This window comes from Lepidochelys kempii, chromosome 24 (assembly GCF_965140265.1).
Source record: "Lepidochelys kempii isolate rLepKem1 chromosome 24, rLepKem1.hap2, whole genome shotgun sequence".
Taxonomy (NCBI): Eukaryota; Metazoa; Chordata; order Testudines; family Cheloniidae; genus Lepidochelys; species Lepidochelys kempii.
In genome coordinates this window covers 6,576,046-6,715,156 of record NC_133279.1, presented here as the reverse complement: position 1 = coordinate 6,715,156, position 139,111 = coordinate 6,576,046, and the positions used below count along the sequence as shown (strand labels likewise).

The 139,111-nt window shown below is 46.4% G+C and overlaps 10 protein-coding genes and 3 gene segments (V, D, J or C); all 13 read right to left on the bottom strand.

Annotated features, from left to right (window-relative positions):
- Positions 1-9,717: 9,717 nt before the first annotated feature.
- LOC140902744 (immunoglobulin kappa light chain-like) lies at positions 9,718-13,819 on the bottom strand. The gene is made up of 6 exons (XM_073323122.1): positions 13,777-13,819; positions 13,205-13,537; positions 12,156-12,467; positions 11,436-11,546; positions 10,978-11,024; positions 9,718-10,102 (listed from the first exon to the last, which is right to left on the bottom strand). The coding sequence occupies exons 1-6, from the start codon at positions 13,817-13,819 to the stop codon at positions 10,007-10,009; spliced, it is 942 nt and encodes a 313-aa protein (XP_073179223.1). The 3' UTR covers positions 9,718-10,006.
- A 3,061-nt stretch (positions 13,820-16,880) lies between these two features.
- LOC140902745 (uncharacterized) lies at positions 16,881-21,347 on the bottom strand. Its single transcript, XM_073323123.1, has 7 exons — positions 21,287-21,347; positions 20,725-21,054; positions 19,859-20,170; positions 19,102-19,212; positions 18,647-18,693; positions 17,169-17,784; positions 16,881-17,044 (listed from the first exon to the last, which is right to left on the bottom strand). Exons 1-6 carry the CDS (start codon positions 21,321-21,323, stop codon positions 17,689-17,691), a joined length of 933 nt encoding a protein of 310 aa, XP_073179224.1. The 5' UTR covers positions 21,324-21,347; the 3' UTR covers positions 16,881-17,044; positions 17,169-17,688.
- An 11,356-nt stretch (positions 21,348-32,703) lies between these two features.
- On the bottom strand, positions 32,704-36,428 carry LOC140902774 (immunoglobulin kappa light chain-like). 3 transcript variants are annotated; one of them, XM_073323219.1, is made up of 5 exons: positions 35,646-36,428; positions 35,040-35,369; positions 34,156-34,456; positions 33,650-33,772; positions 32,704-32,771 (listed from the first exon to the last, which is right to left on the bottom strand). In XM_073323219.1, the coding sequence occupies exons 1-4, from the start codon at positions 35,686-35,688 to the stop codon at positions 33,655-33,657; spliced, it is 792 nt and encodes a 263-aa protein (XP_073179320.1). In that variant the 5' UTR covers positions 35,689-36,428; the 3' UTR covers positions 32,704-32,771; positions 33,650-33,654. The 3 variants fall into 3 exon arrangements, with proteins under 3 accessions (XP_073179320.1, XP_073179318.1, XP_073179319.1); XM_073323217.1 differs by lacking the exon at positions 32,704-32,771 and adding an exon at positions 32,862-33,374 and having other exon boundaries at positions 34,145-34,456; XM_073323218.1 differs by lacking the exon at positions 32,704-32,771 and adding an exon at positions 32,862-33,374.
- A 1,805-nt stretch (positions 36,429-38,233) lies between these two features.
- LOC140902775 (immunoglobulin kappa light chain-like) lies at positions 38,234-42,815 on the bottom strand. The gene is made up of 6 exons (XM_073323220.1): positions 42,647-42,815; positions 42,041-42,370; positions 41,146-41,457; positions 40,428-40,538; positions 39,984-40,030; positions 38,234-39,271 (listed from the first exon to the last, which is right to left on the bottom strand). The coding sequence occupies exons 1-6, from the start codon at positions 42,687-42,689 to the stop codon at positions 39,176-39,178; spliced, it is 939 nt and encodes a 312-aa protein (XP_073179321.1). The 5' UTR covers positions 42,690-42,815; the 3' UTR covers positions 38,234-39,175.
- A 2,878-nt stretch (positions 42,816-45,693) lies between these two features.
- Positions 45,694-50,372, bottom strand: LOC140902759 (immunoglobulin kappa light chain-like). Its single transcript, XM_073323200.1, has 6 exons — positions 50,307-50,372; positions 49,738-50,067; positions 48,696-49,007; positions 47,894-48,004; positions 47,440-47,486; positions 45,694-46,753 (listed from the first exon to the last, which is right to left on the bottom strand). Exons 1-6 carry the CDS (start codon positions 50,347-50,349, stop codon positions 46,658-46,660), a joined length of 939 nt encoding a protein of 312 aa, XP_073179301.1. The 5' UTR covers positions 50,350-50,372; the 3' UTR covers positions 45,694-46,657.
- Positions 50,373-54,378: 4,006 nt separating this feature from the next.
- Positions 54,379-58,152, bottom strand: LOC140902506 (uncharacterized). Its single transcript, XM_073322653.1, has 6 exons — positions 58,095-58,152; positions 57,476-57,805; positions 56,598-56,909; positions 55,817-55,927; positions 55,342-55,388; positions 54,379-54,474 (listed from the first exon to the last, which is right to left on the bottom strand). The coding sequence occupies exons 1-6, from the start codon at positions 58,150-58,152 to the stop codon at positions 54,379-54,381; spliced, it is 954 nt and encodes a 317-aa protein (XP_073178754.1).
- An 11,121-nt stretch (positions 58,153-69,273) lies between these two features.
- LOC140902906 (Ig mu chain C region-like) lies at positions 69,274-72,152 on the bottom strand. The segment is given in 5 exon segments: positions 69,274-69,369; positions 70,239-70,312; positions 70,664-70,975; positions 71,530-71,859; positions 72,092-72,152. Coding segments are annotated over 5 exon segments (849 nt in total).
- An 11,353-nt stretch (positions 72,153-83,505) lies between these two features.
- On the bottom strand, positions 83,506-86,966 carry LOC140902689 (immunoglobulin kappa light chain-like). 4 transcript variants are annotated; one of them, XM_073323031.1, is made up of 5 exons: positions 86,451-86,966; positions 85,845-86,174; positions 84,950-85,261; positions 84,455-84,577; positions 83,506-83,576 (listed from the first exon to the last, which is right to left on the bottom strand). In XM_073323031.1, exons 1-5 carry the CDS (start codon positions 86,491-86,493, stop codon positions 83,512-83,514), a joined length of 873 nt encoding a protein of 290 aa, XP_073179132.1. In that variant the 5' UTR covers positions 86,494-86,966; the 3' UTR covers positions 83,506-83,511. The 4 variants fall into 4 exon arrangements, with proteins under 4 accessions (XP_073179132.1, XP_073179135.1, XP_073179133.1 ...); XM_073323034.1 differs by having other exon boundaries at positions 84,961-85,261; XM_073323032.1 differs by lacking the exon at positions 83,506-83,576 and adding an exon at positions 83,667-84,179.
- A 2,072-nt stretch (positions 86,967-89,038) lies between these two features.
- LOC140902600 (immunoglobulin kappa light chain-like) lies at positions 89,039-93,609 on the bottom strand. 2 transcript variants are annotated; one of them, XM_073322846.1, is made up of 6 exons: positions 93,452-93,609; positions 92,846-93,175; positions 91,951-92,262; positions 91,233-91,343; positions 90,789-90,835; positions 89,039-90,076 (listed from the first exon to the last, which is right to left on the bottom strand). In XM_073322846.1, the coding sequence occupies exons 1-6, from the start codon at positions 93,492-93,494 to the stop codon at positions 89,981-89,983; spliced, it is 939 nt and encodes a 312-aa protein (XP_073178947.1). In that variant the 5' UTR covers positions 93,495-93,609; the 3' UTR covers positions 89,039-89,980. The 2 variants fall into 2 exon arrangements, with proteins under 2 accessions (XP_073178947.1, XP_073178946.1); XM_073322845.1 differs by having other exon boundaries at positions 89,039-89,621; positions 93,452-93,568.
- A 2,889-nt stretch (positions 93,610-96,498) lies between these two features.
- On the bottom strand, positions 96,499-101,177 carry LOC140902762 (immunoglobulin kappa light chain-like). Its single transcript, XM_073323202.1, has 6 exons — positions 101,112-101,177; positions 100,543-100,872; positions 99,501-99,812; positions 98,699-98,809; positions 98,245-98,291; positions 96,499-97,558 (listed from the first exon to the last, which is right to left on the bottom strand). Exons 1-6 carry the CDS (start codon positions 101,152-101,154, stop codon positions 97,463-97,465), a joined length of 939 nt encoding a protein of 312 aa, XP_073179303.1. The 5' UTR covers positions 101,155-101,177; the 3' UTR covers positions 96,499-97,462.
- A 4,006-nt stretch (positions 101,178-105,183) lies between these two features.
- On the bottom strand, positions 105,184-108,957 carry LOC140902513 (Ig mu chain C region-like). The segment is given in 6 exon segments: positions 105,184-105,279; positions 106,147-106,193; positions 106,622-106,732; positions 107,403-107,714; positions 108,281-108,610; positions 108,900-108,957. Coding segments are annotated over 6 exon segments (954 nt in total).
- Positions 108,958-120,725: 11,768 nt separating this feature from the next.
- On the bottom strand, positions 120,726-123,604 carry LOC140902905 (Ig mu chain C region-like). The segment is given in 5 exon segments: positions 120,726-120,821; positions 121,691-121,764; positions 122,116-122,427; positions 122,982-123,311; positions 123,544-123,604. Coding segments are annotated over 5 exon segments (849 nt in total).
- Positions 123,605-139,060: 15,456 nt separating this feature from the next.
- Positions 139,061-139,111, bottom strand: part of LOC140902903 (immunoglobulin kappa light chain-like) — a 2,265-nt gene continuing 2,214 nt past the window's right edge. The window contains exon 3 of the mRNA XM_073323494.1: positions 139,061-139,111. This exon is cut by the window's right edge and continues 269 nt beyond it. Within this exon, the coding sequence (XP_073179595.1) occupies positions 139,061-139,111 (51 nt within the window).

Here is a 139,111-nt window from a genome sequence, read left to right as displayed (position 1 = left end):
AAGAAGCGATAGAGAAGAAAAGTGCATCTCAGTGTCTCTTCTGAAACAGCTGACAATAGAGGGCAATATGGGTGAGCAAAAAGAGGCATTGATTCAGAAAAGCACAGATTCCCTGGGTGCCTTGGCCACGTCTCCTTAGACTGTACCCCGTTTTCTGAGGCTGCACTGCCTGGCTGCATCTCCCCTGGCAAAATGGGGATTGATCTGTCACAAACGCCTTCCCGGCAGCTCTCTAGTGCTGGGGACCATCTATCTCCTTCCTTCCCCTGCTTCACTCCCACCCTCCCACTGCTGGGGAGCGACCTGGCCAGACTCCTGCAGTCCCTGACTGAGGCAGTGTTACGTGGAAGCAGGAGTTTGGCTGATGGACGACGACTGGACTGGGCAAGATTCTGCCTGATTTCTAGCCCAAGGGCATTACTCACAATTACACAGCTTCCCCTTTGCACCAATGGAACGGGGAGTTTAGAGGAGCAGAAATTACACTGACACCCACTTCCAGGCCCCTGTGTGTTACCATGGTGGAAAGGGGCTTAATCATCAAGAGACCTGATTGTCCTTTGCACTATGTTCTCATGTCCCCAGACTCGCTGTTAAGACACTGAATGTTGTCAGTGGTACCACAGACAAGAATATAGAAATCTTAATGCTAGTCAAGCACAATGTTTCCCCAGCAAAGTCCCTTATAAGAGAAAGTGCCTGTTCTAAACCTCCAAGTAATACCGCTTAACAATGGCACGATGCTTTATTGCTCCCGGGATCCCAGCAGAATACGTGCAGTGCTTTAAGGAACTGAAAGTAGGTTCTGATCCTAAAAGCAGCTGAGCGCCCACCACTCCCCGGGACTTTGCTGAGAGTTGTAGGTGTCTAGCACATCCCAGCAGGTGCCTCAGCACCATGCAGGATTGGGCCCTTATGCTGTGTCTAGACATATCTTCATCCATCCACTGCAGGGGTGGGGTGGGACAGCTGTTTGACAGCCCCACAGCAGCCCTGCACAGTGGCTTAGGGCAGGAGCCATGTAGCTACATTTTACACTCATGTGATTACAGAGGCTGGGCAGAAGATGGTTTTTCCATCCCACAAAAATTGTTAAAAGATCGAAAAATTTTCCTGTCTTGAGCTAGGATGAAAATCAAAATCTCAAACATTTTTCTTGAACCAAAAATCCAAAGATCATTTCTGGTTTGGGGGAAAGGAAGCATTTTGGTTTAACAATTTTGAAATTTTTCCTTTCAATTTTGACCATGTCAAATTTTGACCGTGTTATTTTTTTACAACTATAATTAGTTTAAACTGCTAAGCAAGACGCCATTTTGAACTGGAGAACCGGAATTATTCATTTTTCAGTTATGAAACTTTAAGATAAATTGAGGAAAGCACCCTCAGGGACTGCAAGTTAACATTCATTCAAGACCTCAGTTTGAAGACTCATTGGAAATCTGGACCCTCTTGCAGCCCCATTGGGTTCACTACTCAGGGTAATACAAGATCAGATTCAGGCCCTTCGTCATTCTATGAATGTCCATGAAAAAATGAATCACAGAAATTTCAGGCTTTAAGGGACCTTGAAAAGTCATCAAGGTGCTGCCTTAGCACAGAGGTCTGGATAAGTTAACTTAGACCATCCCTGACAGGTCCAATGTATTCTTTCAACCTCCAATGATGGGGATTCCACAACCTTCCTTGGACGCCTGTTTCAGAGCTGAACTCCCCTTAAAGTTAGAAAGTTTTCCCTAATATCTAACCTAAATCACCTTGATTCAGATTAAGCCCATAACTTCTTGTCCATCTTCCCTTGGGCATGGAGAACAATTGATCACCATCCTCTTCAAAACAGCCCTTACCCTATTCCAAGATGTGTGTGAAACAAGTGGTGTGTAACACATTTGTTGTATCATCCATCAAAAGAAACACAGAGGCTAAGTGGGATTAAAAAGGGCCAGATGCTGCTTCCAGAGACACTGGTGTAAATCCAGAGTAACTCCACTGACTATAACAGAGCTCCTCCAGGTTTACACTGCTGCAAACCAGAGCAGACTCTGGCCCAAGGAATTTAAGAGGTCACCGTTCTTATTACACAATAAGCTGAGCTTGATGCATTGAGCAGGTAAAAAAGGCAACACACACAAATCACTAGTGGGGTTGCCATCCCTTTTTAATGAGAGACAGAATGACAGCTTGAAAAACAACAAGTTGTGATGTAAACAGGCAGAGCGTGCAGGCTCAGGGCCTAGGAGAGCTCCAGTCATCGATAACGTGTTCTTATCGTTAGATGGTGCAGAGGGGCTGGTGCATGGGGGCCTGTGAATCTTGCTCATGATGGGGAAGCAGCAGCCTGCAGAGGCAGCCCTGGAATAGCAGCTCCCGCACTGGCCTGGGGAGAAATTCTCATCCCTCTCAGCTCCTCCCGCATCCATCCTTCCCCTTCACAATCCCATTGCACGCCCATGTAACGTTACTGCAAAGGGACCATGTGCCTGCTAAGGATCAGGGAAGCTGGGAGCTGTGGCGTATACAGGGGCTGCACGTCCCCTCTGCAGGCTCCTGCCATCTGGCCTCACTCTCTGCAGGGAAGCTGCAGCCGTTCAGCTGTGCCTGGGTCCCTCTGCACGTGGGGGATCATGATGATGATGACAATTATTGTGTTACCATAGCATCCAGGAGCCCCAGTTGTGCTAGGCACTGCACAAAACACAGAACAAAGAGACAGTCCCTGCCCCAAAGAGCTTCCAATCTAATACACAAGTGACGTGTAAAATCATCTACACCATGATGCCTTTATATCCGAAAAAGGAGATTTCCCACCTGATGAGGCTGGACTCTGTGGGGGTCTTCTGACCTTTTATTTCGAAACAGAGAAGGGGAGAAAATACAAAAAGAAAGGAGACTGAGACAGACAGAGCCTTCTTCCAGCTGCTACTTCCAATCAGCAGAGAACCAGCCATCAGTTCCCACGTGTGGATTCCCCTGCACCAGAGAGTTCAGGGTTTTACACGTTTCCCTCTGACCGATCGCTGCATTGTGCGCCCGTTGCGATTCCGTGAATCGCAATCCAGATGAGCGTGTAAGATTTCACCCTGTTTGGCGACATTTAGTAAAATTAGCCCCCTTCTTGTAAAATGAAGGGACACAAGCTGAGACAGAACTGAACATCTAAGTGAGTTTAGCCTGATTAAAAATTCCCTCTCATCTCTGATTCTCCTGCTTGTCCTATAAACGGTGCGTGTTCTCAGAATGGAAACCAGCCCTGGATTCTGACTTTAAGAACTCACCTGTTGATACTATTTTGCCAGATCCAAACCCCATGTCTCCTATGAGGTCACTGAGCTTTGAATCAGGCCCACGGCACCTGTCACTGGAAAATCTTCATGTGCCTTACAAATATAATTTGTTATAGCTCTTTATCTTTTAAGTGCCAAAAATGTTCCCAGCCGCACAAAAACCCTGTAAAGGGTACAGTCAGAACCAATAAAACATCCAACTTCCCATCATCCTTGTACAGTAAGTCTAGTTATCCACTTTTTACACATGGGGAAACTGAGTCAGAATAGTAAGTGACTTGCCCATTATCAGTAGCTAGTATTAAAGCTCACAGTAAGACTCGGACCTCCCTTCCTGCTACTCCAACAGCTAGATCTCACTTTCACCTCCTCCTTCCAGATCAATCAGTTTAAGTGCCAAATATATGAAGCTGATGGATTAGAAATGTCTAAGACAGACACATTGATTTAGACACAGATAGTTTGCAAAGAGCCGTACCTGGGGCTCCTCGGAAGCTGGGGGTGCTGAGACCCTGGGCTGGAATCCTGGAACAAACAAAGACAACAGTCAAAGTTCCTCTTCCACGGTCACTCCCCCAGCTGTACTTACTGGCTAATGGTGCGTCCGAGCGGTGGGTGCGCAGTGCACCACCATGCACGGCACAATGAGAGGGGCTCATCGGAAAGGCTAGTGCTCTTTGTGAACTACAGACAAGGCGCCTCGGCCATGGGCAGTAGAAGCTACATTGCTCCCTCGGTCACGGAGAAAAAGCCGTTCTCCTGACACAGGAAATTCAAGTTTCAGAAAACAAACATTCGGAGATCAGTGCTGGCAGTTGTGACATTTGCAGCGTGTTCATGTGTTGGACGGGACAGTTGCAGTCCCCAGTAGCAAGCAGGGGAGCAGGATTTCTCTCAGTGGGGGAGTGTCTGGGCTGGGCTGTGTTTATTACCTAGCGTGGAAGGGCAGAGGGTCCAGACGAGGCTCAGAGACACCACCAGCAGCAGCAGACCAGCTCCAGCCGCAAGGGGCACAATGTAATGTGAGCACTTGCTGGCAGGGGCTGTGGAAAAACCAAATAAACAGACAGTTGACAAGAAGGTGTGAGTAAGAGTAGGGGGAAATTAGTATTGGGGAAATAGTCTGAAATGGGCCACTGTCACTACCGCTTCAAAAGTTATTTTTCCTCCCTTGGTGTCCTGCTGCTAAGTGAATTGTCTCGTTAGACTGACCTCACACTTGGTAAGGCAACTCCCATCTTTTCATGTATTTATACCTGCTCCTGTATTTTCCACTCCATGCATCTGATGAAGTGGGTTCTAGCCCATGAAAGCTTATGCCCAAATACATTTGTTAGTCTCTAAGGTGCCACAAGGACTCCTCGTTGCTTTTGCTGATACAGACTAACTCAGCTTCCACTATGAAATCTGTCTTTGGAAAACATCTCTCTTCTCAAATACCTCTCAATTCCCCTTTACTCCTGGTATTTATTATTATTTAGCTCTCTACAGGGATTCATATGTACAATCTGGGTGAAAGCTGCCCTAGAGATCAGAGCTACTTTGTCTTGTGGTCCCTGTAATGTCTCAATTCACCTTTCTCCAAATTCTCTAGAGAAATTCTAACTAAGACATTAATTCAAAGAAACACATCTATTAAAGAAGGAAATAGTAAATCACCACACTACCGCTAACTAGATTGTAGAGCAATACGTATCTGCACTAGCCAGGAGGAAAATTGTGTGCAAATTTTAAATTTTTTATAAACATTTCATTAACTCAACATATAGTTTCATGTAGTCGAGGCTCTTAGGTTAGAAATATTCCCTACCTGGGTGCCCTGAACAGTCAGAGAAACGTCAATAGTTTATTTTTGGCACTTTCAAGTTTTAACATTTTTACTTATAAAATGTATGTGTATTATATCCCCTCTGTACCCATAGTATTTCATGTTTAGCTGAACTGTTTGCATTAAAGCATGCTTTCCTTTGAACCGTTCATCAATAGCTATGGTATCTTGTTTCATGTTAATAGGAACATGAAATATGGGTTGTTAATCAATTATTAGTCTCCTTAAACAAGTTATGTGGTTCCTTACCTCCAACAATCAGCGAGGATCCATTCCCGAAGATCAGGTAGCTGCTGTATTTATATGCACAGTAGTAAATACCAGACTCCGTCTTTTGGATAGTGCTGATTTCCAGTGTAGAGCTGTGTCTTTCATGTTTGCAAGCAAATTTACTTACATTTTGGTCATCAAAACAGTGCTTAATGCAAGTGGGTTTCTCACCTTCTCTTCTCAAATACCAAAACACCTTCCATCCTCCTCCTTTCAAGTCTTCTGTGGAAGAACAGTGGATCTTGGCGGTGTCATTAACTTCAACAAACTGGATCCGCTGAGTCTGGTGCAGAAATAACTGCACTCCCAGCACTGGAGAAATAAAATATTGTTATAGTCAGTTTCCATCAGGTCTCCAACTGCCACAGATGGAATGGATAGCTCAGCACTAGAATTTATTTAATCTGATAACATCTGTGCTCTGCAGCCTAAATGCTAAAATAACCTGCTATTAAAATGCAGCTAAAGCTTGAAAACATATCATAGTCAACACTGGTGTCCTACTGAAGAGGCTGTTCTCTCAATTCCAAAGCTAAATGCAGAAGTTTTACCTAAGGAAGATAAAACCAGATACTCGGCAAAGATCATTTTCATTAAACAAGTAGAACAAAATCCTGACACACTGGCCCAAAGGCTGATGCCCAGTGCACTGCTGCAGTGACTGGGTACAGTGTCTTGATTATGTCCAGTGAGGAACGCCTCCAAGGAGGGTGTGCTGTGGTGATAGATACTAGAGGGGTGGGTTAAAGAGGCTACAGCATATCTTGTAGAATTTCTCTGCATTGCAGTGGCTCAGGGGTGTACTATGATAATTGAGAATAAATTTAAACATCCAGAATATGGATGATCTATAGAAACAAATCCCCATGACTTCAGAGCACAAGTCCCTTTGACTTTCAAAGGAGAATGCTGCTAAATCAACTAAGGTCTTCTGAGACTCCCAATGTAAGTCTCTGCCCAGTCTTCCATGTTTGGTTTAAGGTATCATCTTTCTGGGTGGTACAACACAGATATGTAATGATTGTTCGGCATCTTGTCTTGGAGGACTTTAATTGTACCTTAAATAATCACACTGAAAGCTCTGACATTTGAGAAAGAAGACAACGTGGAATGCAATTTTCAAGAGTACAAGTCCCATTCTCAACAGTGACTTAGGGCCAGATGGTCAAAAGTATTTCAGTGCCTATAAAGCAGAGAGGTGCCTCGCGGGATTTTCAAACATGGCTAGGTGGGTTAGGAGCCTCACTCCTACTGAAGTCAATGGAAGTTAAGGGCCTCTGCTTGGATCTAGCAATAAACTGGCTAAAACCAAACTGAACGGGGCTGGTTAAAAAGCTGCGTCTGGCTGCACAAAAAGGAAAGTGCATCTATCAGTGACCCTTCTGAAACAGCTGACAATAGAGGGCAACATGGGCTAGCGAACAGAGCCATTGGCTCAGAAAAGACCAGATTCCCTCGGTTACTTGTCCACGTCTCCTTAGACCCTACTCCATGTTCTGAGACTGGACTGACTGGCTGCAGCTCCCCTGGCAAAGTGGGGATCGATCTGTTACAACCTCCTTCCAGGCAACACTCTAATGCTGGGGACCATCTACCTTCTTCCTGCCTTCCCTTTCACTCCCTCCCTCCCATGGTTGGGGCGTGACCTGGGCTAAATCCTGCAGTCCCTGACTGACGCAGTGTTACGTGGAAGCAGGAGTTTGGCCTGACGAAGGACGACTGGACTGGCCAAGATTCTGCCTGATTTCTAGCCCAAGGGCATTACTCACAATTACACAGCTTCTCCTTTGCCCCAATGGAACGAGGAGTTTAGAGGAGCAGAAATTACAATGACACCCACTTCCAAGCTCCTGTACGTTACCATGGTGGAAAAGGGCTTAATGCAGACGAGAATCAGGTCCCCAGGCTCACTGTTAAGGGGCTGAATGTTGTCAGTGGCAGTACAGATGAGACCATAGAAATCATAACGTTATTCAAGCACAGTGGCTGCCCAGCAAAATCCCTTATAAAAGAAAGCGCCTGTTATAAACCTCCCAGGAACACTGATTGACAACAGCACAATGCTTTACTTACTGCTCGAGGGATCCCAACACAATGCTTTACAATGTAAATTGCTTTAAGAAACTGGACTTAGGCACTGAACCTAAAAGCAGCCGAGCACCCACCATTCCCCTTGACTTTGCAGAGTGTTGTGTCTGCCCAGCACATCACAGTCAATGCATCAGCACCTTGCAGGATTGGGCTTTTACACTGTGTATAAAAATCTCTTCATGCACGGTGAGGGTGGAGCGGGGCAGCTGTTTGACAGACCCACAGCAGCCCTGCGCAGTGCCTTAGGGCAGGAAGTGGAAAGGTGCAATGTAGCCAACTGCAGCGACACGAGCAATTTTACATGAATGTAATTACCAGGGCTAGGCAGAAAATGGATTTCCCACCCCACACAAATTTTCAAGATACTGAAAACTTTTCCTCTCACTAACTAGGATAGAATAATCAAAATCTCAAAAATTTTCCTGGAACCAAAAATCATCATCGGTTTGGATGAAAGGAAGCATTTTGTTTTAAGAATTTTGAAATGTTTCCTTTCAATTTTCACCATATGAAATTTTGACCAGGTTACATTTTATTGAATCAATAACTAGCTTAAACTTCTAAGCATGGCGTCATTTTGAACTGGAGAACCAGAATGGTTCATTTTTCAATTCTGAAACTTTTTGTGAAGTCAAAACATTCATCAAAGCTGACCCTTTTCCCATGGGAAAAAAAATCTCCATTTCAACAAATAGGAGTTTTCTGACAAAGAAATGGTCCCTCTAAAGACTTGACCATCTCTCGTAATAACCCAAATGGGAAGTTGGCCAAGGAACCAGAGCCAGCTGCTCTCATCTTGCTGAAAGCATCCTCAGTGACTTCAAGTCACCATTCATTCAAGTCCTCAATATGAAGGCTCATTGGGAATCAGGGCCCTCCTGCAGCCCTGTTAGGTTCAGTCCTCAGAGTAACCGGAAATCAGATTCAGGCCCTTAGCCATTCATTTTTTATCGGCACTCAGAGAATCATAGACATGTCAGGCTGTAGGGGAAGTTGACAAGTCATCAAGGTCCTGCCTCAGCACAGGGGCCTGGACAAGTAAAGCTAGGCCATGCCTGACAGGTGTTTGTTCAACCTGTTCTTTAAAACCGCCAGTGACGGGGATTCCACAACCTCCCTTGGAAGCCAGTTCCAGAGCTGAACTCCCCTGAGAGTTAGAAAGTTTTTCCTACCATTTAACCTAAATCTCCCTTGCGGCAGATTAAGCCCACAACTTGTCCTGCCTTTAGTGGAAATGATCACCATCCACCATATTTTGAAGGTGTGCGTGCAAGACGTTCCGTTTCAGAGGAGCAGCCGTCTTAGTCTGTATTCGCCAAAAGAACAGGAGGACTTGTGTCACATTAGAGACTAACCAGTTTATTTAGGCATAAGCTTTCATGAGCTACAGCTCACTGCATCGGTTCTGTGTAACACATTGGCTGTAGCATCCACCAAAAGAAACGCAGATGCTAAGTTAGATAGAAAGGGCCAGATTCTGCTCTCAGAGACACCGGAATGAATTTGGAGTAACTCCAGTGACTGCAACAGAGCTCCTACAGATTTACACTGCTGTAAACCAGAGCAGAATTGGGCCCAAAGAATTTAAGAGGTCACCATTCTTATTACACAATAAAGTGAGATTGATGCATTGAACAGGTAAAAGAGGCAAAACAAACATCACTAGTGGGGTTGCCGTCTGTTTTTAATGAGTGACAGTTCGAATGACAGCTTGAACAACAAGTTGTGATGTAAACAGGCAGCGCGTGCAGGCTCAGGGCCTAGGAGAGCTCCAGTCACCGATAACGTGTTGTTCTCATTAGATGGCGCAGAGGGGCTGGCCCATGGGGCTCTGTGAATCTCGCCCATGGGGGAAAGCAGCAGCCTGCAGAGGAAGCACTGGAGTAGCAGCTCCCGCAGTGGCCTGGGAAGAGATTCTCATCCCTCCCAGCTGCTCCCGCATCCATCCTTCCCCTTCCCAATCCCATGGCACGTCCATGTAACCTTACTGCAAAGGGAGCATGCGCCTGCTGAGGATCAGGGGAGTTGGGAGCTGTGGCGTAGACAGGGGCTGCACGTCCCCTCTGCCGGCTTCTGCCATCTGGCCTCACTCTTTGTGCAGGGAAGCTGCAGCCGTTCAGCTGTGTCCATGTCCCTCTGCAGAGAGAGGGAGGATGATGATGAGGAGGATGATGATTGTATTACCATAGCACCCAGGAGCCCCAGTTATGGACCAGAGCCTCTCTGTGCTAGACGTTGCACAAAACATAAGACAAAGAGACACTCCCTGCCCCAAAGAGCTTCCAATCTAATACACAAGTGATGTGTAAAGTCATCTACACTATGATGCCTTTATACCGCAAAAGGAGATTTCCCACCTGATGAGGCTGGACCCTGTGGGGATCTTCTGAGCTTTTTATTCTAAACAGAGAAGTAGAAAAAATACAAAAAGAAAGGAGACGGAGACAAACAGAGTCTTCTTCCAGCTGCTATGTCCAATCAGCAGAGAACCAGCCATCGGTTCCCACGTGTGGATTTCCCTGCGCTTGACAGTTCAGGGTTTTACACGTTTCCCTCTGGCCGGTCGCTGCATCGTGCGCCCGTTGTGATTCTGTGAATCAAAATCCAGATGAGCGTATAAGATTCCACCCTGTTTGGCAACAGTTAGAAAAATTAGCCACCGCCTTGCAAAATGAAGGAGGTGATCAGACAGAGCTGAGATCAAGCTTGACATAACTGAACATACAAGCGAGTTTAGCCTTGTGGAAAATTCCCTCTTATCTTGGATTCTCCTGCTTGTCCTCTAAATTGTGTGTGTACAAAACCATCACTGGATTCTGTCTTTAAGAACTCACCTGCTGATCATATTTTGCCAGATCCAAACCCCATATAAATGGACAGTCTCCTATTGAAGTCAGGGAGCTTTGGATCAGGCCCACAGCACCTTGCACTGGAAAATCTTCATGCACCTAACAAATATAATTTCTTATCGCTCTTTATCTTTAAAATGTCAAAAATGTTCCCAGCTGCACACAAAAACCCTGTAAAGAGTATGGTCAGTAACAATAGAACATTAAAGTTCTCATCATTCTTGCGCAGTTAATCTTCTTATCCATTTTTTGCACATGGGGAAACTGAGTCACAGAGCAGTAAGTGACTTGCCCACTATCCCACAGTAAACTGGTACCAGAGGTAGTATTAAAGCTCCTTGCTCCCCTTCTGCTACTCCAACAGCTAGATCTCACATTCACCTTCGCTTCAAGATCAATCTGTTTAAGTATGAAATCTATGAAGTTGGACTGAGGGACTAGAATTGGCTGAGAGAAACTGACACTCTGAGTACATGTTCTTGACCTGAAGAGGGGCTCTGTGTAAGCTCGAAAGCGTGTCTTCCTCACCAAAGAGTAGTTGGTCCAATAAAAGTTATTACTTCACCCACCTTGTCTCTCTAATATGGGACCAACACGGCTACAACAAACACTGCACACGTTGATTTAGATAGAAACAGTCTGTAAAGAGCCGTACCTGGGGCTCCTCGGAAGCTGGGGGTGCTGAGACCCTGGGCTGGAATCCTGGAACAAACAAAGACAACAGTCAAAGTTCCTCTTCCACGGTCACTCCCCAGCTGTAGTTACTGACTAATGGTGCGTCCGAGCTGTGGGTGCGCAGGGCACCTCCATGATGGCAAATGGAGAGGGGCTCGTCAGAAAGGCTAGTGCTCTTTGTGAGCTATAGACAAGGTGCCTGGGCCAGGGGCAGTAGAAGCCTTTCTACATCGCTCCCTTTGTCACGGAGAACAAAGCCGTTCTCCCGACACAGGACATTCAAGTTTCGGAAAACAAACATTCGGAGATCAGTGCCGGCAGTTGTGACATTTGCAGCGTGTTCGTGTGTTGGACGGGAGAGTTGCAGTCCCCAGTAGCAAGCAGGGGAGCAGGATTTCTCTCAGTGGGGGAGTGTCTGGGCTGAGCTGTGTTTATTACCTAGCGTGGAAGGGCAGAGGGTCCAGACGAGGCTCAGAGACACCACCAGCAGCAGCAGACCAGCTCCAGCCGCAAGGGGCACAATGTAAAGTGAGCACTCCCTGGCAGGGGCTGTGGAGGAAGCTAAAAACCAGACACAAGTAAGTGGCTGACTTGAGCCAAGAGGGTCGTGATGCCACCACATCCAGCTCTCCCCTCCTGATCCGCATTTCACCACAGGCCTTAACCCCTAAGGAGAGAGGCGACAGGAGCCTTCAGCACCTTTCACCCTCTGTGTTGCCCCTTTCCCTTAGGCAAATTCTTTCCCCTGTAATCAGAATCTTCTCTGGACCTTTTGCCATCTACAAAATCCTCACTCTAGGTCTCTCCTCACCTCATCGCCTCCCCATCACTTTGCATATCTCACTGGAACACATCTCTCTTCTCAAATGCCTCTGAATTCCCCTTTACTCCTGGTATTTATTATTACTTAACTGTTTACAGTGCTTTATATGGACAGTCTGGGTGAAAGCCCCCTTAGAGATCAGAGCTACATTGTCCTGTGATCCCTGTAATGTCTCACGTGACTTTTCCCCAAATTCTCTAGAGAAATTCTAACTAAGACATAGAATATTCCAGCTTTCTGTGATGGAAAGTTACGTAGAAGGAGCTCTGACTGTGGCCACTTCACCCCTATTTCACATCTGAGTCTCCCTTGGTCTCAAATATAGTATCACTCACCTGCAGAATATCTGGTACTTTTCTTCACACTGTTGCCGGAAGAGTTGAATTTGACTTCACAGGTGAAATTCTTCCCACTGGTCCAGGTGTCCATGGGGACGCTGATGTGATTTATGAGGGTTAAAGATCCATCCTTTGCTTTCAGTGAGCGTGTCAGCCCCTGTTCCTGCAGCTCCCCAGAAACGCTCCAGGAAACATGGACCGGGCTGGACACTCCATGGATCACACAGGCCAGATTCGCTGCCCCAGTGACTTGACTGCCATGTGGAAATGGGACCAGAAGCATCACCCAGCTGTTCTTGGTATAACTGTCTGAGCAGAAGAAGGTGGAGAATTTAGTGAGCTGCAGTCTGATTAAAGATGTTAGTCTTTCACTAGGACTTCTCTCACTTCTTGGTGAGAGAGATAAGCTTTTGAGCTTACACAGAGCTCTTCTTCAGGTCTGGGAATTTACTCAGAGCTCCTTGCCAGCTCGAAAGCTCGTCTCTCTCACCAACAGAAGCTGGTCCCATAAAAGCTATTACCTCACCCACCTTGTGTCTCTAATACCCTGAAACCAACGTAGCTACAACAATCACTGAGACATTAATTCCAAGAAACACATCTATTAAAGAAGGAAATAGTAAATCACCACACTACCTCTAACTAGATTGTAGAGCAATACGTATCTGCACTAGCCAGGAGGAAAATTGTGTGCAAATTTTAAACTTTTTATAAACATTTCATTAACTCAACATATAGTTTCATGTAGTCGAGGCTCTTAGGTTAGAAATATTCCCTACCTGGGTGCCCTGAACAGTCAGAGAAACGTCAATAGTTTATTTTTGGCACTTTCAAGTTTTAACATTTTTACTTATAAAATGTATGTGTATTATATCCCCTCTGTACCCATAGTATTTCATGTTTAGCTGAACTGTTTGCATTAAAGCATGCTTTCCTTTGAACCATTCATCAATAGCTATGGTATCTTGTTTCATGTTAATAGGAACATGAAATATGGGTTGTTAATCAATTATTAGTCTCCTTAAACAAGTTATGTGGTTCCTTACCTCCAACAATCAGCGAGGATCCATTCCCGAAGATCAGGTAGCTGCTGTATTTATATGCACAGTAGTAAATACCAGACTCCGTCTTTTGGATAGTGCTGATTTCCAGTGTAGAGCTGTGTCTTTCATGTTTGCAAGCAAATTTACTTACATTTTGGTCATCAAAACAGTGCTTAATGCAGGTGGGTTTCTCACCTTCTCTTCTCAAATACCAAAACACCTTCCATCCTCCTCCTTTCAAGTCTTCTGTGGAAGAACAGTGGATCTTGGCGGTGTCATTAACTTCAACAAACTGGATCCGCTGAGTCTGGTGCAGAAATAACTGCACTCCCAGCACTGGAGAAATAAAATATTGTTATAGTCAGTTTCCATCAGGTCTCCAACTGCCACAGATGGAATGGATAGCTCAGCACTAGAATTTATTTAATCTGATAACATCTGTGCTCTGCAGCCTAAATGCTAAAATAACCTGCTATTAAAATGCAGCTAAAGCTTGAAAACATATCATAGTCAACACTGGTGTCCTACTGAAGAGGCTGTTCTCTCAATTCCAAAGCTTAATGCAGAAGTTTTACCTAAGGAAGATAAAACCAGATACTCGGCAAAGATCATTTTCATTAAACAAGTAGAACAAAATCCTGACACACTGGCCCAAAGGCTGATGCCCAGTGCACTGCTGCAGTGACTGGGTACAGTGTCTTGATTATGTCCAGTGAGGAACGCCTCCAAGGAGGGTGTGCTGTGGTGATAGATACTAGAGGGGTGGGTTAAAGAGGCTACAGCATATCTTGTAGAATTTCTCTGCATTGCAGTGGCTCAGGGGTGTACTATGATAATTGAGAATAAATTTAAACATCCAGAATATGGATGATCTATAGAAACAAATCCCCATGACTTCAGAGCACAAGTCCCTTTGACTTTCAAAGGAGAATGCTCCTAAATCACTAAGGTCTTCTGAGACTCCCAACGTAAGTCTCTGCCCAGTCTTCCATGTTTGGTTTAAGGTATCATCTTTCTGGGTGGTACAACACAGATATGTAATGATTGTTCGGCATCTTGTCTTGGAGGACTTTAATTGTACCTTAAATAATCACACTGAAAGCTCTGACATTTGAGAAAGAAGTCAACGTGGAATGCAATTTTCAAGAGTACAAGTCCCATTCTCAGCAGTGACTTAGGGCCAGATGGTCAAAAGTATTTTGGTGCCTATAAAGCAGAGAGGTGCCTCGTGGGATTTTCAAACATGGCTAGGTGGGTTAGGAGCCTCACTCCTACTGAAGTCAATGGAAGTTAAGGGCCTCCGCTTGGATCTATCAATAAACTGGCTAAAAACAAACTGAACGGGTCTGGTTAAAAAGCTGCGTCTGGCTGCACAAAAAGGAAAGTGCATCTATCAGTGACCCTTCTGAAACAGCTGACAATAGAGGGCAACATGGGCTAGCGAATAGAGCCATTGGCTCAGAAAAGGCCAGATTCCCTCGGTTACTTGTCCACGTCTCCTTAGACCCTACTCCATTTTCTGAGACTGGACTGACTGGCTGCAGCTCCACTGGCAAAGGGGGGATCGATCGGTTACAACCCCCTTCCCAGCAACGCTCTAATGCTGGGGACCATCTACCTTCTTCCTGCCTTCCCTTTCACTCCCTCCCTCCCATGGTTGGGGCATGACCCGGGCTAAATCCTGCAGTCCCTGACTGACGCAGTGTTACGTGGAAGCAGGAGATTGGCCTGACGAAGGACGACTGGACCGGCCAAGATTCTGCCTGATTTCTAGCCCAAGGGCATTACTCACAATTACACAGCTTTTCCTTTGCCCCAATGGAACGAGAAGTTTAGAGGAGCAGAAATTACACTGACAGCCACTTCCAGGCCCCTGTGCTTTACCATGGTGGAAAAGGGCTTAATGCAGATGAGAATCAGGTCCCCAGGCTCGCTGTTAAGGGGCTGAATGTTGTCAGTGGCAGTACAGATGAGACCATAGAAATCATAACGCTATTCAAGCACAAATTCTGCCCAGCAAAGTCCCATATAAAAGAAAGCGCCTGTTATAAACCTCCAAGGAACACTGACTGACAACAGCACAATGCTTTATTTACTGCTCAAGAGATCCAAACACAATGCTTTACAATGTAAATTGCTTTAAGGAACTGGACTTAGGCGCTGATCCTAAAAGCAGCTGAGCACCCACCATTCCCCTTGACTTTGCAGAGTGTTGTGTCTGCCCAGCACATCACAGGAGGTGCCTCAGCACCATGCAGGATTGGGCCCTTATTCTGTGTATAGAAATATCTTCATGCACTGTGGGGGTGGAGCGGGGCAGCTGTTTGACAGCCCCACAGTAGCCCTGCACAGTGGCTTAGGGTAGGAAGGGAAAAGGAGCAATATAGCCAACTACAGCTACATTTTACACTAATGTAATTACCAGGGCTGGGCAGAAAATGGATTTCCCATCCCACACAAATTTTCAAGATATTGAAAACTTTTCCTGTCATGAACTAGGATGAAATAATCAAAATCTCAAATATTTTCCTGGAAAAAAAATCATTCTGGGTTTGGATGAAAGGAAGCGTTTTGTTTTAATAATTTTGAAATGTTTCCTTTAAATTATGACCATATAAAATTTGGACTATGTTAAATTTTATTTCAGCAATAACTAGCTTAAACTTCTAAGCAAGGCGTCATTTTGAATTGGAGAACTGGAAGGTTTCATTTGTCAATTTTGAAACTTTTTGTAAAGTCAAAAAATTCAAAGCTCACCCTTTTCCTATGGAAAAAAACCCCACTACATTTCAACAAGTGGGCATTTTCTGACAAAGAAATGTTCCTTCTAAAGACCTGACCAGCTCTCATAATTACCCACATGGGAAGTTGGTCAAGGAACCAGAGCCAGCTGCTCTTGTCTTGCTGAAAGCATCCTCAGTGACTTCAAGTCACCATTCATTCAAGACCTCAGTTTGAAGTCATAATAGAAATCTGGGCCCTCCTGCAGCCCAGTTGGGTTCAGTACTCAGGGTAACCTGAGATCAGATTCAGGCCCTTAGTTATTCATTTTTATTGGCATTCAGAGCATCATAGAAATGTCAGGCTGTAGGAGAAGTTGAAAAGTCCTCACGGTCCTGCCTCAGCACGGGGGTCTGGACAAGTAAAGCTAGGCCATCCTCACAGGTGTTTGTTCAACCTGCCAATGACGGGGATTCCACAGCCTCCCTTGGAAGCCAGTTCCAGAGCTGAACTCTCCTGAGAGTTAGAAAGTTTTTCCTACCATTTAACCTAAATCTGCCGTGCTGCAGGTTAAGCCCATAACTTGTCCTGCCTTTAGTGGAAATGAAGAACAATTGATCACCATCTGTCATGTTTGAAGGTGTCTGCGTGCAACAAGTTCTGTGTAACACATTTGTTGTATCATCCATCAAAAGAAACACAGATGCTCAGTGGGATAGAAAGGACCGGATTCTGCTGTCAGAGACACCGGTGTAAATCCGGAGTAACTCCACTGACTGCAACAGAGCTCCTCCAGATTTATACTGCTGCAAACCAGAGCAGAATCTGGCCCAAGGGATTTAAGAGGTCATCTTTCTTATTACACAATAAGCTGAGCTTCATGCATTGAACAGGTAATAAAGACAACACAAACCTCACTAATAGGATTGTCGTCCCTTTTTAATGAGTGACAGTTCGAATGACAGTTTGAACAACAGCAAGTTGTGATGCAAACAGGCAGCGCGAGCAGGCTCAGGCACCAGGAGAGCTCCAGTCATCGGTAACGTGTTGTTCTCGTTAGATGGCGCAGAGGGGCTGGCGCATGGGGATCTGTGAATCTCGCCCATGGGGGAAAGCAGCAGCCTGCAGAAGAAGCACTGGAGTAGCAGCTCCCGCAGTGGCCTGGGAAGAGATTCTCATCCCTCCCAGCTCCTCCTGCATCCATCCTTCCCCTTCCCAATCCCACGGCACGTCCATGTAACCTTACTGCAAAGGGAGCATGCGCCTGCTGATGATCAGGGGAGCTGGGAGCTATGGAGTATACAGGGGCTGCACGTCCCTTCTGCCGGCTCCTGCCATCTGGCCTCACTGTGTGCAGGGGAGCTGCAGCCATTTATCTGTGTCCGGGTCCCTAAACAGATGCAGGGAGGATGATGATTGTATTACCTTTCCTTCCAGGAGCTCCAGATATGGACCAGGGCCCCATGGTGCTAGGCGCAGAACAAACACAGAACAAAGAGACAGTCCCTGCCCCAAAGAGCTTCCAAACTAATATACAAGTGACGTGTAAAGTCATCTACACCATGATGCCTTTATATCCCAAAAGGAGATTTCCCACCTGATGAGGCTGGACCCTGTGGGGATCTTCTGAGTATTTTATTCTAAACAGAGAAGTGGAGAAAATAAGTACAAAAGGCGACAGACAGAGCTTTCTTCCGGCTGCTACGTCCGATCAGCAGAGAACCAGCCATCAGTTCCCACGTGCGGATTCCCCTGCATGAGACAGTTCAGGCTTTTACACGTTTCCCTCTGGCCAATGGCTGCATCGTGCGCCTGTTGCGATTCCGTGAATCAAAATCCAGATGAGAGTATAAGATTCCATCCTGTTTGGCGACAGTTAGTAAAATTAGCCTCCTCCTTGTAAAATGAAGGGATGTAGAGTGAGACAGAACTGAACATCCAAGTGATTTTAGTCTGATGAAATATTCCCTCTCATCTCTGATTCTCCTACTTCTCCTACAAATTGTGCGTGTTATCAGAATTGAAACCAGCGCTGGATTCTGATTTTCAGAACTCAACTACTGACAATAACTTGCCAGATCCAAACCCCATATAAATGGACAGTCTCCTACTGAGGTCAATAAGCTTTGGATCAGGTCCTTAACACCTTTCACTGGAAAATCTTCATGTGCTTTACAAATATAATTTCTTATAGCTCTTTATCTTTTAAATTCCAAAAATGTTCCCAGCTGCACACAAAAACCCCGTAAAGGGTATGGTCAGTAACAATAGAACATTAAAGTTCTCCTCATTCTTGCGCAGTAAGTCTAGTTTTTATATATGGGGAAACTGAGTCACAGAGCAGGAAGTGACTTGCCCACTATCCCACAGTAAATTGGTACCAGAGGTAGCACTAAAGCTCCTTCTTCCCCTTCTGCTACTCCAACAGCTAGACCTGACTTTCACCTTTGCTTCAAGATCAATCAGTTTAAGTGTGAAATCTATGAAGTTGGACTGAGGGACTGGAAATGGCGGAGAGACACATTGACTGACAGTCTGAGTATGTGTTCCAGACCTGAAGAGGAGCTCTGTGTAAACGCTAACATGTGTCTTCCTCCCCAAGAGTAGCTGGTCTAATAAAAGATATTACCTCACCCACCTTGTCTCTCTAATATGGGACCAACACGGCTACAACAAACACCGCACACATTGATATAGACAGAGATCGCTTGTAACTTGAGGTACCTGGTTCTCCTCGGAAGCTGGGGGTGCTGAGACCCTGGGCTGGAATCCTGGAACAAACAAAGACAACAGTCAAAGTTCCTCTTCCACGGTCACTCCCCCAGCTGCAGTTCACTGATGAGTGGTGCATCCGAACTGTGGGTGCTCAGGGCATCTCCATGCATGGCACCATGAGAGGGGCTCGTCAGAAAGGCTAGTGCTCTTTGTGAGCTATACACAACGGGCCATGGGCAGGAGAAGCCTTGCCACATCGCTCCCTTTGTCACGGAGAACAAAGCCGTTTTCCCAACACAGGACATTCAAGTTTCAGAAAACAAACATTCGGAGATCAGTGCTGGCAGTTGTGACATTTGCAGCGTGTTCATATGTTGGACAGGACAGTTGCAGTCCCCAGTAGCAAGCAGGGGAGCAGGATTTCTCTCTGCGGGAGAGTGTCTGGGCTGGGCTGTGTTTATTACCTAGTGCAGAAGGGCAGAGGGTCCAGACGAGGCTCAGAGACACCACCAGCAGCAGCAGACCAGCTCCAGCCGCAAGGGGCACAATGTAATGTGAGCACTCCCTGGCAGGGGCTGTGGAGGAAGCTAAAAACCAGACACAAGTAAGTGGCTGACTCGAGCCAAGAGGATCGTGATGCCACCACATCCATCTCTTCCCTTCTGACCCCATTTCACCATGGGCCTTAACCCCTGAGGAGTGAGACGACAGGAGCCTTCAGCACTTTTCTCCCTCTGTTGTGCCCTTTTCATTAGGCCAATGATTTCCCCTGTAATCAGAATCTTCTCTGCACCTTCTGCCATCTACAAAATCCTCCCTGTAGCTGTCTTCACCCCTCTCCACGAAACAGCTCTCTGCACCTAAGTGCCTCTGTTCCCTTCTCCCTCTGATACTAGTCATTATTTAACTTGGTAGGGTGCTTATAGCTATGGTTGGCGTGACAATTTCTATTGAAAATCACTGTCTGTGAGCACTGCAATTCCCCTTTCCTCCTTTCCCAAAATTCTCTGCAGATCTGCCTGCTCCTACATATTAGCAAACACTTCACAACTTTCTCTAATTGCAAATTACATTAAAGAAGCTCGGACCATAGGTACTTTGAACGTCTAATTACCGTCATAATCATCATAGCGCCTCGGAATCCCAGTCATGGACCAGGACCTCACTGGACTATCTATCTGACTCCCCTCTACTCCCAGAAGCTAATTTAAAATCACTCACCTTCAATATACCGGGCAATTTTCTTAACGCTCTTGCCAGAAGAGTTGAATTTAACATCACAGGTGAAATTCTTCCCACTGGTCCAGGTGTCCATGGGGACGCTGATGTGATTTATGAACACAAAGGAGCCATCCTTTGCTTTCAGCGAATGCATCAGACCCTGTTCCTGCAGATCCCCAGAAAAACTCCAAGAAATTTGGACTGGGTTGGAAACTCCGTGGACCACGCAAGCCAGATCAGCCGTCCCGGGGGAGAGGAGGCCGTAGGGAGATGGAGCCAGAGTCAGCACCCAACTGCTGGTGGTGTAACTGTCTGAGCAGGAGAAAGCACAGAGCTCAGTGTGATGCTCAGCTGAGCAGCAGTTTGATTTAGGGGGTTAATCGTACAAGATGAAAGTAGCTCAAAGGATAAATGTGTTGTACAATAGGAAAATATGAAGAATCTGACAAAACAAATGATATCCAGCCCAAACTAAACACATATTTCCACTTAGCAGAAGGGAAACTCTGTGCTATTTTAGGAACTGATGCAGTCCTAAGAACATTTCCTAATTGCAAAGTATTGTGTCATTTGAACATGGCTCTAAGGTTTAAAATATTCCCAGCTTGTGCCCTGAACAGGAAGAAGACAGAAAATCTTCAAGAGTTCATTTTCACTATTTGCATATTTTATTTGTGCAAAATATATTTTTCTGTTCTTTCAGCAACCAAAGTTTACTCGCTTCTTTTGGATTCAGACAGTCTGTCTTCTAACAATTCAATCTTTGATAAACTATCACACCAGCTTTTAACATTTTAACATGCACATGAACTATGTCTGCATTGTCATTATATTTCATTTCTAACCATTCAGTTCTATTTCCTTACCTCCAACAATCAGGGTGGATCCATAGCCAAAAGTCAAGATGATGTAGGAATTGGTACAGTAATAAACCCCCGAGTCATTCCGTTGGGCATTGTAGATTTCCAGTGTCAAGTTGTGTCCTTCCGATATGCAAGCAACTTTATTTACATTTTGATTATCTGAGCATCTCTTAATTAACATGGGGGCCTCACCTTCCCGTCTCCTGTACCACTGAGCTGTTATACCTCCTGCTAAAAATTGTTCTTTGGAAGAGCACTGGATCTTCGCTGTATCATTAATGTTCACAAACAGGAATGACTCAAGTTGGTGCAAAAATAACTGCACTTCTACCACTGCAGGAATAAAAGAGGGTGTGTTGTTAGAGTCAATTTTCAGCCGGTCACGATCTGCACAAAATAAACTGAATTGTTCAGAATTAAAACAAAAGCACAAATGCAACAAGATTACATTGTGCAAAAGTAAATGGAAGAGCATCCTAAGCTATCAGACATCATGAAAGCCTTATTGAAAAGGTTCCTTTTTCAATTCTAAAGCTTAATGGTATGACTAAAGCAAAAGCTTTACCCAGCAAAGACAAAAGCAGATATTTGGTGAACAGCATGATTGTTACAAACAATATCCTGAATGATGAAATCTAAGAGTTTCTGTCTGGTAAGCTGCTCAAGTGCAAAGGGTCCAACATCCTGGTCGGAACTGCTGAGGGGGTTGTGCTGTGGTGATAGATGCTTTTCACTGAGGCTTCTTAAAGAACCCTTTGGGGACAATCTATTTCTTGTCAGCTGTTGCTGCATTTGATTCAAATATGGTTATATTAGAACAATTCAGAAGAACGAAATAACCATTAGGATGTGGCACAATGTAGAATATGCATGAGATAGTTCAACACAGAACCATGTCTAGTGCGGAGACAGCAGGTACCAGGGCTTTCTGAGGGGTCAGACTGCTGTATATGACACTGGCTAAAGGTGCGATTCTGTAGACCATATTGTACCCTGCTGCCTAGTGCAAATGATTTTCCCAAGGGATCAGCATCCCCCATTGCGGCCAGATTTCTAAAGAGCCCAGCTCCCATATAGACACTTAACAAACGGCACAATTTTCAACTGTGCTCATCCCCCAGCAGCCCCCACTGGCACACTTGTGGCTGGATTCCCAAGAGATGAGCCTCCAATGGGCGTCTAACGAGCCGAGCACTTGTACAAATCTGGTCCTTATTGAGGTACCGAAGGGTGCGTCCGCACTGCAGCTGGCAGGGTAGTTCCCAGCCCGGGTAGACAGACAAGCGCTAGCTCTGGTCTAGCTAGTGTGGTGAAAATAGCAGAGTGGCCACAGCGGCGTGGGCCGTGGCTTGGGCCAACTCTACGAGTTCGTGCCCAGGAGGTCGGGCAGAATTGAACTTGGGACGTCAGCCCGAGCTGCCACCTGGGCCGCCGTGGCCACACCGCTATCTTTCAATGCACTACATTGAGCCGCTACTCCCCCAGCTGCAGTGTAGACGTCCCCTAAATGGGAGCTGGGCTCTTCTGGAAGTGTGGCCCCAGCCGCGGGTGATGAACAGCTGAGAAACGGGCTTCTCCCTGCTGCCTCAGTATTTTACCCCCGCTGAGACCTTATTGCTTGACAACATGATACTGAATGGTAATTTAGGACCAGATTCTCATCTGGTGTAAATCAGCATCGATCCATCGAAGGCAATGAACTGATGCTGATTTACACAAGTTGAGAATCTGGCCCTTGGAGTTCTAAGTGAATCCTGAATGCTCACAGTGGCTTGCTTGAGAAATGAGACCAGGAAATCCTTGTGGCTGGATTTCCAGACTCCACAACAGCTCAAGCTTTCTCACCTGCCTCCGAACTGTGCAATTCCTGCTCCTGCATTTTTGCACACCCCAAACTCTTATTGATTTAAGTGGAATAGTGCTGGATGCACAAGGAACGCAGGGTCTGGCCTTGTCAGCCCAGAGTTTGTGGGGCTGTAAAGTGCATCGTGGGTGTATTGCAAACACTTCATGCAGCACAATACACCATGATTAAACATAGACTTTAAAGTCCGAAGGGACCATTATGATCGTCTAGTCTGACCCCCTGCACATTGCAAGCCACAGAATCTCACCCACCCACTCCTGTAACAAACACCTGACCTATGTCTGAGCTACTGAAGTCCTCAAATCGTGGTTTAAAGACTTCAAGGTGCAGAGAATCCTCCAGCAAGTGACCCCTGCCCCACGCTGCAGAGGAAGGCAAAAAACCCCCAGGGCCTCTGCCAGTCTGCCCTGGAGAAAAATTCCTTCCCGACCCCAAATATGGCAATCAGCTAAACCCTGAGCATGTGCACAAGACTCAATAGTCAGACACCCAGGAAAGAATTCTCTGTAGTAACTCAGATCCCACCCTATCTAACATCCCATCACAAGCCATTGGGCATATTTACCGCTAATAGTCAAAGATCAATTAATTGCCAAAATTAGGCTATCCCATCATACCATCCCCTCCATAAACTTATCAAGCTTAGTCTTGAAGCCAGAATTGGGGTGGCTTTCATACTTGTGCCTATTCTTTGGCTCCTCTTTATGATAATAATTCCAGGCACATCATGAGTAGATCCCAAAGCACTTTACAAAGGAGGTCAGTAACGTTATCCCCATTTTACAGATGGGGAAACTGAGGCACAGAGCGGGGAAGTGACTTACCCAAGATAACCCAGCAGAAGAGCTGGGAATAGAACCCAGTGCTCTATCCACTAGGCAACGCTGCACAGTGGATTATTAGTGACTGGTCTATTTTCTCAATGTCTTTGGTTTGTGCTGTAACATTTACTTTCTTTCACACTGCTGAAAGGTAAATTCCAGTTTTTGCAGTTATTTCATGGACTGTTCTGCTTTAGCTTTGCTCTAACCATCCCCTGGCTGCAGAGGAATTGGGGGGAGCAGTTTACACTTCCTTGGTCACCGAACACAGGGAGTGAGACCTAAAAAAACAAACCGCCCAAGCGCTTTGGTAGCGGAACAAACAAAAGAAAAGTGGCAAAATAAGTGGGCTGAAACTGACCACAGCGGCAAGTGCAGCTTTCCGAGCAGCCAGTTCTGATCTATTTTTAAACGATTGGCCCTTTGTAGCAAACACGGCTCTTTGTCCTGTCGCCTGTGGGTTTCTAAGATCGGTTTCAATTTGTTTTTATAAAACATCATGTAGAAATAAAATCAAAACTATTACAGTCACTTTGTCTTGGCTTTTAATAGACTTGTACAGAAGAAGATCAAGTGTAAAAGGAATTTGTACGAGTTAAGTGTGACTGGGGGCAATAATCTTAGGACGTGTTTGAAAATGTGTCCAATGACTTCGCTGTCTAACTCCCATTGATTTTGCACCTAGGCACCCAGCTACACCTTTAAGCACCTAAATATCTTGAAATCTGGTTCTCGTGAGCTTAGATACCACTGAAAGTCAGCAGGACTTAGATTACCACTTGGAAACCTCGATCACTTTTGAAAATGACACCTGGCTCCTAAATTAATCAGGATTTCTGCTACAGTTAGGCCTACAATTTTATCCTGGCAATTGACAATAAACTTCAGGCAGAGGTACCGGAAAACCACCATAAAAAAAGGAGGGCGCAGGGAGCACGTGGAGGGTTGGACAGCAAGACCACCCTGTACTCACACTGCAGAGGCACTTCCTGCCCCGTGGGGCTGGGTCCAGCTCCCGGCATTGGCATCTAGTCCACGTGACCACAGTGCCGCTCAGGTTTGGCTCCTCTGCTGCTCTATAGATGGAAACGGAGGGACAGATGTGCCAAACCTGAGTAGGGCTCTGATCACATCGGTCAAGTTGCAAGGCCCGTGCCTAGGAGCCAGGCCCAGCCTCACCTGCCAGGAGCAGCCACTGCAGGGGTCATGGACTTTCCTCCGATTCATGGTCACTGTGAACACCACGCCAAAATCATAGCCTGCATTCTAGCTAAGCTGATTTGCCTGGCCCATAGGACCTTTGCATGGGATGATGCCTATACACCTGTACAAAGGATATCTATGGCACTAGGCCCCCCCAGGTCAGCAAACTTCTGTTAATCTAACTGTCTACTTTTTTATCCTCACCACCCTGCTGCAGAGTAGGGAGGAATTATCCCCATTTTACAGCTGGGGAATGGAGGCCCAGAGAGACTTGGGGTAACGTGTTCAGAAGCCCCTAAGTGATTTGGGAAGCAGAGGACCACTTTCAACAGGAACTAAGGCTTGAAAGTCATAGGGATGTAAGTGACCAGCCCTAGGTCACACATGCAGCCTGTGGCAGAGCAGGGATTTGACCCCGAGTGCCTAGCTAGCACCTTGACAGCCGTATGTATGGCCTGAAGATCAGCTTGGGATAACAGGAGAGTGGACTCAGCAGAGGATCTGGCCCTGATTTGCACTAGGATTTTATTGGGGCTGAGGTTTAAAAGGGCAATTTGGATGCTCAATGTACCTGAGGAACCAAATTTCTAGCCCCATCAATTCCTTCGCCAGAGGGTTCCACCCCCAGTCCTTTCCTTAATCTACAGTAATAACTAAACACAAAAGCAAAAGTTTTATGTTTGCTAATTTCCCCACTTCCACGGTGCCCCATGAACCTGTTTGTTGGTTTATGCCATCCTTTGCTTAAATCATGTGATATACCTCTTGGTGACTGTTATGTTCACAGCATACAAATAGAAACACCAAATACTCATGCTGGAAGGTTGCAACCTAACATGACTTTTATTCTTCAAATCCAGAATGATAAGAAAAAGTAACCCAAACCAAAGAGAGATGCACAACTCACCCCACCTTGATCTAGGCTGTCTCTTTCCAGACAGACTGCTGCTAGGCTCAGATTGCACACTTCCGCACAGACAGCAAGCAGGACCAGAAAAGCCCCCTGAAATTTAAAGTTACAAATCACAATTTTAACACAGTTTTCATACACCACAGTGAGAGAGCTTATTACCATTTTATTGATGCTAATACCGTCTGACCTTATAAATCCCTGAAGCACAGAAAATATTCCGCCTGAATTGCAGTCAGAAGAAATAATAGGATGCTCATAACAAGACTCACACAAATATTCCACTTGAGACACACACCATGCTGGTATCCAATCTAAGCTTGAATTTCTTCTCTAAAAGATTTTAGAGGCAAAGGGTTATCCCCCCACCCAACCCCCAACCCTGGTTTGCTCTGCTGGCACTAAGAGTAAGATTTTGAATGGCTCTTGGCTCTCTTGTTTTGTCATGCATGTTGCCCCACAGATCTTTAAGAGGAAAGAGAACATTTTCCTCTCCATGTGACAAAGTCTTTCATCAAGAAATCCATTAGCTAGCAGGTGCTATGAGGCAGACAGACATCACCTATTCTTTACTGAAGAAAGGCTCAAGATGTCTCACCAGATAGTTGAGATGATGCTAGTCTGTCTGAAAAGCACCATGTCAGTGCTAGGTGTTATGATTTCCTTGCTGTCTAGTTGGGATGTTACATTAGGAATGAGATTAGCTAGTCACACTTTCTGATGTTTCCTACTGAAACTGTCTGAGCCTAGGACATGGGGTATGTTTCAGCTGCCCTGCTATCCTATTAAGACTTTAATATTAATCAGGTTCTTTTCCAGGAATTCACCAAGCGGCATGAAATGATTCCACCCACGTGTTCATACAGGGGAATATTCATTGCCTCAAGCAGCACAGTCTGAGTTGCATATAATAATTCAGTGTACGACGAGTGAGATCTAGATCTATTTGAGCCACATTGGTCGCAATTATTCCAGAGTGTGAACATCAAAGGGAAGGCAAGGAATTATTTCAGGCACTATTAGAGGCTGTAACTCGGACTAATGAGATGTATGTAATAGGAAAATTTAGCCTGACTGTTATATCTAAGTAAGAATGGTTCCTCTATCAGGCTTTTTCTAGGTAGATCTCAAAGCGCCTTGCAAAGGGGACTAAATATCATATGGAGGTAAGTATCATTTCCCTAATTTTACAGTTGGAGAAACTGAGGCACAGACAGGGGGAAGTGAACTTGTCTCCAAGGTCATGTAACAAGGCAGAGCTGGGCTGGGCATAGATCTCAGGGCTCCTGACTCCCAGTCTGGTGTCCTCACCACCAGACTGAGCAGTTCTTCCATTGCATTTCGTACTGTACCAAACACGCTGTCGACACTCAGTAAATAATCCACAAAGATCATATCAGGACAAACTTCCGAGCAGCGATGGATCGGGGGAGTCTCTGAAAGTGGATGCGCCAGCGTGTAAGACATAGGCTTTGCCTGTTCCAGCTGTCGTAGACATTTAAAACATGCTGCACTGGCTGGGGTAGAGGTAGGAGCTGGGTATGGACTAGCTCAGCTACCGGTAAACTCTCTTTCCGAACTCTCCTGTGACTCAACTCTCTTTTAGATGCCTTTGAGCCGAGACTTTCCAACCTGGTGCCCTCAGCCCCGGAGGATGCTGAGCTTCCCCCCGTCATTCCTCTGCTCTGCCTGCTCTCTGATTTCACTCCTCCCTGGAGTGCAGTTCTCTGGGACATGGGTGAGGAGGCGTCTGAAGGTCAGATGGGTGCTGGAGCCATAGATGAGAATGGGGTCTTTAGTGTTTGGAGCCTAATGACAATCCCTTCTGAGATGTGGAACCAGAAGATGATCTGCACTTGTAGGGTCAAGGAGAGCAGAACGGGGAGAAACATCAGTGCTACAGTCTCCAGGGAAACAGGTCCATTAACGTATCATCCAATCTAACCTGCCTTCCTGGGTATTTATGCTACATCCCTCACCGTGGGTCAGTGACATCTACTGCAGGCTGGAGGAATAGACAGAATCAGACGGGATGGCTCACATGAATGATAACCAATGGGAGTGAGGAGAGGTTTTGGAAACCATTGAGAGGGTGCTTGAGTTGTGGGGCAGACAAATACAGTCACTCCCCCGTCACCCACCTTTCCCACCCCCAGCCCTCCTGAAAACCTTCATTTTTCAACCCTCCCAGTGGTGAGAAATGGCTTTCTGGTCAAGCAGCCTGAACCTTCCCCTCCATGCGAGCACAGCAAGGATACAAAAGGGTCACTTGGGGTGAGCCAAAGGGGAAGAACTAGGAGCATCGGGAAGGAAATCAACAGAGGGAACAGCAGGATGAATGGCAGGAATAGCTTCCTGACAGCGAGATCTAACAAATAGTGGAAGAGATGCTGAGGGGCAGGGTTAGAAGCCCCTATCAAGGGGTCTGGACAAAGTACTCGTGATTATAACATAGGGAACAATCCTGCAGGGGCCGGGGGGAGCTAGGGGGCACCCAGTGTAACAGGGTCGTCTCCATCTCTGACTTCTAGGATTCTGTGCCACCCCCTTTAAATAACCTGATTCTATTGCAGCCATCACGGGAGCAGGAGGTCTCAGGCTGAAATGGCTCCATGCAACAATGTCCAGTGCAGGCCGGAAGGATTAGGGCTGGTCTACACTCTTATCAGGTAACTCTGTTGAGCCGTGGTGTGAATTGTTGCTAACATGGCTATGCCAGTAAAAGCCTCCGCGTGGATGTAGTTATACTGTGTAAAGGGGCCTTACACCAGCACCGGTTATTTCAGTTCATGAATCAGGAGAAGCTGTGCCGGAAATATTACAGGGCCAAAATTTTGTATAGACAAACCCTTTAAGAACAAAGCGAATTCCAGGTGGCACAGACGGGTGTGTCCAGCCTTCCGAAAGGCCTTTTAATTTCTTAAATTGCCTGGACATTTGCAGCAAACCTGTTCTGGGAAAAAGGGAACCAGCTAGAATCTGACCACGAAACTCAATGATCCACTCATTAGTGGAGTTATTGGGGGGGGGGAGGGAAAGGAGAGAGATAGAATAACAATGAGAGATCATTTTGCAAGGTCATAGAATCATAGAAGATTAGGGTTGGAAGAGACCTCAGGAGGTCATCTAGTCCCCCCCTGCTCAAAGTGGGACCAACCCCAACTAAATCATCCCTCTTCCCTGTCTTCGCACTTCCCTCTCCCTCCATATACAGCAGGGCAGCAGCTCTCAACCTTTCCAGACCACTGTACCCCTCTCAGGAACCTGATTTGTCTCGTGTTCCCCCCAAGTTGCACCTCACTTAAAAGCTACTTGCTTACACAATCAGACAAATATAGAAAAGTGTCACAGCTCACTATTACTGAACAATTGCTGACTTGCTCACTTTTACCATAGAATGATAAATTATAAATATTGTACTTATATTTCAGTGTATTGTATAGAAAGCAGTATGAACAAGTCATGGTCTGTCTGAAATTTTAGTTTGTAGTGCTTGTTAGATTGTTAGACTTCGGTAGTGCTTTTTATGTAGTCTGTTGTAAAACTAGGCAAATATCTAGAGGAGTTGATGTACCCCCGGAAGACCTCTGCGTATCCCCAGAGGTTTGCGTACCCCTGGTTGAGAACCACCTCCACAGAGCATGGAACAACAGGTGCGGAGCGTCGGGGAACATCTCCCTTTGCCAATGCAGTTGCATGGGATGCAGAGATCAGAAGCCCATGTTTTGATAGGTGTTTTCTATACTCAGCATCTCTTCTCTCTGCAGGAGATTGTAGGATTGTGTTCCATGCTGAGCTGCCCTGTATTTTCATCCTTCTCCTCATCCAGCTGTTGATTTTGCTCTGGAGAAAGTGCCCCATCAGACGTAATTCAGTCATAACTCTGACTGCTATGAACACAGCCACTCATCACACAGCCCTATAACTATCCCTTTGTTTCATCCAACAGGGAGAGCTGTGCAAAGAGGGAATCAAATACCTATCAGGCAGATCCCACAGGTAAATTGTATTAACAACAGGGGACTAGAGCCAGTGTCCTGGCCAATGTCCAACCCTACACTTTGCCTCCTGAATTTTCTGAGGTTTCATGTAAATTTATTCTTCTCTGCTCTTCTAGCGGAAGTGTTGCGTAGGGTTGTTGATATAAAAAAGAACTGCTGGGTTCTACACCAGAGGTGGCTGCAGGTTAGGGATGGTGTAATATTGCAATGTATATGTAACCGTGCCTCAATGGGCCACAACTGAGAATACCAAATACAGGACAAACTACTGAGAAATAGGGCAGATACACCCCCCAAAACTGGTGGCTATTCTCCCATAAGATATACCAAACAAGCAACAAAACTTCTGTTTCACCACACTAGCTAACAAGAAGTCAGAAAAGCAGTTTCCTTAGGTATTCCAGGAAGGGCGCCTCCTCCTGGCTGCTCATGGGATTAGCTCCTTCTGGCTCCAATACCTCTTCTGTCATCTCATTCTTGCCGCAGCCCTACTCGCTCTTCTGGACTCTGCACTTTCCTCTTTCTGGCTTGACTGCTCCCTCTTCAGGCCTTGGCCCTCTGGCCAAGTCACTGGGTGTTTCCCCCCTGCCAGGGGATCAAAGGGCCACAGGACAAACTGTCCCAGGGAATCACCAAACCCACTGCCCTGACAGTTCCACTTCCCCAGTGGCTGGGAGGAGAACCTCGGCCTGTCCTCTGCTCCTGGTTCCAGTTCAGGGACTCTTGAGTCAGCAGCTAAGGTCTGCAACGTCCCGCCTTGCTGGGGCTTCCCCGATTCCTTTCCTACTCCGCCTCTCTCAGGCTTTTGCTCCACCACCCTCCGAGGTAAATCCTTCCTTCGGGGCCTGGGTCCCCAGGGTTTCTCCTCTGCCCTGGGCTTCCTCCTTTCCCTCTCTCATGCCCAGAGAATGACTGTAGCCTTCCTCATTGCAGCCCTTCTCTGCTGCCAGATTCCTGGCTTTATACCAGCCCTGCCTGCTCCTGCTCATCATCATTCAGGGCTCATTTAGGCCACCTAGTTCCCCTCAGCTGGAGCCTATCCCTTTAAGTGGCCCCTTCTCAGCCTCATTAACTCCTTCTGGTCTAGTGGGGGTGAACACCCCCTCACGCTCCCTTTCCGCAGGATGGGCATTTGCTGCTGATTGAGGGCGACAGAGTCACCTGCTCAGTTTGTTAAGCCACGTCCTGCACTGGAGGAGGTTTCCCATCCAAGCACTGACCCTCGGCGGCTTTGCTGCGGCTTTGGGGTCAGTACTTAGATCACAATCAGGCCAGTGTTTTCACATTTTTACTGTCCCTCGTGGTGAGCCACAGGGCTGGTTAGACCTCCAATAACAGAATATAGATAGTAAGGGTCAGACTGTAACACCTGTGCCCACACGGGTGAGAAGTTACAGATGTGAGCAGTCCCTGGAACTTCAGTGGGACCCCTGCTGTGAATAACAGCTCCCCAGGGGGAGTGAGAGGTTCATCGCCTGGCCCCAAATGAAATACAAAGGGCCACCTACTACTCTCAGTGACCCCCTGTAAACCCAGAGTAACTCCACTGCCTTCAGCAGAGTTCTCCTGGGTGTACACCAGGGTCAGGGAGAGCAGAATCTGGCCCAAAGACTGTAAGAATGAGTATGGAGTAGAGCAGAGGTTCTCAAACTGTGGTTCGCAGACCATCAGTGGACCGCGAGCTCCATTCAGGTGGTCTGCGGATAGTTCCTTCCAAGGTGCAGGCCTGGGCAGCCGCACACAAAAATGAAGGGCCACCCACCTAATTAGTGCAGCCGCGCAGGCGAGGCTCCACTGATTAGGTGCCTGGACCCTGGAGAAGACGCACATGTAAGGTGAGGTGGTGGCCTTGGGGGGATTAGGGGGTAGATGGGAGGGGGCAGTGGGGTGAGAAGAGGGGGTGGGGGAATTTGGGACGTGCAGGGCTGCAGCGGCCAGAGAAAGAGGTGACTTTCCCCAGCTCCAGGGCTGCGGCTGCCGGGGAGAGACCCCCCTCCTTCCCAGTCCCAGCTCGGGGGCTGGTGGATCGAGGGAGAGAGGGCATATCCGTCACATTAGAAAGGTAAGACTACTGATATTAAAATATGAGTTGTGTGCTTTTATTTGTAGAACAAAAAACGTTAATTATTATTAAGGTTTTTTTTATTTAGCGCTTTTATCCAAAAGCAGCCTCCACCCAGCTGGAAAGTGTCACTTCTGTCTGGTTCTGCCCCTTCCACCTGCTGTGCATGTCAGGGGGCCAAGGCTGGTTCTGCATCTGGGTTTTTCTGGTCCAGCTTTTGTGACCGGTAACACACCTGAGTCCCAAGCCCAGTCGGGGGGAGATTCAATTTCTCGTGGGTATCAACCTCCCACCTCCCCTTTCAAAACCACCAAGGGCTCGGCTTAGACATGAGAGTAGCTGAGTTCACGGCGACTGCCTGTGTGAGTAAGGCAGGCCCTGAGCCCCACCTCCTCTTACCAGTGCCCAGCCTGTGGAACTGAGTTTGGGATCTCTAGGGCGGAAGAGGGGAAGAATCGTCTCCTTCACAGGTCCCAGAACGGTGGTGGAGCCACTCCACGGCTGCTACCCCAACAGCAGGGCTGGAGCAGGGACTCTGTGGCCCTTGTGCCCCAGCTCCACAGGGGCTGTTGTCTAGAGGGTTGGTGTAGTGGTGGATTCACTCCCTGCTAACCCCATCCCTCTCCCGTGGGCCACACTGAGCAGAGAGCCAATCTCTGGGGCGTACAGGGAGCGCGTAAGTTACACGCAGGCTCCTGCAATCCCGCCCCCCTTTATGAAGTGACACCGCACTGCTCCTGCGGTCTGGGACCCTCTGCACCCACAGAGGGGTGGAATTTGTCCAGAAACACACCAAAATGTTGCCATGATATCTGCAGGACAATGTCCTTCATATCACACTAGGAAATCTCCCACCTTCAAGGGTCTAGTTCTTTTTGTGACTTCCTGCTCCGTATAGGCCAGGTGGGCAAGTGAGTTAATCTTCAGATATAGTGTGGAACGGAGCCACATGCAGCAGCAGTGAAGAGCAGTAAGAAGCAGTAAAAACAAACTAACAGCTTTTACAGAAAGTCAACACCTTACAGGACGGTCCTGTCATTGAGATGAGCAGTGAAACAGCTGTGAGTGTCCAGCTTGGATCCCCGTCTGGGCTACGATTTCCCCCTTTTCCCTTTCACTGGTCACTGCTCCGTGCTCTGGTTGTGATTCCTTGAATCAAACTCCAGTTGGGCATAAGCGGTTGACCCTGGTTTGACAACATTTAGCAACATTAGACACCTCCACGCAAGGTTAATTAGCCAAACTTTGATGCAGTTGGACATAACAATCAGTTACATTTAAAAACAGATTGTTAAGCTTTATTTAAAATTCCACTTTTCAAACAGTGCACATCATTAGCACTGAAACGATCGTGGGAATCTTCCTTTAAAAGTCCAGCAGTTGGTTGAAAAAGGAGTTTAGGATTGAGACGGTTTTTCATGTACCCAATTCATCCTCTGAGTCTGTGGCTTTCGTTCTTTTGCTGAATTTCCATATGAGTCAGAAAAGGCCAAATCCAGGTTTAGCAGAATTACTAGGGCATTGGAACCATCTGCATCCTAAATTCATTCGTTTTGAAGACCCAGTCAATGGCTCATTAGAGGAAATTAAAATTTTTCTTCACCCCTTACAGCTGTTTTCTGATCAATTTAAACCCAGGCCCAGATTATCCTGCCACTTCAATGGGAGTTGTCCATTTATAACTGATGGGCTAACCAGGCCTCTGCTGTGTAATTTACGTCACTGGTTCCATCCAAACAGAATTTGCCCAGCCATGGGAGTTAAACCTTATTTCAGGCAGAAGTTTGCCCTGTGTGATAAAGCAAATGATGAGTGATAGAAATAGAATATTCAGGCATCAGATGCACAGGCGGTTCCAAGCACCGCGCCTGGCTGAATACAGCACTCGTCGCTACAGAAGCGTTGCTGCGTTACATTAATGTAGGAAGGAATAAATGCTCAATGGGGACAAACAGAAGGAGCTGAGAGAACTGTTTTCAATTATTTTGTGGGAAATCAGCCCCACTATTAATAGGGCTGCTGCTACGTCTCCACACCTGGGACGGACTGTAGTGTGCTGATTACCTGGATTAGAACAGCAGTGACTCCAGGCCAGGCTCAGGGACACCAGCAACACCCCCAGGAACATGGCCACGGCATAGCGCACCGTCTGTGACGCACACCCGCTGGGATGGGCTGTGGAGGAAGCTGACACCAGTGGACGGTCAGGAGGTGAGAATCTTTTTTGAACTTTTTCATTAAACCCTCTGGTTTTAACTTCCAATCCCGGCTCTGTATTCACCTCTCCCCAATAGTTATTATTTAATTCTTTGCAGTGCTCTACAGGTACAATCTGTGTGAAAGCTGCTCTAGAAATCTGAACTATAATGTCTTGGGGTCCTTTTAATGTCTCAGTTTAGCTTTCCCCAAATAATCTGCACATCTGCTTACTTTTAATTATGACATAAAATGTTCCAGCTTTCTGGGATGGAAAGTTACGTAGAAGCAACTCGGATTGTGCCCACTTGACACCGATTTAACATCAGAGTCTCCATTAGCCTCAAACATCATATCAGTCACCTGCAGGATACCTGGTACTTGTCTTCACACTGTTGCCGGAAGAGTTGAATTTGACTTCACAGGTGAAATTCTTCCCACTGGTCCAGGTGTCCATGGGGACGCTGATGTGATTTATGAGGGTTAAAGATCCATCCTTTGCTTTCAGTGAGTGCGTCAGCCCCTGTTCCTGCAGCTCCCCAGAAACACTCCAGGAAACATGGACCGGGCTGGACACTCCATGGATCACACAAGCCAGATTCGCTGTCCCAGTGACTTGACTGCCATGTGGAAATGGGACCAGAAGCATCACCCAGCTGCTCTTGGTATAACTGTCTGAGCAAACGGAGGTGGTGAATTCAGTGCAATGATCAAATGAGCTGCAGTCTGATTAAAGGTATTAATCTTTCACTCAGAGAGACAAGGTGGGTGAGGTAAAACCATTCATTGGACCAACTTCTGTTGGTGAAAGACACAGACTTTCAAGCTGCTTCAGAGCTCTCCTTCAGGTCTGGGAAACATATTCAGAGTGTCATTTTCCAGATCTGAAGAAGAGCTCTGTGTCAGCAAGGAAGCTCGTCTCTCTCACCAACCAAAGTTGGCCCAATAAAAGATATTATCTCACCCACCTTGTCTGTCTTATGTTCCCTACCTGGGTGCCCTGAACAGTCACAGAGAAACTTCAATAGTTTAGTTTTGGCACTTTCAAGTTTTACACATATATTTTATAACAATAAATGTTGTTATATTCCTTCTATACCCAAAGCATTTAACGTTTAGCTGATCTGCTTGGCTTAAAGCATGCTTTCCTTTGAACCATTCAGCAATAACTATGGTATCTTGTCACATTTTAATGGGAACATGAAATAGGCTTTATCTATCAGTTGTTAGTCTCCTTAAACAAGCTATGGTTCCTTACCTCCAACAATCAGCGTGGATCCATTCCCAAAAATCAGGTAGCTGCTGTATCTATATGCACAGTAGTAAATGCCAGACTCAGTCTTTTGGACGTTGTTGATTTCCAGTGTCGAGCTGTGTGTCTCATGTTTGCAAGCAAATTTACTTACATTTTGATCATCCAAACAGCGCTTAATGAAGGTGGGTTTCTCACCTTCTCTTCTCAAATACCAAAACATGTTACTTCCTCCCTCCAAGTTTTCTGTGGAAGAACACTGGATCTTTGCGGTGTCACTAACTTCAACAAACTGGATCCGCTGAGTCTGGTGCAGAAATAACTGCACTCCTAGCACTGGAGAAATAAAATATCGTTATAGTCAGTGTCCGCCAGGTCTCCAACTGCCACAGATGGAATGGATAGCTCAGCAAAAGAAATTACTTAATCTGATAATATTTATTCTCTGCATCCCAAATGCTTAAAAAGCAGTTGTAACTTTATACAAGTGAATGGAAATGCAATTAATATCCTGCAAAAGTTTCAAAACATATCATAGATAGAGTATTCAATTCTAGTGTCCTACTGTCAAGGCTGTTTACCCAATTCCAGAGCTTAATGCAGAAGTTTTACCTAAAGAAGATAAAAGCAGATACTCGGCAAAGATCATGTTCATAAAAATAGTAGGACAAAATCCTGACACAGTGGCCCAAAGGCTGACGCCGACTGCACTGCTGCAGTGACTGGGTACAGTGTCTTGGTCATTTCCAGTGAGGGACGCCTCCGAGGAGGATGTGCTGTGGTGATGGGTGGGCTAAAGACTCTTCAGAGGCTACAGCATTTCTTGTACATTTTCTCTGCCGTCTAGTGGCACAGGGATGTAAATAATAATACGGAATAATTAAATGTCCAGAATATGGATGATGTAAATAAAGAAACCCACATGAGTTCGGAGCACAAGCCCCATTGACTTTCAAAGGAAAATGCTCCTAAACCACTTAGGGCCTCTGACAATCCCAATGTAAATCCTCCCCAGCCTTCCATGTTTGGTTTATTGTAGCACAGTTCTTGGTGGCACAACGAAGACATGTAACGGTTGTTGTCTTGTCTTGTCTTGGAGGACTGTTAACCGCACTGCAGATCATGAAAGCTCTGGCATGTGTGAGAAAAAAAGACAACATAAGACACGATTTTCAAAATAGTCTAAGTCCCATTTCCCAAAGTTACTTTGGGCCAGATTTTCAAAGGTATGTAGGTGCCTATAAATGCAGACAGGTGCCTAGTGGGATTTTCAAACCTGGCTAAGAGGGTTAGGTGCCTCACTCCTACTGAAATCAATGGCAGTTAAGCGCCACCCCTTGAGTCTAGCAATAAACTGGTTAAAATTAACTGAACAGGGCTGCTTAGAAAGCTGCGTCTGGCTGCACAAAGCAGGGAGAAAGAAGTAAAGTGCATCTGTCAATGTCCCTTCTGAAACATCTGAAAATAGAGGGCAATGTGGGCTAGTGATTAGAGCAATTGGCTCAAAAAAGAATAGAATCCCTGGGTGCCTTGGCCATGTCTCCGTAGCCCACACCCCACTTGTGAGGCTGCTTTGGCTGGCTGCAGCTCCCCTGGATCGATCTGTCACAAACCCCTTCCAGGCAGCTCTCTAATGCTGGGGACCATCTTCCTTCTTCCTTCCATTGCTTTACAATGTACAGTGCTTTAGGGAACGGAAGGTAGGAGCTGATCCTAACAGCAGATGAGCACCCACCACTCCCCTTGACTTTGCTGAATATGGGAGGTGCCCAGCACATCACAGGAAGTGCCTCAGCACCAAGCAGGATTGGGCCCTTAGTTTATATAGAAATCTCTTTACACACTGTGGGGGTGGAGCGGGGCAGCTGTTTGACAGCCCCACAGCAGCACTTTGCAGTGGCTTAGGACAGGAAGTGAAAAGGAGCAATGTAGCCAACTGTAACTACAGGAGCAATTTTACACTCCTGTAGTTACCAGGGCTGGGCAGCAAATGGATTTCCGACCCCACACAAATTTTCAGAAAACACTGAAACATTTTCCTGTGTTGAACTGGGATGAAAAGTCAAAATCTCAAAAATTTTCTACAACCAAAAATCATTTTCGGTTTGGGTGAAAGGAAGTGTTTTGTTTTAAGGATTTTGAAATGTTTCCTTCCAATTTTGAACAAATACATTTTTGACCACAAAATATTTTTTAAAAAAATTCCACTATAATTAGTGTATATTTCTAAGCAAGATGTCTTTTTGAACTGGACAACCAGAATGTTTCATTCTGAAATTCTGAAACCTTTTTATCAAGTAAAAAAATTAATCAAAACAGACGCTTTGCCTATGGAAAACAAATCTTCAGTTCAACAAATGGGCATTTTCTGAGAAAGAAATGTTTCTTCTAAAGACTCCTGACCAGCTCTTGTAATTACCCACAGGGGAAGTTGGCCAAGGAACCAGAGCCAGATACTTTGTCTTGCTGAAAGCATCCTCAGTGACTTCAAGTCACCATTCATTCAAGACCTCAGTTTGAAGTCACAATGGAAATCTGGGCCCTCCTGCAGCCCTGTTAGTCTCAGTACTCAGGGTAACATGAGATCAGATTCAGGCCCTTATTCATTCATTTGTGATTGGCACTCGGAGAATCATAGAAATGTCAGACTGGAAGGAACCTTGAAAAGTCATCCAGGTCCTGCCTCAGCACAGGGGTCAGGACAAGTAAACCTGGACCATCCTGGACATGTTTGTCTAACTTGTTCTTAAAATCCTCCATTGTGACGGGGATTCCACAACCTCCCTTGGACGCCTGTTCCAGAGCCGAACTCTCCTTAGAGTTACAAATCTTTTCCTAACACCTACCCTAAATCTCTCTTGTTGCAGATTAAGCCCATTACTTCTTCTCCAGACTTTAGTGGACAGCCCTTACCATAGTTGAAGATGTGTGTGTAACAAGTTCTGTGTAACGCATTTGTTGTATCATCCACCAAGAGAAACACAGATGCTAAGTGGGATAGACAGGGCCAGCTTCTGCTCTCAGAGACTCCGGAGTAAATCCAGAGTAACTCCACTGACTGCAACAGAGCTCCTCCAAATTTACACTTCTGTAAACCAGAGCAGAATCTGGCCCAAAGAATTTAAGAGATCACCTTATTTATTACACAATAAGCTGAGCTTGATGCATTGAACAGATAAAAAAGGCAAGACACACAAACATCAATTCTGGGTCTTTTAATGAGTGACAGTTTGAACGACAGCTTGACCAACAACAAGTTGTGATGTAAACAGGCAGCGCGTGCAGGCTCAGGGCCTAGGAGAGCTCCAGTCATTGGTAACGTGTTGTTATTAGATGGCGCAGAGGGGCTGGGACATAGGGCTCTGTGGATCTCGCCCTTGGGGAAAATCAGCAGACTCTAGAGCAGCGTTTCTCAGCCTTTTGGGTACCAGGGCCCGCCTGGCTGCCTTCCTAAACTGTGTCAGGGAGATCTCAGGGACCGGCACTGGTCCACAGACGGGTCGTTGAGAAACACTGCTCCAGAGGAAGCACTGGACTAGCAGCTCCAGCCCTGGCCTGGGGAGAGATTCTCACCCCTCCCAGCTCCTGCATCCATCCTTCCCCTTCCCAATCCCATTGCATGTCTATGTTACGTTACTGCAAGGCGAGCATGCGCCTGCTGATGATCAGGGGAGTTGGGAGCTGCGGTGTATACAGAGGCTGCACATCCACTCTGGAGGCTCCTGCCATCTGACCTCACTCTCTGCAGGGAAGCGGCAGCCATTCAGCTGTGTCTGGGTCCCTCTGCAGATGAGAGGATGATGATGACAATTATTGTGTTAGCATAGCACCCATTGTGCTAGGGGCTGCACAAACTCAGAACAAAGAGACACTCCCTGCCCCAAAGAGCTTCCAATCTAATACACAAGTGACATGTAAAATCATCTACACCATGATGCCTTTATACCCCAAAAGGAGATTTCCCACCTTATGAGGCTGGACCCTGTGGGGATCTTCTGACCTTTTTATTCTAAACAGAGAAGTGGAGAAAATACAAAAAGAAAGGAGACGGAGACAGACAGAGCCTTCTTCCAGCGGCTACGTCCGATCAGCAGAGAACCAGCCATCAGTTCCCATTTGTGGATTCCCCTGCACTAGACAGTTCAGGCTTTTACACGTTTCTCTCTGGCTGATCGCTGCATCATGCGCCCCTTGTGATTCCGCAAGTCAAAATCCAGATGAGCGTATAAGATTCCACCCTGTTTGGCGACAATTAGTAACATGAGCCACCCCCTTGCAAAATGAAGGGACACAAGGTGAAACAGATGTGCACATCCAAGTGAGTTTAGTCTGATGAAAAATCCCATCTCATCTCTGATTCTTCTGCTTGTCCTATAAACGGTACGTGTTATCAGAATGGAATCCAGCGCTGGATTCTGGGTTCCTAGACTTTAAGAACTCAGCTACTGACAACATTTGGCCAGATCCAAACTCCATGTCGATGGACAGTTTCCTATTGAGGCCACTGAGCTTTGGATCAGGCCCATAGCACCTGTCACTGGAAAATCTTCATGTGCTTTGCAAATATAATTTCTCAAAGCTCTTTACCTTATAAGTGCCAAAAATGTTCCCAGCTCCACACATAAACCCTGTAAAGGGCACAGTCAGGAACAACAAAATATCAAACTTCCCATCATCCTTGAGCAATAAGTCTAGTTATCCACTTTTTAGACATGGGGAAACTGAGTCACGGAGCAGTAAGTGACTTGCCCACTATCCCACAGTAAATTGATACCAGAGTTAGTATTAAGGCTCTTTGCTCCCTTTCAGCTACTCCAACCACTAGATCTCACTTTCATCTTCTCCTTCCAGAGCAACCAGTTTAATTACTAAACATAAGAAGTTGACGGATTAGAAATTCTTGAGACAGACACATTGATTTAGACAGAGACAGTTTGCAAAGAGGCATACCTGGTGCTCCTCTGAAGCTGGGGGTGCTGAGGTCCTGGGCTTGAGTCCTGGGACAAACAAAGACAACAGTAAAAGTTCCTCTTCCAATGGTCACTCCCCCAACTGGGTGCCCGGTGCACCACGAAGCATGGTAAATAGAGAGAGGCTCATCAGAAAGGCTAGTGCTCTTTGTGAACTATAGACAAGGTGCCAGGGCCAGGGGCAGTAGAAGCCTTTCTACATCGCTCCCTTTGTCACTAAGAACAAAGCCGATCTCCCGACACAGGAAATTCAAGTTTCAGAAAACAAACATTCGGAGATCAGTGCTGGCAGTTGTGACATTTGGAGCATGTTTATGTGTTGGACGGGACAGCTGCAGTCCGCAGTAGCAAGCAGGGGAGTAGGATTTCTCCCTAAGGGAGATGGTCTGAGCTGGGCTGGGCTGGGCTGAGCTGTGTTTATTACCTAGTGTGGAAGGGCAGAGGGTCCAGACGAGGCTCAGAGACACCACCAGCAGCAGCAGACCAGCTCCAGCCGCAAGGGGCACAATGTAATGTGAGCACTTGCTGGCAGGGGCTGTGGAGGAAGATAAAAACCAGACACAAGTAAGTGGCTGACTTGAGCCAAGAGGGTCGTGATGCCACCACATCCAGCTCTTCCCTCCTGATCCCAGTTTCACCATAGGCCTTAACCCCTGAGGAGAGAGGCGACAGGAGCCTTCAGCACCTTTCACCCTCTGTGTTGCCCCCTTTCCCTTAGGCAAATTCTTTCCCCTGTAATCAGAATCTTCTCTGGACCTTCTGCCATCTACAAAATCCTCCCTCTAGGTCTCTCCTCACCTCACTGCCTCTCCATCACTTTGCATATCTCACTGGAAAACATCTCTCTTCTAAAATGCCTCTGAATTCCCCTTTACTCCTGGGATTTATTATTATTTAACTCTTTACAGTGCTTTATATGGACAGTCTGGGAGAAAGCTGTCCTAGAAATCAGAGGTCTGTTGTCTTGTGGTCCCTGTAACACCTCAATTTACTTTTCCCCAAATTCTCTGGAGAAATTCTAATGAAGCCATAGAATATTCCAAATTTCTGTAATGGAAAATCACATAGAAGCAGCTCTCATCTTGGTCACATGCATATTTTGCATCTGAGTTTCCATTATCTTTAAATATCGTATCACTCACCTGCAGGATACCTGGTACTTTTCTTCACACTGTTGCCGGAAGAGTTGAATTTGACTTCACAGGTGAAATTCTTCCCACTGGTCCAGGTGTCCATGGGGACGCTGATGTGATTTATGAGGGTTAAAGATCCATCCTTTGCTTTCAGTGAGCGCGTCAGCCCCTGTTCCTGCAGCTCCCCAGAAACACTCCAGGAAACATGGACCGGGCTGGACACTCCATGGATCACACAAGCCAGATTCGCTGTCCCAGTGACTTGACTGCCATGTGGAAATGGGACCAGAAGCATCACCCAGCTGCTCTTGGTATAACTGTCTGAGCAAACGGAGGTGGTGAATTCAGTGCAATGATCAGATGAGCTGCAGTCTGATTAAAGGTATTAATCTTTCACTCAGAGAGACAAGGTGGGTGAGGTAAAACCATTCATTGGACCAACTTCTGTTGGTGAAAGACACAAACTTTCAAGCTGCTTCAGAGCTCTCCTTCAGGTCTGGGAAACATATTCAGAGTGTCATTTTCCAGATCTGAAGAAGAGCTCTGTGTCAGCAAGGAAGCTCGTCTCTCTCACCAACCAAAGTTGGCCCAATAAAAGATATTATCTCACCCACCTTGTCTGTCTTATGTTCCCTACCTGGGTGCCCTGAACAGTCACAGAGAAACTTCAATAGTTTAGTTTTGGCACTTTCAAGTTTTACACATATATTTTATAACAATAAATGTTGTTATATTCCTTCTATACCCAAAGCATTTAACGTTTAGCTGATCTGCTTGGCTTAAAGCATGCTTTCCTTTGAACCATTCAGCAATAACTATGGTATCTTGTCACATTTTAATGGGAACATGAAATAGGCTTTATCTATCAGTTGTTAGTCTCCTTAAACAAGCTATGGTTCCTTACCTCCAACAATCAGCGTGGATCCATTCCCAAAAATCAGGTAGCTGCTGTATCTATATGCACAGTAGTAAATGCCAGACTCAGTCTTTTGGACGTTGTTGATTTCCAGTGTCGAGCTGTGTGTCTCATGTTTGCAAGCAAATTTACTTACATTTTGATCATCCAAACAGCGCTTAATGCAGGTGGGTTTCTCACCTTCTTTTCTCAAATACCAAAACATTTTACTTCCTCCCTCCAAGTTTTCTGTGGAAGAACACTGGATCTTTGCGGTGTCACTAACTTCAACAAACTGGATCCGCTGAGTCTGGTGCAGAAATAACTGCACTCCCAGCACTGGAGAAATAAAATATTGTTCTAGTCAGTGTCCGCCAGGTCTCCAACTGCCACAGATGGAATGGATAGCTCAGCAAAAGAAATTACTTAATCTGATAATATTTATTCTCTGCATCCCAAATGCTTAAAAAGCAGTTGTAACTTTATACAAGTGAATGGAAATGCAATTAATATCCTGCAAAAGTTTCAAAACATATCATAGATAGAGTATTCAATTCTAGTGTCCTACTGTCAAGGCTGTTTACCCAATTCCAGAGCTTAATGCAGAAGTTTTACCTAAAGAAGATAAAAGCAGATACTCGGCAAAGATCATGTTCATAAAAATAGTAGGACAAAATCCTGACACAGTGGCCCAAAGGCTGACGCCGACTGCAGTGCTGCAGTGACTGGGTACAGTGTCTTGGTCATTTCCAGTGAGGGACGCCTCCGAGGAGGATGTGCTGTGGTGATGGGTGGGCTAAAGACTCTTCAGAGGCTACAGCATTTCTTGTACATTTTCTCTGCCGTCTAGTGGCACAGGGATGTAAATAATAATACGGAATAATTAAATGTCCAGAATATGGATGATGTAAATAAACAAACCCACATGAGTTCGGAGCACAAGCCCCATTGACTTTCAAAGGAAAATGCTCCTAAACCACTTAGGGCCTCTGACAATCCCAATGTAAATCCTCCCCAGCCTTCCATGTTTGGTTTATTGTAGCACAGTTCTTGGTGGCACAACGAAGACATGTAACGGTTGTTGTCTTGTCTTATCTTGGAGGACTGTTAACCACACTGTAGATCATGAAAGCTCTGGCATGTGTGAGAAAAAAAGACAACATAAGACATGATTTTCAAAATAGTCTAAGTCCCATTTCCAAAAGTTACTTTGGGCCAGATTTTCAAAGGTATGTAGGTGCCTATAAATGCAGACAGGAGCCTAGTGGGATTTTCAAACCTGGCTAAGAGGGTTAGGTGCCTCACTCCTACTGAAATCAATGGCAGTTAAGCGCCACCCTTTGAGTCTAGCAATAAACTGGTTAAAATTAACTGAATAGGGCTGCTTAGAAAGCTGCGTCTGGCTGCACAAAGCAGGGAGAAAGAAGTAAAGTGCATCTGTCAATGTCCCTTCTGAAACACCTGACAACAGAGGGCAATGTGGGCTAGTGATTAGAGCAATTGGCTCAAAAAAGAATAGAATCCCTGGGTGCCTTGGCCATGTCTCCGTAGCCCGCACCCCACTTGTGAGGCTGCTCTGGCTGGCTGCAGCTCCCCTGGATCGATCTGTCACAAACCCCTTCCAGGCAGCTCTCTAATGCTGGGGACCATTTTCCTTTTTCCTTCCATTTCCCTCCCCTGCCTTCCTCCCTCCCATGGTTGGGGAGCGACCTGGGCTAAATCCCACAGTCCCTGACTGAGGCAATGTTAAGTGGAAGCAGGTGTTTAAAGGACGACTGGACTGGCCAAGATTCTGCCTGATTTGTAGCAAAGGGCATTATTCACAATTACACAGCTTCCCCTTTGCACCAATGTAAAGAGGAGTTTAGAGGAGCATAAATTACACTCACACCCACTTCCAGGCCCCTGTGCATTACCGTGGTGGAAAGGGGCTTAGTACAAATGAGAATCCGGATCTCAAGGGTCGCTGTTAAGGGGTTGTCAGCGGTGGTACAGATAAGACCATAGAAATCATAACGCTATTCAAGCACAATGTCTCCCCAGCTCAGTTCCTGTAAGGGCCTGTTGTCACCCTCCTAGTAACACGGACTGACAATGGTACAAAGCCCTATTTACTGCTCTAGGGTTCCCAGCGAACATGCTTTACAATGTACAGTGCTTTAGGGAATGGAAGGTAGGAGCTGAGCCTAAGAGCAGCTGAGCACCCACCACTCCCCTTGACTTTACTCAGCGTTGCGGTTGCCCAGCAAGTCACAGGAAGTGCCTCAGCACCATGCAGGATTGGGCCTTTACAGTGTAAATAGAAATCTCTTCATATACGGTGGGGGTGAAGCGGGGCAGCCGTTTGACAGCCCCACAGCAGCCCTGCGCAGTGCCTTAGGGCAGGAAGTGGAAAGGCGCAATGTAGCCAACGGCAGCGACAGGAGCAATTTTACACTCTTGTAATTACCAGGCCTGGGCAGAAAATGGATTTCGTTTCAAGAGACTGAAACATTTTCCTCTGTCGGTACAAAAAGTCAAAATCTCAAATCATTTCTTCAACCAAAAATCATTTTCGGTTTGGGTGAAAGGCAGTGTTTTGTTTTAAGAATTTTGAAATGTTTCCTTCCAATTTTGAACATATACATTTTTGACCAAGAAAAAGTAATTTTTTTCCCACTATAATTAGTGTATATTTCTAAGCAAGATGTCTTTTTGACCTGGACAACCAGAATGTTTCATTCTGAAATTCTGAAACCTTTTTATTAAGTAAAAAAATTAATCAAAACAAACGCCTTGCCTATTGAAAACAAATCTTCAGTTCAACAAATGGGTATTTTTTGATAAAGAAAAGTTTCTTCTAAAGACTCCTGACCAGCTCTTGTAATTACCCACAGGGGAAGTTGGCCAAGGAACCAGAGCCAGATACTTTTGTCTTGCTGAAAGCATCCTCAGTGACTTCAAGTCACCATTCATTCAAGACCTCAGTTTGAAGTCACAATGGAAATCTGGGCCCTCCTGCAACCCTGTTAGTCTCAGTACTCAGGGTAACATGAGATCAGATTCAGGCCTTTATTTATTCATTTTTGATTGGCACTCAGAGAATCATAGAAATGTCAGACTGGAAGGAACCTTGAAAAATCATCCAGGGCCTGCCTCAGCACAGGGGTCTGGACAAGTAAACCTGGACCATCCTGGACATGTTTGTCTAACTTGTTCTTAAAATCCTCCATTGTGACGGGGATTCCACAACCTCCCTTGGACGCCTGTTCCAGAGCCAAACTCTCCTTAGAGTTACCAAGCCTTTCCTAACACCTACCCTAAATTTCCCTACTGCAGATTAATCCCATTACTTCTTCTCCAGACTTTAGTGGACAGCTCTTACCATAGTTGAAGATGTGTGTTAGAAGTTCTGTGTAACGCATTTGTTGTATCATCCACCAAGAGAAACACAGATGCTAAGTGGGATAGACAGGGCCAGCTTCTGCTCTCAGAGACTCCGGAGTAAATCCAGAGTAACTCCACTGACTGCAACAGAGCTCCTCCAGATTTACACTGCTGTAAACCAGAGCAGAATCTGGCCCAAAGAATTTAAGAGATCACCTTATTTATTACACAATAAGCTGAGCTTGATGCATTGAACAGATAAAAAAGGCAAGACACACAAACATCAATTCTGGGTCTTTTTAATGAGTGACAGTTTGAACGACAGTTTGACCAACCACAAGTTGTGATGTAAACAGGCAGCGCGAGCAGGCTCAGGCACCAGGAGAGCTCCAGTCATTGGTAACGTGTTGTTATTAGATGGCGCAGAGGGGCTGGGACATAGGGCTCTGTGGATCTCGCCCTTGGGGGAAACCAGCAGACTCTAGAGCAGCGTTTCTCTGCCTTTTGGGTACCAGGGCCCGCCTGGCTGCCTTCCTAAACTGTGTCAGGGAGATCTCAGGGACTGGCACTGGTCCACAGACGGGTCGTTGAGAAACACTGCTCCAGAGGAAGCACTGGACTAGCAGCTCCAGCCCTGGCCTGGGGAGAGATTCTCACCCCTCCCAGCTCCCGCATCCATCCTTCCCCTTCCCAATCCCATTGCACGTCCATGTGGCGTTTCTGCAAAGGGAGCATGTGCCTGCTGGGGGCCAGGGGAGCCGTGGCATACACTGGGGCAGCACATCCCCTCTTCACGCTCCTGCCACCCGGCCTCACTCTGTGCAGGGCAGCTGAAGCCATTCAGCTGTGTCTGGGTCCCTCTGCAGACGAGAGGAGGAGGAGGGGGAGGAGGATGACGATGATTGTGTTACCATAGCACCCAGGAGTCCCGGTTATGGACCAGGCCCCGTTGTGCTAGGCGCTGCACACAGAACAGAGAGACAGTCCCTGCCCCAAAGAGGTTCCAATCTAATACACACGTGACGTGTAAAGTCATCTACACCCTGATGCCTTTATAATTATATCCTAAAAGGAGATTTCCCATCTGATGAGGCTGGACTCTGTGGGGGTCTTCTGCCCTTTTATTTCTAAACAGAGAAGGGGAGAAAATACAAAAAGAAAGGAGACGGAGACAGACAGAGCCTTCTTCCAGCTGCTACTTCCAATCAGCAGAGAATCAGCCATCAGTTCCCACATGTGGATTCCCCTGCGTCAGAGAGTTCAGGATTTTACACGTTTCCCTCTGGCTGGTCGCTGCATCGTGCGTCCGTTGTGATTCCGCGAATCGAAATCCAGATGAGCGTATAAGATTCCACCCTGTTTGGTGACATTTAGTAAAATTAGCCCCCTTCTTGTAAAATGAAGGGACACAAGCTGAGACAGAACTGAATATCTAAGTGAGTTTAGCCTGATTAAAAATTCCCTCTCATCTCTGATTCTCCTGCTTGTCCTGTAAACGTGCGTGTTATAAACGGTGCGTGGAAACCAGCCCTGGATTCTGACTTTAAAAACTCACCTGTTGATAATATTTTGCCAGATACAAACCCCATGTCTCCTATGAGGTCACTGAGCTTTGAATCAGGCCCACGGCACCTGTCACTGGAAAATCTTCATGTGCCTTACAAATATAATTTGTTATAGCTCTTTATCTTTTAAGTGCCAAAAATGTTCCCAGCTGCACAAAAACCCTGTAAAGGGTACAGTCAGAACCAATAAAACATCAAACTTCCCATCATCCTTGTACAGTAAGTCTAGTTATTCACTTTTTACACATGGGGAAACTGAGTCAGAGTAGTAAGTGACTTGCCCATTATCAGTAGCTAGTATTAAAGCTCACAGTAAGACTCGGACCTCCCTTCCTGCTACTCCAACAGCTAGATCTCACTTTCACCTCCTCCTTCCAGATCAATCAGTTTAAGTGCCAAATATATGAAGCTGATGGATTAGAAATGTCTAAGACAGACACATTGATTTAGACAGAGACAGTTTGCAAAGAGCCGTACCTGGGGCTCCTCGGAAGCTGGGGGTGCTGAGACCCTGGGCTGGAATCCTGGAACAAACAAAGACAACAGTCAAAGTTCCTCTTCCACGGTCACTCCCCCAGCTGTACTTACTGGCTAATGGTGCGTCCGAGCTGTGGGTGCGCAGTGCACCACCATGCACGGCACAATGAGAGGGGCTCATCGGAAAGGCTAGTGCTCTTTGTGAACTACAGACAAGGCGCCTCGGCCATGGGCAGTAGAAGCTACATCGCTCCCTTGGACACGGAGAAAAAGCCGTTCTCCTGACACAGGAAATTCAAGTTTCAGAAAACAAACATTCGGAGATCAGTGCTGGCAGTTGTGACATTTGCAGCGTGTTCGTGTGTTGGACGGGACAGTTGCAGTCCCCAGTAGCAAGCAGGGGAGCAGGATTTCTCTCAGTGGGGGAGTGTCTGGGCTGGGCTGTGTTTATTACCTAGCGTGGAAGGGCAGAGGGTCCAGACGAGGCTCAGAGACACCACCAGCAGCAGCAGACCAGCTCCAGCCGCAAGGGGCACAATGTAATGTGAGCACTCCCTGGCAGGGGCTGTGGAGGAAGCAAATAAACAGACAGTTGACAAGAAGGTGTGAGTAACAGTAGGGGGAAATTACTATTGGGGAAACAGTCTGAAATGGGCCACTGTCCCATTCAAGTACCGCTTCAAAAGTTTTTTTTCCTCCCTTGGTATCCTGCTGTTAAGTGAATTGTCTCGTTAGACTGACCTCACACTTGGTAAGGCAACTCCCATCTTTTCATGTATTTATACCTGCTCCTGTATTTTCCACTCCATGCATCTGATGAAGTGGGTTCTAGCCCACGAAAGCTGATGCCCAAATACATTTGTTAGTCTCTAAGGTGCCACAAAGACTCCACGTTGCTTTTGCTGATACAGACTAACACGGCTTCCACTATGAAACCTGTCGTTGGAAAACATCTTTCTTCTCAAATACCTCTCAATTCCCCTTTACTCCTGTTATTTATTATTATTTAGTACTTTACAGGGATTCATATGTACAATCTGGGTGAAAGCTGCCCTAGAGATCAGAGCTACTTTGTCTTGTGGTCCCTGTAATGTCTCAATTCACATTTCTCCAAATTCTCTAGAGAAATTCTAACTAAGACAGAATAATTCTGCTTTCTGTGATGGAAAGTTACATAGAAGGAGCTCTGACTGTGGCCACTTCACCCCTATTTCATATCTGAGTCTCCCTTAACCCTCAAATATAATATCACTCACCTGCAGGATACCTGGTACTTTTCTTCACACTGCTGCCGGAAGAGTTGAATTTGACTTCACAGGTGAAATTCTTCCCACTGGTCCAGGTGTCCATGGGGACGCTGATGTGATTTATGAGGGTTAAAGATCCATCCTTTGCTTTCAGTGAGCGTGTCAGCCCCTGTTCCTGCAGCTCCCCAGAAACACTCCAGGAAACATGGACCGGGCTGGACACTCCATGGATCACACAAGCCAGATTCGCTGCCCCAGTGACTTGACTGTCACGTGGAAATGGGACCAGAAGCATCACCCAGCTGCTCTTGGTATAACTGTCTGAGCAGAAGAAGGTGGAGAATTTAGTGAGCTGCAGTCTGATTAAAGATGTTAGTCTTTCACTAGGACTTCTGTTGGTGAGAGAGACAAGCTTTTGAGCTTACACAGAGCTCTTCTTCAGGTCTGGGAATTTACTCAAAGCTCCTTGCCAGCTCGAAAGCTCGTCTCTCTCACCAACAGAAGCTGGTCCCATAAAAGCTATTACCTCACCCACCTTGTGTCTCTAATACCCTGAAACCAACGTAGCTACAACAATCACTGAGACATTAATTCCAAGAAACACATCTATTAAAGAAGGAAATAGTAAATCACCACGCTACCGCTAACTAGATTGTAGAGCAATACGTATCTGCACTAGCCAGGAGGAAAATTGTGTGCAAATTTTAAATTTTTTATAAACATTTCATTAACTCAACATATAGTTTCATGTAGTCGAGGCTCTTAGGTTAGAAATATTCCCTACCTGGGTGCCCTGAACAGTCAGAGAAACGTCAATAGTTTATTTTTGGCACTTTCAAGTTTTAACATTTTTACTTATAAAATGTATGTGTATTATATCCCCTCTGTACCCATAGTATTTCATGTTTAGCTGAACTGTTTGCATTAAAGCATGCTTTCCTTTGAACCATTCATCAATAGCTATGGTATCTTGTTTCATTTTAATAGGAACATGAAATATGGGTTGTTAATCAATTATTAGTCTCCTTAAACAAGCTATATGGTTCCTTACCTCCAACAATCAGTGTGGATCCATTCCCAAAGATCAGGTAGCTGCTGTATTTATATGCACAGTAGTAAATGCCAGACTCCGTCTTTTGGATAGTGCTGATTTCCAGTGTCGAGCTGTGTGTCTCGTGTTTGCAAGCAAATTTACTTACATTTTGATCATCCCAACAGCGCTTAATGCATGTTGGTGTCTCACCTTCTCTTCTCAAATACCAAAACATGTTATTTCCTCCCTCCAAGTTTTCTGTGGAAGAACACTGGATCTTGGCGGTGTCATTAACTTCAACAAACTGGATCCGCTGAGTCTGGTGCAGAAATAACTGCACTCCCAGTACTGGAGAAATAAAATATTGTTATAGGCAGTTTCCATCAGGTCTCCAACTGCCACAGATGGAATGGATAGCTCAGTAAAAGAAATTACTTAATCTGATAATATTTATTCTCTGCATCCCAAATGCTAAAATAACCTGCTATTAAAATGCAGCTAAAGCTTGAAAACATATCATAGTCAACACTGGTGTCCTACTGAAGAGGCTGTTCTCTCAATTCCAAAGCTTAATGCAGAAGTTTTACCTAAGGAAGATAAAACCAGATACTCGGCAAAGATCATTTTCATTAAACAAGTAGAACAAAATCCTGACACACTGGCCCAAAGGCTGATGCCCAGTGCACTGCTGCAGTGACTGTGTACAGTGTCTTGGTTATGTCCAGTGAGGAACGCCTCCAAGGAGGATGTGCTGTGGTGATAGATACTAGAGGGATGGGTTAAAGAGGCTATAGCATGTCTTGTAGAATTTCTCTGCATTGCAGTGGCTCAGGGGTGTACTATGATAATTGAGAATAAATTTAAACATCCAGAATATGGATGATCTATAGAAACAAATCCCCATGACTTCAGAGCACAAGTCCCTTTGACTTTCAAAGGAGAATGCTCCTAAATCACTAAGGTCTTCTGAGACTCCCAACGTAAGTCTCTGCCCAGTCTTCCATGTTTGGTTTAAGGTATCATCTTTCTGGGTGGTACAACACAGATATGTAATGATTGTTCGGCATCTTGTCTTGGAGGACTTTAATTGTACCTTAAATAATCACACTGAAAGCTCTGACATTTGAGAAAGAAGACAACGTGGAATGCAATTTTCAAGAGTACAAGTCCCATTCTCAACAGTGACTTAGGGCCAGATGGTCAAAAGTATTTCAGTGCCTATAAAGCAGAGAGGTGCCTCGTGGGATTTTCAAACATGGCTAGGTGGGTTAGGAGCCTCACTCTTACTGAAGTCAATGGAAGTTAAGAGCCTCTGCTTGGATCTAGCAATAAACTGGCTAAAACCAAACTGAACGGGGCTGGTTAAAAAGCTGCGTCTGGCTGCACAAAAAGGAAAGTGCATCTATCAGTGACCCTTCTGAAACAGCTGACAATAGAGGGCAACATGGGCTAGCGAATAGAGCCATTGGCTCAGAAAAGACCAGATTCCCTCGGTTACTTGTCCACGTCTCCTTAGACCCTACTCCATTTTCTGAGACTGGACTGACTGGCTGCAGCTCCCCTGGCAAAGTGGGGATCGATCTGTTACAACCCCCTTCCAGGCAACACTCTAATGCTGGGGACCATCTACCTTCTTCCTGCCTTCCCTTTCACTCCCTCCCTCCCATGGTTGGGGCGTGACCTGGGCTAAATCCTGCAGTCCCTGACTGAGGCAATGTTATGTGGAAGCAGGAGTTTGGCCTGACGAAGGACGACTGGACTGGCCAAGATTCTGCCTGATTTCTAGCCCAAGGGCATTACTCACAATTACACAGCTTCTCCTTTGCCCCAGTGGAACGAGGAGTTTAGAGGAGCAGAAATTACAATGACACCCACTTAAAGGCCCCTGTACGTTACCATGGTGGAAAAGGGCTTAATGCAGATGAGAATCAGGTCCCCAGGCTCGCTGTTAATGGGCTGAATGTTGTCAGCGGCAATACAGATGAGACCATAGAAATCATAACGTTATTCAAGCACAGTGGCTGCCCAGCAAAATCCCTTATAAAAGAAAGCGCCTGTTATAAACCTCCAAGGAACACTGATTGACACCAGCACAATGCTTTACTTACTGCTCGAGGGATCCCAACAAAATGCTTTACAATGTAAATTGCTTTAAGAAACTGGACTTAGGCACTGAACCTAAAAGCAGCCGAGCACCCACCATTCCCCTTGACTTTGCAGAGTGTTGTGTCTGCCCAGCACATCACAGTCAGTGCATCAGCACCTTGCAGGATTGGGCTTTTACACTGTGTATAGAAATCTCTTCATGCATGGTGGGGGTGGAGCGGGGCAGCCGTTTGACAGACCCACAGCAGCCCTGCGCAGTGCCTTAGGGCAGGAAGTGGAAAGGTGCAATGTAGCCAACTGCAGCTACACGAGCAATTTTACATGAATGTAATTACCAGGGCTAGGCAGAAAATGGATTTCCCACCCCACACAAATTTTCAAGATACTGAAAACTTTTCCTCTCACTAACTAGGATAGAATAATCAAAATCTCAAAAATTTTCCTGGAACCAAAAATCATCATCGGTTTGGATGAAAGGAAGCATTTTGTTTTAAGAATTTTGAAATGTTTCCTTTCAATTTTCACCATATGAAATTTTGACCAGGTTACATTTTATTGAATCAATAACTAGCTTAAACTTCTAAGCATGGCGTCATTTTGAACTGAAGAACCAGAATGGTTCATTTTTCAATTCTGAAACTTTTTGTGAAGTCAAAACATTCATCAAAGCTGACCCTTTTCCCATTGAAAAAAAAATCTCCATTTCAACAAATAGGAGTTTTCTGAGAAAGAAATGGTCCCTCTAAAGACCTGACCATCTCTCGTAATAACCTAAATGGGAAGTTGGCCAAGGAACCAGAGCCAGATACTTTTGTCTTGCTGAAAGCATCCTCAGTGACTTCAAGTCACCATTCATTCAAGTCCTCAATATGAAGGCTCATTGGGAATCAGGGCCCTCCTGCAGCCCTGTTAGGTTCAGTCCTCAGAGTAACCGGAAATCAGATTCAGGCCCTTAGCCATTCATTTTTTATCGGCACTCAGAGAATCATAGACATGTCAGGCTGTAGGGGAAGTTGACAAGTCATCAAGGTCCTGCCTCAGTACAGGGGTCTGGACAAGTAAAGCTAGGCCATGCCTGACAGGTGTTTGTTCAACCTGTTCTTTAAAACCGCCAGTGACGGGGATTCCACAACCTCCCTTGGAAGCCAGTTCCAGAGCTGAACTCCCCTGAGAGTTAGAAAGTTTTTCCTACCATTTAACCTAAATCTCCCTTGCGGCAGATTAAGCCCACAACTTGTCCTGCCTTTAGTGGAAATGATCACCATCCACCATATTTTGAAGGTGTGCGTGCAAGACGTTCCGTTTCAGAGGAGCAGCTGTGTTAGTCTGTATTCGCCAAAAGAACAGGAGGACTTGTGTCACATTAGAGACTAACCAGTTTATTTAGGCATAAGCTTTCGTGAGCTACAGCTCACTGCATTGGTTCTCTGTAACACATTGGTTGTAGCATCCACCAAAAGAAACGCAGATGCTAAGTTAGATAGAAAGGGCCAGATTCTGCTCTCAGAGACACCGGAATGAATTTGGAGTAACTCCAGTGACTGCAACAGAGCTCCTACAGATTTACACTGCTGTAAACCAGAGCAGAATTGGGCCCAAAGAATTTAAGAGGTCACCGTTCTTATTACACAATAAAGTGAGATTGATGCATTGAACAGGTAAAAGAGGCAAAACAAACATCACTAGTGGGGTTGCCGTCTGTTTTTAATGAGTGACAGTTCGAATGACAGCTTGAACAACAAGTTGTGATGTAAACAGGCAGCGCGTGCAGGCTCAGGGCCTAGGAGAGCTCCAGTCACCGATAACGTGTTGTTCTCATTAGATGGCGCAGAGGGGCTGGCCCATGGGGCTCTGTGAATCTCGCCCATGGGGGAAAGCAGCAGCCTGCAGAGGAAGCACTGGAGTAGCAGCTCCCGCAGTGGCCTGGGAAGAGATTCTCATCCCTCCCAGCTGCTCCCGCATCCATCCTTCCCCTTCCCAATCCCACAGCACGTCCATGTAACCTTACTGCAAAGGGAGCATGCGCCTGCTGAGGATCAGGGGAGTTGGGAGCTGTGGCGTAGACAGGGGCTGCACGTCCCCTCTGCCGGCTTCTGCCATCTGGCCTCACTCTTTGTGCAGGGAAGCTGCAGCCGTTCAGCTGTGTCCATGTCCCTCTGTAGAGAGAGGGAGGATGATGATGAGGATGATGATGATTGTATTACCATAGCACCCAGGAGCCCCAGTTATGGACCAGAGCCTCTCTGTGCTAGACGTTGCACAAAACATAAGACAAAGAGACACTCCCTGCCCCAAAGAGCTTCCAATCTAATACACAAGTGATGTGTAAGGTCATCTACACCATGATGCCTTTATACCCCAAAAGGAGATTTCCCACCTGATGAGGCTGGACCCTGTGGGGATCTTCTGAGCTTTTTATTCTAAACAGAGAAGTGGAAAAAATACAAAAAGAAAGGAGACGGAGACAAACAGAGTCTTCTTCCAGCTGCTATGTCCAATCAGCAGAGAACCAGCCATCGGTTCCCACGTGTGGATTTCCCTGCACTTGACAGTTCAGGGTTTTACACGTTTCCCTCTGGCCGGTCGCTGCAACGTGCGTCCGTTGCGATTCCGTGAATCAAAATCCAGATGAGCGTATAAGATTCCACCCTGTTTGGCAACAGTTAGAAAAATTAGCCACCACCTTGCAAAATGAAGGAGGTGATCAGACAGAGCTGAGATCAAGCTTGACATAACTGAACATACAAGTGAGTTTAGCCTTGTGGAAAATTCCCACTTATCTTGGATTCTCCTGCTTGTCCTCTAAATTGTGTGTGTTCAAAACCATCACTGGATTCTGTCTTTAAGAACTCACCTGCTGATCATATTTTGCCAGATCCAAACCCCATATAAATGGACAGTCTCCTACTGAAGTCAGGGAGCTTTGGATCAGGCCCACAGCACCTTGCACTGGAAAATCTTCATGCGCCTAACAAATATAATTTCTTATTGCTCTTTATCTTTTAAATTCCAAAAATGTTCCCAGCTGCACACAAAAACCCCGTAAAGGGTATGGTCAGTAACAATAGAACATTAAAGTTCTCCTCATTCTTGCGCAGTAAGTCTAGTTTTTATATATGGGGAAACTGAGTCACAGAGCAGGAAGTGACTTGCCCACTATCCCACAGTAAACTGGTACCAGAGGTAGCATTAAAGCTCCTTGCTCCCCTTCTGCTACTCCAACAGCTAGATCTCACATTCACCTTCGCTTCAAGATCAATCTGTTTAAGTATGAAATCTATGAAGTTGGACTGAGGGACTAGAAATGGCTGAGAGAAACTGACACTCTGAGTACATGTTCTTGACCTGAAGAGGGGCTCTGTGTAAGCTCGAAAGCGTGTCTTCCTCACCAAAGAGTAGTTGGTCCAATAAAAGATATTACTTCACCCACCTTGTCTCTCTAATATGGGACCAACACGGCTACAACAAACACTGCACACGTTGATTTAGATAGAAACAGTCTGTAAAGAGCCGTACCTGGGGCTCCTCGGAAGCTGGGGGTGCTGAGACCCTGGGCTGGAATCCTGGAACAAACAAAGACAACAGTCAAAGTTCCTCTTCCACGGTCACTCCCCCAGCTGCAGTTCACTGACTAATGGTGCATCCGAGCTGTGGGTGCGCAGGGCACCTCCATGATGGCAAATGGAGAGGGGCTCGTCAGACAGGCTAGTGCTCTTTGTGAACTACACACCAGGTGCCTGGGCCAGGGGCAGTAGAAGCCTTTCCACATCGCTCCCTTTGTCACGGAGAACAAAGCCGTTCTCCCGACACAGGACATTCAAGTTTCAGAAAACAAACATTCGGAGATCAGTGCTGGCAGTTGTGACATTTGCAGCGTGTTCGTGTGTTGGACGGGACAGTTGCAGTCCCCAGTAGCAAGCAGGGGAGCAGGATTTCTCCCTAAGGGAGATGGTCTGGTCTGAGCTGGGCTGGGCTGGGCTGTGTTTATTACCTAGTGTGGAAGGGCAGAGGGTCCAGACGAGGCTCAGAGACACCACCAGCAGCAGCAGACCAGCTCCAGCCGCAAGGGGCACAATGTAAAGTGAGCACTCCCTGGCAGGGGCTGTGGAGGAAGCTAAAAACCGGACACAAGTAAGTGGCTGACTTGAGCCAAGAGGGTCGTGATGCCACCACATCCAGCTCTTCCCTCCTGACCCCATTTCACCACGGGCCTTAACCCCCGAGGAGTGAGGATACAGGAGCCTTCAGCATCTTTCAGCCTCTTTCTGTTGTGCCCCTTTCATTAGGCTGATGATTTCTCCTGTAATCAGAATAGTCTCTGCACCTTCTCCCGTCTACAAAATCCTCCCTGTAGGTCTCTCCTCACCTCATCGCCTCTCCACATCTCACCAGGAAACAGCTCTCTGCACCTGCAAGTGCCTCTGTTCCCTTCTCCCTCTGACACTAGTCATCGTTTAACTCTGTAAGGTGCTTTACAGGTACTGTTGGCGTGACATTTTCTATTGAAAATCACTGTCTGTGAGCAGTGCAATTCCCCTTTCCTCCTTTCCCAAAGTTCTCTGCAGATCTGCCTGCTCCTACATATTACCCAATAGGTCACAACTTTCTCTAATTATAAATTACTTTAAGTAGCTCTGACCATGGACACTTTGCATTTCTAATTACCAACATAATCATCATAGCGTCTTGGAGTCCCAGTCATGGACCAGGCCCTCACTGGGCTATTGATCTGACTCCCCTCTACTCCCAGAAGCTAATATAAAATCACTCACCTTGAATATACCTGGCAATTTTCTTAACACTCTTGCCAGAAGAGTTGAATTTAACATCACAGGTGAAAATCTTCCCACTGGTCCAGGTGTCCACCGGGACGCTAATGTGATTTATGAACAGGAAGGATCCATCCTTGGCTTTCAGTGAACGCATCAGACCCTGTTCCTGTAGATCCCCAGAAATACTCCAGGAAATTTGGACTAGGTTGGAAACTCCATGGACTACGCAAGCCAGATCAGCCGTCCCGGGGGAGAGGAGGCCGTGGGGAGATGGAGCCAGAGTCAGCACCCAACTGCTGGTGGTGTAACTGTCTGAGCAGGAGAAAGCACAGAGCTCAGTGTGAGGCTCAGCTGAGCTGCAGTTTGATTCAGGGGGTTAATCGTACAAGATGAAAGTAGCTCAAAGGATAAATGTGTTGTACAATAGGAAAATATGAAGAATCTGACAAATCAAATGATATCCAGCCCAAACTAAACACATATTTGCACTTAAAAGTATGGAAACTCTGTGGTATCTTAGAAACTGATGCAGTCCTAAGAACATTTCCTAATTTCAAAGTATTGTTTCATTCCAATATGGCTCATAGGTTAAAAATATTCCCAGCATGTGCCCTGAAGACAGAAAATCGCAAAGTTTTATTTATCGCGAAGAGTTTATTTTCCACTAATTTCATATTTTTAATTGTGCAAAATACATTTTTTCTGTTCTTTCAGCATCTAATGTTTATTTGCTCCTTTTTGGTTTCACACAGTCTGTCTTCTAACAATTCAATCTTTGATAAACAATCACACCAGCTTTTAACATTTTAACGTGCACATGAACTATGTCAGCATTGTCATTCCATTTCTTTTCTAATCATCCAGTTCTGTTTCCTTACCTCCAACAATCAGGGTGGATCCGTTGTCAAAAGTCAAGGTGATGTATGAATTGGTACAGTAATAAACCCCCGAGTCATTCCGTTGGGCATTGTAGATAGCCAGTGTCAAGTTGTGTCCTTCCAATATGCAAGCAACTTTACTTGCATTTTGATTATCTGAGCATCCCTTAATTAACATGGGGGCCTCACCTTCCCGTCTCCTGTACCACCGAGCTGTTATACCTCCTGCTAAAAATTGTTTTTTGGAAGAGCACTGGATCTTCGCTGTATCATTAATGTTCACAAACAGGAACGACTGAAGTTGGTGCAAAAATAACTGCACTTGTACCACTGTAGGAATAAAAGAGGGTGTGTTATTAGAGTCAATTTTCAGCAGATCATGATCTGCCCTCAATAAACTGGAGAAATCAGAATAAAAACAAATGCAATCGAATGATATCAGTGCTCTGGCTGTAGAGCATTAGAAACTATACTAAAACTGTGCACAAGTGAATGAAGAGCATCTCAACTGCATCAGAACTGTCCGAAGCTACCCGATATCATGAAAGCCAATATCCTATTGAAAAGGCTCCTTTCTCAATTCCAAACTTTAACACAATGACTAATGCAAAAGCTTTACCCATGAAAGACAAAAGCAGATACTTGGCGAATAGCATGATTGTAATAAACAATATCATGAAAGATGAAATCTAAAAGCACCCGTCTGGTACGCTGCTCAAGTGGAAAAGGTCTAACATCCTGGTGACAAATGCATCCTGGGGGGATGTGCTGTGCTGATAGATGCTTTGAACAAGGTTTTGTTGTTGTTGTTGTTGTTTTAAAGAACTCTTTGGGGACAAACTATTTCTTATCTGCATTTGAATCAAACATGGATCTATTGTTATGATTCGGAAAAATAAAATAACCACCAGGATGCGGCACCATGGAGAACATGCAAGAGATTGTATTAGACATGCTTCTGTGTTGAACTGAGACAGCTTGTACCAGGGCTTCCTGACGGGTCAGGCTATTGCATACAATGCTGGGTAAAGGTGTGATTGTGTAGACGGCACAGTACCTGCTGCCTATGGCAAAGGATTTTCCCAAGGGTTCAGCACTCACAACGGGCCAGCTTTTTTTAAGAGCCCAGCTCCCATTAGGCACCTAACTAACATGATTTTCAAGAGGCCTCTGCCACTCCCACTGGAACACGTACAGCTGGATACTCAAGAGATCAGCTGCCCAATAGGCACCCAATACACTGAGCACTTGTGAAAATCTAGCCCTTATGTCAGTTCCTGAGGTTACGTCTACACTTGGGGGAAAAAAACCAAAAAAACCCCAACCCTCACAGCAGTGAGTCTCAGAGCCTGGGTCAAATGACTCAGGCTCAAGGGGCTTGTGCTATGGGGCTAAGAACAGCAGTGTAGACGTTCCCATTCGGGCTGGAGCCCTGGCTCTGAGACCCTCCCCCATCACTGGGTTTCATAGCCTGGGCTCCAGCCCAAGCAGGAATGTCCACACTGCTCCTTTTCGCCCCGGGACCCTGAGTCATTTGACCCGGGCTCTGAGATTCGCTACCGTGGGGTGTTTCTGGCCGTGTGGACGTACCCTGATGGAGCCTCTACACTGCAGCTGGGAGGGAGGGGAGACAGACGCGCGCCAGCTGAACCCAGCCAGAGCTCGAAAAATAGCAGTGTGGCCACGGTGGCCTGGGCGAGCTATGCAAGGTCGGACACCGGCGATCGGGCACAACTATACTCAGGCCGGGAGCAGAGCCGCTGCATGAGCTGCCGCAGCTACACCCCTATTTATTAGTGCACCAGCTTGGGCAGCTCCGCTCCCAGCTGCCGTGTAGACGTGCCCTGAATAGGAGCCGGGTTCTTCTCAAAATGAGGCTCCACACAGGGGTGACAAACTCTTGAGAAACCTGAGTGTGGCTCGCTTCAGAAATGAGACCAGGAAACCCCTGTGAGTGGATTTCCAGACTCCGGAACAGCTCAAGCTTTGTCACCTGCCTCCGAACTCTGCAGTTTCTGACCCCGCATGTTTGCGCACCCCAAATTCCCATTGATTCGAGTGGAATAGTGCTGGGTGCACCAGGAACGCAGGGTTGGGCCTTGTCAGCCCACAGTCTGTGGGGCTGTAAGGGGCATCCTGGATGCACTGCAAACACTTCATGCAGCACAATACATCATGATTAACCCCCTGATTGGATTCAGAGTAGCAGCCGTGTTAGTCTGTATCCGCAAAAAGAACAGGAGTACTTGTGGCACCTTAGAGACTAACCCATTCATTTGAGCATAAGCTTTCGTGAGCTACAGCTCACTTCATCGGATGCATGTGAGCAGTGATGAAGTGAGCTGTAGCTCACGAAAGCTCATGCTCAAATGAATGGGTTAGTCTCTAAGGTGCCACAAGTCCTCCTGTTCTTTTTCCCCTGATTGGAGTGGCTTTGGTACCTGTGCATTTTATTTGGCTCCTCATTTGTAACAACAATTCTGAGTTTATCATCAGCAGATCTCAAAGTGTTTTACAAAGGAGGTCAGTATCATTACCCCCATTTTACAGACGGGGAAACTGAGGCAGGAAGTGACTTACTCAAGATCATGCAGTAGTAAAGCCAGGAATAGAACCCAGGTCTCAGGCCTGTGCGCTGCTATCCATTAGGCCACACTGCCTACTGGAGAATTCCTCACCGATATATTTTCTCGAAGTCTCTGGTTTGTGCCAAGAAATTGCATTTTTTTTTCCACACTACTCAAAGGTAAATTGATTTTTGTGTTTACTTCATGGACTCTTCTGCTTCTCCTTTGCTCCAACCATTTCCTCTACAGATGAGCTGGGGGAGCAATTTCCACATCCTTGGTAACCCAAAGCTGGGAGAGAGAACTGAAAAAGCAAACAGCCCAAGCGCTTTGCTAGTGGAACAAACAGAACAAAGCTGTCAAAATGAATGGCTTGAAACCGACCACAAAAGCAAGTACAACTATCCGAGCAGCCGGTTCTGAACCTTCTTTGAAATATTTGCTCCTGTGCAGCAATTCATGTCATTTCCTTGGTGGCTGTTTGTCTTGCAGCCTGTGGCTTTGTAAGATCGGGTTTAATTTGTTTGTGTAAAACATGCTGTAGAAATGAAACCAATGAAAATAATTACAGCTGCTTTCTCTTGGCTTTTAATAGACTTGTATTGGAGAAGATCCAGTGTAAGGTGAATTTGTACCCATGCAGTGTGACTGGAGGCAATAGTATTTAGGGCATAATTTTCCAATGTGCCTAAGGGTACGTCTGCACTGCGCGATAGACCCGGGTTTGCCTCAATGTGGCTAAATTTCTGTTACAATTATAGCGAGGGCTGCAAGGTTGTCAGGGACAATTGAAATAAATTTCACAGCAGAGGTGCAGGAAAACAATTATCTGTCATGGAAGGTAGGATGGCGGGGATCTGTTGGCGGGTGACAGAAAGTGAGCGCTCCCTGCGCTTATCCTACAGCAGCGGCTCCTGGCTGGGGCGGGGCTGGGCTCAGCTCCCAGTTCCAGGCATTGCAACCTGACCCACGTGCTTGCTGCACCACTCAGATTTGGGGAGGGTCCACCCTTTAGTAGATTAGCATTGCAACTGAACGAAAGAGGTTTCAACTCACTCAGGAGCGGGGCTCAGCCCCACCCGGCCACGAGCCCACAGCTGCAAGGGTCTTGGACTTTACTCACATCCATAAATAGTGTGACCCCCATGAGCCCTCTGCCAAAATTGCAGCAGAATTAGTTATAGCTAAGACGATTGGCCTGGACCATAGGAACTTTGTATGGGATGATGCCAATGATGCTTTGTATGGGATGATGCCAATGATCCCCACATGGCAGATGGTTCCTTGGGAGTTGTGACCTGCTGGTTCAGTTTAGAGCAGCCTCCACGCAGGGCCAGCATGAACATCAACTTGGGATAACAGGAGAGTGGGCTCAGCAGAGGATCTGGCCCTGATTTGCAGTAGGATTTTATTGAGGCTGAGGTTTGAAAGGGCAATTTGGACACCCAGTTAATGTGAGCTTGGCAAAGACGATCTGCAGAGATGGCCATATTCCAGACTACGTGGGTGACAACTGGGTAGAGGAGATGGATTTGGAATCTCTTAGGGGGCATCTCACTTTGTTCTCTCTATAAAGCATTTTGCACATCATGCTAAGGAGCGTGTATTATGCACATATCTGAAAAAAAATTGTCCTAAAAGTACATTTTGACCCAAATTTTCCCAAATGGGGTAACTCCACCACACTTTCATATTCCAGCCCCATCCATTCCTTACCCAATGGGCTCCACTCCCAGCCTTTTCCTTAAATCAGGGGTGGCCAACCTGAGCCTGCGAAGGAGCCCGAATTTACCACAGTATATTGCCAAAGAGCCACAGTCATATGTCAGCAGTTTCCCCATCAGCTCCTGCCCCCCCCCGCCCCCAGTGCCTCCCGCCCACCGGCAGCCCCCCCAAACAGCACCTTCCCCTCCCTCCCCATGCCTCCTGCCAGCTGTTTCATAGTGTGCAGGAGGCTCTTGGGGGATAGGGGGAGGAGCAAGGGCATGGCAGGCTCTGGAGAAGGGGTAGGAGCCTTGGGGAAGGGGTGGACTGGGGTCAGGACCTGGGGCAGAGCCAGGGTTGAGCAGTGAGCACCCCCCCGGCACATTGGAAAATTGGAGCCTGTAGCTCCAGCCCCGGAGTTGGTGCCTAGACAAGGAGCTGCATGTTAACTTCTGAAGAGCCACATGCGGCTCCGGAGCCACAGGTTGGCCACCCCTGCCTTAAATCTACAGTAAAAGCGAAACACACAAGCCAAGTTGTATTTTTTGCTCATTTCCCCACTTCCAGGGTGCCCAGGGAACTTGTTTGTTGGTTTCCTCCATCCTTTGCTAAAATCTTGGGGCAGACCTTGATCTCCATATGATATACCTCTTTGTGATTGTTATGCTTGTGACATAAAAAACATCAAATGCTCATGCTGAAAGTTTCTACACAAGGACCTTCTGCCATTCTAAGAGGTGCTAACATCAACCTGGTCAGAGAGATAGTCACATCTTTTACTTTGTCAACTGAAATCTGGAGAGAGGAGATGAAATATTCAGTTTTTAAAGAAACCTGGATGCCTGATACTAACCTTGAAAATAGTTCCTGGTTCTGGATAATGTCCTAGAATATGGTGCAAAATCTACTTTTTCCCCTGTGCTGCTGTATAACACAGGCTGGCATATTTTTAAGCAGAATGATCAAAAGGAGAATTTGAAACACAAAGGGCGATGTTAACAAATGACTCCCCCATGTACAATTTAATAAAATTCTAGGGTTTTAACCACTGATTTGGGGGAGGGGGAATGTGGGGAATGTGTAGCCCGGTGATTAGGGAAGGGAACTGGAAATCTGTAGCCCTTGGTTCTAAACTCTGATGTTGTTGTTACATTACATTAATTTCCCTACAGGCTACATGAATCCTAAGAAAACAAATGGCTAGAAATAGAGAAAAATTAAAATAAATCTTTAACAAATATGTGCTTTGTGTTATTCTTGGACCTTTTGCTCTATATAGCGTATTGCAAAAGCCCAGGCTTGTCCAGTGCTCACTGTATTAACACACTCCTTTCTTCCTCTGTATAGTGACTGCCTCAGAAGAATGGATACAAATCCAGCAAAGCCCAGCACAGGTGCAGCGGACCCCTGGACAGACTGCACAGCTGGACTGTCACTCTTCTAAAGTAAAAGGAAGGATTATGTGGTACAAGGAACAACAGAGTGGAAGTTTGAAATGGATTTACCAGAGTTTTGAGTCTGCACCTCCCGCTGGAAAATACTCGAGTTATGTGAGCACTGCAGCAAATACGTTTTCTCTGATAATCAATAACCTGCAAAGAGACGACTCAGGGGTTTATTACTGTGGCCTCTTTGCCTTTCTGTATCTACAGCCCAACTTCGGGAATGGGACCAGACTAATTGTCACAGTTGAGTTCTCTCCAGGCTTCGTGATTCTGCCCACGTGTTCAGACAGGGGGCTAGTCATTGTCTCAAGCAGCACCGTATGAATTGAATGTATAAATTCAACGTACGACTCGTGAGATCTACATATTTTTGATCCACATTTTGTGCAAATATTCCAAAGAGTGCACATAAAAAGGAAGGCAATTTAGGAGTCACTTTGGACGCTACTAGACGCTGTAGCTAATGGGATGAATGCAACAATAGGAAAAGTTTGACCGTTACTTGTAAGCAACAATGGCTCCTCTATCAGGCTTTACATCCAGAGATCTCAAAGCACCTTGCAAAGGTGACTAAGTTTCATCTCCCTTACTGTACAGTTGGAGACAAGTTCACATCCCCTCTCCATGCCTCAGTTTCCCCAAGGTCACACAGTAAGTCAGAGACAGAGCTGGGAATGGATCTCAGGCCTCCTGACTCCCAGTCTGGGTTCCTCATCAGCAGCTGACCAGCTCTTCCTCTGCCTTCATACCAAAGCAAACACGCTGTCGGCACTCAGCAAATAATCCATGACAACCATGTCAGGACAAATTTCCGAGCAGCAATGGATCGGGGGAGTCTCCGAAAGAGGATACCCCAGAGTGTAAAACACTGAAAATTGGCACAGACAAAGCATTAGACACTGAAAACACCCTGCACTAGTTGGGGCAGGGGCAGGAGCTCGGTATGGACTAGCGGAGTTACCGGTAACAGATCTTTCCAATCTCTAGTTTCTGTGACTCTCTTTTAGATGCCTCTGAGCCGAGCCTTTCCATCCTGGTTCCCTCTGCCCCAGAGGATGCTGAGCTTCCCACTGTCATTCCTCTGCTCTGCCTGCTCTCTGATTTCACTCCTCCCTGGAGTGCTGTTCTCTGGGGCACTGGGGAGCAGGTGTCTGAGGGTCAGATGGATGCTGGAGCCCTAGACGGGAACGGGGTCTTTAGTGTTTGGAGCCTAACGACAATCCCTTCTGAGACGTGGAACCAGGAGACAATCTGCACTTGTACAGCCAAGGAGAACAGCACAGGGAGAAGCATCAGTGTTACAGTCTCCAGGGAAACAGGTCCAGTATCCTATCATCCAGTCTAACCTGCCTACCTGGGTATTTATGCTACATCCCTCACGGAGGTATCTGGACACGAAGAATCAGTGACATCTACTCCAGGCTAGAGAAAGAGAGAGAATTAGATGAGATGGCTCAGGTGAAGGATAACTAGTGGGAGTGAGGAGAGGTTTAGGAAACCATTGAGAGGTTGCTTGAAGTGTGGGGCAGACAGTTACAGTTGCTTCCCCCATCACCCACCTTTCCCACCCCCAGCCCTTCTGAAAACCTTCATTTTTCAACCCTCCCAGTGGTGAGAAATGGGTTTCTGGTCAAACAGCCTGAGCCTTCCCCTCCACGTGAGCACAGCAAGGATACAGAAGGGTCACTTGGAGTGAGCCAAAGGGGAAGAACTAGGAGCACTGGGAAGGAAATCGACAGAGGGAACAGCAGGATGAATGGCAGGAATGACTTCGTGACAGATGACTTCATTATCAGGTAACTCTGTTGAGCCGTGGTGTGAATTGTTGCTAACATGGCTATGCCAGTAAAAGCCTCCGCGTGGATGTAGTTATACTGTGTAAAGGGGCCTTACACCAGCACCGGTTATTTCAGTTCATGAATCAGGAGAAGCTGTGCTGGAAATATTACAGTGGCAAAGTTTTGTATAGACAAACCCTTAAAGAACAAAGCGAATTCCAGGTGGCACAGACGGGTGTGTCCAGCCTTCCGAAAGGCTTTTTAATTTCCTAATCGCCTTGGCGTTTGCAGCAAACTTGTGCTGGGAAAAAAGAAGCCACCTGGAATCTGACCACAGCACTTCATGATGCACACATTCGAGGAATGATCTGGGGTGGGAGAGAGAGAAGAGAGACACAACAACAATGATAGATCGTTTTGCAATGTCACAGAATCATAGACGATTAGGGTTGGAAGAGACCTCAGGAGGTCATCTAGTCCCACCTCCTGGTCAAAACAAGACCAACCCCAACTAAATCATCCCTCTTCCATGTCTTCCCTCCATATACAGCAGGGCAGTGGCTCTCAACCTTTCCAGACCACTGTACCCCTCCCAGGAGCCTGATTTGTTTTGCGTACCGCCAAGTTACATCTCCCTTAAAAGCTACTTGCTTACACAATCAGAGATAAACATACAAAAGTGTCACAGCTCACGGTTATCGAAAAATTGCGGACTCTCTCAATTTTACCTTATAATGATAAAATAAATCAATTGGAATATAAATATTGTACTTATATTTCAGTGTATAGTATAGAGAGCAGTATAAATAAGTCACTGTCTGTATGACATTTTAGTTTGTACTGACTTCGTCAGTGCTTTTTATGTAGCCTGTTGTAAAAGTAGGCAAATACCTAGATGAGTTGATGGGCCTCCTGGAAGACCTCTGCGTACCCCCAGTCGTAGGGGCACCCCTGGTTGAGGACCACCTCCACAGAGCATAGAACAACGGGTGCGGAGCTTCGGGGAACATCTCCCTTTGCCCATGAAGTTGCATGGGACGCAGAGATCAGAAGCCCATGTTTTGATAGGTGTTTTCTATACTCAACATCTCTTCTCTCTGCAGGAGACTGTAGGATTCTGTTCTATGCTGGGCTGCCCTGTATTTTCATCCTTCTCCTCATCCAGCTGTTGATCTTGCTTTGGAGGAAGTGCCCCATCAGAAGTAACTCATTCATATTTCCGTCAGCTTTAAAGCAGCCACTCATCACACATCCCTATAACTATCCCTTTGTTTCATCCACCAGGGAGAGCTGTGCAAAGAGTGAATCCAATACCTATGAGGCAGATCCCACAGGTAAGCTGTTTTTTTAGCATTTGGCACATCAGTAAGATACAGTGTCTTAACAACAGGGGATTAGAGCCAGTGTTCTGGCCAATGTCCAACCCTAGTGTCTACACTTTGCCTCCTGAATTCACTGAGGTTTCATTTGAATTTATTCTTCTCTGCTTGTCTAGCAGAAGTGTTGTGTAGGGTTGTTGGTACAGAAGAACTGCTGGTTTCCACACCAGAGGTGGCTGCAGGTCAGGCATGGTGAAAGTGTGTGGTATATATTTCTGTAAAGGACCACCAGATCATCTTGTCTGACCTCATGTTTCTCACAAGCCACCAACAGCATCCAGCCATGCTCACACTAAACCCAGCACCCAGGATAAAAGACAACAACTGAGGACAAAAGAGAAATCTGCACCGTTGATATAGTTTTTTCACAGTCTTACAACACAAAAGCTGCTCTAATACAAAGAATTAATCATAATATCGTCTCTTTCCTTTTCCTATTTCAGACTGAATATGCGACTCTGACTTACAACAGAAATGCTTCTCGGTGACTGATGCAGTCTCACAAAAGTGGTTTATATGTTTTAAAACAAGAGATGCAAAAAGCAAGAACGAAAGCGAGAGAAATACAGAAAGTCTCATGTTTGTAATGAGCTGTGATGTGCGTTTGCTTGAAATACAGTCACTTCCTTGGTCACTTTTCTGAACCCATAGTCTGGACCGACACCTCCCTTCTTGCAAAAAGTCATGTGGGGTCATCTGTGACTTGCCTGCAGATTCATGGGGCATTGTATTCACCTCTCATCTCAAACAGGTTTCCCCCCCCCAGTAACACCTTGTCACAGGGTTCACTCACTCCTAGGGCGCCTCCTCCTGGCTGCTCATGGGATTAGCTCCTTCCAGCTCTGACAGCCCCTTCTATCGCCTTGTTCTCGCTGCCGCCCCACTTGCTCTCTGCGACTCTGCACTTCCCTCTTCCTGGCTTGGCTGCTCCCTCTTCAGGCCTTGGCCCTCTGGCCAGGTCACTGGGTGTTTTCCCTGTGCCAGGGTATCAAAGTCCCGCAGGACAAACTGTCCCAGGCAGTCTCCAAACCCACTGCCCAGACTGTGCCACTTCCCCAGTGGCTGGGAGGGGAAACTGGGCCTGTCCTCGACTCCTGGCTCCAGCTCAGGGATCCTTGAGTCAGCGGCTAAGGTCTGCAATGTCCCGCCTTGCTGGGGCTTCCTGAGCCGTTTCCTCCTCTGCCTCTCTCACTGTACCACTACCCTGCTAGATAAAACATTCCTCAGGGCCTGGGTCCCCAGGGTTTCTCCTCTGCCCCCAGGCTTCCTCCTATCCCTCTCTCATACCCAGAGAGTGACTGCAGCCTTCCTCACTGCAGCCCTTCTCTGCTGCTGGGTTCCTGGATTTATACCAACCCCACCTGTTCCTGCTCAGCTGGGCTCCATCATCCTGCAGGGGTTACTTAGGCCACTTAATTCCTCTCAGCTGGGGCCTATCTGCTTAATTGGCCCCTTCTTAGCCTCATTAACCCCTTCCAGGCTAGTGTGGAGTGAACACCTCATCACATCCCCTATCACCAGGATAGGCAATTGGTGCTGATTGAGGGTGCTAAGAGTCACCGGCTCAGTTTGTGAACCTCCCTCCAAGCACTGACCCTCTGCGGAGGGAGCCCAGCCCAAGGCCGGCCGTGCTGGGGCTTTGGGGTCAGTACTTAGATCACAATCAGGCCTGTGTTTTCACATTTTTACTGTCACTTGTGAGGAGCCACAGGGCTGGTTAGACCTCCAATAACAGAATATAGATAGTAAGGGTCAGACTGTAACACCTGTGCCCACACGGGTGAGAAGTTACAGATGTGAGCAGTCCCTGGAACTTCAGTGGGACCCCTGCTGTGAATAACGGCTCCCCAGGGGGAGTGAGAGGTTCATCGCCTGGCCCCAAATGAAATACAAAGGGCCACCTACTACTCAGTGACCCCCTGTAAACCCAGAGTAACTCCACTGCCTTCAGCAGAGTTCTCCTGGGTGTACACCAGGGTCAGGGAGAGCAGAATCTGGCCCAAAGACTGTAAGAAGTCACCTGTCAATCAATACGCTGAGCTTCATGCATCTCAGCTGCTAGAGAAAGGAATGGAAACATGAGGGAGGAGGGGGGTATATGTTTTAATGAGCAACATTTAGAATTACAGCTTCAAAATGAGGAGTTAGGATCCAACCAGGCAGCATGTGCAGGCTCCGTGGCTGGGGGAGCCCCTCCCAATGATAAAGCTGTTACGGATAGAAGATAGATGGGTGTTGGCACGAGGCCCTGTGGATTGAGCCCTACAGGAAAAACAGCAGTTTCCCAAGGAATTTGTTGGAGTAGCAGCTCCAGGACAGGGATGCGGACAGAGCCTGACCTCACACAGCTCCGTTCAGACACAGTTTCCCATTCGTCATCTCCCCTCATGCCATGGAACGATACTGCTGGCCAGGCAGCACGGTCCTGCTGATGGCAGCTCCTAAGAGGCAGCCAAAAGCAACCTCCACCCAGCTGGAAAGTGTCACTTCTGTCTGGTTCTGCCCCTTCCATCTGCTGAGCTCATCAGGGGGCCAAGGCTGGTTCTGCATCTAGGTTTTTCTGGTCCTGCTTGTGCCACCGGTAACACACCTGAGTCTCATGGGGAGGGATTGGCCATAAACGCACCAATATATTGCAAAGATACCTGTAGGACAACGTCTTTCATATCACACTAGGAAATCTCCCACCTTCAAGGGTCTTGGTTCTTTTTGTGACTTCCTGCTCTGCATAGGCCAGATGGACAAGTGGGTTAATTTTCAGTTACATTTTGGAACTGAGCCACATGCAGCAGCAGTGAAGAGCAGTAAGAAGCAGTACAAACAAACCAACAGCTTCTACAGAAAGTCAGCACCTTACACGGTGATCCTGTCATTGAGATGAGCAGTGAAACAGCTGTGAGTGTTCAGCTTGGATCCCCATCCGGGCTACGATTTCCCCCTTTTCCCTTTCACTGGTTGCTGCTCCACGCTCTGGTTGTGATTCTTTGAATCAAACTCCAGTTGGGCATAAATGGTTTGACCCTGTTTGACAACATTTAGAAACATTAGACACCTCTCCGCAAGGTTGATTAGCCAAACTTTGATAGAGTTGGACACAACAATCAGTTACATTTACAAACAGATTGTTACGTTTTATTTAAAATTCCTCTGTCCAAACAGTGCACGTGATTAGCACAGAAACCATCATGGGAATCTTGCCTTAAAAGTCCAGCACTTGACTGAAAAAGAAGTTTAGGATTGAGACAGTTTTTAATGCACCCATTAACTCCTCTGAGTCTGCGGCTTTCGCTCTTTTACTGAATTTCAAAACAGACAGAAAAAGCCAAATCCAGCCTTAGCAGAATTACAGGGGCATTGGAACCATCTGCATTCTAAATTCACTCATTTTGAAGACCCAGTCAATGGCTCATTAGAGGAAATTAAAGTTTTTCGTCACCCCTTACAGCTGTTTTCTGACCAATTTATACCCCAGCCCAGATTATCCTCCCACTTCAATGGAAGTTGTGCATTTATAACTGATGGGCTAACCAGGCCTCTGCTGTGTCATTTACATCACTGGTTACATCCCAACGGAATTTGCCCAGAGATTCCCATGGGAGTTAAACATACTTATTTCTGGCAGAAGTTTGCTTTGTGTGACAAAGTAAATGATGAGTGAATAGCAGTTCCAAGCACCGAGCCTCAACAGAAGATTTGCTGCATTACAGGGGTGTAAGAAGGAATAAATGTTCAGTAGGGACAAACAAAAGGGACTGGTAGAGCTGTTTTCAAATTTTGTGAGAAATCAACCCAGGTATTAATAGGGCAGCTGCTAGGTCTCCACACCCGGGACGGACTGTAGTGTGTTGATTACCTGGATTAGAACCGCAGAGACTCCAGGCCAGGCTCACAGACACCATCAACACCCCCAGGAAAACCACCACTGTATAGCGCACAGTCTGCAGCATACACCCGCTGGGATGGACTGTGGAGGAAGCTGACACCAGTGAAGTTGGGAGAATCATGTTTGCACCTTTTCATTAAACCCTTTGGTTTTAATTCCCCTCTCTCCAATAGTTGTTCTCATTTTATTCTTTACAGTGCTTTATAGGTACAATCTGGGTGAAAGCTGCTCTAGAAATCACTGTCTTGGAATCCCTCTAATGTCTCAGTTTAGATTTCCCCAAATTCTCTGCAAATCTGCCCGCTTTTAATTATGACATAGAATATCCCAGCTTTCTGTAATGGCAAATTACATTCAGGTAGCTCTCATGTGGCCACTTAACATGCATATTATCACTTAATTTCCTTTATTCTCAAGTATAAAATCACTCACCTTCCATATACCTGGCAATTTTCCTAACATGCTTGCCAGAAGAGTTGAATTTGACTTCACAGGTGAAATTCTTCCCACTGGTCCAGGTGTCCATGGGGACGCTGATGTGATTTATGAACACGAAGGAGCCATCCTTTGCTTTCAGCGAATGCATCAGACCCTGTTCCTGCAGATCCCCAGAAAAACTCCAGGAAATTTGGACTGGGTTCGAAACTCCATGGACCACGCAAGCCAGATCAGCCATCCTGGGGGAGAGGAGGCCGTGGGGAGATGGAGCCAGAGTCAGCACCCAACTGCTGGTGATGTAACTGTCTGAGCAGGAGAAAGCACAGAGCTCAGTGTGAGGCTCAGCTGAGCAGCAGTTTGATTCAGGGGGTTAATCGTACAAGATGAAAGTAGCTCAAAGGATAAATGTGTTGTACAATAGGAAAATATGAAGAATCTGACAAATCAAATGATATCCAGCCCAAACTAAACACATATTTCCACTTAGCAGAAGGGAAACTCTGTGCTATTTTAGGAACTGATGCAGTCCTAAGAACATTTCCTAATTGCAAAGTATTGTGTCATTTGAACATGGCTCTAAGGTTTAAAATATTCCCAGCTTGTGCCCTGAACAGGAAGAAGACAGAAAATCTTCATGAGTTCATTTTCACTATTTGCATATTTTATTTGTGCAAAATATATTTTTCTGTTCTTTCAGCAACCAAAGTTTACTCGCTTCTTTTGGATTCAGACAGTCTGTCTTCTAACAATCCAATCTTTGATAAACTATCACACCAGCTTTTAACATTTTAACATGCACATGAACTATGTCTGCATTGTCATTATATTTCATTTCTAACCATTCAGTTCTATTTCCTTACCTCCAACAATCAGGGTGGATCCATAGCCAAAAGTCAAGATGATGTAGGAATTGGTACAGTAATAAACCCCCGAGTCATTCCATTGGGCATTGTAGATTTCCAGTGTCAAGTTGTGTCCTTCTGATATGCAAGCAACTTTATTTACATTTTGATTATCTGAGCATCTCTTAATTAACATGGGGGCCTCACCTTCCCGTCTCCTGTACCACTGAGCTGTTATACCTCCTGCTAAAAATTGTTCTTTGGAAGAGCACTGGATCTTCACTGTATCATTAATGTTCACAAACAGGAATGACTCAAGTTGGTGCAAAAATAACTGCACTTCTACCACTGCAGGAATAAAAGAGGGTGTGTTGTTAGAGTCAATTTTCAGCCGGTCACGATCTGCACAAAATAAACTGAATTGTTCAGAATTAAAACAAAAGCACAAATGCAACAAGATTACATTGTGCAAAAGTAAATGGAAGAGCATCCTAAGCTATCAGACATCATGAAAGCCTTATTGAAAAGGTTCCTTTTTCAATTCTAAAGCTTAATGGTATGACTAAAGCAAAAGCTTTACCCAGCAAAGACAAAAGCAGATATTTGGTGAACAGCATGATTGTTACAAACAATATCCTGAACGATGAAATCTAAGAGTTTCTGTCTGGTAAGCTGCTCAAGTGCAAAGGGTCCAACATCCTGGTCGGAACTGCTGAGGGGGTTGTGCTGTGGTGATAGATGCTTTTCACCGAGGCTTCTTAAAGAACCCTTTGGGGACAATCTATTTCTTGTCAGCTGTTGCTGCATTTGATTCAAATATGGTTATATTAGAACAATTCAGAAGAACGAAATAACCATTAGGATGTGGCACAATGTAGAATATGCATGAGATAGTTCAACACAGAACCATGTCTAGTGCGGAGACAGCAGGTACCAGGGCTTTCTGAGGGGTCAGACTGCTGTATATGACACTGGCTAAAGGTGCGATTCTGTAGACCATATTGTACCCTGCTGCCTAGTGCAAATGATTTTCCCAAGGGATCAGCATCCCCCATTGCGGCCAGATTTCTAAAGAGCCCAGCTCCCATATAGACACTTAACAAACGGCACAATTTTCAACTGTGCTCATCCCCCAGCAGCCCCCACTGGCACACTTGTGGCTGGATTCCCAAGAGATGAGCCTCCAATGGGCGTCTAACGAGCCGAGCACTTGTACAAATCTGGTCCTTATTGAGGTACCGAAGGGTGCGTCCGCACTGCAGCTGGCAGGGTAGTTCCCAGCCCGGGTAGACAGACAAGCGCTAGCTCTGGTCTAGCTAGTGTGGTGAAAATAGCAGAGTGGCCACAGCGGCGTGGGCCGTGGCTTGGGCCAACTCTACGAGTTCGTGCCCAGGAGGTCGGGCAGAATTGAACTTGGGACGTCAGCCCGAGCTGCCACCTGGGCCGCCGTGGCCACACCGCTATCTTTCAATGCACTACATTGAGCCGCTACTCCCCCAGCTGCAGTGTAGACGTCCCCTAAATGGGAGCTGGGCTCTTCTGGAAGTGTGGCCCCAGCCGCGGGTGATGAACAGCTGAGAAACGGGCTTCTCCCTGCTGCCTCAGTATTTTACCCCCGCTGAGACCTTATTGCTTGACAACATGATACTGAATGGTAATTTAGGACCAGATTCTCATCTGGTGTAAATCAGCATCGATCCATCGAAGGCAATGAACTGATGCTGATTTACACAAGTTGAGAATCTGGCCCTTGGAGTTCTAAGTGAATCCTGAATGCTCACAGTGGCTTGCTTGAGAAATGAGACCAGGAAATCCTTGTGGCTGGATTTCCAGACTCCACAACAGCTCAAGCTTTCTCACCTGCCTCCGAACTGTGCAATTCCTGCTCCTGCATTTTTGCACACCCCAAACTCTTATTGATTTAAGTGGAATAGTGCTGGATGCACAAGGAACGCAGGGTCTGGCCTTGTCAGCCCAGAGTTTGTGGGGCTGTAAAGTGCATCGTGGGTGTATTGCAAACACTTCATGCAGCACAATACACCATGATTAAACATAGACTTTAAAGTCCGAAGGGACCATTATGATCGTCTAGTCTGACCCCCTGCACATTGCAAGCCACAGAATCTCACCCACCCACTCCTGTAACAAACACCTGACCTATGTCTGAGCTACTGAAGTCCTCAAATCGTGGTTTAAAGACTTCAAGGTGCAGAGAATCCTCCAGCAAGTGACCCCTGCCCCACGCTGCAGAGGAAGGCAAAAAACCCCCAGGGCCTCTGCCAGTCTGCCCTGGAGAAAAATTCCTTCCCGACCCCAAATATGGCAATCAGCTAAACCCTGAGCATGTGCACAAGACTCAATAGTCAGACACCCAGGAAAGAATTCTCTGTAGTAACTCAGATCCCACCCTATCTAACATCCCATCACAAGCCATTGGGCATATTTACCGCTAATAGTCAAAGATCAATTAATTGCCAAAATTAGGCTATCCCATCATACCATCCCCTCCATAAACTTATCAAGCTTAGTCTTGAAGCCAGAATTGGGGTGGCTTTCATACTTGTGCCTATTCTTTGGCTCCTCTTTATGATAATAATTCCAGGCACATCATGAGTAGATCCCAAAGCACTTTACAAAGGAGGTCAGTAACGTTATCCCCATTTTACAGATGGGGAAACTGAGGCACAGAGCGGGGAAGTGACTTACCCAAGATAACCCAGCAGAAGAGCTGGGAATAGAACCCAGTGCTCTATCCACTAGGCAACGCTGCACAGTGGATTATTAGTGACTGGTCTATTTTCTCAATGTCTTTGGTTTGTGCTGTAACATTTACTTTCTTTCACACTGCTGAAAGGTAAATTCCAGTTTTTGCAGTTATTTCATGGACTGTTCTGCTTTAGCTTTGCTCTAACCATCCCCTGGCTGCAGAGGAATTGGGGGGAGCAGTTTACACTTCCTTGGTCACCGAACACAGGGAGTGAGACCTAAAAAAACAAACCGCCCAAGCGCTTTGGTAGCGGAACAAACAAAAGAAAAGTGGCAAAATAAGTGGGCTGAAACTGACCACAGCGGCAAGTGCAGCTTTCCGAGCAGCCAGTTCTGATCTATTTTTAAACGATTGGCCCTTTGTAGCAAACACGGCTCTTTGTCCTGTCGCCTGTGGGTTTCTAAGATCGGTTTCAATTTGTTTTTATAAAACATCATGTAGAAATAAAATCAAAACTATTACAGTCACTTTGTCTTGGCTTTTAATAGACTTGTACAGAAGAAGATCAAGTGTAAAAGGAATTTGTACGAGTTAAGTGTGACTGGGGGCAATAATCTTAGGACGTGTTTGAAAATGTGTCCAATGACTTCGCTGTCTAACTCCCATTGATTTTGCACCTAGGCACCCAGCTACACCTTTAAGCACCTAAATATCTTGAAATCTGGTTCTCGTGAGCTTAGATACCACTGAAAGTCAGCAGGACTTAGATTACCACTTGGAAACCTCGATCACTTTTGAAAATGACACCTGGCTCCTAAATTAATCAGGATTTCTGCTACAGTTAGGCCTACAATTTTATCCTGGCAATTGACAATAAACTTCAGGCAGAGGTACCGGAAAACCACCATAAAAAAAGGAGGGCGCAGGGAGCACGTGGAGGGTTGGACAGCAAGACCACCCTGTACTCACACTGCAGAGGCACTTCCTGCCCCGTGGGGCTGGGTCCAGCTCCCGGCATTGGCATCTAGTCCACGTGACCACAGTGCCGCTCAGGTTTGGCTCCTCTGCTGCTCTATAGATGGAAACGGAGGGACAGATGTGCCAAACCTGAGTAGGGCTCTGATCACATCGGTCAAGTTGCAAGGCCCGTGCCTAGGAGCCAGGCCCAGCCTCACCTGCCAGGAGCAGCCACTGCAGGGGTCATGGACTTTCCTCCGATTCATGGTCACTGTGAACACCACGCCAAAATCATAGCCTGCATTCTAGCTAAGCTGATTTGCCTGGCCCATAGGACCTTTGCATGGGATGATGCCTATACACCTGTACAAAGGATATCTATGGCACTAGGCCCCCCCAGGTCAGCAAACTTCTGTTAATCTAACTGTCTACTTTTTTATCCTCACCACCCTGCTGCAGAGTAGGGAGGAATTATCCCCATTTTACAGCTGGGGAATGGAGGCCCAGAGAGACTTGGGGTAACGTGTTCAGAAGCCCCTAAGTGATTTGGGAAGCAGAGGACCACTTTCAACAGGAACTAAGGCTTGAAAGTCATAGGGATGTAAGTGACCAGCCCTAGGTCACACATGCAGCCTGTGGCAGAGCAGGGATTTGACCCCGAGTGCCTAGCTAGCACCTTGACAGCCGTATGTATGGCCTGAAGATCAGCTTGGGATAACAGGAGAGTGGACTCAGCAGAGGATCTGGCCCTGATTTGCACTAGGATTTTATTGGGGCTGAGGTTTAAAAGGGCAATTTGGATGCTCAATGTACCTGAGGAACCAAATTTCTAGCCCCATCAATTCCTTCGCCAGAGGGTTCCACCCCCAGTCCTTTCCTTAATCTACAGTAATAACTAAACACAAAAGCAAAAGTTTTATGTTTGCTAATTTCCCCACTTCCACGGTGCCCCATGAACCTGTTTGTTGGTTTATGCCATCCTTTGCTTAAATCATGTGATATACCTCTTGGTGACTGTTATGTTCACAGCATACAAATAGAAACACCAAATACTCATGCTGGAAGGTTGCAACCTAACATGACTTTTATTCTTCAAATCCAGAATGATAAGAAAAAGTAACCCAAACCAAAGAGAGATGCACAACTCACCCCACCTTGATCTAGGCTGTCTCTTTCCAGACAGACTGCTGCTAGGCTCAGATTGCACACTTCCGCACAGACAGCAAGCAGGACCAGAAAAGCCCCCTGAAATTTAAAGTTACAAATCACAATTTTAACACAGTTTTCATACACCACAGTGAGAGAGCTTATTACCATTTTATTGATGCTAATACCGTCTGACCTTATAAATCCCTGAAGCACAGAAAATATTCCGCCTGAATTGCAGTCAGAAGAAATAATAGGATGCTCATAACAAGACTCACACAAATATTCCACTTGAGACACACACCATGCTGGTATCCAATCTAAGCTTGAATTTCTTCTCTAAAAGATTTTAGAGGCAAAGGGTTATCCCCCCACCCAACCCCCAACCCTGGTTTGCTCTGCTGGCACTAAGAGTAAGATTTTGAATGGCTCTTGGCTCTCTTGTTTTGTCATGCATGTTGCCCCACAGATCTTTAAGAGGAAAGAGAACATTTTCCTCTCCATGTGACAAAGTCTTTCATCAAGAAATCCATTAGCTAGCAGGTGCTATGAGGCAGACAGACATCACCTATTCTTTACTGAAGAAAGGCTCAAGATGTCTCACCAGATAGTTGAGATGATGCTAGTCTGTCTGAAAAGCACCATGTCAGTGCTAGGTGTTATGATTTCCTTGCTGTCTAGTTGGGATGTTACATTAGGAATGAGATTAGCTAGTCACACTTTCTGATGTTTCCTACTGAAACTGTCTGAGCCTAGGACATGGGGTATGTTTCAGCTGCCCTGCTATCCTATTAAGACTTTAATATTAATCAGGTTCTTTTCCAGGAATTCACCAAGCGGCATGAAATGATTCCACCCACGTGTTCATACAGGGGAATATTCATTGCCTCAAGCAGCACAGTCTGAGTTGCATATAATAATTCAGTGTACGACGAGTGAGATCTAGATCTATTTGAGCCACATTGGTCGCAATTATTCCAGAGTGTGAACATCAAAGGGAAGGCAAGGAATTATTTCAGGCACTATTAGAGGCTGTAACTCGGACTAATGAGATGTATGTAATAGGAAAATTTAGCCTGACTGTTATATCTAAGTAAGAATGGTTCCTCTATCAGGCTTTTTCTAGGTAGATCTCAAAGCGCCTTGCAAAGGGGACTAAATATCATATGGAGGTAAGTATCATTTCCCTAATTTTACAGTTGGAGAAACTGAGGCACAGACAGGGGGAAGTGAACTTGTCTCCAAGGTCATGTAACAAGGCAGAGCTGGGCTGGGCATAGATCTCAGGGCTCCTGACTCCCAGTCTGGTGTCCTCACCACCAGACTGAGCAGTTCTTCCATTGCATTTCGTACTGTACCAAACACGCTGTCGACACTCAGTAAATAATCCACAAAGATCATATCAGGACAAACTTCCGAGCAGCGATGGATCGGGGGAGTCTCTGAAAGTGGATGCGCCAGCGTGTAAGACATAGGCTTTGCCTGTTCCAGCTGTCGTAGACATTTAAAACATGCTGCACTGGCTGGGGTAGAGGTAGGAGCTGGGTATGGACTAGCTCAGCTACCGGTAAACTCTCTTTCCGAACTCTCCTGTGACTCAACTCTCTTTTAGATGCCTTTGAGCCGAGACTTTCCAACCTGGTGCCCTCAGCCCCGGAGGATGCTGAGCTTCCCCCCGTCATTCCTCTGCTCTGCCTGCTCTCTGATTTCACTCCTCCCTGGAGTGCAGTTCTCTGGGACATGGGTGAGGAGGCGTCTGAAGGTCAGATGGGTGCTGGAGCCATAGATGAGAATGGGGTCTTTAGTGTTTGGAGCCTAATGACAATCCCTTCTGAGATGTGGAACCAGAAGATGATCTGCACTTGTAGGGTCAAGGAGAGCAGAACGGGGAGAAACATCAGTGCTACAGTCTCCAGGGAAACAGGTCCATTAACGTATCATCCAATCTAACCTGCCTTCCTGGGTATTTATGCTACATCCCTCACCGTGGGTCAGTGACATCTACTGCAGGCTGGAGGAATAGACAGAATCAGACGGGATGGCTCACATGAATGATAACCAATGGGAGTGAGGAGAGGTTTTGGAAACCATTGAGAGGGTGCTTGAGTTGTGGGGCAGACAAATACAGTCACTCCCCCGTCACCCACCTTTCCCACCCCCAGCCCTCCTGAAAACCTTCATTTTTCAACCCTCCCAGTGGTGAGAAATGGCTTTCTGGTCAAGCAGCCTGAACCTTCCCCTCCATGCGAGCACAGCAAGGATACAAAAGGGTCACTTGGGGTGAGCCAAAGGGGAAGAACTAGGAGCATCGGGAAGGAAATCAACAGAGGGAACAGCAGGATGAATGGCAGGAATAGCTTCCTGACAGCGAGATCTAACAAATAGTGGAAGAGATGCTGAGGGGCAGGGTTAGAAGCCCCTATCAAGGGGTCTGGACAAAGTACTCGTGATTATAACATAGGGAACAATCCTGCAGGGGCCGGGGGGAGCTAGGGGGCACCCAGTGTAACAGGGTCGTCTCCATCTCTGACTTCTAGGATTCTGTGCCACCCCCTTTAAATAACCTGATTCTATTGCAGCCATCACGGGAGCAGGAGGTCTCAGGCTGAAATGGCTCCATGCAACAATGTCCAGTGCAGGCCGGAAGGATTAGGGCTGGTCTACACTCTTATCAGGTAACTCTGTTGAGCCGTGGTGTGAATTGTTGCTAACATGGCTATGCCAGTAAAAGCCTCCGCGTGGATGTAGTTATACTGTGTAAAGGGGCCTTACACCAGCACCGGTTATTTCAGTTCATGAATCAGGAGAAGCTGTGCCGGAAATATTACAGGGCCAAAATTTTGTATAGACAAACCCTTTAAGAACAAAGCGAATTCCAGGTGGCACAGACGGGTGTGTCCAGCCTTCCGAAAGGCCTTTTAATTTCTTAAATTGCCTGGACATTTGCAGCAAACCTGTTCTGGGAAAAAGGGAACCAGCTAGAATCTGACCACGAAACTCAATGATCCACTCATTAGTGGAGTTATTGGGGGGGGGGAGGGAAAGGAGAGAGATAGAATAACAATGAGAGATCATTTTGCAAGGTCATAGAATCATAGAAGATTAGGGTTGGAAGAGACCTCAGGAGGTCATCTAGTCCCCCCCTGCTCAAAGTGGGACCAACCCCAACTAAATCATCCCTCTTCCCTGTCTTCGCACTTCCCTCTCCCTCCATATACAGCAGGGCAGCAGCTCTCAACCTTTCCAGACCACTGTACCCCTCTCAGGAACCTGATTTGTCTCGTGTTCCCCCCAAGTTGCACCTCACTTAAAAGCTACTTGCTTACACAATCAGACAAATATAGAAAAGTGTCACAGCTCACTATTACTGAACAATTGCTGACTTGCTCACTTTTACCATAGAATGATAAATTATAAATATTGTACTTATATTTCAGTGTATTGTATAGAAAGCAGTATGAACAAGTCATGGTCTGTCTGAAATTTTAGTTTGTAGTGCTTGTTAGATTGTTAGACTTCGGTAGTGCTTTTTATGTAGTCTGTTGTAAAACTAGGCAAATATCTAGAGGAGTTGATGTACCCCCGGAAGACCTCTGCGTACCCCCAGAGGTTTGCGTACCCCTGGTTGAGAACCACCTCCACAGAGCATGGAACAACAGGTGCGGAGCGTCGGGGAACATCTCCCTTTGCCAATGCAGTTGCATGGGATGCAGAGATCAGAAGCCCATGTTTTGATAGGTGTTTTCTATACTCAGCATCTCTTCTCTCTGCAGGAGATTGTAGGATTGTGTTCCATGCTGAGCTGCCCTGTATTTTCATCCTTCTCCTCATCCAGCTGTTGATTTTGCTCTGGAGAAAGTGCCCCATCAGACGTAATTCAGTCATAACTCTGACTGCTATGAACACAGCCACTCATCACACAGCCCTATAACTATCCCTTTGTTTCATCCAACAGGGAGAGCTGTGCAAAGAGGGAATCAAATACCTATCAGGCAGATCCCACAGGTAAATTGTATTAACAACAGGGGACTAGAGCCAGTGTCCTGGCCAATGTCCAACCCTACACTTTGCCTCCTGAATTTTCTGAGGTTTCATGTAAATTTATTCTTCTCTGCTCTTCTAGCGGAAGTGTTGCGTAGGGTTGTTGATATAAAAAAGAACTGCTGGGTTCTACACCAGAGGTGGCTGCAGGTTAGGGATGGTGTAATATTGCAATGTATATGTAACCGTGCCTCAATGGGCCACAACTGAGAATACCAAATACAGGACAAACTACTGAGAAATAGGGCAGATACACCCCCCAAAACTGGTGGCTATTCTCCCATAAGATATACCAAACAAGCAACAAAACTTCTGTTTCACCACACTAGCTAACAAGAAGTCAGAAAAGCAGTTTCCTTAGGTATTCCAGGAAGGGCGCCTCCTCCTGGCTGCTCATGGGATTAGCTCCTTCTGGCTCCAATACCTCTTCTGTCATCTCATTCTTGCCGCAGCCCTACTCGCTCTTCTGGACTCTGCACTTTCCTCTTTCTGGCTTGACTGCTCCCTCTTCAGGCCTTGGCCCTCTGGCCAAGTCACTGGGTGTTTCCCCCCTGCCAGGGGATCAAAGGGCCACAGGACAAACTGTCCCAGGGAATCACCAAACCCACTGCCCTGACAGTTCCACTTCCCCAGTGGCTGGGAGGAGAACCTCGGCCTGTCCTCTGCTCCTGGTTCCAGTTCAGGGACTCTTGAGTCAGCAGCTAAGGTCTGCAACGTCCCGCCTTGCTGGGGCTTCCCCGATTCCTTTCCTACTCCGCCTCTCTCAGGCTTTTGCTCCACCACCCTCCGAGGTAAATCCTTCCTTCGGGGCCTGGGTCCCCAGGGTTTCTCCTCTGCCCTGGGCTTCCTCCTTTCCCTCTCTCATGCCCAGAGAATGACTGTAGCCTTCCTCATTGCAGCCCTTCTCTGCTGCCAGATTCCTGGCTTTATACCAGCCCTGCCTGCTCCTGCTCATCATCATTCAGGGCTCATTTAGGCCACCTAGTTCCCCTCAGCTGGAGCCTATCCCTTTAAGTGGCCCCTTCTCAGCCTCATTAACTCCTTCTGGTCTAGTGGGGGTGAACACCCCCTCACGCTCCCTTTCCGCAGGATGGGCATTTGCTGCTGATTGAGGGCGACAGAGTCACCTGCTCAGTTTGTTAAGCCACGTCCTGCACTGGAGGAGGTTTCCCATCCAAGCACTGACCCTCGGCGGCTTTGCTGCGGCTTTGGGGTCAGTACTTAGATCACAATCAGGCCAGTGTTTTCACATTTTTACTGTCCCTCGTGGTGAGCCACAGGGCTGGTTAGACCTCCAATAACAGAATATAGATAGTAAGGGTCAGACTGTAACACCTGTGCCCACACGGGTGAGAAGTTACAGATGTGAGCAGTCCCTGGAACTTCAGTGGGACCCCTGCTGTGAATAACGGCTCCCCAGGGGGAGTGAGAGGTTCATCGCCTGGCCCCAAATGAAATACAAAGGGCCACCTACTACTCTCAGTGACCCCCTGTAAACCCAGAGTAACTCCACTGCCTTCAGCAGAGTTCTCCTGGGTGTACACCAGGGTCAGGGAGAGCAGAATCTGGCCCAAAGACTGTAAGAATGAGTATGGAGTAGAGCAGAGGTTCTCAAACTGTGGTTCGCAGACCATCAGTGGACCGCGAGCTCCATTCAGGTGGTCTGCGGATAGTTCCTTCCAAGGTGCAGGCCTGGGCAGCCGCACACAAAAATGAAGGGCCACCCACCTAATTAGTGCAGCCGCGCAGGCGAGGCTCCACTGATTAGGTGCCTGGACCCTGGAGAAGACGCACATGTAAGGTGAGGTGGTGGCCTTGGGGGGATTAGGGGGTAGATGGGAGGGGGCAGTGGGGTGAGAAGAGGGGGTGGGGGAATTTGGGACGTGCAGGGCTGCAGCGGCCAGAGAAAGAGGTGACTTTCCCCAGCTCCAGGGCTGCGGCTGCCGGGGAGAGACCCCCCTCCTTCCCAGTCCCAGCTCGGGGGCTGGTGGATCGAGGGAGAGAGGGCATATCCGTCACATTAGAAAGGTAAGACTACTGATATTAAAATATGAGTTGTGTGCTTTTATTTGTAGAACAAAAAACGTTAATTATTATTAAGGTTTTTTTTATTTAGCGCTTTTATCCAAAAGCAGCCTCCACCCAGCTGGAAAGTGTCACTTCTGTCTGGTTCTGCCCCTTCCACCTGCTGTGCATGTCAGGGGGCCAAGGCTGGTTCTGCATCTGGGTTTTTCTGGTCCAGCTTTTGTGACCGGTAACACACCTGAGTCCCAAGCCCAGTCGGGGGGAGATTCAATTTCTCGTGGGTATCAACCTCCCACCTCCCCTTTCAAAACCACCAAGGGCTCGGCTTAGACATGAGAGTAGCTGAGTTCACGGCGACTGCCTGTGTGAGTAAGGCAGGCCCTGAGCCCCACCTCCTCTTACCAGTGCCCAGCCTGTGGAACTGAGTTTGGGATCTCTAGGGCGGAAGAGGGGAAGAATCGTCTCCTTCACAGGTCCCAGAACGGTGGTGGAGCCACTCCACGGCTGCTACCCCAACAGCAGGGCTGGAGCAGGGACTCTGTGGCCCTTGTGCCCCAGCTCCACAGGGGCTGTTGTCTAGAGGGTTGGTGTAGTGGTGGATTCACTCCCTGCTAACCCCATCCCTCTCCCGTGGGCCACACTGAGCAGAGAGCCAATCTCTGGGGCGTACAGGGAGCGCGTAAGTTACACGCAGGCTCCTGCAATCCCGCCCCCCTTTATGAAGTGACACCGCACTGCTCCTGCGGTCTGGGACCCTCTGCACCCACAGAGGGGTGGAATTTGTCCAGAAACACACCAAAATGTTGCCATGATATCTGCAGGACAATGTCCTTCATATCACACTAGGAAATCTCCCACCTTCAAGGGTCTAGTTCTTTTTGTGACTTCCTGCTCCGTATAGGCCAGGTGGGCAAGTGAGTTAATCTTCAGATATAGTGTGGAACGGAGCCACATGCAGCAGCAGTGAAGAGCAGTAAGAAGCAGTAAAAACAAACTAACAGCTTTTACAGAAAGTCAACACCTTACAGGACGGTCCTGTCATTGAGATGAGCAGTGAAACAGCTGTGAGTGTCCAGCTTGGATCCCCGTCTGGGCTACGATTTCCCCCTTTTCCCTTTCACTGGTCACTGCTCCGTGCTCTGGTTGTGATTCCTTGAATCAAACTCCAGTTGGGCATAAGCGGTTGACCCTGGTTTGACAACATTTAGCAACATTAGACACCTCCACGCAAGGTTAATTAGCCAAACTTTGATGCAGTTGGACATAACAATCAGTTACATTTAAAAACAGATTGTTAAGCTTTATTTAAAATTCCACTTTTCAAACAGTGCACATCATTAGCACTGAAACGATCGTGGGAATCTTCCTTTAAAAGTCCAGCAGTTGGTTGAAAAAGGAGTTTAGGATTGAGACGGTTTTTCATGTACCCAATTCATCCTCTGAGTCTGTGGCTTTCGTTCTTTTGCTGAATTTCCATATGAGTCAGAAAAGGCCAAATCCAGGTTTAGCAGAATTACTAGGGCATTGGAACCATCTGCATCCTAAATTCATTCGTTTTGAAGACCCAGTCAATGGCTCATTAGAGGAAATTAAAATTTTTCTTCACCCCTTACAGCTGTTTTCTGATCAATTTAAACCCAGGCCCAGATTATCCTGCCACTTCAATGGGAGTTGTCCATTTATAACTGATGGGCTAACCAGGCCTCTGCTGTGTAATTTACGTCACTGGTTCCATCCAAACAGAATTTGCCCAGCCATGGGAGTTAAACCTTATTTCAGGCAGAAGTTTGCCCTGTGTGATAAAGCAAATGATGAGTGATAGAAATAGAATATTCAGGCATCAGATGCACAGGCGGTTCCAAGCACCGCGCCTGGCTGAATACAGCACTCGTCGCTACAGAAGCGTTGCTGCGTTACATTAATGTAGGAAGGAATAAATGCTCAATGGGGACAAACAGAAGGAGCTGAGAGAACTGTTTTCAATTATTTTGTGGGAAATCAGCCCCACTATTAATAGGGCTGCTGCTACGTCTCCACACCTGGGACGGACTGTAGTGTGCTGATTACCTGGATTAGAACAGCAGTGACTCCAGGCCAGGCTCAGGGACACCAGCAACACCCCCAGGAACATGGCCACGGCATAGCGCACCGTCTGTGACGCACACCCGCTGGGATGGGCTGTGGAGGAAGCTGACACCAGTGGACGGTCAGGAGGTGAGAATCTTTTTTGAACTTTTTCATTAAACCCTCTGGTTTTAACTTCCAATCCCGGCTCTGTATTCACCTCTCCCCAATAGTTATTATTTAATTCTTTGCAGTGCTCTACAGGTACAATCTGTGTGAAAGCTGCTCTAGAAATCTGAACTATAATGTCTTGGGGTCCTTTTAATGTCTCAGTTTAGCTTTCCCCAAATAATCTGCACATCTGCTTACTTTTAATTATGACATAAAATGTTCCAGCTTTCTGGGATGGAAAGTTACGTAGAAGCAACTCGGATTGTGCCCACTTGACACCGATTTAACATCAGAGTCTCCATTAGCCTCAAACATCATATCAGTCACCTGCAGGATACCTGGTACTTGTCTTCACACTGTTGCCGGAAGAGTTGAATTTGACTTCACAGGTGAAATTCTTCCCACTGGTCCAGGTGTCCATGGGGACGCTGATGTGATTTATGAGGGTTAAAGATCCATCCTTTGCTTTCAGTGAGTGCGTCAGCCCCTGTTCCTGCAGCTCCCCAGAAACACTCCAGGAAACATGGACCGGGCTGGACACTCCATGGATCACACAAGCCAGATTCGCTGTCCCAGTGACTTGACTGCCATGTGGAAATGGGACCAGAAGCATCACCCAGCTGCTCTTGGTATAACTGTCTGAGCAAACGGAGGTGGTGAATTCAGTGCAATGATCAAATGAGCTGCAGTCTGATTAAAGGTATTAATCTTTCACTCAGAGAGACAAGGTGGGTGAGGTAAAACCATTCATTGGACCAACTTCTGTTGGTGAAAGACACAGACTTTCAAGCTGCTTCAGAGCTCTCCTTCAGGTCTGGGAAACATATTCAGAGTGTCATTTTCCAGATCTGAAGAAGAGCTCTGTGTCAGCAAGGAAGCTCGTCTCTCTCACCAACCAAAGTTGGCCCAATAAAAGATATTATCTCACCCACCTTGTCTGTCTTATGTTCCCTACCTGGGTGCCCTGAACAGTCACAGAGAAACTTCAATAGTTTAGTTTTGGCACTTTCAAGTTTTACACATATATTTTATAACAATAAATGTTGTTATATTCCTTCTATACCCAAAGCATTTAACGTTTAGCTGATCTGCTTGGCTTAAAGCATGCTTTCCTTTGAACCATTCAGCAATAACTATGGTATCTTGTCACATTTTAATGGGAACATGAAATAGGCTTTATCTATCAGTTGTTAGTCTCCTTAAACAAGCTATGGTTCCTTACCTCCAACAATCAGCGTGGATCCATTCCCAAAAATCAGGTAGCTGCTGTATCTATATGCACAGTAGTAAATGCCAGACTCAGTCTTTTGGACGTTGTTGATTTCCAGTGTCGAGCTGTGTGTCTCATGTTTGCAAGCAAATTTACTTACATTTTGATCATCCAAACAGCGCTTAATGAAGGTGGGTTTCTCACCTTCTCTTCTCAAATACCAAAACATGTTACTTCCTCCCTCCAAGTTTTCTGTGGAAGAACACTGGATCTTTGCGGTGTCACTAACTTCAACAAACTGGATCCGCTGAGTCTGGTGCAGAAATAACTGCACTCCTAGCACTGGAGAAATAAAATATCGTTATAGTCAGTGTCCGCCAGGTCTCCAACTGCCACAGATGGAATGGATAGCTCAGCAAAAGAAATTACTTAATCTGATAATATTTATTCTCTGCATCCCAAATGCTTAAAAAGCAGTTGTAACTTTATACAAGTGAATGGAAATGCAATTAATATCCTGCAAAAGTTTCAAAACATATCATAGATAGAGTATTCAATTCTAGTGTCCTACTGTCAAGGCTGTTTACCCAATTCCAGAGCTTAATGCAGAAGTTTTACCTAAAGAAGATAAAAGCAGATACTCGGCAAAGATCATGTTCATAAAAATAGTAGGACAAAATCCTGACACAGTGGCCCAAAGGCTGACGCTGACTGCACTGCTGCAGTGACTGGGTACAGTGTCTTGGTCATTTCCAGTGAGGGACGCCTCCGAGGAGGATGTGCTGTGGTGATGGGTGGGCTAAAGACTCTTCAGAGGCTACAGCATTTCTTGTAGATTTTCTCTGCGTTCTAGTGGCACAGGGATGTAAATAATAATTCAGAATAATTAAATGTCCAGAATATGGATGATGTAAATAAAGAAACCCACATGAGTTCGGAGCACAAGCCCCATTGACTTTCAAAGGAAAATGCTCCTAAACCACTTAGGGCCTCTGACAATCCCAATGTAAATCCTCCCCAGCCTTCCATGTTTGGTTTATTGTAGCACAGTCCTTGGTGGCACAACGAAGACATGTAACGGTTGTTGTCTTGTCTTGTCTTGGAGGACTGTTAACCGCACTGCAGATCATGAAAGCTCTGGCATGTGTGAGAAAAAAAGACAACATAAGACACGATTTTCAAAATAGTCTAAGTCCCATTTCCCAAAGTTACTTTGGGCCAGATTTTCAAAGGTATGTAGGTGCCTATAAATGCAGACAGGTGCCTAGTGGGATTTTCAAACCTGGCTAAGAGGGTTAGGTGCCTCACTCCTACTGAAATCAATGGCAGTTAAGCGCCACCCCTTGAGTCTAGCAATAAACTGGTTAAAATTAACTGAACAGGGCTGCTTAGAAAGCTGCGTCTGGCTGCACAAAGCAGGGAGAAAGAAGTAAAGTGCATCTGTCAATGTCCCTTCTGAAACATCTGAAAATAGAGGGCAATGTGGGCTAGTGATTAGAGCAATTGGCTCAAAAAAGAATAGAATCCCTGGGTGCCTTGGCCATGTCTCCGTAGCCCACACCCCACTTGTGAGGCTGCTTTGGCTGGCTGCAGCTCCCCTGGATCGATCTGTCACAAACCCCTTCCAGGCAGCTCTCTAATGCTGGGGACCATCTTCCTTCTTCCTTCCATTGCTTTACAATGTACAGTGCTTTAGGGAACGGAAGGTAGGAGCTGATCCTAACAGCAGATGAGCACCCACCACTCCCCTTGACTTTGCTGAATATGGGAGGTGCCCAGCACATCACAGGAAGTGCCTCAGCACCAAGCAGGATTGGGCCCTTAGTTTATATAGAAATCTCTTTACACACTGTGGGGGTGGAGCGGGGCAGCTGTTTGACAGCCCCACAGCAGCACTTTGCAGTGGCTTAGGACAGGAAGTGAAAAGGAGCAATGTAGCCAACTGTAACTACAGGAGCAATTTTACACTCCTGTAGTTACCAGGGCTGGGCAGCAAATGGATTTCCGACCCCACACAAATTTTCAGAAAACACTGAAACATTTTCCTGTGTTGAACTGGGATGAAAAGTCAAAATCTCAAAAATTTTCTACAACCAAAAATCATTTTCGGTTTGGGTGAAAGGAAGTGTTTTGTTTTAAGGATTTTGAAATGTTTCCTTCCAATTTTGAACAAATACATTTTTGACCACAAAATATTTTTTAAAAAAATTCCACTATAATTAGTGTATATTTCTAAGCAAGATGTCTTTTTGAACTGGACAACCAGAATGTTTCATTCTGAAATTCTGAAACCTTTTTATCAAGTAAAAAAATTAATCAAAACAGACGCTTTGCCTATGGAAAACAAATCTTCAGTTCAACAAATGGGCATTTTCTGAGAAAGAAATGTTTCTTCTAAAGACTCCTGACCAGCTCTTGTAATTACCCACAGGGGAAGTTGGCCAAGGAACCAGAGCCAGATACTTTGTCTTGCTGAAAGCATCCTCAGTGACTTCAAGTCACCATTCATTCAAGACCTCAGTTTGAAGTCACAATGGAAATCTGGGCCCTCCTGCAGCCCTGTTAGTCTCAGTACTCAGGGTAACATGAGATCAGATTCAGGCCCTTATTCATTCATTTGTGATTGGCACTCGGAGAATCATAGAAATGTCAGACTGGAAGGAACCTTGAAAAGTCATCCAGGTCCTGCCTCAGCACAGGGGTCAGGACAAGTAAACCTGGACCATCCTGGACATGTTTGTCTAACTTGTTCTTAAAATCCTCCATTGTGACGGGGATTCCACAACCTCCCTTGGACGCCTGTTCCAGAGCCGAACTCTCCTTAGAGTTACAAATCTTTTCCTAACACCTACCCTAAATCTCTCTTGTTGCAGATTAAGCCCATTACTTCTTCTCCAGACTTTAGTGGACAGCCCTTACCATAGTTGAAGATGTGTGTGTAACAAGTTCTGTGTAACGCATTTGTTGTATCATCCACCAAGAGAAACACAGATGCTAAGTGGGATAGACAGGGCCAGCTTCTGCTCTCAGAGACTCCGGAGTAAATCCAGAGTAACTCCACTGACTGCAACAGAGCTCCTCCAAATTTACACTTCTGTAAACCAGAGCAGAATCTGGCCCAAAGAATTTAAGAGATCACCTTATTTATTACACAATAAGCTGAGCTTGATGCATTGAACAGATAAAAAAGGCAAGACACACAAACATCAATTCTGGGTCTTTTAATGAGTGACAGTTTGAACGACAGCTTGACCAACAACAAGTTGTGATGTAAACAGGCAGCGCGTGCAGGCTCAGGGCCTAGGAGAGCTCCAGTCATTGGTAACGTGTTGTTATTAGATGGCGCAGAGGGGCTGGGACATAGGGCTCTGTGGATCTCGCCCTTGGGGAAAATCAGCAGACTCTAGAGCAGCGTTTCTCAGCCTTTTGGGTACCAGGGCCCGCCTGGCTGCCTTCCTAAACTGTGTCAGGGAGATCTCAGGGACCGGCACTGGTCCACAGACGGGTCGTTGAGAAACACTGCTCCAGAGGAAGCACTGGACTAGCAGCTCCAGCCCTGGCCTGGGGAGAGATTCTCACCCCTCCCAGCTCCTGCATCCATCCTTCCCCTTCCCAATCCCATTGCATGTCTATGTTACGTTACTGCAAGGCGAGCATGCGCCTGCTGATGATCAGGGGAGTTGGGAGCTGCGGTGTATACAGAGGCTGCACATCCACTCTGGAGGCTCCTGCCATCTGACCTCACTCTCTGCAGGGAAGCGGCAGCCATTCAGCTGTGTCTGGGTCCCTCTGCAGATGAGAGGATGATGATGACAATTATTGTGTTAGCATAGCACCCATTGTGCTAGGGGCTGCACAAACTCAGAACAAAGAGACACTCCCTGCCCCAAAGAGCTTCCAATCTAATACACAAGTGACATGTAAAATCATCTACACCATGATGCCTTTATACCCCAAAAGGAGATTTCCCACCTTATGAGGCTGGACCCTGTGGGGATCTTCTGACCTTTTTATTCTAAACAGAGAAGTGGAGAAAATACAAAAAGAAAGGAGACGGAGACAGACAGAGCCTTCTTCCAGCGGCTACGTCCGATCAGCAGAGAACCAGCCATCAGTTCCCATTTGTGGATTCCCCTGCACTAGACAGTTCAGGCTTTTACACGTTTCTCTCTGGCTGATCGCTGCATCATGCGCCCCTTGTGATTCCGCAAGTCAAAATCCAGATGAGCGTATAAGATTCCACCCTGTTTGGCGACAATTAGTAACATGAGCCACCCCCTTGCAAAATGAAGGGACACAAGGTGAAACAGATGTGCACATCCAAGTGAGTTTAGTCTGATGAAAAATCCCATCTCATCTCTGATTCTTCTGCTTGTCCTATAAACGGTACGTGTTATCAGAATGGAATCCAGCGCTGGATTCTGGGTTCCTAGACTTTAAGAACTCAGCTACTGACAACATTTGGCCAGATCCAAACTCCATGTCGATGGACAGTTTCCTATTGAGGCCACTGAGCTTTGGATCAGGCCCATAGCACCTGTCACTGGAAAATCTTCATGTGCTTTGCAAATATAATTTCTCAAAGCTCTTTACCTTATAAGTGCCAAAAATGTTCCCAGCTCCACACATAAACCCTGTAAAGGGCACAGTCAGGAACAACAAAATATCAAACTTCCCATCATCCTTGAGCAATAAGTCTAGTTATCCACTTTTTAGACATGGGGAAACTGAGTCACGGAGCAGTAAGTGACTTGCCCACTATCCCACAGTAAATTGATACCAGAGTTAGTATTAAGGCTCTTTGCTCCCTTTCAGCTACTCCAACCACTAGATCTCACTTTCATCTTCTCCTTCCAGAGCAACCAGTTTAATTACTAAACATAAGAAGTTGACGGATTAGAAATTCTTGAGACAGACACATTGATTTAGACAGAGACAGTTTGCAAAGAGGCATACCTGGTGCTCCTCTGAAGCTGGGGGTGCTGAGGTCCTGGGCTTGAGTCCTGGGACAAACAAAGACAACAGTAAAAGTTCCTCTTCCAATGGTCACTCCCCCAACTGGGTGCCCGGTGCACCACGAAGCATGGTAAATAGAGAGAGGCTCATCAGAAAGGCTAGTGCTCTTTGTGAACTATAGACAAGGTGCCAGGGCCAGGGGCAGTAGAAGCCTTTCTACATCGCTCCCTTTGTCACTAAGAACAAAGCCGATCTCCCGACACAGGAAATTCAAGTTTCAGAAAACAAACATTCGGAGATCAGTGCTGGCAGTTGTGACATTTGGAGCATGTTTATGTGTTGGACGGGACAGCTGCAGTCCGCAGTAGCAAGCAGGGGAGTAGGATTTCTCCCTAAGGGAGATGGTCTGAGCTGGGCTGGGCTGGGCTGAGCTGTGTTTATTACCTAGTGTGGAAGGGCAGAGGGTCCAGACGAGGCTCAGAGACACCACCAGCAGCAGCAGACCAGCTCCAGCCGCAAGGGGCACAATGTAATGTGAGCACTTGCTGGCAGGGGCTGTGGAGGAAGATAAAAACCAGACACAAGTAAGTGGCTGACTTGAGCCAAGAGGGTCGTGATGCCACCACATCCAGCTCTTCCCTCCTGATCCCAGTTTCACCATAGGCCTTAACCCCTGAGGAGAGAGGCGACAGGAGCCTTCAGCACCTTTCACCCTCTGTGTTGCCCCCTTTCCCTTAGGCAAATTCTTTCCCCTGTAATCAGAATCTTCTCTGGACCTTCTGCCATCTACAAAATCCTCCCTCTAGGTCTCTCCTCACCTCACTGCCTCTCCATCACTTTGCATATCTCACTGGAAAACATCTCTCTTCTAAAATGCCTCTGAATTCCCCTTTACTCCTGGGATTTATTATTATTTAACTCTTTACAGTGCTTTATATGGACAGTCTGGGAGAAAGCTGTCCTAGAAATCAGAGGTCTGTTGTCTTGTGGTCCCTGTAACACCTCAATTTACTTTTCCCCAAATTCTCTGGAGAAATTCTAATGAAGCCATAGAATATTCCAAATTTCTGTAATGGAAAATCACATAGAAGCAGCTCTCATCTTGGTCACATGCATATTTTGCATCTGAGTTTCCATTATCTTTAAATATCGTATCACTCACCTGCAGGATACCTGGTACTTTTCTTCACACTGTTGCCGGAAGAGTTGAATTTGACTTCACAGGTGAAATTCTTCCCACTGGTCCAGGTGTCCATGGGGACGCTGATGTGATTTATGAGGGTTAAAGATCCATCCTTTGCTTTCAGTGAGCGCGTCAGCCCCTGTTCCTGCAGCTCCCCAGAAACACTCCAGGAAACATGGACCGGGCTGGACACTCCATGGATCACACAAGCCAGATTCGCTGTCCCAGTGACTTGACTGCCATGTGGAAATGGGACCAGAAGCATCACCCAGCTGCTCTTGGTATAACTGTCTGAGCAAACGGAGGTGGTGAATTCAGTGCAATGATCAGATGAGCTGCAGTCTGATTAAAGGTATTAATCTTTCACTCAGAGAGACAAGGTGGGTGAGGTAAAACCATTCATTGGACCAACTTCTGTTGGTGAAAGACACAAACTTTCAAGCTGCTTCAGAGCTCTCCTTCAGGTCTGGGAAACATATTCAGAGTGTCATTTTCCAGATCTGAAGAAGAGCTCTGTGTCAGCAAGGAAGCTCGTCTCTCTCACCAACCAAAGTTGGCCCAATAAAAGATATTATCTCACCCACCTTGTCTGTCTTATGTTCCCTACCTGGGTGCCCTGAACAGTCACAGAGAAACTTCAATAGTTTAGTTTTGGCACTTTCAAGTTTTACACATATATTTTATAACAATAAATGTTGTTATATTCCTTCTATACCCAAAGCATTTAACGTTTAGCTGATCTGCTTGGCTTAAAGCATGCTTTCCTTTGAACCATTCAGCAATAACTATGGTATCTTGTCACATTTTAATGGGAACATGAAATAGGCTTTATCTATCAGTTGTTAGTCTCCTTAAACAAGCTATGGTTCCTTACCTCCAACAATCAGCGTGGATCCATTCCCAAAAATCAGGTAGCTGCTGTATCTATATGCACAGTAGTAAATGCCAGACTCAGTCTTTTGGACGTTGTTGATTTCCAGTGTCGAGCTGTGTGTCTCATGTTTGCAAGCAAATTTACTTACATTTTGATCATCCAAACAGCGCTTAATGCAGGTGGGTTTCTCACCTTCTCTTCTCAAATACCAAAACATTTTACTTCCTCCCTCCAAGTTTTCTGTGGAAGAACACTGGATCTTTGCGGTGTCACTAACTTCAACAAACTGGATCCGCTGAGTCTGGTGCAGAAATAACTGCACTCCCAGCACTGGAGAAATAAAATATTGTTCTAGTCAGTGTCCGCCAGGTCTCCAACTGCCACAGATGGAATGGATAGCTCAGCAAAAGAAATTACTTAATCTGATAATATTTATTCTCTGCATCCCAAATGCTTAAAAAGCAGTTGTAACTTTATACAAGTGAATGGAAATGCAATTAATATCCTGCAAAAGTTTCAAAACATATCATAGATAGAGTATTCAATTCTAGTGTCCTACTGTCAAGGCTGTTTACCCAATTCCAGAGCTTAATGCAGAAGTTTTACCTAAAGAAGATAAAAGCAGATACTCGGCAAAGATCATGTTCATAAAAATAGTAGGACAAAATCCTGACACAGTGGCCCAAAGGCTGACGCCGACTGCAGTGCTGCAGTGACTGGGTACAGTGTCTTGGTCATTTCCAGTGAGGGACGCCTCCGAGGAGGATGTGCTGTGGTGATGGGTGGGCTAAAGACTCTTCAGAGGCTACAGCATTTCTTGTACATTTTCTCTGCCGTCTAGTGGCACAGGGATGTAAATAATAATACGGAATAATTAAATGTCCAGAATATGGATGATGTAAATAAACAAACCCACATGAGTTCGGAGCACAAGCCCCATTGACTTTCAAAGGAAAATGCTCCTAAACCACTTAGGGCCTCTGACAATCCCAATGTAAATCCTCCCCAGCCTTCCATGTTTGGTTTATTGTAGCACAGTTCTTGGTGGCACAACGAAGACATGTAACGGTTGTTGTCTTGTCTTATCTTGGAGGACTGTTAACCACACTGTAGATCATGAAAGCTCTGGCATGTGTGAGAAAAAAAGACAACATAAGACATGATTTTCAAAATAGTCTAAGTCCCATTTCCAAAAGTTACTTTGGGCCAGATTTTCAAAGGTATGTAGGTGCCTATAAATGCAGACAGGAGCCTAGTGGGATTTTCAAACCTGGCTAAGAGGGTTAGGTGCCTCACTCCTACTGAAATCAATGGCAGTTAAGCGCCACCCTTTGAGTCTAGCAATAAACTGGTTAAAATTAACTGAATAGGGCTGCTTAGAAAGCTGCGTCTGGCTGCACAAAGCAGGGAGAAAGAAGTAAAGTGCATCTGTCAATGTCCCTTCTGAAACACCTGACAACAGAGGGCAATGTGGGCTAGTGATTAGAGCAATTGGCTCAAAAAAGAATAGAATCCCTGGGTGCCTTGGCCATGTCTCCGTAGCCCGCACCCCACTTGTGAGGCTGCTCTGGCTGGCTGCAGCTCCCCTGGATCGATCTGTCACAAACCCCTTCCAGGCAGCTCTCTAATGCTGGGGACCATTTTCCTTTTTCCTTCCATTTCCCTCCCCTGCCTTCCTCCCTCCCATGGTTGGGGAGCGACCTGGGCTAAATCCCACAGTCCCTGACTGAGGCAATGTTAAGTGGAAGCAGGTGTTTAAAGGACGACTGGACTGGCCAAGATTCTGCCTGATTTGTAGCAAAGGGCATTATTCACAATTACACAGCTTCCCCTTTGCACCAATGTAAAGAGGAGTTTAGAGGAGCATAAATTACACTCACACCCACTTCCAGGCCCCTGTGCATTACCGTGGTGGAAAGGGGCTTAGTACAAATGAGAATCCGGATCTCCAGGGTCGCTGTTAAGGGGTTGTCAGCGGTGGTACAGATAAGACCATAGAAATCATAACGCTATTCAAGCACAATGTCTCCCCAGCTCAGTTCCTGTAAGGGCCTGTTGTCACCCTCCTAGTAACACGGACTGACAATGGTACAAAGCCCTATTTACTGCTCTAGGGTTCCCAGCGAACATGCTTTACAATGTACAGTGCTTTAGGGAATGGAAGGTAGGAGCTGAGCCTAAGAGCAGCTGAGCACCCACCACTCCCCTTGACTTTACTCAGCGTTGCGGTTGCCCAGCAAGTCACAGGAAGTGCCTCAGCACCATGCAGGATTGGGCCTTTACAGTGTAAATAGAAATCTCTTCATATACGGTGGGGGTGAAGCGGGGCAGCCGTTTGACAGCCCCACAGCAGCCCTGCGCAGTGCCTTAGGGCAGGAAGTGGAAAGGCGCAATGTAGCCAACGGCAGCGACAGGAGCAATTTTACACTCTTGTAATTACCAGGCCTGGGCAGAAAATGGATTTCGTTTCAAGAGACTGAAACATTTTCCTCTGTCGGTACAAAAAGTCAAAATCTCAAATCATTTCTTCAACCAAAAATCATTTTCGGTTTGGGTGAAAGGCAGTGTTTTGTTTTAAGAATTTTGAAATGTTTCCTTCCAATTTTGAACATATACATTTTTGACCAAGAAAAAGTAATTTTTTTCCCACTATAATTAGTGTATATTTCTAAGCAAGATGTCTTTTTGACCTGGACAACCAGAATGTTTCATTCTGAAATTCTGAAACCTTTTTATTAAGTAAAAAAATTAATCAAAACAAACGCCTTGCCTATTGAAAACAAATCTTCAGTTCAACAAATGGGTATTTTTTGATAAAGAAAAGTTTCTTCTAAAGACTCCTGACCAGCTCTTGTAATTACCCACAGGGGAAGTTGGCCAAGGAACCAGAGCCAGATACTTTTGTCTTGCTGAAAGCATCCTCAGTGACTTCAAGTCACCATTCATTCAAGACCTCAGTTTGAAGTCACAATGGAAATCTGGGCCCTCCTGCAACCCTGTTAGTCTCAGTACTCAGGGTAACATGAGATCAGATTCAGGCCTTTATTTATTCATTTTTGATTGGCACTCAGAGAATCATAGAAATGTCAGACTGGAAGGAACCTTGAAAAATCATCCAGGGCCTGCCTCAGCACAGGGGTCTGGACAAGTAAACCTGGACCATCCTGGACATGTTTGTCTAACTTGTTCTTAAAATCCTCCATTGTGACGGGGATTCCACAACCTCCCTTGGACGCCTGTTCCAGAGCCAAACTCTCCTTAGAGTTACCAAGCCTTTCCTAACACCTACCCTAAATTTCCCTACTGCAGATTAATCCCATTACTTCTTCTCCAGACTTTAGTGGACAGCTCTTACCATAGTTGAAGATGTGTGTTAGAAGTTCTGTGTAACGCATTTGTTGTATCATCCACCAAGAGAAACACAGATGCTAAGTGGGATAGACAGGGCCAGCTTCTGCTCTCAGAGACTCCGGAGTAAATCCAGAGTAACTCCACTGACTGCAACAGAGCTCCTCCAGATTTACACTGCTGTAAACCAGAGCAGAATCTGGCCCAAAGAATTTAAGAGATCACCTTATTTATTACACAATAAGCTGAGCTTGATGCATTGAACAGATAAAAAAGGCAAGACACACAAACATCAATTCTGGGTCTTTTTAATGAGTGACAGTTTGAACGACAGTTTGACCAACCACAAGTTGTGATGTAAACAGGCAGCGCGAGCAGGCTCAGGCACCAGGAGAGCTCCAGTCATTGGTAACGTGTTGTTATTAGATGGCGCAGAGGGGCTGGGACATAGGGCTCTGTGGATCTCGCCCTTGGGGGAAACCAGCAGACTCTAGAGCAGCGTTTCTCTGCCTTTTGGGTACCAGGGCCCGCCTGGCTGCCTTCCTAAACTGTGTCAGGGAGATCTCAGGGACTGGCACTGGTCCACAGACGGGTCGTTGAGAAACACTGCTCCAGAGGAAGCACTGGACTAGCAGCTCCAGCCCTGGCCTGGGGAGAGATTCTCACCCCTCCCAGCTCCCGCATCCATCCTTCCCCTTCCCAATCCCATTGCACGTCCATGTGGCGTTTCTGCAAAGGGAGCATGTGCCTGCTGGGGGCCAGGGGAGCCGTGGCATACACTGGGGCAGCACATCCCCTCTTCACGCTCCTGCCACCCGGCCTCACTCTGTGCAGGGCAGCTGAAGCCATTCAGCTGTGTCTGGGTCCCTCTGCAGACGAGAGGAGGAGGAGGGGGAGGAGGATGACGATGATTGTGTTACCATAGCACCCAGGAGTCCCGGTTATGGACCAGGCCCCGTTGTGCTAGGCGCTGCACACAGAACAGAGAGACAGTCCCTGCCCCAAAGAGGTTCCAATCTAATACACACGTGACGTGTAAAGTCATCTACACCCTGATGCCTTTATAATTATATCCTAAAAGGAGATTTCCCATCTGATGAGGCTGGACTCTGTGGGGGTCTTCTGCCCTTTTATTTCTAAACAGAGAAGGGGAGAAAATACAAAAAGAAAGGAGACGGAGACAGACAGAGCCTTCTTCCAGCTGCTACTTCCAATCAGCAGAGAATCAGCCATCAGTTCCCACATGTGGATTCCCCTGCGTCAGAGAGTTCAGGATTTTACACGTTTCCCTCTGGCTGGTCGCTGCATCGTGCGTCCGTTGTGATTCCGCGAATCGAAATCCAGATGAGCGTATAAGATTCCACCCTGTTTGGTGACATTTAGTAAAATTAGCCCCCTTCTTGTAAAATGAAGGGACACAAGCTGAGACAGAACTGAATATCTAAGTGAGTTTAGCCTGATTAAAAATTCCCTCTCATCTCTGATTCTCCTGCTTGTCCTGTAAACGTGCGTGTTATAAACGGTGCGTGGAAACCAGCCCTGGATTCTGACTTTAAAAACTCACCTGTTGATAATATTTTGCCAGATACAAACCCCATGTCTCCTATGAGGTCACTGAGCTTTGAATCAGGCCCACGGCACCTGTCACTGGAAAATCTTCATGTGCCTTACAAATATAATTTGTTATAGCTCTTTATCTTTTAAGTGCCAAAAATGTTCCCAGCTGCACAAAAACCCTGTAAAGGGTACAGTCAGAACCAATAAAACATCAAACTTCCCATCATCCTTGTACAGTAAGTCTAGTTATTCACTTTTTACACATGGGGAAACTGAGTCAGAGTAGTAAGTGACTTGCCCATTATCAGTAGCTAGTATTAAAGCTCACAGTAAGACTCGGACCTCCCTTCCTGCTACTCCAACAGCTAGATCTCACTTTCACCTCCTCCTTCCAGATCAATCAGTTTAAGTGCCAAATATATGAAGCTGATGGATTAGAAATGTCTAAGACAGACACATTGATTTAGACAGAGACAGTTTGCAAAGAGCCGTACCTGGGGCTCCTCGGAAGCTGGGGGTGCTGAGACCCTGGGCTGGAATCCTGGAACAAACAAAGACAACAGTCAAAGTTCCTCTTCCACGGTCACTCCCCCAGCTGTACTTACTGGCTAATGGTGCGTCCGAGCTGTGGGTGCGCAGTGCACCACCATGCACGGCACAATGAGAGGGGCTCATCGGAAAGGCTAGTGCTCTTTGTGAACTACAGACAAGGCGCCTCGGCCATGGGCAGTAGAAGCTACATCGCTCCCTTGGACACGGAGAAAAAGCCGTTCTCCTGACACAGGAAATTCAAGTTTCAGAAAACAAACATTCGGAGATCAGTGCTGGCAGTTGTGACATTTGCAGCGTGTTCGTGTGTTGGACGGGACAGTTGCAGTCCCCAGTAGCAAGCAGGGGAGCAGGATTTCTCTCAGTGGGGGAGTGTCTGGGCTGGGCTGTGTTTATTACCTAGCGTGGAAGGGCAGAGGGTCCAGACGAGGCTCAGAGACACCACCAGCAGCAGCAGACCAGCTCCAGCCGCAAGGGGCACAATGTAATGTGAGCACTCCCTGGCAGGGGCTGTGGAGGAAGCAAATAAACAGACAGTTGACAAGAAGGTGTGAGTAACAGTAGGGGGAAATTACTATTGGGGAAACAGTCTGAAATGGGCCACTGTCCCATTCAAGTACCGCTTCAAAAGTTTTTTTTCCTCCCTTGGTATCCTGCTGTTAAGTGAATTGTCTCGTTAGACTGACCTCACACTTGGTAAGGCAACTCCCATCTTTTCATGTATTTATACCTGCTCCTGTATTTTCCACTCCATGCATCTGATGAAGTGGGTTCTAGCCCACGAAAGCTGATGCCCAAATACATTTGTTAGTCTCTAAGGTGCCACAAAGACTCCACGTTGCTTTTGCTGATACAGACTAACACGGCTTCCACTATGAAACCTGTCGTTGGAAAACATCTTTCTTCTCAAATACCTCTCAATTCCCCTTTACTCCTGTTATTTATTATTATTTAGTACTTTACAGGGATTCATATGTACAATCTGGGTGAAAGCTGCCCTAGAGATCAGAGCTACTTTGTCTTGTGGTCCCTGTAATGTCTCAATTCACATTTCTCCAAATTCTCTAGAGAAATTCTAACTAAGACAGAATAATTCTGCTTTCTGTGATGGAAAGTTACATAGAAGGAGCTCTGACTGTGGCCACTTCACCCCTATTTCATATCTGAGTCTCCCTTAACCCTCAAATATAATATCACTCACCTGCAGGATACCTGGTACTTTTCTTCACACTGCTGCCGGAAGAGTTGAATTTGACTTCACAGGTGAAATTCTTCCCACTGGTCCAGGTGTCCATGGGGACGCTGATGTGATTTATGAGGGTTAAAGATCCATCCTTTGCTTTCAGTGAGCGTGTCAGCCCCTGTTCCTGCAGCTCCCCAGAAACACTCCAGGAAACATGGACCGGGCTGGACACTCCATGGATCACACAAGCCAGATTCGCTGCCCCAGTGACTTGACTGTCACGTGGAAATGGGACCAGAAGCATCACCCAGCTGCTCTTGGTATAACTGTCTGAGCAGAAGAAGGTGGAGAATTTAGTGAGCTGCAGTCTGATTAAAGATGTTAGTCTTTCACTAGGACTTCTGTTGGTGAGAGAGACAAGCTTTTGAGCTTACACAGAGCTCTTCTTCAGGTCTGGGAATTTACTCAAAGCTCCTTGCCAGCTCGAAAGCTCGTCTCTCTCACCAACAGAAGCTGGTCCCATAAAAGCTATTACCTCACCCACCTTGTGTCTCTAATACCCTGAAACCAACGTAGCTACAACAATCACTGAGACATTAATTCCAAGAAACACATCTATTAAAGAAGGAAATAGTAAATCACCACGCTACCGCTAACTAGATTGTAGAGCAATACGTATCTGCACTAGCCAGGAGGAAAATTGTGTGCAAATTTTAAATTTTTTATAAACATTTCATTAACTCAACATATAGTTTCATGTAGTCGAGGCTCTTAGGTTAGAAATATTCCCTACCTGGGTGCCCTGAACAGTCAGAGAAACGTCAATAGTTTATTTTTGGCACTTTCAAGTTTTAACATTTTTACTTATAAAATGTATGTGTATTATATCCCCTCTGTACCCATAGTATTTCATGTTTAGCTGAACTGTTTGCATTAAAGCATGCTTTCCTTTGAACCATTCATCAATAGCTATGGTATCTTGTTTCATTTTAATAGGAACATGAAATATGGGTTGTTAATCAATTATTAGTCTCCTTAAACAAGCTATATGGTTCCTTACCTCCAACAATCAGTGTGGATCCATTCCCAAAGATCAGGTAGCTGCTGTATTTATATGCACAGTAGTAAATGCCAGACTCCGTCTTTTGGATAGTGCTGATTTCCAGTGTCGAGCTGTGTGTCTCGTGTTTGCAAGCAAATTTACTTACATTTTGATCATCCCAACAGCGCTTAATGCATGTTGGTGTCTCACCTTCTCTTCTCAAATACCAAAACATGTTATTTCCTCCCTCCAAGTTTTCTGTGGAAGAACACTGGATCTTGGCGGTGTCATTAACTTCAACAAACTGGATCCGCTGAGTCTGGTGCAGAAATAACTGCACTCCCAGTACTGGAGAAATAAAATATTGTTATAGGCAGTTTCCATCAGGTCTCCAACTGCCACAGATGGAATGGATAGCTCAGTAAAAGAAATTACTTAATCTGATAATATTTATTCTCTGCATCCCAAATGCTAAAATAACCTGCTATTAAAATGCAGCTAAAGCTTGAAAACATATCATAGTCAACACTGGTGTCCTACTGAAGAGGCTGTTCTCTCAATTCCAAAGCTTAATGCAGAAGTTTTACCTAAGGAAGATAAAACCAGATACTCGGCAAAGATCATTTTCATTAAACAAGTAGAACAAAATCCTGACACACTGGCCCAAAGGCTGATGCCCAGTGCACTGCTGCAGTGACTGTGTACAGTGTCTTGGTTATGTCCAGTGAGGAACGCCTCCAAGGAGGATGTGCTGTGGTGATAGATACTAGAGGGATGGGTTAAAGAGGCTATAGCATGTCTTGTAGAATTTCTCTGCATTGCAGTGGCTCAGGGGTGTACTATGATAATTGAGAATAAATTTAAACATCCAGAATATGGATGATCTATAGAAACAAATCCCCATGACTTCAGAGCACAAGTCCCTTTGACTTTCAAAGGAGAATGCTCCTAAATCACTAAGGTCTTCTGAGACTCCCAACGTAAGTCTCTGCCCAGTCTTCCATGTTTGGTTTAAGGTATCATCTTTCTGGGTGGTACAACACAGATATGTAATGATTGTTCGGCATCTTGTCTTGGAGGACTTTAATTGTACCTTAAATAATCACACTGAAAGCTCTGACATTTGAGAAAGAAGACAACGTGGAATGCAATTTTCAAGAGTACAAGTCCCATTCTCAACAGTGACTTAGGGCCAGATGGTCAAAAGTATTTCAGTGCCTATAAAGCAGAGAGGTGCCTCGTGGGATTTTCAAACATGGCTAGGTGGGTTAGGAGCCTCACTCTTACTGAAGTCAATGGAAGTTAAGAGCCTCTGCTTGGATCTAGCAATAAACTGGCTAAAACCAAACTGAACGGGGCTGGTTAAAAAGCTGCGTCTGGCTGCACAAAAAGGAAAGTGCATCTATCAGTGACCCTTCTGAAACAGCTGACAATAGAGGGCAACATGGGCTAGCGAATAGAGCCATTGGCTCAGAAAAGACCAGATTCCCTCGGTTACTTGTCCACGTCTCCTTAGACCCTACTCCATTTTCTGAGACTGGACTGACTGGCTGCAGCTCCCCTGGCAAAGTGGGGATCGATCTGTTACAACCCCCTTCCAGGCAACACTCTAATGCTGGGGACCATCTACCTTCTTCCTGCCTTCCCTTTCACTCCCTCCCTCCCATGGTTGGGGCGTGACCTGGGCTAAATCCTGCAGTCCCTGACTGAGGCAATGTTATGTGGAAGCAGGAGTTTGGCCTGACGAAGGACGACTGGACTGGCCAAGATTCTGCCTGATTTCTAGCCCAAGGGCATTACTCACAATTACACAGCTTCTCCTTTGCCCCAGTGGAACGAGGAGTTTAGAGGAGCAGAAATTACAATGACACCCACTTAAAGGCCCCTGTACGTTACCATGGTGGAAAAGGGCTTAATGCAGATGAGAATCAGGTCCCCAGGCTCGCTGTTAATGGGCTGAATGTTGTCAGCGGCAATACAGATGAGACCATAGAAATCATAACGTTATTCAAGCACAGTGGCTGCCCAGCAAAATCCCTTATAAAAGAAAGCGCCTGTTATAAACCTCCAAGGAACACTGATTGACACCAGCACAATGCTTTACTTACTGCTCGAGGGATCCCAACAAAATGCTTTACAATGTAAATTGCTTTAAGAAACTGGACTTAGGCACTGAACCTAAAAGCAGCCGAGCACCCACCATTCCCCTTGACTTTGCAGAGTGTTGTGTCTGCCCAGCACATCACAGTCAGTGCATCAGCACCTTGCAGGATTGGGCTTTTACACTGTGTATAGAAATCTCTTCATGCATGGTGGGGGTGGAGCGGGGCAGCCGTTTGACAGACCCACAGCAGCCCTGCGCAGTGCCTTAGGGCAGGAAGTGGAAAGGTGCAATGTAGCCAACTGCAGCTACACGAGCAATTTTACATGAATGTAATTACCAGGGCTAGGCAGAAAATGGATTTCCCACCCCACACAAATTTTCAAGATACTGAAAACTTTTCCTCTCACTAACTAGGATAGAATAATCAAAATCTCAAAAATTTTCCTGGAACCAAAAATCATCATCGGTTTGGATGAAAGGAAGCATTTTGTTTTAAGAATTTTGAAATGTTTCCTTTCAATTTTCACCATATGAAATTTTGACCAGGTTACATTTTATTGAATCAATAACTAGCTTAAACTTCTAAGCATGGCGTCATTTTGAACTGAAGAACCAGAATGGTTCATTTTTCAATTCTGAAACTTTTTGTGAAGTCAAAACATTCATCAAAGCTGACCCTTTTCCCATTGAAAAAAAAATCTCCATTTCAACAAATAGGAGTTTTCTGAGAAAGAAATGGTCCCTCTAAAGACCTGACCATCTCTCGTAATAACCTAAATGGGAAGTTGGCCAAGGAACCAGAGCCAGATACTTTTGTCTTGCTGAAAGCATCCTCAGTGACTTCAAGTCACCATTCATTCAAGTCCTCAATATGAAGGCTCATTGGGAATCAGGGCCCTCCTGCAGCCCTGTTAGGTTCAGTCCTCAGAGTAACCGGAAATCAGATTCAGGCCCTTAGCCATTCATTTTTTATCGGCACTCAGAGAATCATAGACATGTCAGGCTGTAGGGGAAGTTGACAAGTCATCAAGGTCCTGCCTCAGTACAGGGGTCTGGACAAGTAAAGCTAGGCCATGCCTGACAGGTGTTTGTTCAACCTGTTCTTTAAAACCGCCAGTGACGGGGATTCCACAACCTCCCTTGGAAGCCAGTTCCAGAGCTGAACTCCCCTGAGAGTTAGAAAGTTTTTCCTACCATTTAACCTAAATCTCCCTTGCGGCAGATTAAGCCCACAACTTGTCCTGCCTTTAGTGGAAATGATCACCATCCACCATATTTTGAAGGTGTGCGTGCAAGACGTTCCGTTTCAGAGGAGCAGCTGTGTTAGTCTGTATTCGCCAAAAGAACAGGAGGACTTGTGTCACATTAGAGACTAACCAGTTTATTTAGGCATAAGCTTTCGTGAGCTACAGCTCACTGCATTGGTTCTCTGTAACACATTGGTTGTAGCATCCACCAAAAGAAACGCAGATGCTAAGTTAGATAGAAAGGGCCAGATTCTGCTCTCAGAGACACCGGAATGAATTTGGAGTAACTCCAGTGACTGCAACAGAGCTCCTACAGATTTACACTGCTGTAAACCAGAGCAGAATTGGGCCCAAAGAATTTAAGAGGTCACCGTTCTTATTACACAATAAAGTGAGATTGATGCATTGAACAGGTAAAAGAGGCAAAACAAACATCACTAGTGGGGTTGCCGTCTGTTTTTAATGAGTGACAGTTCGAATGACAGCTTGAACAACAAGTTGTGATGTAAACAGGCAGCGCGTGCAGGCTCAGGGCCTAGGAGAGCTCCAGTCACCGATAACGTGTTGTTCTCATTAGATGGCGCAGAGGGGCTGGCCCATGGGGCTCTGTGAATCTCGCCCATGGGGGAAAGCAGCAGCCTGCAGAGGAAGCACTGGAGTAGCAGCTCCCGCAGTGGCCTGGGAAGAGATTCTCATCCCTCCCAGCTGCTCCCGCATCCATCCTTCCCCTTCCCAATCCCACAGCACGTCCATGTAACCTTACTGCAAAGGGAGCATGCGCCTGCTGAGGATCAGGGGAGTTGGGAGCTGTGGCGTAGACAGGGGCTGCACGTCCCCTCTGCCGGCTTCTGCCATCTGGCCTCACTCTTTGTGCAGGGAAGCTGCAGCCGTTCAGCTGTGTCCATGTCCCTCTGCAGAGAGAGGGAGGATGATGATGAGGATGATGATGATTGTATTACCATAGCACCCAGGAGCCCCAGTTATGGACCAGAGCCTCTCTGTGCTAGACGTTGCACAAAACATAAGACAAAGAGACACTCCCTGCCCCAAAGAGCTTCCAATCTAATACACAAGTGATGTGTAAGGTCATCTACACCATGATGCCTTTTTACCCCAAAAGGAGATTTCCCACCTGATGAGGCTGGACCCTGTGGGGATCTTCTGAGCTTTTTATTCTAAACAGAGAAGTGGAAAAAATACAAAAAGAAAGGAGACGGAGACAAACAGAGTCTTCTTCCAGCTGCTATGTCCAATCAGCAGAGAACCAGCCATCGGTTCCCACGTGTGGATTTCCCTGCACTTGACAGTTCAGGGTTTTACACGTTTCCCTCTGGCCGGTCGCTGCAACGTGCGTCCGTTGCGATTCCGTGAATCAAAATCCAGATGAGCGTATAAGATTCCACCCTGTTTGGCAACAGTTAGAAAAATTAGCCACCACCTTGCAAAATGAAGGAGGTGATCAGACAGAGCTGAGATCAAGCTTGACATAACTGAACATACAAGTGAGTTTAGCCTTGTGGAAAATTCCCACTTATCTTGGATTCTCCTGCTTGTCCTCTAAATTGTGTGTGTTCAAAACCATCACTGGATTCTGTCTTTAAGAACTCACCTGCTGATCATATTTTGCCAGATCCAAACCCCATATAAATGGACAGTCTCCTACTGAAGTCAGGGAGCTTTGGATCAGGCCCACAGCACCTTGCACTGGAAAATCTTCATGCGCCTAACAAATATAATTTCTTATTGCTCTTTATCTTTTAAATTCCAAAAATGTTCCCAGCTGCACACAAAAACCCCGTAAAGGGTATGGTCAGTAACAATAGAACATTAAAGTTCTCCTCATTCTTGCGCAGTAAGTCTAGTTTTTATATATGGGGAAACTGAGTCACAGAGCAGGAAGTGACTTGCCCACTATCCCACAGTAAACTGGTACCAGAGGTAGCATTAAAGCTCCTTGCTCCCCTTCTGCTACTCCAACAGCTAGATCTCACATTCACCTTCGCTTCAAGATCAATCTGTTTAAGTATGAAATCTATGAAGTTGGACTGAGGGACTAGAAATGGCTGAGAGAAACTGACACTCTGAGTACATGTTCTTGACCTGAAGAGGGGCTCTGTGTAAGCTCGAAAGCGTGTCTTCCTCACCAAAGAGTAGTTGGTCCAATAAAAGATATTACTTCACCCACCTTGTCTCTCTAATATGGGACCAACACGGCTACAACAAACACTGCACACGTTGATTTAGATAGAAACAGTCTGTAAAGAGCCGTACCTGGGGCTCCTCGGAAGCTGGGGGTGCTGAGACCCTGAGCTGGAATCCTGGAACAAACAAAGACAACAGTCAAAGTTCCTCTTCCACGGTCACTCCCCCAGCTGCAGTTCACTGACTAATGGTGCATCCGAGCTGTGGGTGCGCAGGGCACCTCCATGATGGCAAATGGAGAGGGGCTCGTCAGACAGGCTAGTGCTCTTTGTGAACTACACACCAGGTGCCTGGGCCAGGGGCAGTAGAAGCCTTTCCACATCGCTCCCTTTGTCACGGAGAACAAAGCCGTTCTCCCGACACAGGACATTCAAGTTTCAGAAAACAAACATTCGGAGATCAGTGCTGGCAGTTGTGACATTTGCAGCGTGTTCGTGTGTTGGACGGGACAGTTGCAGTCCCCAGTAGCAAGCAGGGGAGCAGGATTTCTCCCTAAGGGAGATGGTCTGGTCTGAGCTGGGCTGGGCTGGGCTGTGTTTATTACCTAGTGTGGAAGGGCAGAGGGTCCAGACGAGGCTCAGAGACACCACCAGCAGCAGCAGACCAGCTCCAGCCGCAAGGGGCACAATGTAAAGTGAGCACTCCCTGGCAGGGGCTGTGGAGGAAGCTAAAAACCGGACACAAGTAAGTGGCTGACTTGAGCCAAGAGGGTCGTGATGCCACCACATCCAGCTCTTCCCTCCTGACCCCATTTCACCACGGGCCTTAACCCCCGAGGAGTGAGGATACAGGAGCCTTCAGCATCTTTCAGCCTCTTTCTGTTGTGCCCCTTTCATTAGGCTGATGATTTCTCCTGTAATCAGAATAGTCTCTGCACCTTCTCCCGTCTACAAAATCCTCCCTGTAGGTCTCTCCTCACCTCATCGCCTCTCCACATCTCACCAGGAAACAGCTCTCTGCACCTGCAAGTGCCTCTGTTCCCTTCTCCCTCTGACACTAGTCATCGTTTAACTCTGTAAGGTGCTTTACAGGTACTGTTGGCGTGACATTTTCTATTGAAAATCACTGTCTGTGAGCAGTGCAATTCCCCTTTCCTCCTTTCCCAAAGTTCTCTGCAGATCTGCCTGCTCCTACATATTACCCAATAGGTCACAACTTTCTCTAATTATAAATTACTTTAAGTAGCTCTGACCATGGACACTTTGCATTTCTAATTACCAACATAATCATCATAGCGTCTTGGAGTCCCAGTCATGGACCAGGCCCTCACTGGGCTATTGATCTGACTCCCCTCTACTCCCAGAAGCTAATATAAAATCACTCACCTTGAATATACCTGGCAATTTTCTTAACACTCTTGCCAGAAGAGTTGAATTTAACATCACAGGTGAAAATCTTCCCACTGGTCCAGGTGTCCACCGGGACGCTAATGTGATTTATGAACAGGAAGGATCCATCCTTGGCTTTCAGTGAACGCATCAGACCCTGTTCCTGTAGATCCCCAGAAATACTCCAGGAAATTTGGACTAGGTTGGAAACTCCATGGACTACGCAAGCCAGATCAGCCGTCCCGGGGGAGAGGAGGCCGTGGGGAGATGGAGCCAGAGTCAGCACCCAACTGCTGGTGGTGTAACTGTCTGAGCAGGAGAAAGCACAGAGCTCAGTGTGAGGCTCAGCTGAGCTGCAGTTTGATTCAGGGGGTTAATCGTACAAGATGAAAGTAGCTCAAAGGATAAATGTGTTGTACAATAGGAAAATATGAAGAATCTGACAAATCAAATGATATCCAGCCCAAACTAAACACATATTTGCACTTAAAAGTATGGAAACTCTGTGGTATCTTAGAAACTGATGCAGTCCTAAGAACATTTCCTAATTTCAAAGTATTGTTTCATTCCAATATGGCTCATAGGTTAAAAATATTCCCAGCATGTGCCCTGAAGACAGAAAATCGCAAAGTTTTATTTATCGCGAAGAGTTTATTTTCCACTAATTTCATATTTTTAATTGTGCAAAATACATTTTTTCTGTTCTTTCAGCATCTAATGTTTATTTGCTCCTTTTTGGTTTCACACAGTCTGTCTTCTAACAATTCAATCTTTGATAAACAATCACACCAGCTTTTAACATTTTAACGTGCACATGAACTATGTCAGCATTGTCATTCCATTTCTTTTCTAATCATCCAGTTCTGTTTCCTTACCTCCAACAATCAGGGTGGATCCGTTGTCAAAAGTCAAGGTGATGTATGAATTGGTACAGTAATAAACCCCCGAGTCATTCCATTGGGCATTGTAGATAGCCAGTGTCAAGTTGTGTCCTTCCAATATGCAAGCAACTTTACTTGCATTTTGATTATCTGAGCATCCCTTAATTAACATGGGGGCCTCACCTTCCCGTCTCCTGTACCACCGAGCTGTTATACCTCCTGCTAAAAATTGTTTTTTGGAAGAGCACTGGATCTTCGCTGTATCATTAATGTTCACAAACAGGAACGACTGAAGTTGGTGCAAAAATAACTGCACTTGTACCACTGTAGGAATAAAAGAGGGTGTGTTATTAGAGTCAATTTTCAGCAGATCATGATCTGCCCTCAATAAACTGGAGAAATCAGAATAAAAACAAATGCAATCGAATGATATCAGTGCTCTGGCTGTAGAGCATTAGAAACTATACTAAAACTGTGCACAAGTGAATGAAGAGCATCTCAACTGCATCAGAACTGTCCGAAGCTACCCGATATCATGAAAGCCAATATCCTATTGAAAAGGCTCCTTTCTCAATTCCAAACTTTAACACAATGACTAATGCAAAAGCTTTACCCATGAAAGACAAAAGCAGATACTTGGCGAATAGCATGATTGTAATAAACAATATCATGAAAGATGAAATCTAAAAGCACCCGTCTGGTACGCTGCTCAAGTGGAAAAGGTCTAACATCCTGGTGACAAATGCATCCTGGGGGGATGTGCTGTGCTGATAGATGCTTTGAACAAGGTTTTGTTGTTGTTGTTGTTGTTTTAAAGAACTCTTTGGGGACAAACTATTTCTTATCTGCATTTGAATCAAACATGGATCTATTGTTATGATTCGGAAAAATAAAATAACCACCAGGATGCGGCACCATGGAGAACATGCAAGAGATTGTATTAGACATGCTTCTGTGTTGAACTGAGACAGCTTGTACCAGGGCTTCCTGACGGGTCAGGCTATTGCATACAATGCTGGGTAAAGGTGTGATTGTGTAGACGGCACAGTACCTGCTGCCTATGGCAAAGGATTTTCCCAAGGGTTCAGCACTCACAACGGGCCAGCTTTTTTTAAGAGCCCAGCTCCCATTAGGCACCTAACTAACATGATTTTCAAGAGGCCTCTGCCACTCCCACTGGAACACGTACAGCTGGATACTCAAGAGATCAGCTGCCCAATAGGCACCCAATACACTGAGCACTTGTGAAAATCTAGCCCTTATGTCAGTTCCTGAGGTTACGTCTACACTTGGGGGAAAAAAACCAAAAAAACCCCAACCCTCACAGCAGTGAGTCTCAGAGCCTGGGTCAAATGACTCAGGCTCAAGGGGCTTGTGCTATGGGGCTAAGAACAGCAGTGTAGACGTTCCCATTCGGGCTGGAGCCCTGGCTCTGAGACCCTCCCCCATCACTGGGTTTCATAGCCTGGGCTCCAGCCCAAGCAGGAATGTCCACACTGCTCCTTTTCGCCCCGGGACCCTGAGTCATTTGACCCGGGCTCTGAGATTCGCTACCGTGGGGTGTTTCTGGCCGTGTGGACGTACCCTGATGGAGCCTCTACACTGCAGCTGGGAGGGAGGGGAGACAGACGCGCGCCAGCTGAACCCAGCCAGAGCTCGAAAAATAGCAGTGTGGCCACGGTGGCCTGGGCGAGCTATGCAAGGTCGGACACCGGCGATCGGGCACAACTATACTCAGGCCGGGAGCAGAGCCGCTGCATGAGCTGCCGCAGCTACACCCCTATTTATTAGTGCACCAGCTTGGGCAGCTCCGCTCCCAGCTGCCGTGTAGACGTGCCCTGAATAGGAGCCGGGTTCTTCTCAAAATGAGGCTCCACACAGGGGTGACAAACTCTTGAGAAACCTGAGTGTGGCTCGCTTCAGAAATGAGACCAGGAAACCCCTGTGAGTGGATTTCCAGACTCCGGAACAGCTCAAGCTTTGTCACCTGCCTCCGAACTCTGCAGTTTCTGACCCCGCATGTTTGCGCACCCCAAATTCCCATTGATTCGAGTGGAATAGTGCTGGGTGCACCAGGAACGCAGGGTTGGGCCTTGTCAGCCCACAGTCTGTGGGGCTGTAAGGGGCATCCTGGATGCACTGCAAACACTTCATGCAGCACAATACATCATGATTAACCCCCTGATTGGATTCAGAGTAGCAGCCGTGTTAGTCTGTATCCGCAAAAAGAACAGGAGTACTTGTGGCACCTTAGAGACTAACCCATTCATTTGAGCATAAGCTTTCGTGAGCTACAGCTCACTTCATCGGATGCATGTGAGCAGTGATGAAGTGAGCTGTAGCTCACGAAAGCTCATGCTCAAATGAATGGGTTAGTCTCTAAGGTGCCACAAGTCCTCCTGTTCTTTTTCCCCTGATTGGAGTGGCTTTGGTACCTGTGCATTTTATTTGGCTCCTCATTTGTAACAACAATTCTGAGTTTATCATCAGCAGATCTCAAAGTGTTTTACAAAGGAGGTCAGTATCATTACCCCCATTTTACAGACGGGGAAACTGAGGCAGGAAGTGACTTACTCAAGATCATGCAGTAGTAAAGCCAGGAATAGAACCCAGGTCTCAGGCCTGTGCGCTGCTATCCATTAGGCCACACTGCCTACTGGAGAATTCCTCACCGATATATTTTCTCGAAGTCTCTGGTTTGTGCCAAGAAATTGCATTTTTTTTTCCACACTACTCAAAGGTAAATTGATTTTTGTGTTTACTTCATGGACTCTTCTGCTTCTCCTTTGCTCCAACCATTTCCTCTACAGATGAGCTGGGGGAGCAATTTCCACATCCTTGGTAACCGAAAGCTGGGAGAGAGAACTGAAAAAGCAAACAGCCCAAGCGCTTTGCTAGTGGAACAAACAGAACAAAGCTGTCAAAATGAATGGCTTGAAACCGACCACAAAAGCAAGTACAACTATCCGAGCAGCCGGTTCTGAACCTTCTTTGAAATATTTGCTCCTGTGCAGCAATTCATGTCATTTCCTTGGTGGCTGTTTGTCTTGCAGCCTGTGGCTTTGTAAGATCGGGTTTAATTTGTTTGTGTAAAACATGCTGTAGAAATGAAACCAATGAAAATAATTACAGCTGCTTTCTCTTGGCTTTTAATAGACTTGTATTGGAGAAGATCCAGTGTAAGGTGAATTTGTACCCATGCAGTGTGACTGGAGGCAATAGTATTTAGGGCATAATTTTCCAATGTGCCTAAGGGTACGTCTGCACTGCGCGATAGACCCGGGTTTGCCTCAATGTGGCTAAATTTCTGTTACAATTATAGCGAGGGCTGCAAGGTTGTCAGGGACAATTGAAATAAATTTCACAGCAGAGGTGCAGGAAAACAATTATCTGTCATGGAAGGTAGGATGGCGGGGATCTGTTGGCGGGTGACAGAAAGTGAGCGCTCCCTGCGCTTATCCTACAGCAGCGGCTCCTGGCTGGGGCGGGGCTGGGCTCAGCTCCCAGTTCCAGGCATTGCAACCTGACCCACGTGCTTGCTGCACCACTCAGATTTGGGGAGGGTCCACCCTTTAGTAGATTAGCATTGCAACTGAACGAAAGAGGTTTCAACTCACTCAGGAGCGGGGCTCAGCCCCACCCGGCCACGAGCCCACAGCTGCAAGGGTCTTGGACTTTACTCACATCCATAAATAGTGTGACCCCCATGAGCCCTCTGCCAAAATTGCAGCAGAATTAGTTATAGCTAAGACGATTGGCCTGGACCATAGGAACTTTGTATGGGATGATGCCAATGATGCTTTGTATGGGATGATGCCAATGATCCCCACATGGCAGATGGTTCCTTGGGAGTTGTGACCTGCTGGTTCAGTTTAGAGCAGCCTCCACGCAGGGCCAGCATGAACATCAACTTGGGATAACAGGAGAGTGGGCTCAGCAGAGGATCTGGCCCTGATTTGCAGTAGGATTTTATTGAGGCTGAGGTTTGAAAGGGCAATTTGGACACCCAGTTAATGTGAGCTTGGCAAAGACGATCTGCAGAGATGGCCATATTCCAGACTACGTGGGTGACAACTGGGTAGAGGAGATGGATTTGGAATCTCTTAGGGGGCATCTCACTTTGTTCTCTCTATAAAGCATTTTGCACATCATGCTAAGGAGCGTGTATTATGCACATATCTGAAAAAAAATTGTCCTAAAAGTACATTTTGACCCAAATTTTCCCAAATGGGGTAACTCCACCACACTTTCATATTCCAGCCCCATCCATTCCTTACCCAATGGGCTCCACTCCCAGCCTTTTCCTTAAATCAGGGGTGGCCAACCTGAGCCTGCGAAGGAGCCCGAATTTACCACAGTATATTGCCAAAGAGCCACAGTCATATGTCAGCAGTTTCCCCATCAGCTCCTGCCCCCCCCCCGCCCCCAGTGCCTCCCGCCCACCGGCAGCCCCCCCAAACAGCACCTTCCCCTCCCTCCCCATGCCTCCTGCCAGCTGTTTCATAGTGTGCAGGAGGCTCTTGGGGGATAGGGGGAGGAGCAAGGGCATGGCAGGCTCTGGAGAAGGGGTAGGAGCCTTGGGGAAGGGGTGGACTGGGGTCAGGACCTGGGGCAGAGCCAGGGTTGAGCAGTGAGCACCCCCCCGGCACATTGGAAAATTGGAGCCTGTAGCTCCAGCCCCGGAGTTGGTGCCTAGACAAGGAGCTGCATGTTAACTTCTGAAGAGCCACATGCGGCTCCGGAGCCACAGGTTGGCCACCCCTGCCTTAAATCTACAGTAAAAGCGAAACACACAAGCCAAGTTGTATTTTTTTGCTCATTTCCCCACTTCCAGGGTGCCCAGGGAACTTGTTTGTTGGTTTCCTCCATCCTTTGCTAAAATCTTGGGGCAGACCTTGATCTCCATATGATATACCTCTTTGTGATTGTTATGCTTGTGACATAAAAAACATCAAATGCTCATGCTGAAAGTTTCTACACAAGGACCTTCTGCCATTCTAAGAGGTGCTAACATCAACCTGGTCAGAGAGATAGTCACATCTTTTACTTTGTCAACTGAAATCTGGAGAGAGGAGATGAAATATTCAGTTTTTAAAGAAACCTGGATGCCTGATACTAACCTTGAAAATAGTTCCTGGTTCTGGATAATGTCCTAGAATATGGTGCAAAATCTACTTTTTCCCCTGTGCTGCTGTATAACACAGGCTGGCATATTTTTAAGCAGAATGATCAAAAGGAGAATTTGAAACACAAAGGGCGATGTTAACAAATGACTCCCCCATGTACAATTTAATAAAATTCTAGGGTTTTAACCACTGATTTGGGGGAGGGGGAATGTGGGGAATGTGTAGCCCGGTGATTAGGGAAGGGAACTGGAAATCTGTAGCCCTTGGTTCTAAACTCTGATGTTGTTGTTACATTACATTAATTTCCCTACAGGCTACATGAATCCTAAGAAAACAAATGGCTAGAAATAGAGAAAAATTAAAATAAATCTTTAACAAATATGTGCTTTGTGTTATTCTTGGACCTTTTGCTCTATATAGTGTATTGCAAAAGCCCAGGCTTGTCCAGTGCTCACTGTATTAACACACTCCTTTCTTCCTCTGTATAGTGACTGCCTCAGAAGAATGGATACAAATCCAGCAAAGCCCAGCACAGGTGCAGCGGACCCCTGGACAGACTGCACAGCTGGACTGTCACTCTTCTAAAGTAAAAGGAAGGATTATGTGGTACAAGGAACAACAGAGTGGAAGTTTGAAATGGATTTACCAGAGTTTTGAGTCTGCACCTCCCGCTGGAAAATACTCGAGTTATGTGAGCACTGCAGCAAATACGTTTTCTCTGATAATCAATAACCTGCAAAGAGACGACTCAGGGGTTTATTACTGTGGCCTCTTTGCCTTTCTGTATCTACAGCCCAACTTTGGGAATGGGACCAGACTAATTGTCACAGTTGAGTTCTCTCCAGGCTTCGTGATTCTGCCCACGTGTTCAGACAGGGGGCTAGTCATTGTCTCAAGCAGCACCGTATGAATTGAATGTATAAATTCAACGTACGACTCGTGAGATCTACATATTTTTGATCCACATTTTGTGCAAATATTCCAAAGAGTGCACATAAAAAGGAAGGCAATTTAGGAGTCACTTTGGACGCTACTAGACGCTGTAGCTAATGGGATGAATGCAACAATAGGAAAAGTTTGACCGTTACTTGTAAGCAACAATGGCTCCTCTATCAGGCTTTACATCCAGAGATCTCAAAGCACCTTGCAAAGGTGACTAAGTTTCATCTCCCTTACTGTACAGTTGGAGACAAGTTCACATCCCCTCTCCATGCCTCAGTTTCCCCAAGGTCACACAGTAAGTCAGAGACAGAGCTGGGAATGGATCTCAGGCCTCCTGACTCCCAGTCTGGGTTCCTCATCAGCAGCTGACCAGCTCTTCCTCTGCCTTCATACCAAAGCAAACACACTGTCGGCACTCAGCAAATAATCCATGACAACCATGTCAGGACAAATTTCCGAGCAGCAATGGATCGGGGGAGTCTCCGAAAGAGGATACCCCAGAGTGTAAAACACTGAAAATTGGCACAGACAAAGCATTAGACACTGAAAACACCCTGCACTAGTTGGGGCAGGGGCAGGAGCTCGGTATGGACTAGCGGAGTTACCGGTAACAGATCTTTCCAATCTCTAGTTTCTGTGACTCTCTTTTAGATGCCTCTGAGCCGAGCCTTTCCATCCTGGTTCCCTCTGCCCCAGAGGATGCTGAGCTTCCCACTGTCATTCCTCTGCTCTGCCTGCTCTCTGATTTCACTCCTCCCTGGAGTGCTGTTCTCTGGGGCACTGGGGAGCAGGTGTCTGAGGGTCAGATGGATGCTGGAGCCCTAGACGGGAACGGGGTCTTTAGTGTTTGGAGCCTAACGACAATCCCTTCTGAGACGTGGAACCAGGAGACAATCTGCACTTGTACAGCCAAGGAGAACAGCACAGGGAGAAGCATCAGTGTTACAGTCTCCAGGGAAACAGGTCCAGTATCCTATCATCCAGTCTAACCTGCCTACCTGGGTATTTATGCTACATCCCTCACGGAGGTATCTGGACACGAAGAATCAGTGACATCTACTCCAGGCTAGAGAAAGAGAGAGAATTAGATGAGATGGCTCAGGTGAAGGATAACTAGTGGGAGTGAGGAGAGGTTTAGGAAACCATTGAGAGGTTGCTTGAAGTGTGGGGCAGACAGTTACAGTTGCTTCCCCCATCACCCACCTTTCCCACCCCCAGCCCTTCTGAAAACCTTCATTTTTCAACCCTCCCAGTGGTGAGAAATGGGTTTCTGGTCAAACAGCCTGAGCCTTCCCCTCCACGTGAGCACAGCAAGGATACAGAAGGGTCACTTGGAGTGAGCCAAAGGGGAAGAACTAGGAGCACTGGGAAGGAAATCGACAGAGGGAACAGCAGGATGAATGGCAGGAATGACTTCGTGACAGATGACTTCATTATCAGGTAACTCTGTTGAGCCGTGGTGTGAATTGTTGCTAACATGGCTATGCCAGTAAAAGCCTCCGCGTGGATGTAGTTATACTGTGTAAAGGGGCCTTACACCAGCACCGGTTATTTCAGTTCATGAATCAGGAGAAGCTGTGCTGGAAATATTACAGTGGCAAAGTTTTGTATAGACAAACCCTTAAAGAACAAAGCGAATTCCAGGTGGCACAGACGGGTGTGTCCAGCCTTCCGAAAGGCTTTTTAATTTCCTAATCGCCTTGGCGTTTGCAGCAAACTTGTGCTGGGAAAAAAGAAGCCACCTGGAATCTGACCACAGCACTTCATGATGCACACATTCGAGGAATGATCTGGGGTGGGAGAGAGAGAAGAGAGACACAACAACAATGATAGATCGTTTTGCAATGTCACAGAATCATAGACGATTAGGGTTGGAAGAGACCTCAGGAGGTCATCTAGTCCCACCTCCTGGTCAAAACAAGACCAACCCCAACTAAATCATCCCTCTTCCATGTCTTCCCTCCATATACAGCAGGGCAGTGGCTCTCAACCTTTCCAGACCACTGTACCCCTCCCAGGAGCCTGATTTGTTTTGCGTACCGCCAAGTTACATCTCCCTTAAAAGCTACTTGCTTACACAATCAGAGATAAACATACAAAAGTGTCACAGCTCACGGTTATCGAAAAATTGCGGACTCTCTCAATTTTACCTTATAATGATAAAATAAATCAATTGGAATATAAATATTGTACTTATATTTCAGTGTATAGTATAGAGAGCAGTATAAATAAGTCACTGTCTGTATGACATTTTAGTTTGTACTGACTTCGTCAGTGCTTTTTATGTAGCCTGTTGTAAAAGTAGGCAAATACCTAGATGAGTTGATGGGCCTCCTGGAAGACCTCTGCGTACCCCCAGTCGTAGGGGCACCCCTGGTTGAGGACCACCTCCACAGAGCATAGAACAACGGGTGCGGAGCTTCGGGGAACATCTCCCTTTGCCCATGAAGTTGCATGGGACGCAGAGATCAGAAGCCCATGTTTTGATAGGTGTTTTCTATACTCAACATCTCTTCTCTCTGCAGGAGACTGTAGGATTCTGTTCTATGCTGGGCTGCCCTGTATTTTCATCCTTCTCCTCATCCAGCTGTTGATCTTGCTTTGGAGGAAGTGCCCCATCAGAAGTAACTCATTCATATTTCCGTCAGCTTTAAAGCAGCCACTCATCACACATCCCTATAACTATCCCTTTGTTTCATCCACCAGGGAGAGCTGTGCAAAGAGTGAATCCAATACCTATGAGGCAGATCCCACAGGTAAGCTGTTTTTTTAGCATTTGGCACATCAGTAAGATACAGTGTCTTAACAACAGGGGATTAGAGCCAGTGTTCTGGCCAATGTCCAACCCTAGTGTCTACACTTTGCCTCCTGAATTCACTGAGGTTTCATTTGAATTTATTCTTCTCTGCTTGTCTAGCAGAAGTGTTGTGTAGGGTTGTTGGTACAGAAGAACTGCTGGTTTCCACACCAGAGGTGGCTGCAGGTCAGGCATGGTGAAAGTGTGTGGTATATATTTCTGTAAAGGACCACCAGATCATCTTGTCTGACCTCATGTTTCTCACAAGCCACCAACAGCATCCAGCCATGCTCACACTAAACCCAGCACCCAGGATAAAAGACAACAACTGAGGACAAAAGAGAAATCTGCACCGTTGATATAGTTTTTTCACAGTCTTACAACACAAAAGCTGCTCTAATACAAAGAATTAATCATAATATCGTCTCTTTCCTTTTCCTATTTCAGACTGAATATGCGACTCTGACTTACAACAGAAATGCTTCTCGGTGACTGATGCAGTCTCACAAAAGTGGTTTATATGTTTTAAAACAAGAGATGCAAAAAGCAAGAACGAAAGCGAGAGAAATACAGAAAGTCTCATGTGCGTTTGCTTGAAATACAGTCACTTCCTTGGTCACTTTTCTGAACCCATAGTCTGGACCGACACCTCCCTTCTTGCAAAAAGTCATGTGGGGTCATCTGTGACTTGCCTGCAGATTCATGGGGCATTGTATTCACCTCTCATCTCAAACAGGTTTCCCCCCCCCAGTAACACCTTGTCACAGGGTTCACTCACTCCTAGGGCGCCTCCTCCTGGCTGCTCATGGGATTAGCTCCTTCCAGCTCTGACAGCCCCTTCTATCGCCTTGTTCTCGCTGCCGCCCCACTTGCTCTCTGCGACTCTGCACTTCCCTCTTCCTGGCTTGGCTGCTCCCTCTTCAGGCCTTGGCCCTCTGGCCAGGTCACTGGGTGTTTTCCCTGTGCCAGGGTATCAAAGTCCCGCAGGACAAACTGTCCCAGGCAGTCTCCAAACCCACTGCCCAGACTGTGCCACTTCCCCAGTGGCTGGGAGGGGAAACTGGGCCTGTCCTCGACTCCTGGCTCCAGCTCAGGGATCCTTGAGTCAGCGGCTAAGGTCTGCAATGTCCCGCCTTGCTGGGGCTTCCTGAGCCGTTTCCTCCTCTGCCTCTCTCACTGTACCACTACCCTGCTAGATAAAACATTCCTCAGGGCCTGGGTCCCCAGGGTTTCTCCTCTGCCCCCAGGCTTCCTCCTATCCCTCTCTCATACCCAGAGAGTGACTGCAGCCTTCCTCACTGCAGCCCTTCTCTGCTGCTGGGTTCCTGGATTTATACCAACCCCACCTGTTCCTGCTCAGCTGGGCTCCATCATCCTGCAGGGGTTACTTAGGCCACTTAATTCCTCTCAGCTGGGGCCTATCTGCTTAATTGGCCCCTTCTTAGCCTCATTAACCCCTTCCAGGCTAGTGTGGAGTGAACACCTCATCACATCCCCTATCACCAGGATAGGCAATTGGTGCTGATTGAGGGTGCTAAGAGTCACCGGCTCAGTTTGTGAACCTCCCTCCAAGCACTGACCCTCTGCGGAGGGAGCCCAGCCCAAGGCCGGCCGTGCTGGGGCTTTGGGGTCAGTACTTAGATCACAATCAGGCCTGTGTTTTCACATTTTTACTGTCACTTGTGAGGAGCCACAGGGCTGGTTAGACCTCCAATAACAGAATATAGATAGGTTTCAGAGGAACAGCCGTGTTAGTCTGTATTCGCAAAAAGAAAAGGAGGACTTGTGGCACCTTAGAGACTAACCAATTTATTTGAGCATGAGCTTTCGTGAGCTACAGCTCACTTCATCAGATGTTTACCGTGGAAACTGCAGCAGACTTTATATACACACAGAAATCATGAAACAATACCTCCTCCCACCCCACTGTCCTGCTGGTAATAGCTTATCTAAAGTGATCAACAGGTGGGCCATTTCCAGCACAAATCCAGGTTTTCTCACCCTCCACCCCCCCCCACAAATTTACTCTCCTGTTGGTGCTAGCCCATCCAAAGTGACAACTCTTTACATAATCAAGTCGGGCTATTTCCTGCATAGATCAAGGTTTTCTCACATCCCCCCCACCCCCATACACACACAAACTCACTCTCCTGCTGGTAATAGCTCATCTAAACTGACCATTCTCCAGGTTTAAATCCAAGTTAAACCAGAACATCTGGGGGGGGGGGGGGTAGGAAAAAACAAGAGGAAACAGGCTACCTTGCATAATGACTTAGCCACTCCCAGTCTCTATTTAAGCCTAAATTAATAGTATCCAATTTGCAAATGAATTCCAATTCAGCAGTTTCTCGCTGGAGTCTGGATTTGAAGTTTTTTTGTTTTAAGATAGCGACCTTCATGTCTGTACTGTAACACCTGTGCCCACACGGGTGAGAAGTTACAGATGTGAGCAGTCCCTGGAACTTCAGTGGGACCCCTGCTGTGAATAACGGCTCCCCAGGGGGAGTGAGAGGTTCATCGCCTGGCCCCAAATGAAATACAAAGGGCCACCTACTACTCAGTGACCCCCTGTAAACCCAGAGTAACTCCACTGCCTTCAGCAGAGTTCTCCTGGGTGTACACCAGGGTCAGGGAGAGCAGAATCTGGCCCAAAGACTGTAAGAAGTCACCTGTCAATCAATACGCTGAGCTTCATGCATCTCAGCTGCTAGAGAAAGGAATGGAAACATGAGGGAGGAGGGGGGTATATGTTTTAATGAGCAACATTTAGAATTACAGCTTCAAAATGAGGAGTTAGGATCCAACCAGGCAGCATGTGCAGGCTCCGTGGCTGGGGGAGCCCCTCCCAATGATAAAGCTGTTACGGATAGAAGATAGATGGGTGTTGGCACGAGGCCCTGTGGATTGAGCCCTACAGGAAAAACAGCAGTTTCCCAAGGAATTTGTTGGAGTAGCAGCTCCAGGACAGGGATGCGGACAGAGCCTGACCTCACACAGCTCCGTTCAGACACAGTTTCCCATTCGTCATCTCCCCTCATGCCATGGAACGATACTGCTGGCCAGGCAGCACGGTCCTGCTGATGGCAGCTCCTAAGAGGCAGCCAAAAGCAACCTCCACCCAGCTGGAAAGTGTCACTTCTGTCTGGTTCTGCCCCTTCCATCTGCTGAGCTCATCAGGGGGCCAAGGCTGGTTCTGCATCTAGGTTTTTCTGGTCCTGCTTGTGCCACCGGTAACACACCTGAGTCTCATGGGGAGGGATTGGCCATAAACGCACCAATATATTGCAAAGATACCTGTAGGACAACGTCTTTCATATCACACTAGGAAATCTCCCACCTTCAAGGGTCTTGGTTCTTTTTGTGACTTCCTGCTCTGCATAGGCCAGATGGACAAGTGGGTTAATTTTCAGTTACATTTTGGAACTGAGCCACATGCAGCAGCAGTGAAGAGCAGTAAGAAGCAGTAAAAACAAACCAACAGCTTCTACAGAAAGTCAGCACCTTACACGGTGATCCTGTCATTGAGATGAGCAGTGAAACAGCTGTGAGTGTTCAGCTTGGATCCCCATCCGGGCTACGATTTCCCCCTTTTCCCTTTCACTGGTTGCTGCTCCACGCTCTGGTTGTGATTCTTTGAATCAAACTCCAGTTGGGCATAAATGGTTTGACCCTGTTTGACAACATTTAGAAACATTAGACACCTCTCCGCAAGGTTGATTAGCCAAACTTTGATAGAGTTGGACACAACAATCAGTTACATTTACAAACAGATTGTTACGTTTTATTTAAAATTCCTCTGTCCAAACAGTGCACGTGATTAGCACAGAAACCATCATGGGAATCTTGCCTTAAAAGTCCAGCACTTGACTGAAAAAGAAGTTTAGGATTGAGACAGTTTTTAATGCACCCATTAACTCCTCTGAGTCTGCGGCTTTCGCTCTTTTACTGAATTTCAAAACAGACAGAAAAAGCCAAATCCAGCCTTAGCAGAATTACAGGGGCATTGGAACCATCTGCATTCTAAATTCACTCATTTTGAAGACCCAGTCAATGGCTCATTAGAGGAAATTAAAGTTTTTCGTCACCCCTTACAGCTGTTTTCTGACCAATTTATACCCCAGCCCAGATTATCCTCCCACTTCAATGGAAGTTGTGCATTTATAACTGATGGGCTAACCAGGCCTCTGCTGTGTCATTTACATCACTGGTTACATCCCAACGGAATTTGCCCAGAGATTCCCATGGGAGTTAAACATACTTATTTCTGGCAGAAGTTTGCTTTGTGTGACAAAGTAAATGATGAGTGAATAGCAGTTCCAAGCACCGAGCCTCAACAGAAGATTTGCTGCATTACAGGGGTGTAAGAAGGAATAAATGTTCAGTAGGGACAAACAAAAGGGACTGGTAGAGCTGTTTTCAAATTTTGTGAGAAATCAACCCAGGTATTAATAGGGCAGCTGCTAGGTCTCCACACCCGGGACGGACTGTAGTGTGTTGATTACCTGGATTAGAACCGCAGAGACTCCAGGCCAGGCTCACAGACACCATCAACACCCCCAGGAAAACCACCACTGTATAGCGCACAGTCTGCAGCATACACCCGCTGGGATGGACTGTGGAGGAAGCTGACACCAGTGAAGTTGGGAGAATCATGTTTGCACCTTTTCATTAAACCCTTTGGTTTTAATTCCCCTCTCTCCAATAGTTGTTCTCATTTTATTCTTTACAGTGCTTTATAGGTACAATCTGGGTGAAAGCTGCTCTAGAAATCACTGTCTTGGAATCCCTCTAATGTCTCAGTTTAGATTTCCCCAAATTCTCTGCAAATCTGCCCGCTTTTAATTATGACATAGAATATCCCAGCTTTCTGTAATGGCAAATTACATTGAGGTAGCTCTCATGTGGCCACTTAACATGCATATTATCACTTAATTTCCTTTATTCTCAAGTATAAAATCACTCACCTTCCATATACCTGGCAATTTTCCTAACACGCTTGCCAGAAGAGTTGAATTTGACTTCACAGGTGAAATTCTTCCCACTGGTCCAGGTGTCCATGGGGACGCTGATGTGATTTATGAACACGAAGGAGCCATCCTTTGCTTTCAGCGAATGCATCAGACCCTGTTCCTGCAGATCCCCAGAAAAACTCCAGGAAATTTGGACTGGGTTCGAAACTCCATGGACCACGCAAGCCAGATCAGCCATCCTGGGGGAGAGGAGGCCGTGGGGAGATGGAGCCAGAGTCAGCACCCAACTGCTGGTGATGTAACTGTCTGAGCAGGAGAAAGCACAGAGCTCAGTGTGAGGCTCAGCTGAGCAGCAGTTTGATTCAGGGGGTTAATCGTACAAGATGAAAGTAGCTCAAAGGATAAATGTGTTGTACAATAGGAAAATATGAAGAATCTGACAAATCAAATGATATCCAGCCCAAACTAAACACATATTTCCACTTAGCAGAAGGGAAACTCTGTGCTATTTTAGGAACTGATGCAGTCCTAAGAACATTTCCTAATTGCAAAGTATTGTGTCATTTGAACATGGCTCTAAGGTTTAAAATATTCCCAGCTTGTGCCCTGAACAGGAAGAAGACAGAAAATCTTCATGAGTTCATTTTCACTATTTGCATATTTTATTTGTGCAAAATATATTTTTCTGTTCTTTCAGCAACCAAAGTTTACTCGCTTCTTTTGGATTCAGACAGTCTGTCTTCTAACAATCCAATCTTTGATAAACTATCACACCAGCTTTTAACATTTTAACATGCACATGAACTATGTCTGCATTGTCATTATATTTCATTTCTAACCATTCAGTTCTATTTCCTTACCTCCAACAATCAGGGTGGATCCATAGCCAAAAGTCAAGATGATGTAGGAATTGGTACAGTAATAAACCCCCGAGTCATTCCATTGGGCATTGTAGATTTCCAGTGTCAAGTTGTGTCCTTCTGATATGCAAGCAACTTTATTTACATTTTGATTATCTGAGCATCTCTTAATTAACATGGGGGCCTCACCTTCCCGTCTCCTGTACCACTGAGCTGTTATACCTCCTGCTAAAAATTGTTCTTTGGAAGAGCACTGGATCTTCACTGTATCATTAATGTTCACAAACAGGAATGACTCAAGTTGGTGCAAAAATAACTGCACTTCTACCACTGCAGGAATAAAAGAGGGTGTGTTGTTAGAGTCAATTTTCAGCCGGTCACGATCTGCACAAAATAAACTGAATTGTTCAGAATTAAAACAAAAGCACAAATGCAACAAGATTACATTGTGCAAAAGTAAATGGAAGAGCATCCTAAGCTATCAGACATCATGAAAGCCTTATTGAAAAGGTTCCTTTTTCAATTCTAAAGCTTAATGGTATGACTAAAGCAAAAGCTTTACCCAGCAAAGACAAAAGCAGATATTTGGTGAACAGCATGATTGTTACAAACAATATCCTGAACGATGAAATCTAAGAGTTTCTGTCTGGTAAGCTGCTCAAGTGCAAAGGGTCCAACATCCTGGTCGGAACTGCTGAGGGGGTTGTGCTGTGGTGATAGATGCTTTTCACTGAGGCTTCTTAAAGAACCCTTTGGGGACAATCTATTTCTTGTCAGCTGTTGCTGCATTTGATTCAAATATGGTTATATTAGAACAATTCAGAAGAACGAAATAACCATTAGGATGTGGCACAATGTAGAATATGCATGAGATAGTTCAACACAGAACCATGTCTAGTGCGGAGACAGCAGGTACCAGGGCTTTCTGAGGGGTCAGACTGCTGTATATGACACTGGCTAAAGGTGTGATTCTGTAGACCATATTGTACCCTGCTGCCTATTGCAAATGACTTTCCCAAGGGATCAGCATCCCCCATTGCGGCCAGATTTTTAAAGAGCCCAGCTCCCATATAGACACTTAACAAACGGCACAATTTTCAACTGTGCTCATCCCCCAGCAGCCCCCACTGGCACACTTGTGGCTGGATTCCCAAGAGATGAGCCTCCAATGGGCGTCTAACGAGCCGAGCACTTGTACAAATCTGGTCCTTATTGAGGTGCCGAAGGGTGCGTCCGCACTGCAGCTGGCAGGGTAGTTCCCAGCCCGGGTAGACAGACAAGCGCTAGCTCTGGTCTAGCTAGTGTGGTGAAAATAGCAGAGTGGCCACAGCGGCTTGGGCCGTGGCTCGGGCCAACTCTACGAGTTCGTGCCCAGGAGGTCGGGCAGAATTGAACTTGGGACGTCAGCCCGAGCTGCCACCTGGGCCGCCGTGGCCACACCGCTATCTTTCAATGCACTACATTGAGCCGCTACTCCCCCAGCTGCAGTGTAGACGTCCCCTAAATGGGAGCTGGGCTCTTCTGGAAGTGTGGCCCCAGCCGCGGGTGATGAACAGCTGAGAAACGGGCTTCTCCCTGCTGCCTCAGTATTTTACCCCCGCTGAGCCTTATTGCTTGACAACATGATACTGAACGGTAATTTAGGACCAGATTCTCAGCTGGTGTAAATCAGCATCGATCCATCGAAGGCAATGAACTGATGCTGATTTACACAAGTTGAGAATCTGGCCCTTGGAGTTCTAAGTGAATCCTGAATGCTCACAGTGGCTTGCTTGAGAAATGAGACCAGGAAATCCTTGTGGCTGGATTTCCAGACTCCACAACAGCTCAAGCTTTCTCACCTGCCTCCGAACTGTGCAATTCCTGCTCCTGCATTTTTGCACACCCCAAACTCTTATTGATTTAAGTGGAATAGTGCTGGATGCACAAGGAACGCAGGGTCTGGCCTTGTCAGCCCAGAGTTTGTGGGGCTGTAAAGTGCATCGTGGGTGTATTGCAAACACTTCATGCAGCACAATACACCATGATTAAACATAGACTTTAAAGTCCGAAGGGACCATTATGATCGTCTAGTCTGACCCCCTGCACATTGCAAGCCACAGAATCTCACCCACCCACTCCTGTAACAAACACCTGACCTATGTCTGAGCTACTGAAGTCCTCAAATCGTGGTTTAAAGACTTCAAGGTGCAGAGAATCCTCCAGCAAGTGACCCCTGCCCCACGCTGCAGAGGAAGGCAAAAAACCCCCAGGACCTCTGCCAGTCTGCCCTGGAGAAAAATTCCTTCCCGACCCCAAATATGGCAATCAGCTAAACCCTGAGCATGTGCACAAGACTCAATAGTCAGACACCCAGGAAAGAATTCTCTGTAGTAACTCAGATCCCACCCTATCTAACATCCCATCACAAGCCATTGGGCATATTTACCGCTAATAGTCAAAGATCAATTAATTGCCAAAATTAGGCTATCCCATCATACCATCCCCTCCATAAACTTATCAAGCTTAGTCTTGAAGCCAGAATTGGGGTGGCTTTCATACTTGTGCCTATTCTTTGGCTCCTCTTTATGATAATAATTCCAGGCACATCATGAGTAGATCCCAAAGCACTTTACAAAGGAGGTCAGTAATATTATCCCCATTTTACAGATGGGGAAACTGAGGCATAGAGCGGGGACGTGACTTACCCAAGATAACCCAGCAGAAGAGGTGGGAATAGAACCCACATCACTGTCCAGTGCCCTATCCACTAGGCAACGCTGCACAGTGGATTATTAGTGACTGGTCTATTTTCTCAATGTCTTTGGTTTGTGCTGTAACATTTACTTTCTTTCACACTGCTGAAAGGTAAATTCCAGTTTTTGCAGTTATTTCATGGACTGTTCTGCTTTAGCTTTGCTCTAACCGTCCCCTGGCTGCAGAGGAATTGGGGGGAGCAGTTTACACTTCCTTGGTCACCGAACGCAGGGAGTGAGACCTAAAAAAACAAACCGCCCAAGCGCTTTGGTAGCGGAACAAACAAAAGAAAAGTGGCAAAATAAGTGGGCTGAAACTGACCACAGCGGCAAGTTCAGCTTTCCGAGCAGCCAGTTCTGATCTATTTTTAAACGATTGGCCCTTTGTAGCAAACACGGCTCTTTGTCCTGTCGCCTGTGGGTTTGTAAGATCGGTTTCAATTTGTTTTTATAAAACATCATGTAGAAATAAAATCAAAACTATTACAGTCACTTTGTCTTGGCTTTTAATAGACTTGTACAGAAGAAGATCAAGTGTAAAAGGAATTTGTACGAGTTAAGTGTGACTGGGGGCAATAATCTTAGGACGTGTTTGAAAATGTGTCCAATGACTTCGCTGTCTAACTCCCATTGATTTTGCACCTAGGCACCCAGCTACACCTTTGAGCACCTAAATATCTTGAAATCTGGTTCTCATGAGCTTAGATACCACTGAAAGTCAGCAGGACTTAGATTACCACTTGGAAACCTCGATCACTTTTGAAAATGACACCTGGCTCCTAAATTAATCAGGATTTCTGCTACAGTTAGGCCTACAATTTTATCCTGGCAATTGACAATAAACTTCAGGCAGAGGTACCGGAAAACCACCATAAGAAAAGGAGGGCGCAGGGAGTACGTGGAGGGTTGGACAGCAAGACCACCCTGCACTCACACTGCAGAGGCACCTCCTGCCCCGTGGGGCTGGGTCCAGCTCCCGGCATTGGCATCTAGTCCATGTGATCACAGTGCCGCTCAGGTTTGGCTCCTCTGCTGCTCTATAGATGGAAACGGAGGGACAGATGTGCCAAACTTAAGTAGGGCTCTGATCACATCGGTCAAGTTACAAGGCCCGTGCCTAGGAGCCGGGCCCAGCCTCACTGCTAGGAGCAGCCACTGCAGGGGTCATGGAGGTTTGCAACTCTCACCCTTAATTTCCAGGTAAAGACAGGCTGCTCAGAGAACCATGTTCCAGATTACGTGGCTGAAAACTGTTTAGAAAAGATGGATTTAGAAGGGATGGATTTAGAATCTCTTAGTCGGCATTTCACTTTGTTCTCTCTGTAAGCAATTTTGTACATTACACTATGGAACGTGCATTATGCACAAATCTGAAATAAGTGTCCTAAAAGTAGGTTTTGCTCCAAATTGTCCCAAAGTGGGGTGATTCCACCATACTTTCATATTCTAACCCCATCAATTCCTTCGCCAGAGGGTCCCACCCCCAGTCCTTCGAATCCAGAATGATAAGAAAAAGGAACCCAAACCAGAGAGAGACAAAGCAGGCTGCTCCTTAAAAAGAGAGATGCACAACTCACCCCACCTTGATCTCGGCTGTCTCTTTCCAGACTGACTTTTGCTAGGCCCAGATTGCACACTTCCCCACAGACAGCAAGCAGGACCAGGAAAACCCCCTGAAATTTAAAAAAAGAAAAAGAGGACTTGTGGCACCTTAGAGACTAACAAATTTATTTGAGCATAAGTTTTCGTGAGCTACAGCTCACTTCATCGGATGCATTCAGTGAAAAATACAGTGGGGAGACTTATTTACACAGAGAACATGAAACAATGGGTGTTACCATACACACTGTAAGGAGAGTGATCACTTAAGATGAGCTAATACCACCAGGAGAGCGGGGGGTCGAGGGGGGGTACTCATTTTATTTTTGCGAATACAGACTAACACGGCTGCTACTCTGAAACCTGAAATTTAAAGTTATAAATCACAATTTTAACAGTTTTCATACACCACAGTGAGAGAGCTTATTGCCATTTTATTGATGCTAATACCATATGGCCTTATAAATCCCTGAAGCACAGAAAATATTCCGCCTGAATTGCAGTCAGAAGAAATAATAGGATGCCCATAACAAGACTAACACAAATATTCCACCTGAGACACACACCATGCTGGTATCCAATCTAAGCTTGAATTTCTTCTCTAAAAGATTTTAGAGGCAAAGGAATATCCGCCCGCCCCCCGCCCCCCAACCCCGGTTTGCTCTGCTGGCACTAAGAGTAAGATTGTAAATGAGGTTATTAATATCTCTTGGCTCTCTTTGTTTTGCCCCACAGATCTTTAAGAGGAAAGAGAACATTTTCCTCCCCATGTGGCAAAGTCTTTCATCAAGAAATCCATTAGCTAGCAAGTGTTGTGAGACAGACAGACATCACCTATTCTTTACTGAAGAAAGGCACAAGATGTCTCACCAGATAGTTGAGATGATGCTAGTCTGTCTGCACAGTAAGTATTTTATCCTGATTTATTTCATGCTTATTTTCCACCATACTAAAAACTATTAACTTTCTGCACAAGGACCTTCTGCAGTTCCAAAGGGTGCTAATATCTACCTGCTGAGAGAGGAATTCACATCTCTTAGTTCATCAGTTGAAATCTGAAGAGAGGTGATGAAATCTTTACATTAAAACAACCTGAATGCCAGATACGAACACCCTGACAATAGTTTCTGGTTAATATTCTCGATTGGGGTGCAAAATCTACTCTTCCTTCATGCTGATGCATTACATAGGGGCTGACGTATTTTTCTGCAGAAGGATCAAAAAGAGAATTTGAAATACAAGTTGCTAAAAAAGACTCTCCCATGTACAATTTAGTAAAAAGTTTGTTACCATTGATTTGGGTAAACTCAAGTGGGAATGCACACAGGTGATGAAGGCAGGGAACTGGAAATCTCTCTACCCATTGGTTCTAAACGCCAAGGTTTGCTTTTGTTGTTACTTTTCATTAATTCCAGCACAGGCTGCATGAAACCTAACAAAAATATTGGCTAGAAATAGAGAAAAGTTACAATGAATCTTTAACGGAGAAGTACCTTTTTGTTATTCTTTGATCACCTGCTCTGTGTAGCGTATTGACAAAGTCCAGCCTTGTCCAGTGCTCACTGTATTAACCCACTCCTTTCTTCCTCTGTATAGTGGTTGCCTCGGAAGAAGGGAGACAAACCCAGCAAAGCCCAGCACAGGAGCGGCTGACCTCTGGGCAGACTGCACAGCTGGACAGTAGCCATTCCGTAAAGTACGGAGAGTTCTGTGGTACAAGGAACATCCGAGTTTACAATGGATTTACGAGAGTTCTCTGCATCAACCTTCAAATGGCAAATACTCCAGTAAAGTGAACATTCCAGCAAACACATTTACTCTGATTATCAGTAGCGTACAAAGAAGTGACTCTGGGGTGTATTACTGTGGCCTTGCTGTATATATACACATCCGAACTTTGGGAATGGGACCAGACTAACTGTCACAGGTGAGTTTCCAATGGGCCAAAATAATGATATCGCAATGCTAGGTTGTGACTGATTGCCATTTCAGCGTTAAGCCTTAGGTATTTGTGGGAAAAGGCACCATGTTCCAGGCAGTGACCCAGGCCATCGGGTGGGGAATTAGGAGACCTGGGTTTTGTTCCTGAGTCACTGGGCACTTAGGGTGAGATTTTCAAAAGACACCAGGACCCAACAGCTCCCATTTAGATGTCTACAGACATGGCCAGATTTTTAAAACACCCCAACCAAAAACCAGATTTTGAAAAGCTGGAATATTTGGAAAATCCAACCTTTTATTTCTCTGCATCTCCAATTCCTCATCTCTATAATGGGGATAATGACTCTCCTGGGTGAAAGCACTTGGAGGTCTATGGATGAAAAGCACCATGTCAGTGCTAGGTGTTATGATTTCCCTGCCGTCTAGTTGGGATGTTACATTAGGAATCAGATTTGATAGTCACACTTGCTGATGTTTCCTACTGAAACTGTCTGAGCCTAGGACATGGGTATGTTTCAGCTGCCCTGCTATCCTATTAAGACTTTAATATTAATCAGGTTCTTTTCCAGGAATTCACCAAGTGGCATGAAATGATTCCACCCACGTGTTCATACAGGGGAATATTCATTGCCTCAAGCAGCACAGTCTGAGTTGCATATAATAATTCAGTGTACGACGAGTGAGATCTAGATCTATTTGAGCCACATTGGTCGCAATTATTCCAGAGTGTGAACATCAAAGGGAAGGCAAGGAATTATTTCAGGCACTACTAGAGGCTGTAACTCGGACTAATGAGATGAACGTAATAGGAAAATTTAGCCTGACTAAATATCATATGGAGGTAAGTATCATTTCCCTAATTTTACAGTTGGAGAAACTGAGGCACAGACAGGGGAAAGTGAACTTGTCTCCAAGGTCACGTAACAAGACAGAGCTGGGCTGGGCATAGATCTCAGGGCTCCTGACTCCCAGTCTGGTGTCCTCACCACCAGACTGAGCAGTTCTTCCATTGCATTTCGTACTGTACCAAACACGCTGTCGACACTCAGTAAATAATCCACAAAGATTGTATCAGGACAAACTTCCGAGCAGCGACGGATCGGGGGAGTCTCCGAAAGTGGATGCGCCGGAGTGTAAGACATAGGCTTTGCCTGTTCCAGCTGTCGTAGACATTTAAAACACGCTGCACTGGCTGGGGTAGGGGTAGGAGCTGGGTATGGACTAGCTCAGTACCGGTAAACTCTCTTTCCGAACTCTCCTGTGACTCAACTCTCTTTTAGATGCCTTTGAGCCGAGACTTTCCAATCTGGGTGCTCTCAGCCCTGGAGGATGCTGAGCTTCCCCCCGTCATTCCTCTGCTCTGCCTGCTCTCTGATTTCTCTCCTCCCTGGAGTGCAGTTCTCTGGGACATGGGTGAGGAGGCGTCTGAAGGTCAGATGGGTGCTGGAGCCATAGATGAGAATGGGGTCTTTAGTGTTTGGAGCCTAATGAGAATCCCTTCTGAGATGTGGAACCAGGAGATGATCTGCACTTGTAGGGCCAAGGAGAGCAGTACGGGGAGAAACATCAGTGCTACAGTCTCCAGGGAAACAGGTCCATTAACGTATCATCCGATCTAACCTGCCTTCCTGGGTATTTATGCTACATCCCTCACCGTGGGTCAGTGACATCTACTGCAGGCTGGAGGAATAGACAGAATCAGACGGGATGGCTCACGTGAATGATAACCAATGGGAGTGAGGAGAGGTTTTGGAAACCATTGAGAGGGTGCTTGAGTTGTGGGGCAGACAAGTACAGTCACTCCCCCGTCACCCACCTTTCCCACCCCCAGCCCTCCTGAAAACCTTCATTTTTCAACCCTCCCAGTGGTGAGAAATGGCTTTCTGGTCAAGCAGCCTGAACCTTCCCCTCCATGCGAGCACAGCAAGGATACAGAAGGGTCACTTGGGGTGAGCCAAAGGGGAAGAACTAGGAGCATCGGGAAGGAAATCAACAGAGGGAACAGCAGGATGAATGGCTCCTGACACTGAGATCTAACAGATAGTGGAAGAGATGCTGAGGGGCAGGGTTAGAAGCCCCTATCAAGGGGTCTGGACAAAGTACTCGTGATTATAACATAGGGAACAATCCTGCAGGGGCCGGGGGGAGCTAGGGGGCACCCAGTGTAACAGGGTCATCTCCATCTCTGACTTCTAGGATTCTGTGCCACCCCCTTTAAATAACTTGATTCTGTTGCAGCCATCACAGGAGCAGGAGGTCTCAGGCTGAAATGGCTCCATGGAACAATGTTCAGTGCAGGCCGGAAGGATTAGGGCTGGTCTACACTCTTATCAGGTAACTCTGTTGAGCCGTGGTGTGAATTGTTGCTGACATGACTATGCCAGTGAAAGCCTCCATGTGGATGTAGTTATACTGTGTAAAGGGGTCTTACACCAGCACCGGTTATTTCAGTTCATGAATCAGGAGAATCTGTGCCGGAAATATTACAGGGCCAAAATTTTGTATAGACATACCCTTTAAGAAGAAAGCAAATTCCAGGTGGCACAGACGGGTGTGTCCAGCCTTCCGAAAGGTCTTTTAATTTCTTAAATTGCCTGGACATTTGCAGCAAACCTGTTCTGGGAAAAAGGGAACCAGCTAGAATCTGACCACGAAATTCAATGATCCACTCATTAGTGGAGTTATTGGGGGGGTGGGAGGGAAAGAAGAGAGATAGAATCATAGAAGATTAGGGTTGGAAGAGACCTCAGGAGGTCATCTAGTCCCCCCCTGCTCAAAGCGGGACCAACCCCAACCAAATCATCCCTCTTCCCTGTCTTCGCACTTCCCTCTCCCTCCATATACAGCAGGGCAGCAGCTCTCAACCTTTCCAGACCACTGTACCCCTCTCAGGAACCTGATTTGTCTCGTGTTCCCCCCAAGTTACACCTCACTTAAAAGCTACTTGCTTACACAATCAGACAAATATCAAAAGTGTCACAGCTCACTATTACTGAACAATCGCAGACTTCCTCACTTTTACCATAGAATGATAAAATAAATCAACCGGAATATAAATATTGTATTTATATTTCAGTGTATTGTATAGAAAGCAGTATGAACAAGTCATGGTCTGTCTGAGATTTTAGTTTGTAGTGCTTGTTAGTTTGTTAGACTTCGGTAGTGCTTTTTATGTAGTCTGTTGTAAAACTAGGCAAATATCTAGAGGAGTTGATGTACCCCTGGAAGACCTCTGCGTACCCCCAGAGGTTTGTGTACCCCTGGTTGAGAACCACCTCCGCAGAGCATGGAACAACAGGTGCGGAGCGTCGGGGAACATCTCCCTTTGCCAATGCAGTTGCATGGGATGCAGAGATCAGAAGCCCATGTTTTGATAGGTGTTTTCTATACTCAGCATCTCTTCTCTCTGCAGGAGACTGTAGGATTGTGTTCTATGCTGGGCTGCCCTGTATTTTCATCCTTCTCCTCATCCAGCTGTTGATCTCGCTCTGGAGAAAGTGCCCCATCAGTCATAACTGAGAGGCACTCAGTCATAACTCTGACTGCTATGAACACAGCCACTCATCACACAGCCCTATAACTATCCCTTTGTTTCATCCAACAGGGAGAGCTGTGCAAACAGGGAATCAAGTACCTATCAGGCAGATCCCACAGGTAAACTGTATTAACAAGAGGGGACTAGAACCAGTGTCCTGGCCAATGTCCAACTCTAGTGTCTACACTTTGCATCCTGAAATTTCTGAGGTTTCATATAAATTTATTCTTCTCTGCTCTTCTAGTGGAAGTGTTGTGTAGGGTTGTTGATGTAAAAAAGAACTGCTGGGTTCTACACCAGAGGTGGCTGCAGGTTAGGGATGGTGTAATACTGCAGTGTATATGTAACCGTGCCTCAGTGGGCCACAACTGAGAATACCAAATACAGGACAAACTGCTGAGAAATAGGGCAGATACACCCCCCAAAACTGGTGGTTATTCCCCCATAAGATATACCAAACAAGCAACACAACTTCTGTTTCACCACACTGGCTAACAAGAAGTCAGAAAAGCAGTTTCCTTAGGTATTCCAGTCCTTGTATCACCACCAAAGCACGAGACTTACAGATGAGTGGTTCCTTAAAACCAGTTTCATCAAACAAAGGGTTCTTCGGATCCCAAAGGACCAGCCACACACCCTGGTCAATATATCAGTCAAATCTTACCCAACAATCATGCTGTTGCCAATCTTTTAGTATCTAGAATCAAAGGTTTATTTAGAAGAAAGATGAGAATTAAAATTGGTTAAAGGAATCAAATACATACAATAATTGCAAAGTTCTTGGTTCAGGCATGTAGCAGTGATGGAATAAACTGCAGGCTTAAGTCAAGTCTCTGGTTGCTTCCAAATCATTGGAAGGTCCTCAGTCTCTTGGTTAGAAATAATGCTTCCGTTAGTAGAAGTCCATAGTCCAGAGGCTTGAGCAGGAAAGAGGCAAACTGGAGGTTTTCCAGCGCCTTTTATAGCTTCTGCCATGTGCAGGGAAATCCATTGTTTCAAACAAAGCACTCAGCACAGCTAGTGGAAAATTACAGGTAAAAGATGGAGTTTGGAGTCACATGGTCAAGTCACACGTCCCTGCCTGATTCCGCTTAGTCACAAAAGAAGCCATTACCTATACCCCAGACAGAGCGTTCACAGGACAGTCCATGTGAGTTAAGTGTCCTTTCGATGAGCCACTTAACTTGAATGCGTCCTTCACAATGTGCTGGCTAAACATCTTGTTGGTGTTTCCCAGAAGAAAACACATTAGAAATACAGGCATAGACCCAATACTCATAACTTCAGATACAAAAATGATACATGGATGCAAATAGCAACATCATATTCAGAGAACCAAAACCTTTCCATAGACATCTTACGTGCCACAGTTTGTACAAGCTTTGTGACAATTATATAACAGTGGTAGCAACAGTGATCCGCATGGTCATAGTTTAATCGGATAACGTCACAGTATATTTCTGTAAAGGACCACCAGATCATCTAGTCTGGCCTCATGCATATCACAAAGCACCAACACCATCCAGCAATGCTCACACTAAACCCAGCACCCAGGACAAAAGACAACAGCCGAGGACAAAAGAGAAATCTCCACCATTGATATAGGTTTTTCACACATTCTTATAACACAAAAGCTGCTCTAATACAAAGAATTAATTATAACACCAGATCTTTCCTTTTTCTATTTCAGACTGAATATGTGACTCTGACGTACAAGAACAGAAACGCTCCTCTGTGACTGATGCAGTCTCACTAAAGTGGTTTACATTTTTTAAAAGCAAGAGATGCAAAAAGAAAGAATGAAAGAGAAAGCGAGAGAAATTCGGAAAGTTTCATGTTTGTAATGAGCTATGATGTGATGTGAGTTTGCTTGAAATACAAGAACTTCTATGGTCGTTTCTCTGATCCATAATCTGGGCCGACACCTCCCTTCTTGCAAAAAGCCACATGGGGTCATTTGTGAATTGCCTGCAGGTTGATCAGGCATTGGATTGACCTCTCATCTCAAACATGGCACTTCCCACACCAGAGCACCTATCACAGAATTCACTCACCGCTAGGGCGCCTCCTCCTGGCTGCTCATGGGATTAGCTCCTTCTGGCTCCAACACCCCTTCTGTCATCTCATTCTTGCCGCAGCCCCACTCGCTCTTCTGGACTCTGCACTTTCCTCTTCTTGGCTTGACTGCTCCCTCTTCAGGCCTTGGCCCTCTGGCCAAGTCACTGGGTGTTTCCCCCCTGCCAGGGGATCAAAGTGCCACAGGACAAACTGTCCTAGGGAATCACCAAACCCACTGCCCTGACAGTGCCACTTCCCCAGTGGCTGGGAGGGGAACCTCGGCCTGTCCTCTGCTCCTTGTTCCAGTTCAGGGACTCTTGAGTCAGCAGCTAAGGTCTGCAACGTCCCGCCTTGCTGGGGCTTCCCCGATTCCTTTCCTACTCCGCCTCTCTCAGGCTTTTGCTCCACCACCCTCCGAGGTAAATCCTTCCTTCGGGGCCTGGGTCCCCAGGGTTTCTCCTCTGCCCTGGGCTTCCTCCTTTCCCTCTCTCATGCCCAGAGAGTGACTGTAGCCTTCCTCACTGCAGCCCTTCTCTGCTGCCAGGTTCCTGGCTTTATACCAGCCCTGCCTGCTCCTGCTCATCATCATTCAGGGCTCATTTAGGCCACCTAGTTCCCCTCAGCTGGAGCCTATCCCTTTAAGTGGCCCCTTCTCAGCCTCATTAACTCCTTCTGGTCTAGTGGGGGTGAACACCCCCTCACGCTCCCTTTCCGCAGGATGGGCATTTGCTGCTGATTGAGGGCGACAGAGTCACCTGCTCAGTTTGTTAAGCCACGTCCTGCACTGGAGGAGGTTTCCCATCCAAGCACTGACCCTCGGCGGCTTTGCTGCGGCTTTGGGGTCAGTACTTAGATCACAATCAGGCCAGTGTTTTCACATTTTTACTGTCCCTCGTGGTGAGCCACAGGGCTGGTTAGACCTCCAATAACAGAATATAGATAGTAAGGGTCAGACTGTAACACCTGTGCCCACACGGGTGAGAAGTTACAGATGTGAGCAGTCCCTGGAACTTCAGTGGGACCCCTGCTGTGAATAACGGCTCCCCAGGGGGAGTGAGAGGTTCATTGCCTGGCCCCAAATGAAATACAAAGGGCCACCTACTACTCTCAGTGACCCCCTGTAAACCCAGAGTAACTCCGCTGCCTTCAGCAGAGTTCTCCTGGGTGTACACCAGGGTCAGGGAGAGCAGAATCTGGCCCAAAGACTGTAAGAATGAGTATGGAGTAGAGCAGAGGTTCTCAAACTGTGGTTCGCAGACCATCAGTGGACCGCGAGCTCCATTCAGGTGGTCTGCGGATAGTTCCTTCCAAGGTGCAGGCCTGGGCAGCCGCACACAAAAATGAAGGGCCACCCACCTAATTAGTGCAGCCGCGCAGGCGAGGCTCCACTAATTAGGTGCCTGGACCCTGGAGAAGACGCACATGTAAGGTGAGGTGGTGGCCTTGGGGGGATTAGGGGGTAGATGGGAGGGGGCAGTGGGGTGAGAAGAGGGGGTGGGGGAATTTGGGACGTGCAGGGCTGCAGCGGCCAGAGAAAGAGGTGACTTTCCCCAGCTCCAGGGCTGCAGCTGCCGGGGAGAGACCCCCCCCCCTTCCCAGTCCCAGCTCGGGGGCTGGTGGATCGAGGGAGAGAGGGCACATCCATCACATTAGAAAGGTAAGACTACTGATATTAAAATATGAGTTGTGTGCTTTTATTTGTAGAACAAAAAACGTTAATTATTATTAAGGTTTTTTTTATTTAGCGCTTTTATCCAAAAGCAGCCTCCACCCAGCTGGAAAGTGTCACTTCTGTCTGGTTCTGCCCCTTCCACCTGCTGTGCATGTCAGGGGGCCAAGGCTGGTTCTGCATCTGGGTTTTTCTGGTCCAGCTTTTGTGACCGGTAACACACCTGAGTCCCAAGCCCAGTCGGGGGGAGATTCAATTTCTCGTGGGTATCAACCTCCCACCTCCCCTTTCAAAACCACCAAGGGCTCGGCTTAGACATGAGAGTAGCTGAGTTCACGGCGACTGCCTGTGTGAGTAAGGCAGGCCCTGAGCCCCACCTCCTCTTACCAGTGCCCAGCCTGTGGAACTGAGTTTGGGATCTCTAGGGCGGAAGAGGGGAAGAATCGTCTCCTTCACAGGTCCCAGAACGGTGGTGGAGCCACTCCACGGCTGCTACCCCAACAGCAGGGCTGGAGCAGGGACTCTGTGGCCCTTGTGCCCCAGCTCCACAGGGGCTGTTGTCTAGAGGGTTGGTGTAGTGGTGGATTCACTCCCTGCTAACCCCATCCCTCTCCCGTGGGCCACACTGAGCAGAGAGCCAATCTCTGGGGCGTACAGGGAGCGCGTAAGTTACACGCAGGCTCCTGCAATCCCGCCCCCCTTTATGAAGTGACACCGCACTGCTCCTGCGGTCTGGGACCCTCTGCACCCACAGAGGGGTGGAATTTGTCCAGAAACACAGCAAAATGTTGCCATGATATCTGCAGGACAATGTCCTTCATATCACACTAGGAAATCTCCCACCTTCAAGGGTCTGGTTCTTTTTGTGACTTCCTGCTCCGTATAGGCCAGGTGGGCAAGTGAGTTAATCTTCAGATATAGTGTGGAACGGAGCCACATGCAGCAGCAGTGAAGAGCAGTAAGAAGCAGTAAAAACAAACTAACAGCTTTTACAGAAAGTCAACACCTTACAGGACGGTCCTGTCATTGAGATGAGCAGTGAAACAGCTGTGAGTGTCCAGCTTGGATCCCCGTCTGGGCTACGATTTCCCGCTTTTCCCTTTCACTGGTCACTGCTCCGTGCTTTGGTTGTGATTCCTTGAATCAAACTCCAGTTGGGCATAAGCGGTTGACCCTGGTTTGACAACATTTAGCAACATTAGACACCTCCACGCAAGGTTAATTAGCCAAACTTTGATGCAGTTGGACATAACAATCAGTTACATTTAAAAACAGATTGTTAAGCTTTATTTAAAATTCCACTTTTCAAACAGTGCACATCATTAGCACTGAAACGATCGTGGGAATCTTCCTTTAAAAGTCCAGCAGTTGGTTGAAAAAGGAGTTTAGGATTGAGACGGTTTTTCATGTACCCAATTCATCCTCTGAGTCTGTGGCTTTCGTTCTTTTGCTGAATTTCCATATGAGTCAGAAAAGGCCAAATCCAGGTTTAGCAGAATTACTAGGGCATTGGAACCATCTGCATCCTAAATTCATTCGTTTTGAAGACCCAGTCAATGGCTCATTAGAGGAAATTAAAATTTTTCTTCACCCCTTACAGCTGTTTTCTGATCAATTTAAACCCAGGCCCAGATTATCCTGCCACTTCAATGGGAGTTGTCCAATTATAACTGATGGGCTAACCAGGCCTCTGCTGTGTAATTTACGTCACTGGTTCCATCCAAACAGAATTTGCCCAGCCATGGGAGTTAAACCTGCTTATTTCAGGCAGAAGTTTGCCCTGTGTGATAAAGCAAATGATGAGTGATAGAAATAGAATATTCAGGCATCAGATGCACAGGCGGTTCCAAGCACCGCGCCTGGCTGAATACAGCACTCGTCGCTACAGAAGCGTTGCTGCGTTACATTAATGTAGGAAGGAATAAATGCTCAATGGGGACAAACAGAAGGAGCTGAGAGAACTGTTTTCAATTATTTTGTGGGAAATCAGCCCCACTATTAATAGGGCTGCTGCTACGTCTCCACACCTGGGACGGACTGTAGTGTGCTGATTACCTGGATTAGAACAGCAGTGACTCCAGGCCAGGCTCAGGGACACCAGCAACACCCCCAGGAACATGGCCACGGCATAGCGCACCGTCTGTGACGCACACCCGCTGGGATGGGCTGTGGAGGAAGCTGACACCAGTGGACGGTCAGGAGGTGAGAATCTTTTTTGAACTTTTTCATTAAACCCTCTGGTTTTAACTTCCAATCCCGGCTCTGTATTCACCTCTCCCCAGTAGTTCTTACTTAATTCTTTACAGTGCTCTATAGGTACAATCTGTGTGAAAGCTGCTCTAGAAATCTGAGCTATAATGTCTTGGGGTCTTTTTAATGTCTCAGTTTAGCTTTCCCCAAATAATCTGCAAATCTGCTTACTTTTAATTCTGACATAAAATATTCCAGCTTTCTGGGATGGAAAGTTACGTAGAAGCAACTCGGATTGTGCCCACTTGACACCGATTTAACATCAGAGTCTCCCTTTGCCTCAAATATCATATCACTCAGCTGCAGAATATTTGGTACTTTTCTTCACACTACTGCCGGAAGA

Bases quoted from the DNA above. Each gene is read 5' to 3' on its own strand.
- LOC140902689 (XM_073323031.1), bottom strand. From the start codon at position 86,493: ATGAACATGATCTTTGCCGAGTATCTGCTTTTATCTTCTTTAG. The intron at 86,175-86,450 runs GTAAAACTTCTG...TTATTTCTCCAG, and splicing joins TCTGCTTTTATCTTCTTTAG to TGCTAGGAGTGCAGTTATTT. The intron at 83,577-84,454 runs GTAATCAGCACA...TTGTCAAACCAG, and splicing joins TCACTGCTGTTCTAATCCAG to GGTCAACCGCTTATGCCCAA.
- LOC140902744 (XM_073323122.1), bottom strand. From the start codon at position 13,819: ATGAAAATGATCTTTGCCGAGTATCTGGTTTTATCTTCCTTAG. The intron at 11,025-11,435 runs GTAATAAACACA...TGTTTGTTCCAG, and splicing joins CCTCTGCCCTTCCACGCTAG to GATTCCAGCCCAGGGTCTCA. The intron at 10,103-10,977 runs GTACGGCTCTTT...GTTGCCAAACAG, and splicing joins CAGCTTCCGAGGAGCCCCAG to GGTGGAATCTTATACGCTCA.
- LOC140902774 (XM_073323217.1), bottom strand. From the start codon at position 35,688: ATGAACATGATCTTTGCCGAGTATCTGCTTTTATCTTCTTTAG. The intron at 35,370-35,645 runs GTAAAACTTCTG...TTATTTCTCCAG, and splicing joins TCTGCTTTTATCTTCTTTAG to TGCTAGGAGTGCAGTTATTT. The intron at 34,457-35,039 runs GTAAGGAACCAT...CCGTTTGCTCAG, and splicing joins ATCCACGCTGATTGTTGGAG to ACAGTTATACCAAGAGCAGC.
- LOC140902600 (XM_073322846.1), bottom strand. From the start codon at position 93,494: ATGAACATGATCTTTGCCGAGTATCTGCTTTTATCTTCTTTAG. The intron at 92,263-92,845 runs GTAAGGAACCAT...CCGTTTGCTCAG, and splicing joins ATCCACGCTGATTGTTGGAG to ACAGTTATACCAAGAGCAGC. The intron at 91,344-91,950 runs GTGAGTGATACG...CTTCCTCCACAG, and splicing joins AAGTACCAGGTATCCTGCAG to CCCCTGCCAGCAAGTGCTCA.
- LOC140902745 (XM_073323123.1), bottom strand. From the start codon at position 21,323: ATGCTGTTCACCAAATATCTGCTTTTGTCTTTGCTGG. The intron at 19,213-19,858 runs GTGAGTGATTTT...CTTCCTCCACAG, and splicing joins AATTGCCCGGTATATTGAAG to CCCCTGCCAGGGAGTGCTCA. The intron at 18,694-19,101 runs GTAATAAACACA...TGTTTGTTCCAG, and splicing joins CCTCTGCCCTTCTGCACTAG to GATTCCAGCCCAGGGTCTCA.
- LOC140902775 (XM_073323220.1), bottom strand. From the start codon at position 42,689: ATGAACATGATCTTTGCCGAGTATCTGCTTTTATCTTCTTTAG. The intron at 42,371-42,646 runs GTAAAACTTCTG...TTATTTCTCCAG, and splicing joins TCTGCTTTTATCTTCTTTAG to TGCTGGGAGTGCAGTTATTT. The intron at 41,458-42,040 runs GTAAGGAACCAT...CCGTTTGCTCAG, and splicing joins ATCCACGCTGATTGTTGGAG to ACAGTTATACCAAGAGCAGC.
- LOC140902506 (XM_073322653.1), bottom strand. From the start codon at position 58,152: ATGATATTGTTTATTACAATCATGCTATTCGCCAAGTATCTGCTTTTG. The intron at 56,910-57,475 runs GTAAGGAAACAG...TCTCCTGCTCAG, and splicing joins ATCCACCCTGATTGTTGGAG to ACAGTTACACCACCAGCAGT. The intron at 55,389-55,816 runs GTAATAAACACA...TGTTTGTTCCAG, and splicing joins CCTCTGCCCTTCCACACTAG to GATTCCAGCCCAGGGTCTCA.
- LOC140902762 (XM_073323202.1), bottom strand. From the start codon at position 101,154: ATGAAAATGATCTTTGCCGAGTATCTGGTTTTATCTTCCTTAG. The intron at 100,873-101,111 runs GTAAAACTTCTG...TTATTTCTCCAG, and splicing joins TCTGGTTTTATCTTCCTTAG to TACTGGGAGTGCAGTTATTT. The intron at 98,810-99,500 runs GTGAGTGATATT...CTTCCTCCACAG, and splicing joins AAGTACCAGGTATCCTGCAG to CCCCTGCCAGGGAGTGCTCA.
- LOC140902759 (XM_073323200.1), bottom strand. From the start codon at position 50,349: ATGAAAATGATCTTTGCCGAGTATCTGGTTTTATCTTCCTTAG. The intron at 49,008-49,737 runs GTAAGGAACCAT...TCTTCTGCTCAG, and splicing joins ATCCACACTGATTGTTGGAG to ACAGTTATACCAAGAGCAGC. The intron at 47,487-47,893 runs GTAATAAACACA...TGTTTGTTCCAG, and splicing joins CCTCTGCCCTTCCACGCTAG to GATTCCAGCCCAGGGTCTCA.